The sequence below is a fragment of the Bufo bufo genome, chromosome 1 (assembly GCF_905171765.1).
Source record: "Bufo bufo chromosome 1, aBufBuf1.1, whole genome shotgun sequence".
Taxonomy (NCBI): domain Eukaryota; kingdom Metazoa; phylum Chordata; class Amphibia; order Anura; family Bufonidae; genus Bufo; species Bufo bufo.
Genome location: NC_053389.1, coordinates 720935277 through 721079455, shown reverse-complemented (window position 1 = coordinate 721079455; position 144179 = coordinate 720935277). Strand labels below are relative to the sequence as shown.

Genomic DNA, 144179 nt, shown 5'->3' with positions numbered 1-144179 from the left:
TCTGATGAGGGAGGATCAGCAGCAGGGAGATTTTCAGTACGGATATTATCCTGCTGGGCGAATTTATTGTAGAACGCAGGCATTTCCACTTCTTCCCAGGCATCTTTTAGCTCATCTGGGGCCTCTGTAGTGGGAAGCCGTGACAGGGCATCAGCATTATCATTGGAGCGGCCTGCCCGGTACTTCACAGTAAAGTCATAGTTGGCTAGGCGGGAGGCCCATCTTTGCTCCTGTGCCCCTAACTTGGCCGTGTTCAGATGCGCCAGGGGATTATTGTCCGTGAAGGCAACAAATGGTGTGGCAGCGAGATAGTCTTTGAACTTTTCAGTCACAGCCCACACTAAGGCAAGAAACTCCAGCTTGAAAGAACTGTAATTCTGGTCATTCTTTTCAGCTCCCTTCAGGTATCTGCTGGCGTAGGCAATTACCCTTTCTTTGTTGTCTTGCACTTGAGCCAACACGGCCCCCAGGCCTCTTTTACTGGCATCCGTGTAGAGGAGTAATGGCTTCTATAATCTGGGTAACCCAGAACAGGGGGTTCAGTCAACTTCTTCTTTAGGAGTTGAAAGGCAATTTCTCGTTCTTGGTTCCATTCAACAGGAATAGGAGTTTTCGGGCTCTTCTTTGGATGCCCCCTCAAAAGTTCCTGGATGGGATCCGCAATTTGTGCGAAATGCGGGATGAAACGCCTGTAGTACCCTGCAAAACTGAGAAAGCTTCTCACCTCTTTCACGGTCGTCGGAGTAGGCCAGTTGCGGACAGCAGCAAGTTTATCAGGATCAGGCTGTATTCCTTCGGCACTGACAACGTGCCCAAGGTATTTGACCGCTGGTTTCGGTAAGTGGCACTTGGACACCTCACCCAGGTGCTTTAAATGGTCCTCATACGTCTTGGAGTATACAATGACGTCATCCAGATATAAGAGTACAGTCTCAAAATTCCTATGGCCTAAACAACGTTCCATCAGCCTCTGGAACGTTCCTGGAGCGTTACACAGTCCAAACGGCATATAATTAAATTCAAACAGGCCCATAGGTGTAGTGAAAGCAGTCTTTTCTCGATCTTCTGGGGCCATGGGTACTTGCCCGTACCCACTGGTTAAGTCCAAGGTGGAGAAATAGGCTGATGACCCCAGGGCAGTCAAGGACTCTTCAATGCGTGGCAATGGATATGCATCTTTGTGGGTGATTTGATTAATTTTTCTGTAATCCACGCAGAACCTTATGCTGCCATCTTTTTTTCAGACAAGTACTAGGGGCGCAGCCCAGGGACTGTGACTGTCCCGGATTATATTAGAGTCTTTCATCTCTTTTATCATCTCTTTCACAGACTGATAGGTAGTAGGCGGTATGGGTCTGTGCCTCTCCTTAATACGAGGATGAGAGCCAGTGGGTATGGTGTGTTTGATTACACTGACCTCTCCATAGTCCGTGGAGTGCTTGCTGAAAGTCTGGTGGTGCTCCTTCACCAGCTTCAGGACTCCCTCTATTTGCTCTTTTGGGGTGGATTCGTTCCCCACATGTAGTTCTTCCCACCAGGATGTCGTAGGGGCGCTGCTGTTCTGTGTGGTCTGGAACGCCTCCGTGGCAGGCAGACGGATCACATCCTGGAAAGACACTTGAAAAAGCTGAGCAACGGGGCAGTGTTTAAAGTGATGTGCACCTGCAGGCAGGTTGTGTGGACTCAACCCCTTATATTTTTTTCTTTGTAGCATATATTGGAGGCGTGGCGATCTCCTTTGAGTCAAGCACACCTGACCAGTTAATCTGTCCTGGAGGCTGGTTTTAAAGTCAGTATAAAACTGAGTCTGCTTATATAGAACCTACCATTAGCCATCTGGCTCCAGGAGAAGTATATGGTGGGTTCAGCATGCATGTTGGTACTTGCATCCCTGGATCCGATGAAAGCTGTAATGGCACCGGACGGGGTTACAAGCAAAGTGTACTTGGCTTGCATGCTGACCTGCATTCCCTGGATTTTATGTGGCTGTCATGGCCCATGAACAGGTAGGAACAAGAGTTAGGGACCACTCAATTGAGACGACCTTGACGCGGTGAGTGGCTTACTATGCTTTGGCCAAAATATAAACCAATGTCTCATCCAGCATGGAGGGCAGAGTGCTGGATGCAGTGTGCGATCACATTTGCATTTTCCGTTTGAGGCTGAAGATATAGTCTGATTTAATGCGTCAAGCACTTCAGAGTAACAATTTTTTAGAACGTTAGTCCCTAATATCACAGGGTGTCCTCCTTTATCTCCTGCTTGTACCACAATCACGCCTTGCTGTGGCAGGGTGGCGTCTCCCACCTGAAGGGTAGGTTCCCAATACCCATGCACTTTCACTGGCTTACCGTTGCTGGCAATGATATCTAGCCAGGACTCTGGTGGCTGGGTGAGGAGACTTGGATCCCAGAACTTGTCAAAGGCAGGCCTTTGGATGATGGTGACCTGTGACCCAGTGTCCAACAGGGCTTCAAAGGGTATCCCGTTGATACATATATTGACTTTTGGACGGGATCCTACATACTTAGGCATCCAGCTTGGATCCTTTGGACCTACTGTTCTACCTCCCGAGGGGCGGTCCTCTGCCTCAGGGGTTGCCCGTTTAACTGCCAGCACATTCATTCAGTATGTCCATATTTCTTGCAGTGGTGGCAGACAGGCTGTTTTCTACTTCTGGGCCGGTACCTCGGTCACCCATCAGGCTCTTTTGGGTATACGTCTCCATATGCAGGTGGGAGCCTTGGAGGAAAAGGACCTTCATCTTCTAGTAACAATGGTCTCTCCCATTCCTCTATCTTCTTGCACACCTTCTCTAGACTTAGAATAAGATGGTTCACTTGCTCTATGAGGGCTGCCACTACATCTGTGACTGGAGCTTGGGTGGCCTGACTGACCCCTGCAGACCCCACATTAACAGTCTTTGGCTGACAAGCCTGGGGTTCATAGGATGCTGCTGGCCCTGGAGCAGGGTTCTGGCCTAATATACTGATGGCCAATTCCTTAAAGTCCAGAAATGCACAGTGGGGGTGTTGAGCTGACAACATGCGTAGCTGGCCCTTTAAATGCTCATTACTTATGCCCGCAATGAATTGCTCTCTAAGAGTCCGGTCCTGGTCCTCAGCCTCTTTAGGATCCACTTGGACTACAGCTCTCAGTGTCTCTTATAAGGACAGGGCAAAATCACGGAGCGACTCTCCAGGCTGCTGCTTTCTGCTGAAGAAACGCATTTTAACTTCTGACACCGTTCTGGCCTCAAATGTGGTGCCCAAGCGATCAAAGATCTGTTCCAGGCTACTTTTCTCAGAGCGGGGCCACGACATGACTTCCCTGCGGGCTGCCCCTTCCAACTCAGCTAGGAGGATCTCCATTTGCTGTTCGGCAGTTATGCGATAAAGCCGGAACAAGGCCAGTATCTGCTCCCTAAAGTCCTTTAACTTGTGGGCTTCCCCTGAATAACGTGGGAACCAGGGGGCCCCAAAATAGTACGGCATAGTTAGCGGTATCAGGCTTGGCGGTGCCGCGGTGGCAGGGGCCCTAGGGTCGGCTGGGGATACTCCGGAAGGCACGACTGGGGCCACCTGTCCGATTTCCTCAGGTGTAGACATGGCGTTGCTAGGTGGGTATGGCCCTTTAAATGTAGCGGAGCGGACCGGAGTAGCAATGGTAACAATCTTTTCTTTTTTTTTTTCACTGTAAAGTCTCTGGTTACCAGCAGGGGTCCCTCCGGTACCCTGGCAGGGGTCGGGAAGATTCCGGTAAGGTGATCAGGGGAGCCGGCAAAAGTTTTAAGTCGGTACTCACTCCGGTGGTGCTCGCTCCAAGTCTCGCGAGATGCGTGGCTACGGGCGTCGAACGTCCTGCGTACAGCGTCAGCAGGTGGGCGCGGCCTCTCGTAGCTCCGGGACTCAGGTAGGCGGCACCTTTTCTTCCAGGCAGGGTGGCGTTCTTCCTCCTCGCTGGCTGGGTGATGACTCCGCCTGGTTCTTTTCGCGCCAAACGGTTCACCAGGCGCACTTGCAATCCACCTCAGGTTTAAGTGGCAAAATGGCTGTCTATTCACTGACAGCAAGCGGTGGCTCAAATAAGCAGCAAACAGTCCAGAAAATATTATCTTCACACCGCTAATTCTTTTCAGTTCTTTGGCCCAGCAATTATTAATAAAACAATAGGGCTTGGTCACTTTAAGGCAATTTTTAGCACACAGTTGTATATCCGCAATGGCGCAGGAATGTTCGTTATCCTGTTCGTGACGCCAATTTATGCAGCGCGCCAGACCTGCAGGGTATAGCGAAGCGAGGTCACGGTTATGGGCAATCAAGGGTTGCTCACTGTATTGGAGAACCCTGGGCAGGCATACGGCAGTGAAGGAGAGGTAGACACAGTTCCTCTGGGGCACACTCGGTATGTAGGGACCAGGCCTGATGGTGGATGAGGTGCCCTGGATGTTACAGGTATTTTGAGTGCCTGGGGCAAGGTCCCTTTTGGATTCGTGACGCCAGTGCCTGTAACGGTGGCACACCGATTTATAGTGGGAATAAGTGAGGTACACAGGTGGTATAGTGAACCAAACGTTGCTTTACTTAACAGTCCAACTTTGTACATGCAGATGGTAATACAGTCCTTTAGATCAAGTACTTCACAAGCAGGCTTTATTCCACAAGATGGCAGGTATTGATTATGCAAGATACTCAGAGGGTAAATCCACAACACACTCAGAATCAGGTTGTACCTTTCCTCAGAAATGGCGTACACTGTTCCTTTCTAGAACTCCTGTCTGGTTTCAATCCCAAGGCCCGGATGCCTAAATGCTGGCTTAAATCCTTGGTATATATATATCTTCCTCTCGTATTAAATCCTTGCTTTGCTTCCTACAGCATCTGCCTCTCAGTGTTACTTATCTTTGCTTGTAATATCCTTGCTTGACTGGTGAAGGACTGTGGGTTTCTCCCAGGAGGTTCTGTCCTGCAACTGGGGTGTCTCTACTGAGCTAATCCTAGCCTCAGGAGCTTCAGGTGGATGAAGTAACTCCTCTAGTCCCCTGGAATGAACTACCTTCCCCTGTCTGGGCCTACCTATATATAACCAGGGCTCTCTGGCTCCCTCTAACGTCTGGGAGGCTAAACTGCACCCTGACAGGCCTGACACCCAGTTAACACACAATGCATACACATGACATTAAATGCAATTAAGACACATTAACCCCTTTTGTGCAGTGCCCACCTTTACCTAGTGGGACACTACAATAGGACAAGTTTGATGGGATAGGAAGTGGTTAAATTTGGCTACTGGCAAGTTTGTATACGTTCCTTTGCATTTATGGTCTTGTCCAACTGGTTACACAGACTCCATACTGGAAGCCCCCACCTAGAATAAGTAAAAAGCCCTGGGGGGGGGGGGGGGGGGGGGGGGGGATTTATCACGCCCTGCACTCCAGGAATCTGGCTTTAGAAAGTCACAGAATAGGTGCCCAAAAGAGTATGCCCACTGCTACTCCATGTAGAGTCTAGTCATTGTTGGTGGCAGAGTGGCCAACAGCCCCTCCCCTCCTCCTCGTGGCACTCGTCGCATTTGTATTAAGGGGTTCATTTTAAGCTCCCCTGTTGTACTATACAGCCCTTATGGCAGGGATTGGACCATTTTATCCTTAAAATCATTTTTTGTTTTCTTCCATAGTCATGATGAAGAACAGGCAGAGTAGTAAGTCTTAGAATTGTCAATATTAAAGAGCATGTGTCAGCATGATCAACCCTAGTAAACCATACTGCCTGGTAGGGTTAATCATGCTGAGTACAAGGATCTGTCTTTTATTTTTATGCTAATTAGGTTATCCGGCCCTTGTCTGCGCCCCCCTGGTCTAGATTGTGACTAGCCAAAGGAATGGGGATTACACAGGCGGAGGGAGTTGCGAAGCGCGCGGGAGGGTGGGCATGCAAAAAATTGCTGTGGGGCCCAGTCATTTCTAGCTACGCCCCTGCAAAGACCATTTATTACTTGGCAACTGAGAGCGACACACACAGCAGCCAGGGGAAGATCATGGAGAAGAGCATACCAGCTCAGACTAAGGTGCTACTGCATGTCTCTGATTTCATCAGAATTTTTTTTTGACAGATTCTATATAAATCCATCAGAAAAAAATTATTGTGCCGTGCGCCACTGAATGCCACTGTGTACTGTATAGTGTTTCTCCCTTAGAAGCATTGGGGGAGATTTATCAAAACTGGTGTAAAGCAGAACCAGCTTAGTTGCCCATAGCAACCAATCAGATTCCACCTTTCATTTTTTAGAGATCTTTTGGAAAATGAAAGGTGGAATCTGATTGGTTGCTATGTTTCCATTTACACCAGTTTGATAAATCTCCCCAAGTGCTTCTGTATACATGTACAGATCATGGTAAACCACTGTGCGTGTACAGCCTCCCACACGTCTCAGCAAAAGGACTAGAAATGAGTGCCTTTCAAAAACAATTACAATTCAGATTACATCTCACCATCCATAACTCATTTTGCATTCTGTGATGTTGAAATCTATGCTCTTCTCTGGGCGTTTCATGAAACCATCATTACCTGAAAGGTGTGGTGTGGTCCACCCAGTCATGTGTATAAAACATATGCTGCTAGTAGATATTACCAGCAGATTGCCTGCATGCATACCCCATGCATGCAGGCAATCTGCTGGTAATATCTACTAGCAGCATATGTTTTATATTCTTCATTTTGACAACTTCAGAGGTTACAGATTTGAAAGGACATTTTTTGATTCCTCGTGCAGGATTTGCTCTTCAACCTTTTTGCACAATCAGAAATGAAATACAGTTTGCCAAACAAACACTAGGTGGCAGTCAATATCAAGTCCGTACAGCATACTTTTATTGGCAGATTATCTACGTTGTTTTTTGCAGTGGTGCCCGTATTGCGACACCCATTGACTTGAATGGGTCGGCAATCCGGAAGATATGGTGCGGAGGCACAGATTGGAAGCCCACAGACGCACCACAAATCTTTTTCCCTTTAAGTCATTCCGCTTTCCTGCGAAGCCATGCCTCCTTGATAAGTGAAGCATTTTGGGATAATTGCTTCATAAATCCGTCTGAAAATTTATACTATAATATATACCAGAACTGCAGTAAATCTTGGAGCATTTTATGTCAAAATTCTAGGCACAATCAGGTTAGTAAATGTGGGCTGGTATGTGGCACCAGAGACTTATCAGGTCCCATGAGACATTTTTGTAAGTATTTTGCACATATTGCTCAAATTAAGGACATTTTGTATATATGTGTGGAAAACAGCAGCCATAGAAATCCTGTGCTACCACAGTCATGTTAAGGTGGATTCACATAATGTTTTTCTAATCCGTTTAACGTGTACAAAAAACGTATACGTTAAGCGGATGCCTCAGACTGCTGCCATACAGTGGCATCCGTTCACCATAGAGTTCCAAAAAAAAAAAGAAAAAGGAAACTTTTTTTTTACCATTGTAAAAAATAAATATATACTTTTTTTTTTTTTTTTTACTGGACTGTGCAGGATACAGGAACGTGGTGTGCTGTGTTTTTGTATCCTTTTTTTTGTAATGTATACGTCAGATGGAGGCATAAAACGTGATGTAAATTATTGCTGAGGGTGGCCTGCTGGGGGTTAATATTTTCCTGGTGGTCTAGGATGATGAAGGGTTTTATACTATCATCACTGTTGGTCTAAGGTTGTGAAGGGTGTAAATGATAATGTCTTTGGTGGTCTACGATAACTACTAGCACCACCTGCTACAGGATTCTCTATATGACATCTCCATTTCTCTGGATCTCTATCCATCAGCCAATTACAGGATCGCTCGAATATTCCTATAAAATCTGTGATTGGCTGATTGAGAAGACAAATAGTTTGTGTAATCTTTCTATGGAGAGAGTGAGCAGGGAGTGATAAAACCTGGCTCTAGTTTTAAAACTTCTGATGGCCAGATTGGGGCCCCTGTGCAGGCAAGGAATGTAATCCGTTTTTTTTTCCCCCTCCATCAAAAACCCATATCTTTTTGCGGTTATTCCTCTTTTTTCTCCTCCGTTGGTAAATTTATGTAATCTATCTGATTGTTCCTTTCTACATGCACCTCTGTCGTCAAAGCGTTCTTAAGCTGAAAATATTTATAGATATCCTTTTGGGGGATCCCAAACTCCCTGACCAATGTATTGAAGTCCTTCAGTTTATCTTCCTCAAATACTTGACCTAAATATTTCATCCCCTTTTTTTCCCAGTCTATATAAGTACTAATCGTTTGCAATTCCTTTAAATTATTTTTTTTTCCAAATAGGTGTATACTGCAAAAAACCTTTAATCTCTAGTATTTTTTTAACTTCCACCCATATGTACTCCAGTGAATTCAATATTCTATTTCCTGTAATATTTTTCCCTAGTGTGCCTGATTCCAATACCTCTAAGTGATTTCATTCCACTCTCCAGTCCAATTTATTTAATTCCTGCCTTCCCACTAAGCCGTTCAAACTACCTTTTATCTGACTATATTGTGTTATTAAATAATAAAAAAAACAATTAGGAACAGCTAATCCACCCTCTCTTACTGGGAGCTGAAGCACTTCTTTTTTTATCCTAGGGATAGCACTTTTCCAAATAAAATCCCCCATTAGGCTATCTAATAACCTAAAAATCTTCTGCGGCAATCTCAATGGGGCATTTTGTAGAACATAGAGTATTTTTGGGAGAAAAATCTTTTTTATTAGGTTTACCCGACCCTGAATTGACAGCGGTAATCTTTTCTAAATATGTATTTTAATTCTAAGTTCTTTTATTACGGGGAGTACATTTAACTTTTCATATTCTTCTATATTTCCGGAGATTTGTATATCTAAAATATTTAAAACTCTCGTGTTTCTCAAGCACATGCACCCTTGAATCCCGCTGTGATTGCGCATCTCCTAACAACATCATATGGGATTTCCCTCAATTAATATTTAAACCAGAAAAAAAAAAAAACATATCTATTATATCTATTACTCTATTAAACTGATCCCCGGTATTGTGCATAAATAGTAAAATATCGTCAGCGTACATTAATAATTTTTCATCTTCCACATATTGAAAACCTTTGAACTCCCTATCATTTCTTATTATACTTGCCAAGGGCTCAATCGCAATAGCAAATAGTAATGGGGAGAGAGGGGATCCCTGCCTAGTGCCCCGATAAAGGGCAAGAGGCAGGGACAAGCTCCCATCCACCATCACTCTAGTAGCCCTCGGGTTGGAATATATCAGCTGGATCCATCTTATAAACCCCTCGCCTATACCGACCCTTTTTAAGGCTGCCCATAAATACTCCCACTCAATACAATCAAATGCCTTTTGAGCATCCAATGAAAGTATAGCTGTGCAATTCTGGTTTTCTGTTCTGGCATAGAAACAAAAAAAATAAAAAATAATTGCTGGAACCGATATAATCTGGATATTGCCGATGCTCAATGGACCCTATTGACTATAATTGAGTCCTTCGGGTTTTTGGTTTGGATACAGAACTTTTGCTGGACAAAAAATTGCTCCTTACCTTAGAATCTTTTTATTTGCCAGAACTTGCGACGGAGGCACCTGCCAGAGACAAGAACCTGCCTAATGTAGCCTACATTTCCCATAATGCCTCTGACTTGCTAAAGCTTTGGAGACAGCGTCTCATCAACCCGCACTTGCTCCACTATAAGTGCAGCAAGTGATAGATCAGGGTAAAGTCTACAGTGTATGGGCTCAAGGAGGTTTAGATCATGTGATATTGAGACAGGTGGTGGTGAAGAAGTGGTGTTTAGGAAAGTGTTGTGTTTGTGGGGAGGGGGCTGGAGTCCACTAGAGCCACTACATGGTAGGCACAACCCGGGAGGGGGGTGGGAAACTGACTCCCTGCTACACAAGAGAGCCGGCTCTGACCTTGCTAACTGATTTAGGATAAAATAAAATTACACTGCAAAAATATTGAGTTTGCAGTATACTGTACATAAGTACAGTCTTCATGACCTTCCTTCTGTAAATATTAGGTGCCCTCCACCACATTGTGATCTGCAGTTTACACCCTCTCTCTTCTGGTCTCTAACTGCTGATAGAAGGGAGGGGGAGAGCAGCAGGACAGCCAGCAATGTACAACAGTTGCACAAACTGCAACTCAAAAATAGTGGGACATTTTTTATGGAGACTAATTTAGAAATTTGCACAAAGAAGCACTCTGGAATTCTGTTTACATACTGTAGATAGGGAGAAAAGAATATACATGGCAGCCTGCCAAGGGAGGCTATACACTAGTGTACAGAGGGGAGAGAACATCCTGCAGACTCTACAGGGTAAGGGAGGGGGAAATAAGGGAAAATAGATCCTTCATAGCCTGTACAAGAAGAAAGCAATATAGGAATAAAGTTGTGCAAGTACACGAGAGCTAGTGAAGGCAGCAGCATCCTGGACACACAGACCTGACATTCAGCATGTATTACTGGGAGAAAAGTCTGAACCTAGGTGCAGATTATAAATGAATGAAGGAAGGAATAAAGATTGCAACCTCAAACTTAGTTTAACGTTCTTAGCTTTGAGGGAGTCTGTCAGCCTGGTAAACTTAGCAGAGTAGTAGTATAGGTCTTGCAGACAATTAAAACAATTTCTTGGCTTTTGAAATCCTTGGCTTCAATTGGCAGAAAAATCTTTTTTTAAAATATTAAAATTTTGATGTTTGGAGCACCTAGAGCCGGCTCTAGTTTCATTCCTCTTCTCAGAAGGCCCTTCCTTTTCTTTGTTGATTGACAGGGCCAGGCATCTGTATCCTGCTCTCGCTTGGCCCTGCAATCTCGTACCTGCAGTGTGCATGAGAATTTTGGTGCACGCTCAGTAGAGCATTCTGTTCCTGCACAGGACAAAAGACCTACGGTATATTGCAAATGTTTTAGTGAAAGGTGCAGGCGCGACATTGTGGGTTCTGGTGAGAGGAGTATCAACTCCCTTTAGGGCAAACACTAATACATCTAAAATCATTTTGATATGTCAAAGATATCCATCATTTCCATGTATACATTTGTAGTATATCCACAGAATAAGTATGGCCCCTTTCACACAAGTGAGTTTTCCACGCGGGTGCAATGCGTGACGTGAACGCATAGCACCCGCACTGAATCCTGACCCAGTCATTTCAATGTGTCTGTGTACATGAGCGGTTTTTTTCATGCATCAGTTCTGCATTGCGTGAAAAACACAGCATGTTGTTTGTAAACCTTCAGTTTTTTATGACGCGCGTGAAAAACGCATCAAAACGGATTGCACCCGCGCCGAAAAAAATGGAACAACTGAACACAATCGCAGACAAAAATGACTAAACTTGCTTGCAAAATGGTGTGAGTTTCACAGAACGTGTGAAAGAGGCCTATGGGTCTCATTTCTGTGTAAATTATTTTATTTGTATTTTATACTTATTTTTTTCATAAGTACAAATAGGTTACAAACACAATCAGAGCATAACATCATACAATGTTGTAAGATATAAAAACAAGTTATCAAAATAAACCAGATATAACATCTTCCAGTTAGTTGGTAGGGAAGGAAAGGGGAGAAGGGTGGGAAAGGAGGGTAGCATGGTTATTAATCAGTAACGCCCTATCACAATCTATAAAAGACGAAAAGATAAGACTTAATCTGACCAATCGAACTTGGACAAGTGAGGATCTGTTGGTAAACTAAACACTCCTAAGCCTAAATTATCTAGATACATTTTAATGTCCACTTGTTGCAATCCAAGAAGAAAAGATGTCTGATTTCTCAGCAGCAAGCCATCTTTCCCAAATCTTCTTAAACTTATCAGATCTGTGTGCCGTGAACCATCTTTTTCGTTCAAAATTATACACTTTGAAGAATTCAGTGAACCAGTCGTTCAAAGTCGGAGGATCCTTCTGAAGCCATCTCCTTGGGATAAGTATCTTAGCAATATTTAGGAAGTAATTACAAAGGTCTGATTTTACTACTTGTTGATGCGTATTATATAGATTAAACAAAACCAAGTTGATAGACAATGTAATATCCGTGTCAAAAACCTTGTTAATCACATTACAAATATCCTTCCAAAAGGTGGTTAGAGAAGGGCAGGAAAACCATATATGTTCGTAGTTACCAATGCCCTGTCCGCATCTCCAGCACACATTAGAAACTTCTGAGTTATATCTACTTAGTAGCAATGGAGTTCTGTACCATCTAATGGTGATTTTATACTGGAGTTCCTGATAATTGTATGCTGGAGAGTTGGAGAGCGCATTGCCAAGTATTGCTAACTTCTGGGTTTCAGACAGTGGGTGCTGAAGTTCTTTGGACCAGCTATTCATTTCTGGGACCCACACCTGTCTAGAGAATGGGGCCCTTCTCACTGTGCCATGAATGTAGAGAAGGCTGTACATGCATGGCTTCTTCTACTAACTTCTAAGGCCCCTTGCAGACGAGCGTGTCCGGATTAGGTCCGGATGCGTCCCGGTGCATTGCGGCAAACCCGCGCGAGAAGGTACGCAATTGCAGTCAGTTTTGACTGCGATTGCGTTCTGTTGTTCAGTTTTTATTGCGCGTGTGTAATGTGTTTTGCACGCGCGTGATAAAAAAAACTGACTGTGGTACCCAGACCCGAACTTCTTTACAGAAGTTCAGGTTTGGGTTCAAGGTTGTGTAGATTGTATTAATTCCCCCTAAGAGCCAGTTCATACGGCTGATTTTGGGGGGAAAAAAGTGTGTTTATTCATATGGTTTTTTGACGTTTTTAATGCGGATTTTTGATGTCTGTTTTTTAACCAGTGGGTTTAATAAAAAGCTGAATTTTTAGCTTGAGGTTTTTGAAGCAGATCTGCACCAAGAAACCTTGCGAAAACGCACAGAAAACACACAGACTTGGAGCTGTCTCCTATTAATTTCAATGAGAGATTCAGCACTGATTCTACCCCAAGATTGGGCAACGCTGCTTCTTTTTTAACAAGTGTAAAAAAGCGAGTGCTGCTTCCCATTGAAATGAATGGAAAGCTGTTTTGAGGCACTTTTTGGAGCAGATTTTGGGGTAAAAATGCTCCAAAATCAGCGCAAAAAAAACCTCAGTTTGAACTGGCCTTAAGAGAAAAACTTTCTTAGCCCAAGAAAACGTGTACAAATATTAGTATGTTGGTAGATCACCAGAAGGATCCAGTGACATAATGCAGATTATGGCTCTGTACAACCCCAACCTGTATGTAGCTGTAATGCAATTCATATAGACTGCTATGGGGCCCTCCTTAAATAGAACCCATCACCATAAGGCAGTCTGGAACAGACCAATATATAATTTTGTGGGAAGATTCCTTATATTTCATTAATATAAAAGTCATGTAGGTGGTCCTACTCAATTGACAGAATAAACTAGCTCCAATTAAGCCCTATCTCTGTATGCACAGTGATATAGAGGAACCAGTCCATAGTTTATTAGGATTGCCCATATGACTCCAAAGCTCAAAGTAAGTGATCGTTGATAGCGCCGATCGTAGGCATTTGACCCCTCAGATCCATTGGTCATTTGTAACCACCACATCTGAGCTGGCTTTCACTCCTGGGGCCCAAAAGACCCCCTCGCATGATGTTCATCCCTGTAGTAGCCTCAGTCTCTCACAAAGATATGAGGCTACTATAGTAGTTACTATGGAGGCCTGCAGGTGGCAGGGCTCCATAGAAACAGAGCACAACTCAATGGTAATTCAATGAAGTCTAAGGGACAAACTATCTAACTATTGCTGGTTAAAGTCCCCTAATGGGACTTAAATATGAAAAACAAGTAAAAAGTGTTTTTCAAAATATAAAAAAATATATATACAAATTCAAAATCATTTGCACTGCCACATCCCAAAGTGCCCCTACTATTAAAATAAAAATGTATTTATCTCACATGGTGAATGCTTGTCACGGCCTTTGCTGTGTGCGCCGTGACACCGTAGCCATGCTTGCAGTTGCCAGTGGCAACGTGTTGCTGTTATGGCATGTGGTGGCAGTGTCTCGGCTTTGGCTGTGTGCGCCGTGACATGGTTGCCACGCTTGCTGTTGCCAGTGGCAACGTGGTGGCTGGTGTGTGCACTTCCCCTTTAAGTTGTAGACATCCCCTGTCTGGTGCTGTAAGAGTTAACCCCCTGATTGGGTGTGGTCGCTTTGGGCTATTTAGCTTCTGCTGGAAGCCTGTAGTTCAGTGTTTCTCCAAGCTTGGTGTGGTTCACTGCTGCTGGCTTTACCATCTGTCCAGTGAGGGCCACCCTTGTGGTCATCAAGGTCTTCCCAGTTTCTGTGTGTTGCCTCCTTGTCTTCCTTCCCCTCCTGGTGTGTTGTTTATGGTGTGGGTTTGAGTTGGAGGTTTGTTGTACGTCTTGTTTGTTGTTGCATGTCTGGGATGTTGTTGGTGTTTGTCCCTGCATGTGTGCAAGACGTTTCCCTGTGTGTGTTACCTCCGCAAGGGGGCTGGTACAAATCAAACATAAAAAAATAATAATAATAAATCACATACTCCATTGGATGCCATATTAGAGAGCTATATCTTCATAATGCAGCACTACACAGAGCACCATAACTTGGCACAAGGCGCCGTAGTACAAAGCCACAAACTTTGCCTCTATATGTTTAATATGGTACTAACAGGAAAAAATACTGCTTGGGGAAGTGAAATACTGTGAAGGCTAAGGACACTTACGTCCAGTGCCCAGATAGCATGTGGACGCGATAAATAGAAGGTAACCTTCAGTATTTCACGGTTACATAGTAATATGGACATTTTAATGTAACTGTCTACAGGGACCGCTATTCTCTGACAACAGGGCACTTCTGGTCAAAACACTACATAAATAATTGAGACCACGGCTGATTTTATAGCTGCTGTCAGGGTGCCAGTAGTAGCTGACACTTGGATCAATGATCTCAATGACAGCTTTGCTTGACATGGGACATCTTGTTGGGGAGACTGAGAGACACAGCAGGAGAGAGCGGATTAGTAAGGCTACTTTCACACTCGCGTTTTGTGCGGATCCGTCTTCTATCTGCACAGACGGATCTGCACCAATAATGCAAACGCTTGTATCCGTTCATAACGGATCCGTTTGCATTATTCATAAAAAAAAAGTCTAAGTCAAAATGGATTAGTCTTGACTTACATTGAAAGTCAATGGGTGACGGATCCGTTTTCAATTGCACCATATTGTGTCAGTGAAAACGGATCCGTCCCCATTGACTTACATTGTAAGTCTAGACGGATCTGTTTGGCTGTGCATCGTCAGAAGGTCACCAAAACACTGCAAGCTGCATTTTAGTGACCGTCTAAAAAACGTAACGGACACTAAACGCAGCCAAATTGATGCATTCTGTTGCATTGGGGCTTAACTGATCTGTTTTGGGCCGCGTGTGAGAGCCCTGAAACGGATCTCACAAGCGGACCCAGAAACGGCAATGTGAAAGTAGCCTAACACTTAAGGCCCTTGCTACCTAGTCTGTAAACATTTGCGTCAATGTATGTATGAATGTATAAAATGATATATTCATCTTAAATATGAATAAGAATTTTATTTTTTATTCTAAGGCTTTAAAGGGGTTGTGCACCTTGTTGGCACCCCCTTACATTGGGCAGACCTGCAAAGGGTAACATACTTTACCTGCATCCTTGATGGTTTTGCACGTATGTTCAGTTGTTTTTTCTGCAATTGTGTTCAGTGTCGGATTACATCGGTTTTGCATGTGATTTTCACGAGTGTAAAGAAAAACTGAACGACACAGAACGATCAGTGAAAAACGCGTTGCATCCGGATGACTTCAGTTTTTGAAGCAGGTCCTATTCACTTCTATGGAACCAGAGTTGCATGTAAAACAGACAATATAGAACATGGTCTAGCTCTGCTGCAAGGGAAGAACATCCTCCGGACACAGGAAATGGTAGGAGAGAGAGTGGAGAGGCCACGTGACAGTTCTGGGAGGGGCTTACTCCTGATGTGGCCCAATGGGGGAAGGAGAAATCTGCTGCTGCAGGTCTGGTGGTGTGTAAATCCCGTGCACCAGAGAGGTAACGATAGCACTGAGGAGGAGGGCAGGGACTGTGGCCACTGCGCCACCAATGAATATAATTAACACATTCATTTAAGTATAGGCAGCGGGTGCCTGCAGAGGTATCAAATACCCGGCACCCGCCCTCTATGACAGGGCGCTGCAATCCCCGGCATTTAACCCTTCAGGTGCCAAACCTGAGGGGTTAATTGTCAAGGATCGCAGCGCCATGTCATAGAGGGCGGGTGTCGGAGGCGGTATCACATACCCGGCACCCGCACTCTACGGAATGCAGTGCGCCCCCCAACCCCAGTATTGTAAAGTATAATCATTGGTGGCACAGTGCGCCCCCAACCCCCCCAGTATTATAGCTATTATAAGCAGTGGCCCCAGGGTTCCCCCTCCTCCTCATTGGTGGCGGTGGCGGTTCTGATCGGAGCCCCAGCAGTGAAGTTGCAGTGCTCTGATCGGTTACCATGGCAGCCAGGACGCTCCTGAAGTCCTGGCAAGCTCCCTGCTGCTGTGTGCACAAAGCTCAGAGCAGCAGGGAGAGTGTAAAGTCCTATTCACCCTAATAGAGCTCTATTAGGGCGAATAGGACAAGGGATTAAAAGATCCCAGGAAGCAGATTGTGAGGGGTGGAGCACGGAGAGTGGTGTGTGTAGAGAGGGGGATGCACGGAAAGTGGTCTGTGTAGAGGGGGATGTATGGAGAGTGCTCTATGTAGAAGGGGGGGGGGATGTATGGAGAGCGCTGATGCCTGCTAATGTGGTCACTGGTTGCAGTGGCGCCTCTCTTAAGCGATTGGCCTTTTAAGGAGGGCAGTGGGGATAGTTTTAAGTAGAGGTGGGACGAATCCAATTTTTTTCGAATCTGAAAAGGTTCTCGAATCTTTCAAATCTCGAATCCTGTACATAAGAATTATGGGGATCTGTGGATGACACTGATATGGAGGGGGATCTGTGGATGACACATACCGTATATAGCATCTTATGCTATATGTGTAATCCACATATCCACCCCATGACAGAGTCATCCACAGATCTCCCCCCACCATAAGTGTCATCCACAGATCCCCCTCCTTATAAGGCCTCTTTCACACGGGCGAGATTTCTGCGAGGGTGCAATGCGTGAGATGAACGCATTGCACCCGCACTGAATCCGGACCCATTCGTTTCAATGGGGCTGTGCACCTGAGCGGTGATTTTCACGCATCACTTGTGCGTTGCGTGAAAATCGCAGCATGCTCACGCAACACAGCATTTTCACGCAGCATTTTCACGCAACACAGGCCCTATAGAAGTGAATGGGGCTGCGTGAAAATCACAAGCAAGTGTGGATGCGGTGTGATTTTCACACGCGGTTGCTAGGAGACGATCGGGATGGGGACCCGATCATTATTATTTTCCCTTATAACATGGTTATAAAGGGAAAATAATAGCATTCTTAATACAGAATGCTTAGTAAAATAGGGATGGAGGGGTTAAAAAAATAAATAAAAATTAAACTCACCTTAATCCACTTGTTCGCGCAGCCCAGCTTCTCTTCTGTCTTCTTCTTTGAGGAAAAGGACCTGTGGTGACGTCACTGCGCTCAGGTCCTTTTCCTCAAAGAAAAAGACAGAAGAGAAGCCGGGCTGCGCAGACAAGTGGATTAAGGTGAGTTTAATTTTTATTTTATTTTTTAAGCCCCTCCATCCCTATTTTACTAAGCATTCTGTATTAAGAATGCTATTATTTTCCCTTATAACAATGTTATAAGGGAAAATAATAAAATCTACAGAACACCTAACCCAAAACCACACTTCTGTGAAAAAGTCTGGGTTCGGATACCAAAGATGCAGATTTTTCCCTTATGCCCATGACAGCACCCTTGAGAGAGCCCTCCTCTATCCAGAACAGGAAACAGGAACTTCCGTGAAGAGCTTCTTAAGGAGGGACCCAGCCTCTATCCACCAGTTCCTGTTTCCTGTCCTATGGATAGGACGCTTTTCTGGAGAGCTTTAAATGGCTGCAGGGCCCAGCCAGTGTTTTTGAATTTAACCATAGGGTTTACCTGGTGTGGCGTAAGTCTCCTCTTGGAGCCGCCCCAAGTCTGGACGAACACCCTTCCCGGTCCTGGCTGGCGCCATATCATCATCTGCTGGCAGTTCCGGCAGTACCGTTGTCACGCCAGATCGTCCTGGCAGTGTTCGGGAGGTCCGGGGCCTGTTCTCCCTGGCATGCAGCATCCCCGGTAGGATTACAGAGGGGGAGGCGGTGTAGAGCCTTTTGGGCAGGCGCGCATGGAGAACCGGAAGTGACGCATGCGTGACTTCCGGTGTTTGGAACGCATGGCGTCCCGGAAGTCAGTGCTGCAGGCCGCAGAGTGGATGGTGGTGAGGACCGAACCGGGAGTGTTTAACTCCGCTCAGTGCGCAGGTGGAAGGGTGCCAGCCAGCCAGAGAATGTCTACAGACCCCATATATGGAAAACCCTCCATCCTTGGACCTTACCATGGAAGAAGAGGGTGGTCAGCGCACTGAAAACCAGGACAACCATGATTCCAGATCGGTACTCCTGGTGGGGTAAGGGGGTTAATCCCCAACCTTTTTAATATTTTATACTAAGAGGGTCTTTTTTTCTGTTATTTGTCCCCAGAATATATAAAAAAAAGAGCCCCAGGAAGGCTATCGCTAAGACACGTGGGAAGGAGTGTGCTACTTGTAGGAAGAAGTTAACTCCTTCCTGGCCTAAGCTGCTCTGCCAGCGTTGTATTGATAAGATGCTAGAGGAAGAATCTCCATCTTTTATGCAAAACATCAAAAGCATGGTGAAATCCGAGATAGTGGATTCTTTAAAAGAGTTTAAGAAACTCCTTCCATCTACCCCCCCAGGCAGACAGTCGCACCAGTCGCTTCTCAGACTCTTGTGAGGATGAAGCAGAACAGGGGGAGATCCGAGATTCTTCGGATTCATCATTTGAAGAGGAGTCAGCGGGTAAACCGATATTCTCGCATGAGGACACAGACTCCTTACTTAAGGCCATTAGGGCTACAATGAAGGTGGAGGAGACCAAAGAGCAGAGGACAGTTCAGCAGATCATGTTCGGTGACTTGGGTCACAAAAAAATCTAGGGTTTTCCCAATAAATGAGAATGTAAAATCTGTAATACAAAAAGAATGGAAAAAAAACTGATAAAAAAAAGGTTTCATCCCTAAAAACGTTAAAAGAAAATATCCGTTTGATGAAGGGGAATGCTCTAACTGGGATAGACCACCAAAAATAGATGCGCCGGTAGCAAAGATGTCCAAAAAAAAATCAGCATTACTATTTGAGGACCTGGGGGGCCTAAGGGACCCTATGGACAGAAGGGCAGAATTGTTTCTTAAAAACGCCTGGGAAGCCTCTACCCAGGCATTTAAACCTAACATTGCCGCTATCTCCACAGCAAGATCCCTTAAAATATGGTTACAAGACCTGGAAACGCATATAGAAAACAAAACCCCAAGGGAACAGCTGCTAGAAGTTTACCCCACAATCCTAAAGGTCGTGGACTTTATCTCAGATGCATCCACAGATGCCTTAAAATTAAGTGCTAGATCTGCAGCTTTAGCTAATTCCGCCAGAAGAGCGGTTTGGTTAAAAGGATGGTCAGGAGACACAGGGTCGAAGAACAAATTATGTGCTATACCATGCCAGGGCGACTTTTTATTCGGATCTGTCCTTGATTACCTTTTAAAAAAGGCCGCGGATGACAAAAAAGGGTTCCCCTCCAGCAGACCCACAAATAACCGCCAATTTTTTCGTAAAAACAAAAAGAATAATTTCCGAGATAAAAAGGCAGAGATATTGGAGGGATAACAGAAATAGGAAAGAAAAAGGTCTCCTTTTCAGCTCCCACTCCAGTAACCGTTCCAAGTCTACACAACAATGACGGTGCCAGTCCGGTGGGGGGGGGAAGGTTGTCTCCCTTCCTTCAGGCTTGGGAATCTATTTCCGCAAGCCCTTGGATTCTAGGGGTAATAAGAGACGGATTCCGTCTAGAATTTGCCTCTTTCCCACCGGAAAGGATAAAAATTACGAAACTCAACGGGAACTCTATAAGAAACCAGGCCTTAAAACACGAAGTGTTTTCCCTATTGGTGAAAAAAGTCCTAATACAGGTTCCAGAATCAGAGAGGGGGAAGGGGTTCTATTCCTCCCTTTTTCTGGTTCCCAAACCAGATGGAACCCTCAGGATGATAATAAACCTAAGACAGCTAAACCAGTTCCTCATGTACAAGAAGTTCCGAATGGAATCGATACAATCAATAATAAAACAGCTTTTTCCGAAATGTGTGATGTCAACTCTCGACATAAAGGATGCATATTATCACATCCCGATCCACTCAGACTCCCAAAGGTTCCTGAGGGTAGCGATTCTCATGGACGGAGAGATCCACCATTTTCAATACAGGGCGCTTCCTTTTGGGGTATCCCAGGCTGTTCACCAAGCTAATGGCGGAGGTGATGGCTCATATAAGAGAAGGATATCCTAGCGATACCCTATTTAGACGACATATTGGTCGTGGCAGAATCAGAAAGCATCCTGTCCTCCCATCTCTCAGAAGTAATCAAAATATTAGGGAAGCTAGGATGGCGGATAAATTGGGAGAAATCAAACTTAACTCCATCAAAAAGCTGTGTGTTCCTAGATCTAATTCTAGACTCTATAAACCAACGCTGCCTGCTTCCCCAGAGCAAAGTCTCCAAAATTCTGGAAGGTGTACAATCTTTAATTACATCAAGACACAGAACAATCAGACAAGGGATGACAGTGTTGGGCAGGAGGACATCCACAATCCCAGCAGTCAAATGGACATTACTACATTCTCGGAAACTCCAATGGCAAATTCTGAAAGAATGGCAGGGGTCCCTATCCCCCTTGGAGGCCCAACTGCATATTCCATCCCACGTCATTCAGTCCCTGCAGTGGTGGTTAGATCCATCAAACCTATCTCAAGGTCTCCTCTGGGATTTGCAGGAACAGATCTCAATTACAACAGATGCCAGTCCCATGGGTTGGGGTGCTTACTGCCAGGTAGAAGTCGCTCAGGGAGAATGGTCTCCTCAAGAGAAAAGAGACTCTCAAAACGAGTTAAGAGCAGTACTGCGGGCTCTAGTAGCGTTTCTCCCCAAGTTAAAAGGAAAAGTGGTTAAAAAAAATAAAAAATTCTGACAACACCACAGTAGTGTTATATTTAAACAGGCAAGGCGGGACAAGGTCCGAAGTCCTCATGTCACTTACAGAAGAGATCTTCTCTATAATCATCCCTTCAGTCAGCTTCGTAAAAGCGGTGCACTTAAGAGGTGCAGAAAACGGAAAAGCAGATTTTCTAAGCCGAAATCGCCTACATCAAGGAGAAAGGTGTCTGAATCAGACAGTATTCAATCAGATAATACGTCTCTGGGGCAAACTCTTAATAGACATGTTTGCAAACAAAGAAAATAGCAAATGTCATCTATTCTTTTCACTAAAATCTAGAGGATTCGCCAACAGCCATAGACGCCTTCTCCCAAACCTGGCCAGACAACCTTCTATATGCCTTCCCACCAATAAGGCTTATCCCAAGTGTCCTACAAAAACTGAGGCGGCACAGGACGAGACTAATCCTGATCGCCCCCTTCTGGCCCAGAATGTCATGGTTCACCTGGCTACGCAAACTTTCAATATCCGGAAATAAGCAACCTACACCTTGCTGCCTGGTATCTGAAAGGGCCATACTAGAAAAGAAGGGCCTGTCTGGAGATGTGATCAATACTCTCCTGTCCTGTAGAAAGGACACTACTTCGTCCATTTACTTAAGAGTATAGAAGAACTTCTTAAAATTCTCTGGTGTCCCAATAGATCCTTTGGACCCCCCTCCAATGCCAGTGGTTCTCGATTTTTTGCAAAGCAGCCTAGACAAAAAACTGAGAATCCGTACTCTAAAAGTTCACGTTTCAGCCCTTAATGCGTATTTTGACTCCCTCTTAGCCAATCATACTTGGATAAGAAGATTTTTTTTAAAGCAGTCAATTGTACTAGACAAATACCCAGAACATCCGCTCCTCCATGGGACCTCAACCTAGTTTTGTCCAGTATGGAGCCACCATTTGAACCTCTGCTAGAACTATCCCCAAAGATATTATCCTTCTAAACTGCTTTTCTGGTGGCTATCACCGCGGCCAGACGAGTAAGCGAAATATCTGCCCTTTCTACTTTACCTCCTTACACTAAAATCTTGGATGACAGAGTAATTCTCAAACTAGACCCCTCTTTTCTTCCCAAAGTCGTCTCCTTTTTTCATAGACCACAAGACATAGTCCTACCCTCCTTATACCAAAAGCCGAATAATGAGAAAGAAATGAAATTGCACTGTTTAGATGTCAGGAGATGCCTTCTAAGATCTTTGGAGCTGACTGGACCCTGGAGAAAGTCTTCTAGACTCTTTGTGCAGTTTGCTGGGAAGAATTAAGGTGATAAGGTTACTTCCAGAACTCTTTCTAGATGGATTGTGGCAGCTATTTCTTTGGCCTACACCTCAGTAGGGCAGCCCTGCCCTTTAGGGTTTGGGGCACACTCAACTAGGTCCGTCTCCACTTTCTGGGCAGAAAGAGCCGAAGCTTCCCTAGAACAAATCTATAGGGCCGCTACTTGAAAATCACCTACTACCTTTTTCCATCATTACAGGCTGGATCTAGGCGGTAAGGATCAGTTATCCTTTGGAAGGAAAGTCTTGCAGGCTGTTATCCCTCCCTAAGTCTAGTTTATATTATAGTCATCTCTCAAGGGTGCTGTCATGGGCATAAGGGAAATACAAGATTACACTCACCGGTAATCACTTTTCCATGAGCCCATGACAGCACCCGCTATTATTCCCTCCCCAAAAAAAAGAAAAAATATAAAACAATTTTTTTTTGTATAAATTATAGAACAAGTTTCTCGCAAATAACTGGTGGATAGAGGCCGGGTCCCTCCTTAAGAAGCCCTGTTTTCTGTCCTGGATAGAGGCGGGCTCTCTCAAGGGTGCTGTCATGGGCTCATGGAAAAGTGATTACCGGTGAGTGTAATCTTGTATTTCTCACGCGCGTGCAAAACGCTTTGCATTCGCGGGGAAAAATTGTGCATTTTCCCGCAATGCACTTGCATCTGTTACCGCAACGCCCGTGTGAACCCAGCCTAACAGTATCATCCACAGATCCGACCCCATAACAGTGTCATCCACAGATCCCCCTCCCCACCGCTCACAGGAGTGTACATTTGACAGTCTCATTTCTAAACTGTAATCCATATCCTGCAGTAACTTTAAATAAGTGGGCGCTCATCTGTACTAGTATCTTACACCACTCCTCAGCTAGCTTCGGTAACAGGGCCAGGCTACAGCCTACAGGCAGTGCGCGGGCGGCGCTCACAGTGACATCACGTGCCTGCGCCGCCTAGTGGGAGGAGCAGGCGCGCCGCCCGCACTGCCTGTTAGTTGCTACCGAGCGAGCGCAGTTACTGCAGGACCAGGTCAGAGGATATCGATTACAGTTTAGAAGAAATGTACACTCCTGCGAGTGGGGGGGGACATTTCAGTTGGGGGGGGCACAGCGTGGTGTAGGTGGGGCCGTGGCCCCCTCTGCACCCCCCCCCTTGGCGACACCACTGGAGAAATAGCAGGCGTCTCGGGAGGCGCGGGGACATGACTTTGCGGAGGGATTCCACAAATCCAGCAAAATTCGCTGGATTCGACGTCCCACCTCTAGTTTTAACCCATTCTCTGTCACATATAGAAGAATATTGGTTTGAAACCGCCTTAAAAATTAACTCCTTAAAGGGTTTGTGTACACTAATTTCTGAGACTGGCAGGACCTTTGTTGGGGATCATACTTACCTCATCCCTTCATGAAAACTTCCTGCTTGACGCCATTACAGCCAATAACTGACCACTGCTTCCCTTGCATTATGTTAAATGGCCATGTGATGCAAGGGGACCCGATCTCTACTGTGGCCAGTGATTGGCTGCAGCGGGATCAAGATAAAAGTTTTCATTGAAAAACCGAAGACAAGCAGCGGAGGCCTGGAAGTGAATGAGCCAAAGCCCAGCACCTAGGGACAGTGGCGGATTACAATAGGGACGTTCGGGTCTGCAGCCCCGGGCCCAGCACCGCTGGGGGGACCCAACGCTGACCCAAACGCCCACATACTGCGGCGGGGCACAGGAGCGCATAGCTCCCTGTCCCGTCGCCGATCACCGCCATAGGCTTCAGGCCTTGTAGGCCTGAGGCCTATGCGGTAGTGAAATCCCGGCGCAGGCGTGAGTGATGAAGTCATCGCGCTCCTGTGCCGGGACGCAGCACTGTGACGCGCCTGACTCAGCCCGCCTTCCTCTGCGAGCAAGCGCCTGACCGTGGACATAGGGGAGTATTTATCTTTTCATTTTTTGTTCATTTTTAATTTTTTTATTTCATGTACCTACTTTGGGGGGGACACACAGGAGGACATATTAGGGAAGATAAATCGAGTACAGGGGGGGGAATGTGGGGGCTGTATGGGGACAAATAATTATGAGAGGGACTACTATGTGGGGGCAAATTACTAGATGGGGCAGTGTGGGGGCAAATTGCTATGAGTGACTACTATGTGGGGGCAAATTACTAGATGGGCCAGTGTGGGGGGAAATTTATATGTGGGGGCAAATAATTATGGGAGGGACTACTATGTGGGGACAAATTATTATGTGGGGGGAAATTATCAGAGGGACTACTATGTGGGGGCAAATTACTAGATGGGGCTGTGTGGGGGCAAATTGCTATCAGAGGGACTACTATGTGGGGGCAAATTACTAGATGTGGCAGTGTGGGGGCAAATTGCTATGTGGAGGCAGTGTGGGGGCAAATTATTATGGGAGGGACTACTATGTGGGGGCAAATTTCTATATGGGGGCAGTGTGGGGGGAAATTGCCATGTGGGGACAGTGTGGGGTAATTTCTATGTGGGGACAGTGTGGGGAAATTGCTATGTGGGGGCAAATTACTATGTGGGGCAGTGTGGTGGAAATTACTATGTGGGGGCAGTGTGGTGGAAATTACTATGTGGGGGCAGTGTGGTGGAAATTACTATGTGGGGGCAGTGTGGTGGAAATTACTATGTGGGGGCAGTGTGGTGGAAATTACTATGTGGGGGCAGTTTGGGGGAAATTACTGTGTGGTGGAAATTACTATGGGGGGGATTACTATGTGGGGGCAGTGTGGTGGAAATTACTATATGGGGGTGTTGCTATTGGGGAGGCACTGTAGGGGCAATTCTATTATTTCTGGGGACACTATACAGGGATTATTACCTGGAGCACAATATAGGGTGTTATTATTACTTGGGGCACTCTAGGGGACATTATAGCTGCTGTGGACACTATAGGAACATTTTGGGGTAATTTATCAAACTGGTGTAACGCAGAACTGGCTTAGTTGCCCATAGCAGCCAATCAGATTCCACCTTTCATATTTGACAGCTCTTTTGGAAATCCAGTTCTACTTTACACCAGTTTGATAAATTACCCCAATTATGTCTATTAGGGTCACTATTTTTTCAGCAGTATAGTTCCTGGGGCATTGGGGAGCACAACGGGCACAGTATTGGGGGTGGCAGGATGACACTGTGGGGACACCAAGATGAGGAGGCTGATGGAAAAATTTAGAAATCTAACGTGTCTGTGTTACAAACTGTAGAGAAGAGATACGGCTAAAAGAATTTGCCATGGTGATCTGGGTCAAATAGAGGAGAAGAGGAAAGAGAAGGTCTACATTACAGGAGATGTCCCTGGATGTAAGAGGTATGTGGTGCTGTATTCTCCTCCATGTCTTTTTTATTACAATTATATGTATTTTAAATTTGGCGACCAAATTTTTCAGTTTAGGACCCAATTTGGGGTATTTTTTTTTTATAGTCTGAAGATGTCATATGGCCTAAGAAGAGACTGTGGCGCTCATGAAGCACCGCAGCCTCTTCATACAAAAAAATAAACTAAACTAAAATGGAGGGGGGGGGGGGCCCCAAGTTGGGTAGACAGCTCCGGGCCTATCATGCACTTAAATCGCCCCTGCCTAGGGACCAAAGAAGCATGATCACCAACGTGAATCTGCATGTCTAAGAGTTCATAGAAATTAGTGCACAACCCCTCAAGATTGATGGGGATAGAATAACGAATCAAAAGGAGAGACAAATGGGCAACTACACAAGGCAAGACACGTCTTTTTTTTATTATACCATAATTATTTGAATTTTAAATTTGGCGACTACATTTTTCAGGTTAGGAGCCAATGGCTCCTTGATATTTTTTTCAATCTGGAGCACTGATTGCTGAATGTACAGTGCTATTTATATAAAGTAGACGCAGAAAACCAATAAAAGGGAACCATAGGTGAATTGTATATCTGTATAACAACTTAAAATACCTTTTTGGACTGATGATTTGTCTGCATATTGCGGATTAAGGTGGGTTCACATCTGTGTTCTGGATTCCGTTATGGCATGTTATAACGGAAAATAACAGAATCCATGAGACGAACGTCAAAACGGAAGCCTTTAACCCCTTAAGGACTCAGGGCGTACCGCTACGTCCTAAGTTTAAATCGCGATTGCGGCTCGGCGGGGGGTTAATCGCAACAGGATGTCTGCTGAAATCATGCAGCGGGCATCCTGTCACAACGCCGGGGGGGGTCCCGTGACCCCCCCGTGTCGGCGATCGCCGCAAGTCAATTCAGACCTGCGGTTTGCGGCTTTTACCTTATCCGGCGGTTGCAGGCGGCGGTGCCATCGGGTCCCCATGCGGCCTTCCGGTGACGAGCCTGTGAGATGCAGCCCCCAAGCTGTATGAGTAATACACACAGTATTACTCATACAGCCGATGCATTCCAATACAGAAGTATTGGAATGCATTGTAAAAGGGATTAGACCCCCAAAGGTTGAAGTCCCAAAGTGGGACAAAAAAATAAAGTTAAAAAAAAGTTGAAAAAATAAAGTCCCCCCCCAAAAAAAATTAAAAAAGTTTCAAGTAAAAACAAAAACATAATTTTCCCCAAATAAAATTAAAAAAAATTATAGAAGGATACATATTAGGTATCGCCGCGTCCGTATCGACAGTCTCTATAAACATATCACATGACCTAACCCCTCAGATGAACACCGTAAAAAATAAAAACTGTGCTAAATAAACAATTTTTTGGTCACCTTACATCACAAAAAGTACAACAGCAAGCGATCAAAAAGGCGCGCCCACCAAAATAGTACAAATCTAACAGTCACCTCATCCCACAAAAAATTAGCCCCTACCTAAGACAATCGCCTAAAAAATAAAAAATCTATGGCTCAGAATATGAAGACACTAAAACATCATTTTTTTGTTTCAAAAATTATATTATTGTGTAAAACTTACATAAATAAAAAAAAAGTATACATATTAGGTATTGCCGCGTCCGTATCGCGGCGATATGACCTAACCCCTTAGATGAACACCGTAAAAAATTAAAACTGTGCTAAATAAACAATTTTTTGTCACCTTACATCACAAAAAGTGTAATAGCAAGCGATCAAAAAGTCATATGCACCCCAAAATAGTGCTAATCAAACCGGCATCTCATCCCGCAAAAAATTAGACCCTACCTAAAGTAATCGCCCAAAAACTGAAAAAACTATGGCTCTCAGACTATGGAAACACTAAAACATGATTTTTTTTTGCTTCAAAAATGAAATCATTGTGTAAAACTTACATAATTTACAAAAGTATACATATTAAGTATCGCAGCATCCGTAATAACTTGCTCTATAAAAATATCACATGATCTAACCTGTCAGATGAATGTTGTAAATAACAAAAAATAAAAACGGTGCCAAAACAGCTATTTCTTGTTACCTTGCCTCACAAAAAGTGTAATAAAGAGCAACCGAAAATCATATGTACCCTAAACTAGTACCAACAAAACTGCCACCCTATCCCGTAGTTTCTAAAATGGGGTAACTTTTTTTGGAGTGTATACTCTAGGGGTGCATCAGAGGGGCTTCAAATGGGACATGGTGTCCAAAAAAACAGTCCAGCAAAATCTGCCTTCCAAAAACCGTATGGCATTCCTTTCCTTCTGCGCCTTGCCGTGTGCCCGTACAGCGGTTTATGACCACATATGGGGTGTTTCTGTAAAGTACAGAATCAGGGCCATAAATATTGAGTTTGGTTTGGCTGTTAACCCTTGCTTTGTAACTGGAAAAAAATTATTAAAATGGAAAATCTGAAGTTTTGAAATTGTATCTCTATTTTCCATTAATTCTTGTGAAACACCTAAAGGGTTAACAACGTTTTTAAAATCAGTTTTGAATACCTTGAGGGGTGTAGTTTCTAGAATGGGGTCATTTTTGGGTGGTTTCTATTACACTGCTCAAAAAAATAAAGGGAACACAAAAATAACTAGATCTGAATTAATTAAATATTCTTCTGAAATACTTTGTTCTTTACATAGTTGAATGTGCTGACAACAAAATCACACAAAAATAAAAAATGGAAATCAAATTTTTCAACCCATGGAGGTCTGGATTTGGAGTCACACTCAAAATTAACGTGGAAACACACACTACAGGCTGATCCAACTTTGATGTAATGTCCTTAAAACAAGTCAAAATGAGGCTCAGTAGTGTGTGTGGCCTCCACGTGCCTGTATTACCTCCCTACAACGCCTGTGCATGCTCCTGATGAGGTGGCAGACGGTCTCCTGAGGGATCTCCTCCCAGACCTGGACTAAAGCATCTGCCAACTCCTGGACAGTCTGTGGTGCAACGTGACGTTGGTGGATAGAGCGAGACATGATGTCCCAGATGTGCTCAATTGGATTCAGGTCTGGGGAACGGGCGGGCCAGTCCATAGCATCAATGCCTTAGTCTTGCAGGAACTGCTGACACACTCCAGCCACATGAGGTCTAGCATTGTCTTGCATTAGGAGGAACCCAGGGCCAACCGCACCAGCATATGGTCTCACAAGGGGTCTGAGGATCTCATCTCGGTACCTAATGGCAGTCAGGCTACCTCTGGCGAGCACATGGAGGGCTGTGCGGCCCTCCAAAGAAATGCCACCCCACACCATTGCTGACCCAATGCCAAACCGGTCATGCTGGAGGATGTTGCAGGCAGCAGAACGTTCTCCACGGCGTCTCAAGACTCTGTCATGTCTGTCACATGTGCTCAGTGTGAACCTGCTTTCATCTGTGAAGAGCACAGGGCGCCAGTGGCGAATTTGCCAATCTTGGTGTTCTCTGGCAAATGCCAAACGTCCTGCACGGTGTTGGGCTGTAAGCACAACCCCCACCTGTGGACGTCGGGCCCTCATATCACCTTCATGGAGTCTGTTTCTGACCGTTTGAGCAGACACATGCACAATTGTGGCCTGCTGGAGGTCATTTTGCAGGGCTCTGACAGTGCTCCTCCTGTTCCTCCTTGCACAAAGGCGGAGGTAGCGGTCCTGCTGCTGGGTTCTTGCCCTCCTATGGCCTCCTCCATGTCTCCTGATGTACTGGCCTGTCTCCTACTAGCGCCTCCATGCTCTGTACACTACGCTGACAGACACAGCAAACCTTCTTGCCACAGCTCACATTGATGCCATCCTGGATAAGCTGCACTACCTGAGCCAATTGTGTGGGTTGTAGACTCCGTCTCATGCTACCACTAGAGTGAAAGCACTGCCAGCATTCAAAAGTGACCAAAACATCAGCCAGGAAGCATAGAAACTGAGAAGTGGTCTGGGGTCACCACCTACAGAACCACTTCTTTATTGGGGGTGTCTTGCTAATTGCCTATAATTTCCACCTGTTGTCTATCCCATTTGCACAACAGCATGTGAAATTGATTGTCACTCAGTGTTGCTTCCTAAGTGGACAGTTTGATTTCACAGAAGTGTGATTGACTTGGAGTTACATTGTGTTGTTTAAGTGTTCCCTTTATTTTTTTGAGCAGTGTATGTAAGCCTCGCAAAGTGACTTCAGACCTGAACTGGTCCCTAAAAATTGGGTTTTTGAAAATTTCAGAAAAAATGTCAAGATTTGCATCTAAACTTCTAAGCCTTGTAACATCCCCAAAAAATAAAATATCATTCCCAAAATGATCCAAAATGAAGTAGACATATGGGGAATGTAAAGTAATAACTACAGTATTTTTGGAGGTATTACTATGTATTATAAAAGTAGAGAAATTGAAACTTGGAAATTTGCAATTTTTTACAAATTTTTGGTAAATTTGGTATTTTTTTATAAATAAAAATGAATATTTTTTTACTTCATTTTACCAGTGTCATGATGTACAATATGTGACGAAAAAACACTCTCAGAATGGACTGGATAAGTCAAAGCGTTTTAAAGTTATCAGCACTTAAAGTGACACTGGTCAGATTTGCAAAAAATGGCCACGTCCTTAAGGTGAAATAGGGCTGAGTCCTTAAGGGGTTAAGAGGCATTTCCTTTTTGATCCGTCCTAATAGAAGTCTATGGGAATCATAACGGACCCGTCGGGTTCCCGTTACACAAGACGAAAAACAAAGTCCTGTCGACAGATCAGTTATGATTCCCATAGACTTCTATTAGGACGGAAAGCAAAACTGAATGCCATATAAAAGGCTTCCGTTTTGAATTCCGCCCTAATACAAGTCTATGGGCAGCAGAACGGTCCTGGTTTTTGACGTCCATTTTAAGGATTCCGTTATTACCATGTTATAACGGAAAGCCATAACAGAATCCAGAACGCAGATGTGAACCCACCCTAAGCTTTACATAATTTGGAAAGAAAGAAAGAAAGACAATGTAACCGTATTGATGACCCAATCCTGAATTTTTTTTTTAATCCAGCATTAAATTGGATCAGAATGGGCATATACACTCACCTAAAGAATTATTAGGAACACCTGTTCTATTTCTCATTAATGCAATTATCTAGTCAACCAATCACATGGCAGTTGCTTCAATGCATTTAGGGGTGTGGTCCTGGTCAAGACAATCTCCTGAACTCCAAACTGAATGTCAGAATGGGAAAGAAAGGTGATTTAAGCAATTTTGAGCATGGTTGTTGGTGCCAGACGGGCCGGTCTGAGTATTTCACAATCTGCTCAGTTACTGGGATTTTCACGCACAACCATTTCTAGGGTTTACAAAGAATGGTGTGAAAAGGGAAAAATAGCCAGTATGCGGCAGTCCTGTGGGCAAAAATGCCTTGTGGATGCTAGAGGTCAGAGGAGAATGGGCCAACTGATTCAAGCTGATAGAAGAGCAACGTTGACTGAAATAACCACTCGTTACAACCGAGGTATGCAGCAAAGCATTTGTGAAGCCACAACACGCAAAACCTTGAGGCGGATGGGCTACAACAGCAGAAGACCCCACCGGGTACCACTCATCTCCACTACAAATAGGAAAAAGAGGCTACAATTTGCACGAGCTCAGCAAAATTGGACTGTTGAAGACTGGAAAAATGTTGCCTGGTCTGAGGAGTCTCGATTTCTGTTGAGACATTCAAATGGTAGAGTCCGAATTTGGCGTAAACAGAATGAGAACATGTATCCATCCTCTGATGGCTACTTCCAGCAGGATAATGCACCATGTCACAAAGCTCGAATCATTTCAAATTGGTTTCTTGAACATGACAATGAGTTCACTGCACTAAAATGGCCCCCACAGTCACCAGATCTCAACCCAATAGAGCCTCTTTGGGATGTGGTGGAACGGGAGCTTCGTGCCCTGGATGTGCATCCCTCAAATCTCCATCAACTGCAAGATGCTATCCTATCAATATGGGCCAACATTTCTAAAGAATGCTATCAGCACCTTGTTGAATCAATGCCACGTAGAATTAAGGCAGTTCTGATCTCCCTGCACTTACTATTATCCCCGGGCGCCGCTCCGTTCTCCCGGTATCTCCATAGTTAGGCTCCACCCAGGGTAACCTGTCGGCGTCTCATTCTCCCATGCTGTAGCGCTGGCCAATCGCAGCGCTCAGCTCATAGCCTGAGATGCTTTTTTTTCTCTCAGGCTATGAGCTGAGCGCTGCGATTGGCCAGCACTCCAGCCTGGGAGAAGGAGACCCCGGCAGGATCCCCTGGGTGGAGCCTAATATGTGAAGATACCGGAGGCTATACCGGGAGAACGGAGCGGCGCCCAGGTATAATAGTAAGTGCAGGGGGATCCCTGGGCGCCGCTGTCCATGTCTGTATAGTTAGTTTAGATGTTTTATTCTAGTGAAAGGTCCTCTTTAAGTCAAATTATAATTTTTATATTTTAATGAACATAATAAAGGAATATGTGGATGATATAGACCAGGGATGGGAAAACTGTGGCTCTCCAGCTGTTGTAAAACTACAAATCCCATCATGTCTTGCTGTAGGTTGATAGCTGTAGGCAGACTGGGCATACTGGGAGTTGTAGTTTTACAGCTGGAGAGCCGCAGTTTGCCCATCCCTGATATAGACTAAAGATCTCGGGATTATTCCAAATGAGATGTGCCTGTCTATATTCATAAACAATCATTTTAGCAAACCTATAACAGCATTATCATGTTTAATATTTTCCTCCGACAGACGTATGAAAGGTCTTTTATTCAAAGGAAGATCAGTCGTGAATGAAAGATCTTTCTTTGACAGAACATTCCCAGAAAGATCTTTCATCCATCGCCTGGTTTCATTGAAAGTGTAGGGCCACTTTGAACAACTATAATGTGCATCCTCCATACCCTAGCACTCACTGCCCAAGCACAGACTTTTCCCACCATCTAAAATTTCTAAAAATTTACCTAGTCGGGAAGGCTTACAATAACCCTGTTGTTGATTGTAAGCTCTTACGGGCAGTGTCCTCCCCCCTTTGTACCATTCAGTCACTGGTCAGTTTGTTCATGTATACTGTATTCGTTTTTGTATTATACATGTAACCTAGTATACAAGGCCGAAAAAAGACACTTGTCCATCCAGTTCGGCCTGTTAGCCTGCAAGTTGATCCAGAGGAAGGCAAAAAAACAACAACTGTGAGGTAGAAGCCAATTTTCCTCACTTTAGGGGAATAAAAAATTCCTTGCCGACTCCAATCAGGCAATCAGAATAACTCCCTGGATCAACGACCCCTCTCTAGTAGCTATAGCCTGTAATATTATTACGCTCCAGAAATTTATCCAGGCCCCTCTTGAATTTCTTTATTGTACTCACCATCACCACCTCCTCAGGCAGAGAGTTCCATAGTCTCACTGCTCTTACCGTAAAGAATCCTCTTCTATGTTTGTGTACAAACCTTCTTTCCTCCAGACACAGAGGATGTCCCCTCGTCACAGTCACAGTCCTGGGGATAAATAGATGATGGGATAGATCTCTGTACTGACCCCTGATATATTTATACATGGTAATTAGATCTCCCCTCAGTCGTCTTTTTTCTAAAGTGAATAACCCTAATTTTGATAATCTTTCAGGGTATTGTAGTTGCCCCATTCCAGTTATTACTTTAGTTGCCCTCCTCTGGACCATCACCAGCCTGCTATGTCTGCCTTGTTCACAGGAGCCCAGAACTGTACACAGTACTCCATGTGTGGTTTGACTAGCGATTTGTAAAGTGGTAGGACTATGTTCTTATCACGGGAATCTATGCCCCTTTTGATGCAGCACATTATCTTATTGGCCTTTGCAACAGCTGCCTGACTGTTTTTTGCAGCTTAGTTTGCTGTTTATTAAAATTCCTAGATCCTTTTCCACGTCAGTGTTTGAGTGTTTTACCATTTAGTATGTATGGGTGACTTGCATTATTCCTTCCCATGTGCATAACTTTACATTTGTCAGTGTTAAACCTCATCTGCCACTTCTCTGCCCAAGTCTCCAATCTATCCAGATCCCTCTGTAGCAGTATACTGTCCTCTTCAGTGTAAATTACTTTACACAGTTTAGTGTCATCTGCGAAAATTGATATTTTACTATGCAAGCCTTCTACAAGATCATTAATAAATATATTGAAGAGAATAGGGCCCAATACTGACCCCTGAGGTACTCCACTAGTGACAGTGACCCAATCTGAGTGTGTACCACTAATAACCACCCTCTGTTTTCTATCCCTCAGTCAGTTACTTACCCACATACAGACGTTTTCTCCCAGTCCGAGCATTCTCATTTTATATACTAACCTTTTATGTGGTACAGTGTCAAATGCTTTGGAGAAGTCCAGATATACGAAATCCATTGATAGCATCTCTTAGAAAACCTTCAAACAGTTTACCCACAACAGATGTTAAACTTACCGGCCTATAGTTTCCAGGCTCTGTTTTTGGACCCTTTTTTAATATTGGCACCACATTTGCTATGCGCCAATCCTGTAGGACATTCCCTGTCAGGACAGAGTCTGCAAATATCAGAAATAAGGGTCTGGCTATGACATTACTTAATTCCCTTAGGATACGGGGGTGTATGCCATCCGGTCCTGGCGATTTGTCTATTTTAATCTTTTTAAGTCGCTGTTGTACTTCTTCCTGGGTCAGACAGGACACTTAACCACCTCAGCCCCCAGAGCTTAAACACCCTTAAAGACCAGGCCACTTTTTACACTTCTGACCTACCCTACTTTCACCGTTTATTGCTCGGTCATGCAACTTACCACCCAAATGAATTTTACCTCCTTTTCTTCTCACTAATAGAGCTTTCATTTGGTGGTATTTCATTGCTGCTGACATTTTTACTTTTTTTGTTATTAATCGAAATTTAACGATTTTTTTGCAAAAAAAGACATTTTTCACTTTCAGTTGTAAAATTTTGCAAAAAAAACGACATCTATATATAACTTTTGCTCTAAATTTATTGTTCTACATGCCTTTGATAAAAAAAAAAATGTTTGGGTAAAAAAAAAAATGGTTTGGGTAAAAGTTATAGCGTTTACAAACTATGGTACAAAAATGTGAATTTCCGCTTTTTGAAGCAGCTCTGACTTTCTGAGCACCTGTCATGTTTCCTGAGGTTCTACAATGGCCAGACAGTACAAACACCCCACAAATGACCCCATTTCGGAAAGTAGACACCCTAAGGTATTCGCTGATGGGCATAGTGAGTTCATAGAACTTTTTATTTTTTGTCACAAGTTAGCGTAAAATGATGATATTCCACTAACTTGTGACAAAAAATAAAAAATTCTAGGAACTCGCCATGCCCCTCATGGAATACCTTGGGGTGTCTTCTTTCCAAAATGGGGTCACTTGTGGGGTAGTTATACTGCCCTGGCATTCTAGGGGCCCAAATGTGTGGTAAGGAGTTTGAAATCAAATTCTGTAAAAAATGGCCGGTGAAATCCGAAAGATGCTCTTTGGAATGTGGGCCCCTTTGCCCACCTAGGCTATAAAAAAGTGTCACACATGTGGTATCTCCGTACTCAGGAGAAGTTGGGGAATGTGTTTTGGGGTGTCATTTTACATATACCCATGCTGGGTGAGAGAAATATCTTGGTCAAATGCCAACTTTGTATAAAAAAAATGGGAAAAGTTGTCTTTTGCCAAGATATTTCTCTCACCCAGCATGGGTATATGTAAAATGACACCCCAAAACACATTCCCCAACTTCTCCTGAGTACGGCAATACCACATGTGTGACACTTTTTTGCAGCGTAGATGCGCAAAGGTGGCCAAATTCCTTTTAGGAGGGCATTTTTAGACATTTGGATACCAGACTTCTTCTCACGCTTTGGGGCCCCTAAAATGCCAGGGCAGTATAAATACCCCACATGTGACCCCATTTTGGAAAGAAGACACCCCAAGGTATTCAATGAGGGGCATGGCGAGTTCATAGAAAAAAAAAAATTTTTGGCACAAGTTAGCGGAAATTGTTTTTTTTTATTTTTTTCTCACAAAGTCTCCCTTTCCGCTAACTTGGGACAAAAATGTCAATCTTTCATGGACTCAATATGCCCCTCAGCGAATACCTTGGGGTGTCTTCTTTCCAAAATGGTGTTATTTGTGGGGTGTTTGTACTGCCCTGGCATTTGAGGGTCTCCGCAATCATTACATGTATGCCCAGCATTAGGAGTTTCTGCTATTCTCCTTATATTGAGCATACAGGTAATGAGATTTTTTTTTCCGTTCAGCCTCTGGGCTGAAAGAAAAAAATGAACGGCACAGATTTCTTCATTCGCATCGATCAATGTGGATGAAAAAATCTCTGCCAAAAAAAAGAAAAAAGGAGGGGAAAGGCGTCTGCCAGGACATAGGAGCTCCGCCCAACATCCATACCCACTTAGCTCGTATGCCCTGGCAAACCAGATTTCTCCATTCACATCAATCGATGTGGATGAATAAATCCTTGCCGGGATTTTTTTTTTTATATATACAAAATGTTTGCCAAAGTATATGAACACCGCCACCTCCTCAGCTCATATGCCTCGGCAAACGTATCTTTTACTGCAGAGGAGAAATCTCGTCTTGCAGCGCCGCATACACCGACTTGTGTGTAATCTGACAGCTGCGCAATGCTTCTGTCAGAATGCACATCAGTGCTGCAGCTAGTCGATCGGTTGGTCCACCTGGAAGGTAAAAAAAACAAAAACAAAAGAAAAAACCAGGCCGCAATGCAATAAATTTATTAACTTTTGAACAGAACATAGAAACTTTTTTTAAACTTTTTTAACTGAACGTTAACTTTTTTACTTACCGGTAATTTTTTTTTTGTTTAGTTTTTTTTACCTTTATAGAACAAACCTCTCCTTCCCCATGGGACAATGTGCAAAGCGCAAATCGCCCAAAGATGTGGCGAAGTACGTTATGCACTTTATCCCAGGTGAAAGGAGAGGTTTGCAGCAGCTGAGAGTAAAAGGGCCCTAATAGCCCTGTGTGTTGTCCTGTCCTGTGAAATGCAATCCCTATGCTAAGTGTACCTGTGCGTGGTACTTCCGGAAACACTCTCCATAGCATAGGGCAGGGTGGTCAGGACAGAAATAGCGGGTGTCACGCCTTATTCCACTCCTGCTACAGACACAACATTTTTTTCGGGGTGGCGGTTGGGTTGAGGTACCAGCAACGACACTGGGGAAATGTCGCTCGTGTAGACGGCTAACTACACTGGTGGATGGGGCCACGGAACCTCCTGGATACAGGAGGTTCTCGATGATCTCTTCCTGGAATTTGAGGAAGGATCCTGTTCTCCCAGCCTTACTGTAGAGAACAAAACTATTATAGGCAGCCAATTGAATTAAATATACAGACACCTTCTTATACCAGCGTCTGGTGCGTCGGGAAACTAAATAGGGAGCCAACATCTGGTCATTGAAGTCCACCCCTCCCATGAGCGCATTATAGTCGTGGACTGAGAGGGGCTTTTCAATGACACGGGTTGCCCTTTCAATTTGGATTGTCGTGTCTGCGTGAATGGAGGAGAGCATGTAAACGTCACACTTGTCTCTCCATTTCACCGCGAGCAGTTCTTCGTTACACAAGGCAGCCCTCTCCCCCCTTGCAAGACGGGTGGTAACGAGCCGTTGGGGGAAGCCCGCGCGACTAGTTCGCGCGGTGCCACAGGCACCAATCCGTTCTAGAAACAAATGCCTAAAGAGGGCCACACTTGTGTAAAAATTGTCCACATAAAGATGGTACCCCTTGCCGAATAAGGGTGACACCAAGTCCCAGACTGTCTTCCCACTGCTCCCCAGGTAGTCAGGGCAACCGACTGGCTCCAGGGTCTGATCTTTTCCCTCATAGATCCGAAATTTGTGGGTATAGCCTGTGGCCCTTTCACAGAGCTTATACAATTTGACCCCATACCGGGCACGCTTGCTTGGGATGTATTGTTTGAAGCCAAGGTGCCCGGTAAAATGTATTAGGGACTCGTCTACGCAGATGTTTTGCTCGGGGGTATACAAATCTGCAAATTTCTGGTTGAAATGGTCTATGAGGGGCCGAATTTTGTGGAGCCGGTCAAAAGCTGGGTGGCCTCTGGGACGGGAGGTGGTGTTGTCGCTAAAATGCAGGATGGTCTCAAATCGTGTCCTGGACATAGCAGCAGAGAACTTGGGCATGTGATGAATTGGGTTTGTGGACCAATATGACCGCAATTCATGCTTTTTAGTTAGACCCATGTTGAGGAGAAGGCCCAGAAAAATTTTAAGTTCGGAAACTTGGACTGGTTTCCACCGGAAAGACTGGGCATAAGAGCTTCCCGGGTTGGCGGATATAAATTGAGTGGCATACCGATTTGTTTCTGCCACGACTAAGTCCAAGAGCTCCGCAGTCAAGAACAGCTCAAAAGATCCCAGGGCCGAACCGATCTGAGCCGTCTCAACCCGAACTCCAGACTGGGCGGTGAAAGGGGGAACTAATGGTGCGGCTGAAGTTGGTGACTGCCAATCAGGGTTTGCCAGCACCTCAGGGATTCTAGGGGCTCTACGGGCCTGTCTGCGCGGTGGCTGCGACGGGGTAACTACTGCACGTGCCACCGTACCAGCTTCAACTGCCCTTCTGGTGCTCGCCACGTCACCATGTTGTACGGCAGTGCTGGTACTAGGTCCAGGAAGGGCTGCGCTGCTGGTGTATGCCTCACCACGTGATCCGACAGCGCCAGCCCCACTCTGCTGCTCTCGAAACGGATCCTGCACAACCTGTGGTCTAGCGACACGGGGCCGGGTACGCCTGGTTCTATCAGGGACCTCCACCTCCTCGTCCGAACTTTGGGTCAGAGAGCCACTGCTTTCTACAGGTTCATATTCTGACCCGCTAGATTCGTCAGATGAGGGTTCCCATTCCTCATCCGACTGGGTCAGAATTCTGTAGGCCTCTTCAGAAGAATACCCCCTGTTTGCCATTTGGACTACTAAATTGAAGGGTATTCCCTGAGACTACCCAAGAAAAAAAAGCAAGCCTGTCTTACAAAGGGGAGGCTAGCGAAGTACCAGATGCCGCTGCGGTTGATAAAAAATATCAAAACGGATTTTTTTTTATCGCCGCAGTGCGTGTAAAGTGATTGTGCAGTGATCAAAAAACAAAATTTTTTTTGTCACTGTGGCGGGGCGGGTGTGGGTGAACGCACGTGTGGGCGACCGATCAGGCCTGATCGGGCAAACACTGCGTTTTGGGTGGAGGGCGAACTAAAGTGACACATACTATTATAGATCTGACCGTGATCAGTTTTGATCACTTACAGATACTATAAAAGTACAAATGCTGATTAGCGATACGCTAATCAGCGAATCAGTGACTGCGGTGCGGTGGGCTGGGCGCTAACCGATCGCTAACTACCTAACCAAGGGGCCTAAACTATCCTAAAACCTAACAGCCAATACTAGTGAAAAAAAAAGTGACAGTTTACACTGATCACTTTTTGTCTTTCACTAAGTGATTGACAGGGGCGATCAAGGGGTTAATTTGGATGATGGGGGTGATGGAGGGTGATCTGGGGCTAAGGGTAGTGTTTAGTGGGTACTCACAGTGATGTCTGCTCCTCTGCTGGAACCAACCGACGAAAAGGACCAGCAGAGGAGCAGACAAGCCATTTAACACATCATATTTACTAATATGATGTGTTATCTGGCTTTTGATTTAATTTTTTGAAAATCGCCAGCCTGCCAGCCACGATCATTGGCTGGCAGGCTGGTGACGAAATACTTTAACTTTTGCCGGCCTGCGATGCGCATGCGCGGGCGGGCAATGCCCGAAATCTCGCGTCTCGCGAGAGGACGCACCGGCGCATCCACCCAGAGAAACAGGACCGCCGCAAAGACGCAATCCTGCGTACGGTGGTCCTGAGGAGGTTAATGGGGAATTTTTACATTCAGCATGTCATCTGACTGTTTATTTTACTCAGTGAATATATTGGAGAAAAAAAAATTATATTTAACAGCTTTGCTTTCTCCTCGTCGCTCTCTGCGACTCCCCCTCATTACTCTTTAAAAGGGCCGACACTTTCAGATTTATACATTTTAACATTTATATAATTTAAGAACATTTTAGGATTTTTACTCTTTGGCAATTAATCTCTCGGTCTCTAGTTTGGCCACTTTTATTTGTTTACATGTTCTATTTTTTTCCTTATAGTTTTTCAGTGCTTCCGTGCTACCCTCCTGTTTTAGTGATTTATATGCTTTCTTTTTGTCATTTATTGCTTTCTTTACAGTTCTATTTATCCACATTGGTTTATTTTTGTTCCTTAATCTTTTATTCCCATACGGTATGTACCTCTCACAATGAGATTTTAGGATGCTTTTAAAAAAAAGATATCCCATTTTGTGGCTGTATTTTTATTTGTGAGGACTTTATCCCATTTAGTTAGGCCTATGGCCTCTCTTAGTTGGCGAAATTTAGCTTTTTTGAAGTTTCGTATTTTTGTTCCTCCCTGTAGAAACGCTCTTTTGAATGATAATTGGAAGGTTATTACTTTATGGTCACTATTTCCCAGGTGTCCCTGAACCTGCACGTCTGTTGTTCTGTCAGGCCTATTGGTTAATACTAAGTCCAGTATGGCCGTCCCTCTAGTCGGGTCCTGAACCAGTTGGGAGAGGTAATTGTCTTTGGTTATTGCCAAGAACCTGTTTCCCTTATGAGATATACAAGTTTCAGTTTCCCAGTCTATATCTGGGTAGTTGAAATCCCCCATAATAACGACCTCATTATGATTTGCCGCCTCGTCTAGCTCGTTTAGTAGTAGATTTTCTGTGGACTCTGGTATTTTAGGTGGTTTATAGTAAACTCCTATTAGTAATTTATTATTGTTTTTAGCTCCATGTATTTCTACCCACAGCGACTCCACATGTTCATGTCCCTCACTTATATCTTGCCGAAGGGTGGGCTTTAGACAGGACTTTACATAAAGGCATACACCCCCCCTCTCCGGTGTTGATGATCCTTTCTAAACTGTACATTAACCACCCAGTCATAGCTATCATCCAGCCATATTTCCGTTATTCCCACTATGTCATAGTCCTCCTCACACATCACTAATTCCAGTTACCCATTTTTATTAGTCAGGCTTCTGGCATTAGTATACATACATTTGAGGTTTATGTATATTTTTTTACCATACACCTTTCCTTCTGAACTGTTCTAGTCCCTCCTTCCATTCCTCCCCCAGTCCCACTACTTTGCCCCCGGTCTCTATCTGCACTATCTTCCCCTTCCATAATGTAATTTCCCTCCCCTCCAGTCCCTAGTTTAAACACTCCTTTAACCTTCTAGCCATCTTTCTCCCCAACACAGATGCCCCTTCCCCATTGAGGTGCAGCCCGTCCCTACGATAGAGCCTGTAGCCGATAGAGAAGTCGGCCCAGTTCTCCAGGAACCCAAACCCCTCCTTCCTACACCAGTTCTTGAGCCACTTGTTAATCTCCCGCTGCCTTTCTTGTGTGGCCCGTGGTACAGGCAGTATTTCGGAAAATACTACCTTTGAGGTCCTTACCCTAAGCTTTTGACCTAAATCCCTGAAATCATTTTTAAGGACTCTCCACCTACCTCTAACTTTGTCATTGGTTTCAATATGGACCATTACCGCTGGATCTTCTCCTGCCCTCTCCCAGTAATCTGTCAACCCGATCCGCGATGTCTCAAACTCTAGCGCCAGGAAGAGAACACACTGTTCGGCGATCACGATCTTTGTGACAGATTGCCCTATCTGTTCCCCTAATAATGGAGTCTCCCACTACCAGCACCTGTCTGCATTGCCCTGCTCTCCTGTTTACCTGCTTCCTGGAGCTGGCATTCCCCTGACTGGCAGAGGAAGTGTCCGGCTGCAGCAGTGCCGTACCTGGACTGACATCCCCCTCATTTGCCAAACGTGCAAACTTGTTGGGGTGTGTCAGATCAGGGCTAGCCTCCCTGGCACTCTTCCCTCTACCCCACTTTCTAACTGTTACCCAGCTAGCTACATCACTTTCCTCAGCCTCCTCTGTCATCCTCCCCCTCATCTACCCCAAAGAGTGCTTGCTCGGTGAGAAGCAAACTCTTTTGCAAATTGTCAATGCCTCTCAGTGTTGCAACTTGCCCGTTTAGAGACTCGATTTGCGACTCCAAACGGGTAATTTGCTCACATCTTGAACAAAGATCTACACCCTCCAACGGCTGTTCCAGGACTGCATACATCATGCAAGATGTGCACTGGACTGCGTTGTCAATTGTGCAACACATACTAAATGGGGATTATACCACAAAAGTGAAAAATACTATGTAGTAATGTGAACATAGAGTATATGTATAGAGTCCTGGAATTAATGGTGCTTATTGAATAATATATTATGGCCATGTGAAACCTTTTTTATGCATAGCTCTCACTGTGAATTTGATTATACTCACTTATATAGCACTGACATATTCCGCAGCACTTTGAATTCCAGTCCAGAATCCACAGCAATGTGCAATACTAGTGAATGTGAATTTTACAAGACCCCCAGTAAGGGCACTTTCACACTAGCATTTTTATTTTCCGACACAGAGTTCCGTCAAAAGGGCTCAATGCCGGAAAAGAACTGATCGGGTATATCCCCATGCATTCTGAATGGAGAGTTAAGTCTTCAGTTCAGTCATTTTGACTGATCATGCGCAGACCCAAAAAAAAAAAAAAAGTGAAAAAAATAAATGACGGATCCGTTTTGCCGGATGACACCGGAAAGACGGATCCGGCATTTCAATGCATTTTTCTGACTGATCAGGCATTATTAAGACTGATCAGGATCCTGATCAGTCTTACAAATGCCATCCGTTAGCATACGTTTTTGGCGGATCCGGCAGGCAGTTCCGGCACAGTGAACTCCTTGCAGAAACACTCTGCTGCAAGTGTGAAAGTAGCCTTAGGGTGGTAAGAAGATCTATAGCGGCATTTGACCCATTATAAAAGGTAAAAAAGGGTAGAATATGTTTTTTTGGAGGGTAGCTCTGAAACCATTTTTTTTTTGCATGGAGCTCTATATATATATATATTTTTTTTTTAAGGGTTTCTACATAGAGATAGGAAACAACCAGTTACCAGATTATTCTCTCCATTTCCTACGGAGGCACAGGCTCAGCTAAAGCAACTCCACGTTCTGAGGACTCGGAGATCATAGGTTATTGGTATAAATGTAGATACCCCAGAAGTTTCATGTTTTTGAATGGAGACAGATTAAAGGGGTTTTCCTGGAGTACAATACTGATGTCCTATCTTCAAAATAGGTCATCAATATCTGATCATGGGGGAAGATTACCAGCATCTTCGCCAATCAGCTGTCTGAAGAGGCTGTGGACTCTTCCTAGTCCAGTGACCTCACTTTCATTGGACAAATGACCTATGTGCAACTCAGTCCTGTTCAAGTGAATGGCCTGGTCTGCAATACCAAGCACAGACACTATACAATGTACGGTGCTCTGCTTGTTATGATATGAGCAGGCTATGGCCTCTTCAAAGATGATCAGTGGTGGTGCTGTGTGACGGACTCCGATCTGATACTGATGATCTAACTTAAGGATAGGTCATCAATATTGAACTCCTGGAAGACTTCACTTTCAACCACACAAAACTTTTTCTAACAGTGTCCATGTTGCCCACAGCAACCAATCAGAGCATAATTTTAATTCTCAAACCTTTAAAAAAAAAAAAAAAATACAAAAAAAAAAAAAAAATGCTAGGATCTGATGATTGGTGGCTGTGGCCAATATGGATGTTTTATTGGAGTGAAAGTTATTGATATGCATGAAGGCTGTGTCTTCGCGTGGATCCAGCTTATTGGAATTTCTACCACCTACCAATCTAAGATTGTAGTCATCCATCTCGGCAGAAGCTTTCCTCTCTGCCAAGTGCCCACTTGACAGCTTTGACCAATCGCTTGTTGGAAAAGAACAAGGGAAAAAAAAAAAAAAAAAATCAATACTTTGATTTCAGAGCAGCCATTTCAGAGAAACCAGAGATGTCTCTAGGGCATGGTGCCAGTCCTACATATTTGCCCTTGTTGCCAAGCAGTAACATCACATTCTTTACACACGTGAAACATTCATCCTCTTTTAGTAGGCTATTAATGGAAGGCAGAAGGGAAAAAAAAACAAAAAACAGTATACATGGCATTCAGAAGATAAAAACTTTTATTTTACAATCTTATAAAGCAGCGTACTGAAGCATGATTCTGATCATTCTCTCTTTATATAAACATAGCAACAACTTATTTTCTGCAAAAAAAAAAAAATCTGTGTATAAAATTATCATGGGCACATTGTGCTTAAAATGCAAAGTCTATACAGCATTCATAAGGACCGCCTCACCACAAGGGATCCAGTAAACAAAATATTGCATATATATGTGTGTACACGTGCTCCATATATGCGCGTACACACTCACAAAAACACAAAATCTGAACCCTCCCAAATATTAACAAAGGGAAGAATGGTTTTCCCACTGTGTCACTCCTATACCCCGCTATGCAACTCCAATTCATATAGTCTCCATAGGGCAATATAACTTTCTAAGACGTATATCCAGACTCAACCTTTTAGGAACAGATCCAAAAGGAGCCAGCATTCATATTGCACGTATTAATAGTGTTTTACAGGAAATGGTATATTACTTCCAGGTATGAATAGGAGAGGTTACAGCAATCCAGGGGACTTAAAGTGTAACAGTCGTTTATTTTTTATTTTTTTGCAATGTGTAGGGGCAGTGGTGTACATTGGGCCCCATAGTAAGGATCAAACCAGCCGCCCCCCCACAGGACAGAAGGGTTTCCGCCAAAGCCCTTTCAGTGACCCTTGGGCCATTTTTTCCACTGCATTTACTAAAAGTTTTTTCTTTAAAGGGTAGAGAGTCCTGACCAAGTTTTCACGATAGTAGAAGAGGAGATGATCCCAACTGGGCCCCCTCTTGCCCTGGGCCCCATAGCAGTAGCATGTTTTGCCGCTATGGTCCGCTATGGTAGTTATGCCCCTGTGTAGGGGCAGTGATACAGACCATTTCTGTAATCTACTTTAATTACTGAAATCGTACATTTCTATGAGAAAAATAGTTCTAAAGTGGCCCATTTTGAGCTTTGGCAACGCTCCTCTGTCTGCTGCTTAAATAACTGTGGAGACCTGCTAACACCGACTGTAAGGCTACTATCACACCAGCGTTTTTGCTGGATACGTCATGGATCAGCAAAAACGCTTCCGTCATGATAATCCTTTATAAGTCAATGGGGGATGGAGGAGTTTTCTTTTGTGTCCGAGAAAACTGATCCGTTCCTGTTGACTTACATTGCGAGTCATGACGGATCAGTCTTGCTCCGCACCACATCGCGGACAGAAAAAAACGCTGCTTTCAGCTTTATTCCGTCCGCGATGGGGACGCAACCAAACGGAACTAAATGCATTCTGGTGCGCGCCATTTCGTTCAGTTTTGTCCCCATTGACAATGAATGAGGACAAAACAACAGCGTTTTCCTCCGCTATTGAGATCCTGTCACGGATCTAAATAGTGGAAAGGGAAAGTGCAGATGTGAACGTAGCCTTTTGTAAGCAGAAGACAGAGGAGCGTTGCTAAGGCTCAAAATGGGCCACATTAGAGCTATTTTACTAATAGAAATGTATGATTTCAGTAATTAAAAGTATATTACAAAAATGGTCAGTATCACTGCCCCTATACATTACACAAATAAAAAATAAAAAGAATAATGACAGTTACACTTAAGGCCATGGTAGCTTCGGGAGCTGTTTCTTATTACACTCTACCCATTTTGGGCTACAATAAATTTTTTCAATTTGTATTAAAACGTCACTGCATCTGCAGACTGTTGCCTACCACCTCAATCTGTCAGAAAGCTGCTCACAGCTAAATTCCTAAGATTTTAGCTCAAATTAGTGTTTATAAGCGGTCAGGAGCTCAGTGATCAGGACTATAGCCGACACAGCAAGTTTCTGATGGAATTTATTTATTTTTTAAAATAAAGAACTGAAAAAAAAAATAGTTTTAGCCTAAAAGGAGTAGAATTAAACAAAAATACACACCATTAGGCCTCATGCACATGTCCCCCCCCCCCCCCCGTTTTTTGCGTTCCATATACGGTACCATTCATGGATTCAATGGATCTGCAAAAAAAACAAAAACGGAAGGTACTCTGTATGCCTTCCGCTTCCGTATTTCCATTCAAGATAGAACATGTCCTATTATTGTCTGCATAGGATAGTATTGTTCTATCAGGGGCCAGCTGTTCCTTAAAAAACGGAATGCACACAGACGGACCACAAAATACTGAAAAGGCATACGGTAATGTGCATGAGACCTTAAAAAGGTGTCCATTGTTTTGAACTACTCTTTAGAGGGACTAATAGTTCTAATGACATGTAGATCTAAATGAAATGCAAGAAGTCACATCAGTGATGGTCCTGCAGCTGGGACTCCCCTCAATATTAGGGGTCATCCACACGATTGTATTACGGCTTTGTACGGGCTATTCTGTATCTCTGCATGTAGAGGTTTTTTTCACCCCTGTCAGATTCACATGAAATGACAAATTATAGTTTGTTCCATTAGATGCCGTATTCTGGTGAAGAACTGGCCCTAGGGAAGAATATCTCCATAAAACAGCACTGTAAAGAGGCACCAAACAGCACCAGTTAGAGCACCTATAGCTCTGGAGCCATGAGGACCATGCATCCCACCGTACAGCTTCTGTGCACATAGAATGAGCCCTAATTATCCTCAAATGTGACATAAAATAAAGGAGACGTGTGAGGAATAATAAGGCATAAGTGGCTGTATCCACATATAGGTCAATATCGCCCAAGCGATGTTGTCAATAGGGTGCGTTCTCACACAGTTTGACAAAATCCAGCTAGTACTACCAGAACCAGATTGTGTAGGGACATGGAAACAGCCAAATGTCATGGCAAAGCCCAGAACTACTTCATACTAAAAAAAAAAAACATGCCAGGAGGGGGCACAGTTATGGAGATAGGATCTGACATTTGTGGCATATCCTAGCGATGGGTTAAGATGGGACAACCCCTTTAAGGGCGAGACTACTGTTGGACTAATCAGACAGGAAATGGAAATTCTATGGAAATGGGAAATCAGACTAAGGACTTTTAATCAGACAGGAAATGGGAATTCTAATGATTCCACAGTAAGACCAGACACAAACGAGTGAGAGACTCGCAGTGTGTGTCAGTGTGAGGTCCCGTTCTGACAGGATCGGGCAGAATTATACTGATTGATAATGCTGTGTGACAGAGTCCTGGAATCTACTGTATTGCATTGACAGCATTATGTGTAATTCAGTAGATTCCAGGACACTCAGGGTCACACAGCCTTATAAATCATTATAAGGACTCAAGAAGACTACCGCACAGTGTTTTGCGGTCCGCAAATCATGGATGCCGGCAGTGTGCGTTCTGCAATTTGCAGAACGGAACAGGCAGCACATAATAGAAATACCTTTTCTTGTCCGGAGACATGGAACAGAGCAACGGATGCGGACAGCACAGGGAGTGCTGTCCACATCTTTTGTGGCCCCACTGAAGTGAATGGGTCCACATCCGGACCCAAAACAACGGTCGTGTGCATGAGTCCTAATGATGTGAAATCCGGTCAGAGGAAAGGAGGTCAGAACGAGACCTCACAAATGACACACGCTGCAACTTGCATTGAATTCACGATTGTGTCTGGCCTAAGGGCTTCAGCTAAAATTAGGACAGGGATGAGGGGCACCGGTTATAAGCTAAAATAATAAAACAAAACAAAAAACACACGGGAAGACTGCATAATTCGGCAGGCCATCTACAATAAACCGTTCTAAAATATTACACCCCTATAAAAGAATCTATAATAGATAACTAATACAAGCCTCCTGGATTCAGGTCGGGGAGACGTCCATATATTTGTCACTCAATAGCCTTTAATCCATTTAGCATAAAATATTCTGTCATTTTCTATCAAAAATATATGTATCCTGTAGTGTCAGCTTTGTGAAAGGGGAGTGACCCTGGATAATGCATTTCTATTCAATATTCCATTAGTGTCGGACAGTCTTGGGCACTCGGGAAAACAGTTGTATCATTAGGATTTAAGCACCATTACCGTATACTGTACAGGCAACCACCGTAGCCAGAAGAATATGTATACGGCTATGTTCACACCAGCATTGTAGCTTCAGTTCAAATGGATGCCACCATGCTATGCCGGATACTAATGGCACTACATGAACACCACTGACTTTGTCGGGAAGTCTAGTTCCACAAGCAGTATTATTCTTCCTGTCAAATCCGCCAGAGATGCCAACAGGCTCAGAATGGACACTAGTGTGAACACAGCCTAGCTAATCTGAAGAGACATTCCACCTGAACTGAGTTTATCAGATCTTATGACCAGCAGAATTAGTCCAAGTGACAAAATTATGGAAAAAGAAACACCACAAAAACTATTGGATCCAAAATGTGCTACAATATCTTTTCCTTCAGGTATATAATACAGGAGGACCTCTCACCGCTCCTGACATGTGATCTTCATAAAACAATTCTCAGGCATGTTTTTCTAATAAAATAGAAATTGTACCATTCCTCCATTATTCACCCAGGAAGTTTAAAAATAAACTGATAATCGAGTTTTACGAGTTGGGGTTGTGTCCAAACACAGTCTGACGCTGTCCAATCAATGATGAGAAAGCCAGAACGTGTAGTGACACCCATAGTTTATTCACAAAATAACCAGGATGACTAGCAGTGGAACATCAGAAAACACAGTTCTAAGGATAGATGCCCCAGAATTGTTATTTTATGGGAAATTCAAGTATTTACTAAAACAGACATGTCAGAAGAGGTGGGGGATCCTCTTAAAAGTGCAATTCTGGGCATTAAAAAAATAAATAAAAATAAAATAAATAAATTAAATTCAGTTTTTAGCTAGACATAACCCCTTTGCAAGTCTTACCTATCTGGTTACTTGTGATGAAGCTATCTTGGGTTCTTTCTCCCAGCTATCTAGCACCAGTACAGCAGATGTGCTAGATAACAAAAGGTTCTGCAGTGAAGAGTTTTGGAGATGCTCAAAAACATACAATTTAGGGAGGCCACACACATTCAATGGTTTGGCAGACCACTCTGTCTGGTTGAGCCGAAAGTGGATGTGTCTTCAGTGGGAGGAGTGGAGAAAGCTGCTGACAGACACTCCAGGGAAAACAAAAAGATCAGGCGAAAACAATAATAATTTCACCTAATCCTTCTCTTCCTCGAAATCATGTTTCAGACGTCAGGAGCTCCTCACACACAGACTGTTGTCCGAGCCCACCATTCAGGTTCAGCGGAAAATACACTAATGTGTATGGGGGCCTTTAGGCTACATGCACAGGGTCGTGTCTGTATTTCGATCTGCAAAATGTGGATACCTTCTGTGTGAACTCCATGTTTCTCTCACTCCCATCAACAAAAAGGACTATTCTTGTTCACAAATCAGACCATGTTCTATAACCTGTGTGCAAGGCCCCCAGAGAAATGCATGGTATGGATCCACAAAAAAATACCAAAAGCAGATGGAAGACAAACACTGTTGTGTGTATGAGAGGCTGTCTCATGAAGACAACCCAGTCCTCATGTCCCATTACGGCACACTGATGTCACAGAGGCTTGTTCCGCCTCTATCAGCCAGAACAGAGAGCCACCCTGTAAGAGCACCTCTTCAACTCCCGCTGGGAGCGGCTCCAAATTCAATGGGAGAAGTGCCAATTCCTGACAAAAAATAAATAAAAAGATGGTTTTGGATGTCTGGTATAGAAACTCAGGGGGTCCTTTATAACCAGATATACGCCACAAATGTGGCATACATCCGGCGTACACCTCCCGACGTCAGGTCTAAAAAAGTGGGTATGGCGTGGGCGGGGAAGAGGACAGACCGGCAGGCCTGTCTAATTCAGCATTTTCTACGCCTGGTTAAGGTAGAGTAAAAGGTCTAAATGTAAGACAGCACGTAGCTGTCTTACATTTAAAATCGGCGCTGGATGCACAGAAGTTATGTATAGGGCGGCGCCTGTGCATAACTTCAGCGTTCCACCACCAGCTACACAGGGCTTATTAAGACTGGCATCTAAAACGCCGGTCTTAATAAATGTGCCCCTCAGTTTTCAAATCTAATATATAAAAAGGTAATTCAATCAGCAGATGGGCCTCGTGTTCAGTACCACCAGAAAATGGCGGCAACGAGATTCTCAGGAGGACCTCTCCCATGCATGCATTGCACATACAGCCCATTGATTTTAAAAGGTGTTGCAGGGATATTGAACACTTGCTGCAATGTACCTCCAGCATCTTACAGTCAGGAGAAACCTCTAATTAAATAAAAAAAAAGCGGTAACTGTGAAGTCTATGTACAGTACAGACCAAAAGTTTGGACACACCTTCTCATTCAAAGAGTTTTCTTTATTTTCACGACTATGAAGGCATCAAAACTATGAATTATCATGTGGAATTATATACATAACAAACAAGTGTGAAACAACTGAAAATATGTAATATTCTAGGTTCTTCAAAGTAGCCACCTTTTGCTTTGATTACTGCTTTGCACACTCTTGATGAGCTTCAAGAGGTAGTCCCCTGAAATGGTCTTCCAACATTCTTGAAGGAGTTCCCAGAGATGCTTAGCACTTGTTGGCCCTTTTGCCTTCACTCTGCGGTCCAGCTCACCCCAAACCATCTCGATTGGGTTCAGGTCCGGTGACTGTGGAGGCCAGGTCATGTGGCGCAGCACCCCATCACTCTCCTTCATGGTCAAATAGCCCTTACTTTCAAAGTTTTCCCAATTTTTCGGCTGACTGACTGACCTTCATTTCTTAAAGTATTGATGGCCACTTGTTTTTCTTTACTCAGCTGCTTTTTTCTTGCCATAATACCAATTCTAACAGTCTATTCAGTAGGAGTATCAGCTGTGTATCCACCTGACTTCTCCTCAACGCAACTGATGGTCCCAACCCCATTTATAAGGCAAGAAATCACACTTATTAAACCTGACAGGGCACACCTGTGAAGTGAAAACCATTTCAGGGGACTACCTCTGAAGCTCATCAAGAGAATGCCAAGAGTGTGCAAAGCAGTAATCAAAGCAAAAGGTGGCTACTTTGAAGAACCTAGAATATGACATATTTTTAGTTGTTTCACACTTGTTTGTTATGTATATAATTCCACATGTGTTAATTCATAGTTTTGATGCCTTCAGTGCGAATCTACAATTTTCATAGTCATGAAAATAAAGAAAACTGTTTGAATGAGAAGGTGTGTCCAAACTTTTGGTCTGTACTGTAGTACTGGAAGCTGCATCATTTTTCCTTGTTGTATGGTGCAGAAAGCTTATTTAGGAATGAGAGTGAGATCACAGAATAAGGCCACATGAAAACACCATATCCGTTTTGAGTTCCACAAAACACGGATGTCTGGGTTGTATCTTTTTTTTTTTTTGCGGATCCATTGACTAGTGGTCTGAATTTTGTGGGCAAGAATAGGACACGTTCTATCTTTTTGTGGAACAGGCATATGGATGTGGAAAGCACAGGGATCGTCCGTGTACTTAACACATCCGTATGTCCGTTCCACAAAAAGAACATTTTCTATAACTCCGATGCAAAAAAATGCAGACCTATTAAAGTCAATGGGTCCGCAACAAAAGGTGGACGCAGAGCGGATGTCATTGGCATTTTTCAAGTCTGCATTTTGCGGACCTCAAAATATGGTCGTGTGCAAGAGACCTAAAGGACAGACAGTGCAGTGACCTGTATAATAAAGGCATTGTCAGTGTTCTGCAGGGGATTCTAGGTGGATGCAGAAAGATAAACATCTCTCTTTAATGATAAGTAATTCTCTATATTATGGGGGGGGGGGGGGGAGAAGAGATTCCACTTATAAAATTATTCAGCTTTTTGGCAGGTATAAAAACTATGCATTTTATATCTGGATACCATGTAAATCTATATTTAAATTCACAAAAACACTCATCTCTGCATCAAGGAGGAGTCTGAGCTTTGGGGCAGAATCTTTGGAAAAGTGTTTTGGGGTAAGTGGTGGACAAACTTCATACCGGGCAGAAGAAGGTAGAGAGATAAAGTGCATTAGACAGTTCTAGTATTTTGTTAATAATCAGGGCTGTGGAGTCGGAGTCCATTTTGGTGGAGTCGGAGTCGTTATAAAATGGACTGACTCCAAAAATACATAATAAATTGGTACAGTTAGTACAATGCAGTATGTGCTGAATATATTTGCATAAGAATTTGAGAAAATGATGAAATGTCCTATAGAGAGGCTGTTCTATAGCCTTAAAATAATTCGATCAGATTTGAGGTAATCTATGAAGGAGGATCTGATGGAGGCAATACTATTTCTCAGAACAAATTTATACTCACCCCACAAATGTATATTTGGGGGCGTTTTTGTTGAAAACAGTTTTTTCCCCCCCACTTACTGCAGAGTTTTGCATATTTACAATTTATTAAAAGTTTTTTGTGTTCTAAAGTTGTATCCAATAAATATTTTATGTTCTACCTAAATAGCTTTATTATTGTATCATACGGGTGATAAAAAGCTTAAATTAATTTATCGCTTAAACATGCGCCATGTATGAGGGAGTCCGAGTTAGGGGAAATTGAGGATTTGGAGTTGGGGCTTTGGCTATCCGACTCCACAGCCCTGGTTAATATTAGTTGACATGAGCTTAAAAGGGAAGGTGTAGGAGCACTGCGCGTTTCGGTCCGTGATGTCATTGAAAGATAACTAGTTACCTGTTATGATTGTCAACACAAAATATATCTACACTGGGAGTTCAAGTCACCAGCAGCCAAAACCTCAAGTCCCTTTAAGAGATAATGGGGTTTTAAACATTGTTCCCTCCGTTTCTATGACATCATAAGGACTGAAGGCACAGAATCAAAAATCGGGGAAAAAAATAATTGTACTTCAAACCCAATCTAGTCTGTCTAAATCTGGTTCCATCTACCCAAAGACAAAACTAATATTGAAGAAAACACTAGTATGCTTCACACACATTATGGCAAGGCTGTACAGTGAGCAGCCCCCGGCTTTATCTGCCCCTTGCACCGGTTCAGCTTTGTAACCCAATGACAGATGTGGACCACCGTCAGCAAAGCATATGGGAAAGAGCTGGGCTTGGGCACTGGTCACACTTCGACAGCTTTTGGTTTCTGGCTGGTTTTGTGGCTACCTTCTAGTTATGTTTAGCTCTGCCTCCTTTTAAATAGGACTTCCAACGACGAATAAATTCTCTAAATATTGGAGACCCGTCTATACTGGCAAGAAGCTGAAGTTGATTAATGTGCGTTGTGTGGTAGTCCCAACGGGCAAGATTAGGGGCAGTGCCCAACATGAAGTGCCTTAAATCATAAATACTTCCAGAGCCGGTGTCGTAAAGAGGCAACATGGCACGGAGCGACTCCACCCCTCGCTCGTATAGCAGCCTTGCTTCTTTGCCCTGTTTCTCCCCAGCAGTTTCTTTAAGATCATAGAGACCAAGCAGGGCATAAATGAACCCATTCAGCACAAATGAGCTTGGTGTAGTTGGGTACTCTTCATACCAGTCATATTTGTTCATAAAAACTGCTTTCACTCCATGTTTTTCTGAAGCCAATTTGAAAGGAGCAGTTGCTTTGAGAGCAGAGTCTAGATATACCTGCTCCTTGGTCATCAGATAGGCACGGACCAGGGTAGATAATGCTTGCCCCTGGGCCATTGCAGAGTACCACCCTGGTTCCAGAGCCTTGAATCCCTCCCCCAGCTTTCTGGTGACCATGATCGGCCAGCCACCTTTAGCATCTTGATTCCTGACAAGCCAATCACTGGCAGCAAAGAAGGCAGCCGTGTGGGCAGTAGTTGAGATGGTGATATTATCCAAAAATCCAGTGCCCCTTGCCACAATGCGGACAACCTTCTTCGGCATGATCTTAGTCTGACGTACGGCTTTTGTGTTGGACAGTCCCACTCCCTTTTTTAAATCAGTCAAGAGATCACGGGTTAGTGTACTCCAAGTGATTCGGGGTCCAATCCCATAATAGATATCATGGTTCTGAAAATCAATGAGCTGCGTGTTGGTCACGTAGTGTATAGTAAACAGCTGGTTCTTCTCGGTGGTCTCCAGCACCACGGAGATACTACCATTAGTCAAGAACTTCAAGTCAAGAGACAAAATGAAATCTTTTGTGTTGCCCAGCATCAGCGATGCTCCCTCTGAATTTTCTGGTAAAAGGCAAACAGAAAATAAGTGTTAAGAGGAGACCGTGAAGAAATACAGTACATTTATGGAGTACTTTACTGTGTCCTTTTTTCTAACACACTTTATAAGACTTCTGCTAGTTTAGCACCCACCCTTAAACAGGTTCATAGGGTTTTGGTCACGCTGTCTTTAAAAAGGAGTCTGTCACCAGGAAAGTCACTGTTAAATTGGACACAATGTCTCATAAAAGACTAGCTCAGCTGAATGTAATGATACCTTCACTTCATGATCCATTGGGTCATTCTGCAGAAAAAGTACTTTTAATCTGTATGCAAATGAGCAGTAAAGTGCACCAAAGGCGGCCTAAGCCACTATTTGCACCCTTGCTCCTCCTGCTTCCTCGGCTAGCCTCGCCTTGTCTTGATGATTGACAGGGTCAGGTACCTGCATAGTCCCCTCACCTGGTTCTGTCAGTCAAGAAGTAGGGAGGGGCTGGCAGAAAAAGCAAGAGGAGCAAGAGTGCACAGAATGGCATGGGCCACCTTTGGGTGGACACAGACCTGTTCCGATATTGGAAATCGTCTGTTACCTATATATGTACTGGGATATTTTGCCATGATCAGAAAGAGTTACTCAAATAAATGGTCAAACCAGAAGAATTATTGGTTTACCTATGGCCAGCATTAAGCTAGTCATACAAATATGCTGAATGAATGGCCGATAGCCTATCTCCCAGGAGAAAATGAACTGAAATCCAACATGCCCGATCCCTCTTTCGCCAAGAGACAGTCATGAGCCGGACTGACAAGATTGTCAGCCGATTATGCCCAAATCAGATGGTTCAGCCAACTGTTCTCTCAAGGGTATGGTCAGCTCAAGATTTTTCCCCTGCAGATGATGTCACATAATGATTGAATCTGTTTATTCCGTGTGTAGTAAATCACTGTAAAAATCATTTTATCAAAATTCAGGAAACAAAAGGTAAAATAACATAGAGGTGTCTCAGGCATATTGTTAGAAGCAGTGCTTCTCTTCCACCCAGGGAACACAATTTTTTTGCAATCTGCAGAGATAAAGCTTAAAGAGGTTTTCCGGTTTAAGGGTTACATTAATTTGCTTCGTAGAGAATAGGCAGTTATACAGTTTTCTAACATACATGGTAAGCCCCATTTTAGTCCTATAAAATAGATTCGTAGTCGATCTGAATAGGACTAAAAATGGTGTCAGTCATATGACTCCTGGCATTCAGTTAACTGTCCAGATATATTATTCACCTGTTGTATAAATATATATAATAATAATAATAATAATAATAATAATAAATAATAAATAGAGAAAGCAGGACTGCACTCCAAGTTGTGATGAAAATCAAAGCAGTTTTATTCACCCATATTATGGCAAATTGCCATAATATGGGTGAATAAAACTGCTTTGATTTTCATCACAACTAGGAGTGCAGTCCTGCTTTCTCTATTATACTATTGGGGATTGCCGTCACCCCCTCTTGGACATTGCACCCACTTTTTAGGTTAGTGCTCCCGTTGGATATATATATATATATATATATATATATATATATATATATATATATATATATATATATAGATATATATATATAGATATATATATATATATATATATATATATATATATATATATATATATATAGATATATATATATATATATAGATATATATATATATATATATATATATATATACACACATATACATACATACACACACACACAGGACTACTGCCTGTAGCACCTCATGTCAGTGTCCATGGAGAAACACACCTAGCATTGTTCTGTCTCCCCTGCATGTGTTGTTTTACAGTTAACTTTATTAACATGACAACATCACCTAGAGACAGGCAGCCACTTCACATATCACCTGGAAAATGAAGATTACTCTTACCGGTAATTGGAGTTCCCTGAGCACACGACAGCACCACGAGAGAGAGGCTCCGCCCCCACATGCAGGAAACCTGAAGCATAAAAAGGCAGAGGCTCTGCTCCCACCTCAGTATGTTTTTCCAAAGATGAGAGAAAACTCAGTCAGTAATTATAATTTTTTTTGCAACACACCACATACGTGCACCAACCACCAATCTAGTAGGTAAGGGAAATAAGGGTGCTGTCGTGGGTTCAGGAAAATCCAATTACAGGTCAGAGTAATCTTCATTTTTTCCCCTCACCCACGACAGCACCACGAGAGTGAGAACCAAGGAGACAATAAGGATGGGTTGACAGCTGAAAGCAACTTAGAAGGGAAGGAACTGTAAGCGGTAGTGTCTGAAGAATGTAGTTGGAGAAGACCAAACAGCTGCCTTACAGATATCCTCTATAGATACAGAAGCCCTCTCAGCCCAAGAAGTAGAGATAGCTCTAGTAGAGTGAGCCCTAAGGCCCTCTGGAGGAGACTTTCCTGAGGAAGAGTAAGCCAATGATATTGCTGAAGTAATCCATCTGGCCAAGGTATTCTTGGATGCTGTATAGTAGTATAGGGAGAATTGATGGAAATACTCTGGAGTTCAATAACCCTGCGGGCCGAAGTTAGAGCTACTAAAAAGGACAAGTTTGAATTATATATATTTTATGGACACCTCCTCCTTAGGCTCAAAGGGATGCTTTATTAAAAGGCGCTTAGAACCAAATTCAAATCCCAAGGCGCAGCCCTGGGTGAAAGATTAAGAGAAGAACGGGAGACTGATCTAAAGAACCTAACTATCCAAGGATCCGATGCCACATTATCATTAAACAAAGCCGAGCGAGCCGAAACCTGTACCTTTAAGGTGCTAGGAGATAACCCTAACTGCAACCCCTTCTGAAGGAATTTTAATACCTGGAAAAATCAGGACTTTTGAAGGGATTTTTCCCTAAAATCAATATCAGCAAAAGTCAGAAATTTCTTCGAGACTCTGGCATAAATGGAAATGGTTACTTTCTTTCTACATTTCAAGAGAGTATTTACTAAGTCGAACTCTACAGCAAGTAGTTGAGGAGCCAACCTGGAAGGAAGCCATTTTAGTATTCACAAATGGGAATTTGGTATCAGATATTACTGTAGGGGAAAGCTTGGGATCTAGTGATCACCAGTCAGTGTGGTTTACTATAAGTACAGTGACTGAGTCACACCACACAAAAAAGGTTTAGATTTTTAGAAAAACTGACTTTTCTAAAATTTGATTAGTGGTATACGAGTCCCTATCAGATTGGAACAGTTTCAATGGAATCCAGGAGAAATGGGACTACTTAAAAGTGGCACTATTGAAGGCAACAGATAATTGCATTAGGCTTGTCAGTAAAAGAAAAAAAAAAAAAGGAAAAGACCACTGTGGTACTCAGCAGAAGTGGGCAAAATCATAAAAAAAAAAACACACACACACACACACACACACACACACACACACACACACACACACGAGGATGACAGGGAAGTTTATAAGATTAGGCAGAGAGCCCAAACAAGTTATAAGAGCTTCTAAAGCACAGGCAGAAGAGAAATTAGATCAGTCAGTGAAAAAAAGCGATAAGGCACTCTTCAGATACATAAATGAAAAAAGGAAACTAAAACAAGGAATTACCAAATTAAAAACAAAAGAAAGGTATATGGAAGATAGAGAACTAGCTGACTGCCTCAATGAATACTTCTGTTCAGTTTTTACAAAGGAAAATGAAGGAAAAAGGACCTCAGTTAGGAAGGAAGACTAATGAATCTTTTGATGGCTTTACAGAGGAAGAGGTTCTAAATCAGCTGTCTAAAATTAATACAAATAAGTGGGCCTGATGGGATACACCCAAAGCTTTTAAAAAAGAGCTTAGCGGTGAACTAGCAAAACCATTAACAGATTTATTTAACCAATCACTGGTAACAGGAGTCGTCCCAGAAGATTGGAAATTAGCAAATGTGCCCATTCACAAGAAAGGTAGTAGGGAGGAATCGGGCAACTATAGGCCAGTAAGCCTGACATCAATAGTGGGGAAATTAATGGAAACCATACTTAAGGAGAGGATTGTGGAACATCTAAAATCCTATGGATTGAAAGATGGAAAAAAACAGCATGGGTTTACTTCAGGGAGATCATGTAAAACAAATCTTATTGAATTTTTTGATTGGGTGACTAAAATAATAGATGGCGGAGGTGCAGTAGACATTGCTTATCTAGACTTTAGTAAGGCTTTTGATACAGTCCCACATAGAAGGCTTATCAATAAATTGCAGTCTTTGTGCTTGGACTCCTATATTGTTGAATGGATTAGGCAATGGCTGAGGGACAGACAACAGAGGGTTGTAGTCAATGGAGTATATTCAGACCATGGTCTTGTTACCAGTGGGGTACCTCAGGGATCTGTTCTGGGACCCATATTGTTTAATATCTTTATCAGCAAAATTGCAGAAGGTAAGGTGTGTCTTTTTGCTGATGACACAAAGATTTGTAACAGGGTTGATGTTCCTGGAGGGATTCATCAAATGGAAAAGGATTTAGGAAAACTAGAGGAATGGTCAAAAATCTGGCAACTAAAATTTAATGTTGATAAGTGCAAGATAATGCACCTGGGGTGTAAAAACCCAAGAGCAGAATATAAAATCAATGATACAGTCCTAACCTCAGTATCTGAGGAAAGGGATTAAGGGCTCATTATTTCAGAAGACTTAAAAGGTAGGCAGACCATGTCATAGAGCAGCAGGAAATGCTAGCAGAATGCTTGGGTGTATAGGGAGAGGCATTACCAGTAGAAAGAGGGAGGTGCTCATGCCGCTCTACAGAGCACTAGTGAGACCTCATTTGGAGTATTGTGCTCAGTACTGGAGACCATATCTCCAGAAGGATATTTCTCCAGAAGGATATTGATACTTTGGAGAGAGTTCAGAGAAGAGTTACTAAACTAGTAAATGGATTGCAGGATAAAACTTACCAGGAAAGATTAAAGGACCTTAACATGTATAGCTTGGAAGAAAGACGAGACAGAGGGGATATGATAGAAACTTTTAAATACATAAAGGGAATCAACATGGTAAAAGAGGAAAGAATATTTAAAAGAAGAAAAACTGCTACAAGAGGACATCGTTTTAAATTAGAGGGGGCAAAGGTTTAAAAGTAATATCAGGAAGTATTACTTTACTGAGAGAGTAGTGGATGCATGGAATAGCCTTCCTGCAGAAGTGGTAGCTGCAAAAACAGTGAAGGAGTTTAAGCATGCATGGGATAGGCATAAGGCCATCCTTCATATAAGCCAAGGGCTATTCATAGTATTCAGTATATTGGGCAGACTAGATGGGCCAAATGGTTCTCATCTGCCAACACATTCTATGTTTCTATGGACGAAAAACCCCTCTTGGCTAGCAGGAACCTTTCAAATTCCATGCAGTCAAATGGAGGCCCTTTATCTGCGGATAAAAAATTGGCCCCTGAGACAGAAGGTCGTGGATCTATGGAAGGACCCACGGGTCTGACACCGACATCTTTCTCAGGCAGGTAAACCACGTTCTCCTGGGCCAGAAGGGAGCTATTAAAATCACCCGAGCAAGATCTTCCCTTATCTTCTGTAACACCCTGGGAATCAAGGGAAAAGGAGGGAAGGCATACCCCAGGGAAAAATCCCAACTGTGAAGAAAGGCATCCAGACCACAGGGGGATCCCTCCGGAGATAAAGAAAATAATTCTTCAAACTTTCCTGTTCTGACTGGTAGCAAACAGATCTACTGAAGGAACCCCCCAATTGTCAGAAATGTTATTAAAAATTTCTTGGTTTAGACTCCACTCCCCTTGGGAAATAACATGACGACTCAAAAAATCCACCTAAATATTCTCTGTGCACCATATGTGAACTGCTGAGAGGGAACTAGAATTATTATGCCAACTGAAGAATCTCACTTGTCATTAACATTAAGGCCTTGCTCCTTGTACCTCGTTTGTTTAAATAGTAAACTACAGTGCTGTGGGTCCGACATGATTCTGAGATGTCTGTTTGATATTAATGGAAGAACATCTAACATAGCAAATTTTACTGCCATAAGTTCCTTCATATTTGAAGAGGCTGACCTCTGCCCATCTTGCCATAAGCCTTGGATTGAGTGTCCTAGGATATGAGCTCCCCAACCCCAAGGACTTGCATCTGTAGTCAAGCATAAAAGATTCTTCCTTACCCAGGGAGCCCCTTGGGTTAGATTGTCTCTTAGCAACCACCACCTTAATTCCTCTAGAGTTTGGTCTGAAATAACTAGGCAGGACTCTAAGGCCCCTTTCACACGGGCGAGTATTCCGCACGGATGCGATGCGCGAGTTGAACGCATTGCACCCGCACTGAATCCCAACCCATTCATTTCTATGGGGCTGTTCACATGAGCGATGATTTTCACCCATCACTTGTACGTTGCGTGAAAATCGCAGCATGTTCTATTTTGTGCGTTTTTCACGTAACGCAGGCCCCATAGAAATGAATGGGGTTGCGTGAAAATCGCAAGCATCCGCAAGAAAGTGCGGATGCGGTGCGATTTTCACGCACGGTTGCTAGGAGACGATCGGGATGGAGACCCGATCATTATTATTTTCCCTTATAACATGGTTATAAGGGAAAATAATAGCATTCTGAATACAGAATGCATAGTAAAATAGCGCTGGAGGGGTTAAAATAAATAAATTTAACTCACCTTAATCCACTTGATCGTGCAGCCGGCATCTCTTCTGACTTCTTTATTTGCTGTGTGCAGCAACAGGACCTGTGGTGAAGTCACTCCGGTCATCACATGATCTTTTACCATGGTGATGGATCATGTGATGACCGGAGTGACGTCACCACAGGTCCTGTTGCTGCACACAGCAAAGAAAGAAGACAGAAGAGATGCCGGCTGCACGATCAAGTGGATTAAGGCGAGTTAAATTATTTTTATTTATTTATTTATTTGAACCCCTCCAGCGCTATTTTACTATGCATTCTGTATTCAGAATGCTATTATTTTCCCTTATAACCATGTTATAAGGGGAAATAATACAATCTACAGAACACCGATCCCAAGCCCGAACTTCTGTGAAGAAGTTCGGGTTTGGGTACCAAACATGCCGATTTTTCTCATGCGAGTGCAAAACGCAGTACAATGTTTTGCACTCGCGCGGAAAAATCACGCATGTTCCCGCAACGCACCCGCACATTTTCCCGCAAACACCCGTGTGAAAGAGGCCTAAGGGTTTTTTGCCCCCTTCCCAAGCTGACAATAGAACCCATTGTAGGCCTCTTGAGTGGAACTGGGCCCATACAACAGCTGGAATACATTATGTCAAACTTCCCAGAATAGACATACCTTTTCTCAGAGACATTCCTGGCTAGATCTTGCATTTCTTCTCTCAATTTCGCGATCTTTTCTTCCGTTAAGAAACACCCCTGTACCCTTGAATCCAGTAGCAGTCCTAGAAAAAGTTGGCTCTGGCCACTACGTCACCAAGCAGCCATATCCCACAGCGCTTCAAAGCCCTCTGTAAGGGCCAACGCGCCTCTGCAGGTCCCTCGGCGCAAGAATATGCCACCATATATTATAGAAGTCCACAGGTAAACCAGGGATACCGGGGGAAGAAGCCACCTATAGAACTTCTTAAGGCTTCCCTCCAGAGACAGGAAGCCATACTGAGGTGGGAGGAGAGCCTCTGCCTTTTTATGCTTGAGGTCTCCCGTCTGGGGGCGGAGCCTCTCTCTCATGGTGCGGTCGTGGGTGAGGGGAAAACAGGCAGTCATGTAAACACACATACAGTAACTTATAGCCACAATTTCCACCATTACTCCTATGTAGATATCCCATGGACGTGTCCTGACCCAGCACATGTATGTCACCTAACACTGTTGCTTACTGAATGTCAGTGGGGTGTCACATGACTGATGCCATGTTTCAGTTAGGCCACGGAATGCATTACACAGGACTGACTGAATCATGGGCTATACCATTAAAAAGTAAGAAAGGGAAGTAAGCAAAATTTTAAATACATGTATATGTAAAAATTTATAAAAATCGCCTACAATGCAAACAAATAAAAAATAAATAAAAAACAGAATACCCCTTTAAAGAATCTTGGTTCCTTAATTTATAGGGTGGGAATACCTCCTGATTACCAGCATCCTCTTCTGATTATCACAAGCACCACAAAACAGGTCATAAAAGCTGAAATAAATCAGCCTGCTCTTCACATTGGCTGACAAATGTGGACTATGTGGCCAGTATCTTTGGTTAAAGCTATAGGATGGGAATGGAAAGGCCTTACTGAAATGTACTCTGCCATTAAAGTGAGGAGCAGACTCTTACTACTAGAGTAATGATCCTTTGATGGACTTTGTAAATAAGTAATGTGTACCCATGAGAAATGTTCCTACATGTGGCTGTCTTCCTTCCCAACATAATCCACTGAGGCCTAATAATGTTTTCGCCATCTCATCCTCTCCGTTTTGGCCTCTTTTAATGTACTTTGGATCCTCTAATCAATACCCATTAGGATTAACTAGTCAATCACTTCAGGAGACAATGAAGTCACTTTTGTCATCTCCTTCTAGATAAGTCCTTAAGGGACGGCGCTGGAGGACAGGCTTTCCTCCCCCTCTCCGGTAATGAACGCAAGGTAGAACTTATCACACAGCTGACAAATGGGTCTGTCAGATACCAGTGAGGGACCTGCATCCAGCTCGGGAGCAGTCAATGTAAACAGGAGGCAATGGCAAACCGAAACTTACTGAAGAGGTTTTCTCAATTAAATACAATTCGTTGCTTCCCTGTAGTCAGAATTCAGATAATGCATTAGAAGTATCGGCCTGAGGCTGAATTGGGGTTTTCCAAGATATCCCTTGTTGCTGAGAATACAGAAGTTTTTCACGCTTTAGATTTAGTTCTGGACATGGAGTGGCGCTGTGAAATACATAATCTATGTCAGCGGCTCATGGCAAGTTATTCCCTATCCAAAGTTTAGGATATAACTAGATGATCGCTGGGGATCTGACCACTGGGACCCCCAACGATCACGAGAACTAAGGTCCTGTTCCCCCGTTATGATGGAGCGGCAGGTCGTGCATGTCCACTGCCGCTCCATTCATTCATTCTCTATGGACACTCCAGAGACAGCCAAGCAACGTAGTCGTGATCAGTGGGGTCCAAGCGGTCAGACCCCCAGTGATCAGGTAGTTATTTCCAATCCCGTGGTTAGGGGATAACTTAAACAATTGGCACAACCCCTTTAAGAATAAATCAGTGTGCATAACAATATCTGAGAGAAAATGTGATTACGGCCCACACTCACCTGGTACTACAAAGTGTCTGACATGACTACTTCTGGTCTTATCATAAACTGTAGTAAGAGACGCTCCCTTAGGAATAGTCCATGTGCCCAGCACTCCTTCAGATTTTTCATCCGCCTTCTCATACACCTCCGTATGTGGAGGTTTCTCGGTCAAGTTCTTGCTATAGTGACTTAGCCCATATTGGGCAATCTGGATTGGGTAAAAATATCCCTGTGGACCCCACTGGGTAGATAACGGGACCCCTAAGGAAAGACACAAGTAGTACAAAACATTTGTTAAAGGAGAAAGAAGTTGTCAACTAAATAGAAAACAAACTGAAGCACTATACAAGCGTTAATGTCAAAAAGTCGCCTGGATATAACGCCAGTGTTGTCAACGGTCTGCATATAACAATATCAGTTAGTACAGGTCCAGTCAATGTTCATATTAGTATCTGAATCAGGGCTGGCCTCAGCACCACCTGTCCATGGTCCTGCCATGCCTGTGCCACTACCCTGGTCCCCACAGGACCACAATATGGTTTGGTCTTGTGACTGCTGCGGCCTCTGGTCAGATCTGCGTGACTGGCAGTGACATTTCGTTCAAGCATATGTGACCACTGAGGCCTGCGTTTGGTCATAGTAGTCATGGGACCAAGCCACTTCCAGTTCCTGCGTGGATCGAAACCTGCCAAGAATGTGCTAGCGGTGGGACCACAGATAGGGGCACAAGTTAGTTACATTGGGGGGTTATAAAAAATAAAAATGGATTATTGTAAGCTAAATTTGTCCTGAAGGGAAAAAAAAAAAAAAAGGAATCCTGTAAAATACATAGGTTACAGATCCCTCACATATCTTTTGCTGCACTGAACATACCACTACTCACAAAAAGTCAGGGATATTTGTCATTCAGGTGAAATTTATAGAAAACGTAAAAAGTTCACTCTACAGCAATATTATATCATGAAAGTAGGGCATTTAAGTAGAAAAAAACTCACTGAAAAAAAAGTGGCCTAAACGGGTGGAAATGCTCCAAACCCAAAAACACTGTAGTGTGTCTAAAACCGGGGGATAAATTCCTCCGCATGCGGTCCGCAGATAACAGCAATCCCCAGCAAAAAATGCGTACAATGGAGGATGCCGGGGCAGACCACATGCACATCTTACACAAAATGATACATTGTGCAGATGAATATATATATATATATATATATATATATATATATATATATAATACAAAAAAAATAAAAAAAATAAATCACTGCAAAAAATGCACCAAAATGATACGCAACTGACAATACTAGCCAATTCCTCAAGCCGATGTTAAAAGCTGGAGAACTTTGCCAATATCTTCCAGTCAGGAACATATCGGAGCCCCTCATGCACCACAGTTTTTTGTCTTTATGTGTATGGAATGTGCCACTTTATTTTGCTGGTAACGTTCTTTCGCACCTGGTAGCTTCTGTGTCACATGGTCTGTTGTGGGTGCGGCTTCTGTGTCACATGGTCTGTTGTGGGTGCGGCTCACAGCTTTATCCTACCTCACAATGCATTGGTGATACCACTATGGAGGCATGTGAGAGTCTGGCTGTGAGTTGGTTTCTAGCACTGTTCAGACCCTGTTCACACACCACGGGCAGTTGAGTGGTAGGACCCCATGCGTGCTGAGACACCGTGATGTGGTGCATGAGGGGCTCCGATATGTTCCTGACTGGAAGATATTGGCAAAGTTCTCAGCTTTTAACATTGGCCTGAGGAATTAGCTAGTATTGTCAGTTGCGTATCATTTTGGTGAATTTTTTGCAGTAATTTTTGCATTTAAGTAGAAGCATGCAATGGCGATTTCCTCATCTTAAACAATTTATTGAAACAAAAAGCAAACAAATGGTGGGTATACCCCCACAAAAATCTCAATAACTTGCAATGTGGCCTTGAGCATCAATTACCGCTCTACGACGTCTCATGCTGTTCACAAGTCGACTTCTTGTCTGCTGAGGCATGGCATCCCGCTCTTATTGCAGGATGGCTCTCAGGTCATTGAGGTTCTGGGGTACAGAGTTACGAGCCTCTACACGGCACCTAAGCTGATCCCATAGGTTTTCAATGGGATGCAGGTCTGGAGAAAGTGCAGGCCACTCCATTTGAGGTACCCCAGTCTCCAGCAGCTGTTCTGTAATGATGCAACCTCAATGAGATGGGGCATGGTCACCCATGAAGATGAAATTAGGCCTGTGTTGTTCATGCAGAGGCACAATGACTGGATTAATGATGTTATTCAAGTAGTATGGGCTTGTCACTGTACCATTCACAAAGTGTAGGGAAGTTCTGTATTGGCTAGACACACCTGCCCACACTACCACCACCAAAGGTTCGCCAGTGGCTGATGCATAGCGCTCTCCTCGACGTCACCAACACCACTGGTTCCTCGTCCAGCGTAGATGTTCGCTGGCCCATGCAAGACAATGACGCCTGTGCCTGGTGGTGTGGTCAGGTACCCGTGCAAGTTGTCTAGCACGCAGACCACACTGATGTAAATGGTTTCAAATGGTCTGATGTGACACTTGGGTGCCTATTACCTCCCTTCAATGTGCGTGGAGTTGTGTGGCATTCATCGTTCGATTCCGCAGGGCATTGTTCACAATGAAGCGGATATCAGTGTGGGAAGGACGTCAACTTCTAGGTCTTTCTGTGATTCTTCCAATCTCTCTGATACAACCTGCTGGTGACACTGACACTTTTAGCTCAGTGGCCACTTTTGTCTAAGAACATCCTGCTTGAAGCCTTGCAATGGCGAGGTACTGTTGATCAATTGTTAGGCGTCGTCTTGGTCTCATGATGTCAAATTGTGAAATGCATGATGAGGAGGACTGTTTAAATTTCACGGATCAAAACCCGTTGTAAACTTTGCAGATAAGCGCCCTGTTAGAAACCACAAGTTGTGCAAAAAGTACTGAAACATTGAGCAGTTGGGGCATGTGCATTCAAAAGTTTAGAGAAGGTCACATTAAGTTCACCTGTAAAGGTTAGAGTGCATTTTAGGTTAATCCCGAAATTTCACCTACAAGCCAAATATCCCTAACTTTTTGTGAGCAGTGCATTTTATGCCTTCTCCTGTGATCAACATCCCTGGTATGGTGAGTGGTCTATGTGACCGCTTTCTTAGCTAAACAGTAACTGGACGCGTCGAGCACATGTACAGAGTCATGTCTTTGCTAATAGCTGAGAAGCCAATTCAAAAAAGTGTAAATTAATATGTCCTTGCTTCAATGGCTGCTGCATCTGCATAGAAAATATTAACGTAATAACACAAGCCCTCTGTATGTGTGGTGCAGGGACCGAGATGGCGGTGCTTGACGCTTGGCATGGTTGCCCTTCCTCCCATATTCCAGCTGCTCTGTGCTCTGCAACCTCCGCTACTCCAGGCTCCAGACAGGATTTAGCAATCTCTATGCTGAAAACAATATTGCAGCATTGTGATCTGGCACATGTAAACTTGAGAAACCACACTTACCAGAACGGTCTTATCAAGTCATTTCCAAATCTTCCAGCAAAAAGGGAACAGAATAGGTTTCTAAAATATTAAACTCCAACCTTTTCCCATGCACCTTATTATTGTTGCCTTTTTCTTGCATTATTATCCAATAGAAATTTTAACACACTTGAAGGAACCTGCTGAGCGACCACCTAACTGTGCTTGGGTCTCAGTGTCAAGGGGTGGTCACATTTTGGTGGGGAGGGGGGGTACATACTTTTGTTTGGGAAAAAGTGATACTACAACCAATGATTCCCACAGAGCCAAGCACTGAATACAATGGAAACGTAAATATCCTTATGGAAAAGGTAGAAATAATATGGCAGTTGGGCTAAGGAACCAAAAGTTTGACTAAATCCATAATTTTGCTGTATTTCACTAGAAATAAGATTATAATTACATGTGAACTTGTCATTGTTTAAGGGGACACTTTAAAACTTGATTGGTGGGGATCTGACCTGCAGAACCGCCAGCGATCAGCTTTTTAAGGGGCTGCAACACTCCAGGAAAAGCTGCGTCTTCTTCACTGTGTACCAGGTATAGCTTCTTACCTTTTAGGAGTAGCAGCTGTGCTTGGTATCAGAATTTCACCTTCTTGGCTGAAGTTCAAGTAAATGGGACTGAGCTGTAATACCAGACACAGCTGGTGGCAGGAGATGCCAAGAGTCAGACCCTACTGATCTGATATGGAGGACCTAGGGATAAGGTCATGAACTTTACAGTCTAATGGGCAGAATTCTAGGTGGAAGCTGGAGTGAGATTAAGTTCACCACAAGTCTGACTTCTGTGGAAGGTGGCGATCTTGCTATGTTTGGGTTGGTACCTTTTCTGTGCTCGAACTTTTTTTCTTACTAAGGGTACGGCCACATGTGGCGGTTTCGCTATGGATTCTCCGCAGGGGAATTGCAGGCAGAAAATGTGCAGCAGTAAAGAGGATTATATTTTAAGAAGTCTCATCCATGCACTGCAGAAAATTTCCACTCCAAAATATACACATAACTTGACTTGTGGTGCAGATCTGAAGCATGTAAATTTACGTTGTGATTTTCTTTCATGTAATGCAAAGGGTGAAGTTATGCCCTTCAAATGGACAGTGTATGCATAAGGACATTTGCAAATTTGATTGTATGAGCGATATCCTGGAAGAAGTTGTCCAAATCTGTTAAGCCATTACGTCAGAGCAACTGGACTTGTATTTTTCCTTGAAAATGTTTCGATTGTCATTCACCTTTAAATACTGGCGACTTGCGCTTCAAGTCATGGAGGTAAGGTGTTGATTGCATTTGCATGACTGAAGCTATTGGATGTGATAAACTTAGATGTCAGACCCCTTAACCTCTATTCAAGAAACAAAGCTTGAATAGTGGGGGAGGGGTCCAACATGTATTGTCTGCAACTTACAATGCAGCTCTAACACCTCTCCCGCGGAAGTTTAATCACAACGAATAGCTTCAGTCATGGACATACAATCAACACTGTATCCTCCATGATTGAAGCACGAGTCACCAGTATTTAATACAGGAGAATTCTCGTACAAGCCATACGGATGACGAGCGAAACGTCTTCAAGAAAAATAAATAAATACAAGTCCAGTTGCTCTGACTTATTACTTATTTCAAGACAGAATAAGACCCATTACCTTCTACACCACTGATGCACTTCACTCGATCCCTCACTTCCACATTATAACCTTCAAAGGACATAAATACTCCATCGGGATGGTATGGGCCTCGTTGTGCATACACTTTGGAGTAGCTGTGGGAAAACTCAAATCGTTCAAAGCCATCATACTGAGCAATTTTCCCATACACCTCAAAGTATTTCTCCACCCAGGAGAAAGGCATGTACACTTCATTGCCCTCTCTCCTACAACGCACATTCTGATCTTCATTGATCAAGCAGTCTATCTCCTCATACTTCAGTCCGGTTCCTTTACTGCCCACCAGTGGCGGTGCCTTCTGCTGCTCCTGTGGTGAGGCCTCCTCAGATCGAAGCTGGCCATTGGCCACATTACTCTCAGAAGCTGCGGCCCTCTTCTCAAGGCTTTCAACCCTCAAGCCTAATTGTGGTCCCCATGGAAGGGTAGAAGAATGGTCATTGGAGGAGCATTTGTTCCATAGCAAGACGGTCACCAGGGTAAAAAGTGAGCAGATAAATATTAGAGTCTTATAATTGACTCGAGCTGCCAAGCAACGCATGTTCAGACCATACCTATAAGAAAAAGAAGAAAGTCAGTATTTATAAAATAAAATTACTATTATGGTTGTGAATTACACTAATATACTAGTAAAACACTATTAATATATAATAAATACTACTATCACAAAGGCAGAATTTGAAATTGTGAAAATAATGGCTGTAACTCATGTGGACAGGCCATCTCTAAGCAATGGGGAAAGTAATAGTAGTATTTATTTTCCAGAACTGCACGCATTTATAAAAATAATTCATTAGTAAAACTTAGCAATATGCTCCTATAGGTCATGGAAACAAGCGACATTATCACACTATAGTTATACAATGCTAGATCCAAAAGAGGTCAAATCGGCTCCTGGTCAGGACAGGAAAAACTAAACCTGACAGACCATTCACTAGTCATTTTATCATACATAAGGGCCAAATATTGCTGTTATTCAGCATTTTTTACATGACTGAAAGACTGTGCAAGCTTCAAGAAAAACTGAACCTCATGGGTTAAATTTTTCACATCATTGCCCGGTGTGTTCATTCCCTATGATAAATCGTTTGTGCTATATGACATATGAGCACCTCATCAATATTAGCCCAGCCAAGGTTCTAGGAAAAGGGCAGAAGTCAGGCCCAGGCCAGATCAAAGCAGAGATTAATCATCAGTTTATTATTTTAACTTATGGAGATGTTGTCCAGAACAATAATAGTCAGAGACCACCCAAAAACAACAAGTAGTTCATCATCATACACTAGCTCCAAAAAGGTTAAAGGGCTTTTCCTCAGGATAGGTCAATGTCTCATCAGTGGCACCACCAACAATCGGCTGCGGTGAGCATTACGACCTATCCCTAGGCCAGTGACATCACATTCATTAGTCACATGGCCTACATGGAGCTCAGTACCATACACCTGGGCTTCTTGTATGGAGGCCTCTTCAAATAGCTTATCAGCAGGGGGTCAGACCCCTAGCGATCATATACTGATGACAGGTCATCAATGGTTTACTTCTGGAAAACCAAACCCTTAGCTGCAACATGCTCCCTGGAATGCCCTTTAATGGGTACATAATAAGACAAAACTTTAAAAGGTTCCTAAAAACGGCACGATATTACGCAGACAATGGCAAGAAGACCCGAGTGTATAGGCACGTAAAGCGTAGCATAGGTCGACGATTACGACTAAAATTATGAAATAAGCATCTGCAGTTGTGAAACCTTACTGAAATGATAGGAAATACATTCAGCCACATACAGCTTTACATGTCAAAAACAGGCATGCGTATAATATATATCCCATAATAGCCAGAAAGATTACACTTCCCTGCCGAGTTAGGTTGTGTTGGTAAATCCGTGATCTGACAAAGTGAAGCCAATAGATGCGGCAACAGCTGACTAAATGCTCCATGTCAGCAGCAGGATTTCTGGACGGAAGCGATAAGACGGCGAGAGCTGTGTCTATTAAATCCGCCTCTCGCAGGGTTGTCAGCACAATCCACAGCATCATCCATCTGGATCAGAACACACATACACACGGATATAGCTTTGCCTCCATAAAATACAAGCTACACAACAATATACAACCTGCACGAGCTCCAGAAGCCCAGGGCATAGCCACAGCGCACATATGCTGGCGCTTAATGCAGCGCGGAACATCAGCGTCTCTCATTTACTGTGCAAATGTATGAGGAGCAACTTTCTTTCTATACACTGCATATCATTACTGCTCCCATCTGTGTAAATGCAAAAAATAAAATAATCGCAGTAGACGTATAATCCTCATATATACCGCATAAAAAAATTAAAAAAATCTTCATCCTGGATTAAAGGGGCTGTCCATCCCCCACCACAGTTGCACTTATGAACCAGTATCTGCTCTGCCTAAAAAAATAAAAATAAAGGCACTTACATAGTTCATAGTGCTCCGTTCTGGTGCTATGAATCCATCCCCGCTGCCTTCTGTACCCCATGGACCAGAAGTTTGACGATCCATCCATAGTCATGTGCGCCACTGCAGACATTCGCTGGTGGCATGTCCCCAAGCAGCACGCTGAGGCCAATGAATAGCAGCAGCGGTCAATGTGATGACGGAAGTCACACATCCGGTCCACTGGGGATCGGACAACCTCTAACTCTGGGTAGCTTTCATATTAGGGTCCATAGTGCACCAGAGGATTTTTCCCATAGATTTTGTGAGATTCCATTAAAAGAAATGGCTGAATACACATAAAGTATAGGCACACAGTGCACATACATGGATTTTCGTGCTGAAATCTGGGGCAAATGTGTCAAAATCCGGAAGTAAATATGGAGTTTTGTGCGGAACTGGTGCAGAAATGAGGCGATTTTTGCGGCTGTATAACTGTTTTTTGAGGCTGTACCACTGCCGGGATCGCAGCGGGTCTTGGGTTGTTTTTTTTTAGCTTTATCACTGCTGGGATCATAGCGGGTGTTGGGTTGGTTTTGGGGCTGTATCACTGCCGGGATTTTAGCGGGTCTTGGGGCTGTATGGCTGCAGATAAAAACCTGCAGCCAACTAAATGAACACATGAATAACCAATGCAGGCATGTTCAATCAGACTATCTGGATGTTCATGTGGGGATACACCATGTACTTGGGTGTTAAAGGGGATGTCCCATATAAAAAAAAAACACCTATCCCTATCCACAATACAGAGGATAGGTATCTAAATCAGAAGGGGTCCAACATGTGGAGCCCCCATCGATCATGAGAATGGGGGCCCTTTGTTTTCCTGTTTGAATAGAGTGACAGTCACCCATGTGTGCTGCCGCTCCATTCAAATCTACAGGTTTCCAAGAAATTTTGGGGGAGATTTATCAAAAGTGGTGCAGAAGAAAACTCGCCTAGTTGCCCATAGCTACCAGATTCCACCTGTTTTCAGAGCTCCTTTTGAAAATTAAAAGATGAATCTGATTGGTTGCTATGGGCAACTAAGCCAGTTTTCCTCTGCACCACTTTAAGTAAATCTCCCCCCTTGTGTATAGGAGATAAGAGTTTCTCATAGGACAACCCCTTTAAAAGCTCATTTTACGGAAAATATATTTTCTCAATTGCTTCAATTTTCATAACGGCATTAACACTACAACATTTTTCTAAAAACTCCTACAAAATGGCAAAAAGTCCCCACAAATCTCCCCAATAAAAGCAGCTGGATGGGTATTTAGAAAAGGTAATGCTCTCGACTGATGACGCGGTTGGGCCTTCAGAGGATTCTGCAGTCTAGACAGCTACACAAAAACGCTAGAAGACGTCTCTGTACAATTATAATAAGATCTACCAGCAGTAGGTAGCCAAATCATACACCAGCCCCCAGTGCCATCGTTTTTAAAAGCCGCATACACCCCTAAGCTGTGCCCAAGTATACAGAACACAAAAACCATCCATGCCAAAAATCTAAGGAGCTACGCCCAGTGGGCATACATCACTCACAATACCCCCCCCCCCCCTTCGTGGTAGAAGTACAGCGCCAAGAACTGAAGACAAGGAGCATTTGCTGTAAATCCCGAGCCCACACACCGTGTTGGCTGCCGCCTTCCTCTATGCATTTCTAATCTGAGAGTGGGAGAAAAAGCAGCGTTCCAGTGCTTAATGTGAATACAAATGTAAGCTAATTGGTATCAACCCTAACTGAATTCAGATCGGAGGGCAGCCTACCCCCCCACCAACATGCTGCGTCCTACGTAAGTGCTGCGCTAAGTGTTTGCATGGAGTACTGAGCAGCACAGGTAATTCCAGGACAAGCGTGATCAAGTGCACTAAATACAACGCCAAGCAGAAATGAAACCGCTATTCCCTTGGTAGACGGCAGCCGCGCTGATTAACGATGAGGAGCTCATGTTTGATTGTAAAATGTATGCATCTCCCTATCTGTGACAAAAAAAAAAAAAAAAAAAAAAAGTGTCTACGGAATAAGAACATGTAGACAAAAATGTTTCAGTCACAGATCGGGAGATCGCGCGCCGGAGCGCACTGCCAGTCAGTGAAGTCCCACCCTGAACCGGCCCCCCTCTGCTCTCGGGCTGCGCCCCCCAAATGTGTTTTTAAATCCATGTGATTGGTTTGTTCAGCGATGAATTGATTGTCCTGAGAAAGAGGGCTCTGCGCCCTTGAAACGCGTAGACAAAATAAAGTCCCTTTTAATATACTTACCAAGACCAATGTCCTTACTGGCAACGCCACGATAGAGGTTCATCTGCTTCTTCTCCACGTGCAAGCACGGCCACCACTGTTGGATTGCAGGGTGGTTGTAACCATGGAAACAAGCAGTGTATAATGTGATGGAAAAATGAATTAAGCCAGCAAAGGAAGCAATATGGATAATACATTAGTAAGTGCCTTGTATTAACTTTCTCTCCATGATAAATGCCACTTGCTGAAATGAGACAACCCCTTTAAGGAGACTGGGTATGTATAGATCGGTATTGGGCGGAGTTGGAGGCGTTACTTAGTTTCAACATTTTTTTTTGCTGTGGCGAGCATTGACCATGTCCCTCCTTGTATTTTATTTAGGATAATTTGATGATGCCTTTTAGAGCTAAACCAGCTCCTTCCTCAGATTGCATCCATGTCCTCTCCACTACCTTGCAGATCCTTCCTATGAGCACGTCTCTCCCTTAGGCCGAGTTCACACTACCGTACGGCTATTTCAGTGTTTTGCGGTCCGTTTTTCACAGAACCGTTGTTCCGTTTGGCATATACAGTAATTACATAGAACAAATTGGGCTGGGCATAACATTTTAAATAGATGGTTCCGCAAAAAACGGAACGGATATGGAAGACATACGGATGCATTTCCATATGCATAAAGTTTTTTTTTTTGCGGACCCGTGGACTTGAATGGAGCCACGGAACGCGATTTGCGGCCAAATATAGGACATGTTCTATCTTTGCACGGAACGGAGATACGGAAACGGAATGCATACGGAGTACATTTGTTTTTTTTTGCGGACCCATTGAAATGAATGGTTCCGTATACAGAACACCAAAAACGGCCCGCAAAACGAAAAAAAAAAAAAAAAACTGGTAGTGTGAAAGAGGCCTTATTCTTTAAGGCCCAACATATGCCACTGTACAGCTAGATAGGGACCGCAAAACGGATGCAGGCGTGTGCATGAGCCCTTAGTCATTGTTCTGTTAAAGCTCCTTTTTCACACCATAGTGAATAGGTTTCTTTTATACTTTGCTTACAATGCAATAAAATACTTTTATCACAAAAAAATAAAAAAAAAATAGACTATACAAACAGCAGCAAAATCAATGATATAGAAAATAAAACACACAATATTCATTTCACTCCATATTAAAGGGTGTTTCCGAGAGTTTGATATGGATGGTCTATCCTCAGGATAGATTGATGGGGGTCCGACTGCACAGCCAATAAACACTTACCAGTCTTTAACATTACACACGGCGAACAGAAGACTTTTGCAGACCATGTCAGGTACTCGGATGTCCTTTTAGACCAAATTCACAGCTTGTTGAGAAATTAAATAACATGTGCGCAATGGCTATAAAGTCTGGCTACAATATCTTATGCCGTGAGGGTAGTGGGTAAATAATTAGTTACATGCCAAATGGAAGCCACTGCCAAGATAGTGGGCCAGAGGACACATGGAGGCTGATCTGCTGGCATCAGACTCTCCCGATTCTCTCCTTGGCCGGTTAGTTATGCTATTTTGTGCCGCTTCTGTAGGAAACTCACGAGCTGGCTCTCCACACAATAAACAGAAATAACGAAGGATTCTAATGATCCCAACAAACGACTCCAAAAGCAGTCTGTTTAGCAGCAACGCCATCCACTAATGCATTTTTACAAGATGGGTGAGGAGGAGGAAAACATTTGTGGAAGCGATTTGTAAGACAACCCTGAGGGTGAATTGTGCCCAATTTGTAGGACATGGATCCTGTAGCAGCTCCAGAAAAACACAGATGATGCAAGGCACAGAAATACCTTGCAGGTAATACTCCGCGCATGACAAGAAGATGTAAAGAGACTCGTTTAGAAGATGTTTACCTCCTGGAGACCATGCTCCGGGGAGCTTCCACTGCAGTTATGCCCTAGTTGTAACTACACTTTGTTAAAGTAAGGCTAATTTCACACTAGCGTTCGGGGCTCCGCTTGTGAGCTCCGTTTGAAGGCTCTCACAAGCAGCCCCGAACGGATCCGTCTAGTCCTAATGCAATCTGAGTGGACGCGGATCCGCTCAGAATGCATCAGTTTGGCTCCGCTTGGCCTCCGTTCCGCTCAGCAGGTGGACACCTGAACGCAGCTTGCAGCGTTCGGGTGTCCGCCTGGCCGTGCGGAGGCAAACGGATCCGTCCAAACTTACAATGCAAGTCAATGGGGACGGATCCGTTTGAAGATGACACAATATGGCTCAATTTTCAAACGGATCCGTCCCCCATTGACTTTCAATGTAAAGTCAAAACGGATCCGTTTGCATTATCATGAACAAACAAAAAAAACGGATCTAAGCGTTTGCATTATAGGAGCGGATCCGTCTGTGCAGATACCAGACGGACCCGCTCTGAACGCAAGTGTGAAAGTAGCCTTAGTCGCTTGTATCGTTCCTGAAACATACAAACAAGCTGGAACTGCTCGGTTTGTGAATGCCGAAGGGACCCCATTACTAGAACATGTCCCATCATATAAACACAGATGTCCTTAGATCCCTAAACTAGTGTCGTTGGCATTTCAGGTGACTTTTCAGAATAAGACATTGTGTGTGCATGAAGAATAACACTATATCTGACCATTATATGACGTATCCTGCATTTATCATGTTTTCTCATCTTCTGTCAATGGGCAGAGACTAGCCGCTATGATGTCTCCCATACACAGCACATAGGAGATCCTGCTCCCCTATCTCTCTGTAGCACTCCCTCAGAAGCTGTAGTGCTACATGAAGAGCATTATACAACTGTACTAAACAGTGTAGCTGTGAATCCAGACCGAAAACTTCATAGAGAATGTAGCAGTGTCTGTGCCTCTGTCTCCTTTCAGCAATTCACTCCTCTTCATAGACCTCTATAGGCTGCATCTAACTGGATTTCTTAGCCGATAATTCATCTCATCTCTCATGATAAAATTTCAGCTGTGAACTTCAGGAGGAAAGGGGGTATAATGTTTTTGGGTCATAATTGGAGAATGATTTTTAACCACCTCAGCCCCCAGTGCTTAAACACCCTGAAAGACCAGGCCACTTTTTACAATTCTGCACTGCACTACTTTCACCGTTTATTGCTCGGTCATGCAACTTACCACCCAAATGAATTTTACCTCATTTTCTTCTCACTAATAGAGCTTTCATTTGGTGGTATTTCATTGCTGCTGACATTTTTACTTTTTTTGTTATTAATCGAAATTTAACAATTTTTTTGCAAAAAAAAAAAAAATGACATTTTTAACTTTCAGTTGTAAAATTTTGCAAAAAAAACCGAGATCCATATATAAATTTTGCTCTAAATTTATTGTTCTACAGGTCTTTGATAAAAAAAAAATGTTTGGGTAAAAAAAAAAAAATGGTTTGGGTAAAAGTTATAGCGTTTACAAACTATGGTACAAAAATGTGAATTTCCGCTTTTTGAAGCAGCTCTGACTTTCTGAGCACCTGTCATGTTTCCTGAGGTTCTACAATGCCCAGACAGTACAAATACCCCACAAATGACCCCATTTCGAAAAGTAGACACCCTAAGGTATTCGCTGATGGGCATAGTGAGTTCATAGAACTTTTTATTTTTTGTCACAAGTTAGCGGAAAATGATTTTTTTTTTTTCTTACAAAGTCTCATATTCCACTAACTTGTGACAAAAAATAAAAACTTCCATGAACTGACTATGCCCATCAGCGAATACCTTGGGATGTCTTCTTTCCAAAATGGGGTCACTTGTGGGGTAGTTATACTGCCCTGGCATTTTCCAGGGGCCCTAATGTGTGGTAAGTAGGTAAATGACCTGTGAAATCCTAAAGGTGGTCTTTGGAATGTGGGCCCCTTTGCCCACCTAGGCTGCAAAAAAGTGTCACACATCTGGTATCGCCGTACTCAGGAGAAGTTGGGGAATGTGTTTTGGGGTGTCATTTTACATATACCCATGCTGGGTGAGAGAAATATCTTGGCAAAAGACAACTTTTCCCATTTTTTTTATACAAAGTTGGCATTTGACCAAGATATTTCTCTCACCCAGCATGGGTATATGTAAAATGACACCCCAAAACACATTCCCCAACTTCTCCTGAGTACGGCGATACCAGATGTGTGACACTTTTTTGCAGCCTAGATGCGCAAAGGGGCCCACATTCCTTTTAGGAGGGCATTTTTAGACATTTGGATCCCAGACTTCTTCTCACGCTTTGGGGCCCCTAGAATGCCAGGGCAGTATAAATACCCCACATGTGACCCCATTTTGGAAAGACACCCCAAGGTATTCAATGAGGGGCATAGCGAGTTCATAGAATTTTTTTTTTTTGGCACAAGTTAGCGGAAATTGATATTTTTTATTTTTTTCTCACAAAGTCTCCCTTTCCGCTAACTTGGGACAAAAATGTCAATCTTTCATGGACTCAATATGCCCCTCACGGAATACCTTGGGGTGTCTTCTTTCCGAAATGGGGTCACATGTGGGGTATTTATACTGCCCTGGCATTCTAGGGGCCCTAAAGCGTGAGAAGAAGTCTGGAATATAAATGTCTAAAAAAATTTTACGCATTTGGATTCCGTGAGGGGTATGGTGAGTTCATGTGAGATTTTATTTTTTGACACAAGTTAGTGGAATATGAGGCTTTGTAAGAAAAAAAATAAATAATTCCGCTAACTTGGGCCAAAAAAATGTCTGAATGGAGCCTTACAGAGGGGTGATCAATGACAGGGGGGTGATTAATGACAGGGGGGTGATCAGAGAGTCTATATGGGGTGATCACCCCCCTGTCATTGATCACCCCCCTGTAAGGCTCCATTCAGATGTCCGTATGTGTTTTGCGGATCCGATCCATGTATCCGTAAAAATCATACGGACATCTGAATGCAGCCTGACAGGGGGGTGATCAGGGAGTCTATATGGGGTGATCACCCCCCCTGGAAGGCTCCAGGGAGACGCCTGTATGTGTTTTGCAGATCCGATCCATCTATCAGTGGATCCGTAAAAATCATGCGGACATCTGAATGGAGCTTTACAGGGGGTTGATCAATGACAGGGGGGTAATCAATGACAGGGGGGTAATCAGGGAGTCTATATGGGGTGATCACCACAGTCATTGATCACGCCCCTGTAAGGCTCCATTCAGACGTCCGTATGCGTTTTGCGGATCCGATCCATCTATCAGTGGATCCATAAAAATCATGCGGACATCTGAATGGAGCTTTACAGGGGGGTAATCAATGACAGGGGGGTGATCAGGGAGTCTATATGGGGTGATCAGGGGTGATCAAGGGTGAATAAGGGGTTAATAAGCGACAGGGGGGGGGGGGGGGGTGTAGTGTAGTGGTGCAACATATTACTGAGCTACCTGTGTCCTCTGGTGGTCGATCCAAACAAAAGGGACCACCAGAGGACCAGGTAGCAGGTATATTAGACGCTGTTATCAAAACAGCGTCTAATATACCTGTTAGGGGTTAAAAAAAACACATCTCCAGCCTGCCAGCGAACGATCGCCGCTGGCAGGCTGGAGATCCACTCTCTTACCTTCCGTTCCTGTGTGCGCGCGTTCACAGGAAATCTCGGCTCGTGCGAGATGACGCATATATGCGTGACTCTGCGCAGGGCTGCCACCTCCGGAACGCGAATTTGCGTTAGGCGGTCCGGAGGTGGTTAATAAGATCTATTACAAAGTTTCTTAGGCTACTTTCACACTGGCATTTTGTGCGGATCCGTCATGGATGGATCCGTTCAGATAATACAACTGTCTGCATCCATTCAGAACGGATCCGTTTGTATTATCTTTAACATAGCCAAGACGGATCCGTCTTAAACACCATTGAAAGTCAATGGAGGACTGATCAGTTTTCTATTGCGCCAGATTGTGTCATAGAAAACTTACATTGTGTGTCAGAACGGATCCGTTTGGCTCAGTTTTGTCAGACGGACACCAAAACGCTGCAAGCAGCGTTTTGGTATCCGCCTCCAAAGCGGAATGGAGACGGAACGGAGGCAAACTGACGCATTCTGAATGGAAAAGGATCCGCTCAGAATGCATTAGGGCAAAACTGATCCGTTTTGGACCGCTTCTGAGAGCTCTGAACGGATCTCACAAACTGAAAGCCAAAACGCCAGTGTGAAAGTAGCCTTATAGTTGCTTGTACTACTGAATTATTGAAAGGTTTTTTTGGAAAGTACAGTGACCATTTTAAAACTTCGAATGCCAATCACTAGGGACTGGGAAAAAGGCTTCTACTTCATCCAAAAACACCTGACTCCTGCTGCGTTTCTTGAAGCATTATTAAGCGCTTTTGTGGCATTTATGGTCTAATGTGTTTGAGTAAATAAATTTTTTTATGGATTTTTTTATTTTTTTTGCAAGCCTTGCGCTTTTATACAGAAAATTATGTGCTCCCTGTAATGTCATTTTATCGGAGTAAAAAAATAAAAATACAATGGCAAATAAATTCTATGCAAAAACACCATTTAAAAACATCAATTAAATTTCAAGCCAATGACCCCAAAAAAACGCATATTTGCAACCCATTTAATAATTCCCATAGACGTCCATGAAACATCTGGTGTGATGGACTGAACAGTCACTGGGGCTGCTGGAGAAGCCCGAGGGCCAGCCTCCTTCCTACGGACTATGGAGACCCCCTCAGACCTTTTGGGGTTACAAGAAACTATGAACCCAGATTTGTGTGTGGAATTTATATGCCACATATTTCCTATTGTCCATTAAAAGGTGCATTGGGTGGATTCAGCAACACAAAAAGGGTTAACTCTGCACTGAGACTCCCACCGATTGCGATAGTGATGGGATTAATATAGCTGACTAAGAGCAGCCGACTCCTAGATGAGTAGATCACCCTATGATACACTCAGGAGATAATCCCATCACATGTGTCTCCTCTCCCCCTATTCATTCATTATGGAGGGGGTGAAGAGGTCTGTTTGCATGTTGTTCATTGTTGATTGCGTCAAAGACAATGCCATTGTGTTTGTTAATTGCGTCACAGACAATGCCATTGTGTTTGTTGAATAGGGTTAGTTTTGTGGTTAAACTGTAAGGGATTGGCTGCTATGTCATGTCCTCAGTTCCCAACCAGGTCCACGGGGGTGGTACCCTTGTTGGAAAATGTGTATACAAGTCAATGCTGGTGTGTTCAATAAAGAGTTCCTGTTTGACATTCAACATAGAGCCTCATCTCATGTGTATGGGGATTGCTATATGCTGTATACTCCCCTGGCTATAACTCCTAGCTCTTGTAAGAGCTGTTCCTGTTCCTTTTTCCTGTGGTGGTGGTATCTGTGTCGAGTGGAGTGCTTGGAGTTCTCGGGAAGCGCTAGGAGCATCCATCAACGGAGGTACCCAGTCGGGGTGCCAGGAGATCCATTACATCTGGTGATGGCATATTTTTTCAAATAAAAAAAGGCCGGGGGGAGAAAAAAAAAAAAACACCAGTAGGATTGAGAAGTGTAAGCCCACTTCTGGCTTTGACCAAGTTTGTATGGTGGTTTTTGTGCAGTTTTATTTCATTTACTCCTGGCTTTGGCTTTAAAAACTACACTCGCTTTTTTCCCATGAAAAGCATGTGCCACTCTTAGGTCATGTAGAGGAATGGACCTCCTTCTTCTGGTCTCCTTCCTATACATTCTACACACAAGAAATCTACCTCAAGTGTTACGTTTCCTTATTTCCAGGTCTTATTTCCATGTTCTAATCCTGCATTTTCTACTGACATTTTGGCGGGAGCCTATACTCTAAGTCCCCGGAGTAGAAATGTTGCTAAGGTGACCGGCGTCTCTCAGGTGGTGGAGCCAAACATAGGTGTGATGTGCTGCAGGGGTCCTGATCTCCTCCAGGAATTTACTACTGCCTCCTCACTGTGCAAAGACATAACGAGCAGGTATGACACTTGGAATGATCACTCAGCCTGGGTAATGAGAAGAACTGCTCAGATTTCTCACCAGAAATGGTCGCACTACCCATGGTTCATATACTCAGTACTGAGAACAGATGGTACCATTCACTTATACTTTTAGGAGAGTATATCTGATGGAATACCACATTAGTGTGATCTCAATCACATAATGGTATAGATATACCATACCATTACAATCTGTAGGGACCCGTGCCAATCTGCTTCATTCAAGTTAAAGATACTCCTGGCACAGCAAAGTCTGGGCATGTCGCTGAGAAAGCAATATGGAGGGAACAGCACCACTAAACGTGCACTGAGATCCCTTCATTCTGACCATGGGTGGTGGTCCTGGCAGTGAGTATAGCCATGTGCCCTCAGTTATAATAGTTCAGATTTTACCTATGGATTTGTACAGGTAAAATCCTGGTTTAGAGTAGCTGGCAGGCTAGTGGACGAGACTTTAAAACATTAGACATTGTGGAAACTGACGTGCAGTGTGGATTTTTGAAAACCATTGCATCTCAATTTCTGTAAAATACAGGTCTGCATCTAAAAATCACATCACATGGCAGATTTCCTCAGGTACATGTGGACTTAACCTTAAAGGGGTTGTCACATTGGGATATTTATGGCACATCGACAGGATACACCATAAAAGGTCCATAAGGGACAACCCCTTTAAGGTTATTTATGGCACATCGAAAGGAAATGTTGTAAATGTTCTATGGGTCCCATCTCTGTAAGCCATTCCTAATGGGGCCCCAATGTGGAGAGCAGGCTACACAGCAGGCTTTTTCTATTCCACTGCTTTGGGACTTCTGAAAATAACTAAGCACCTACTGGATATTGACAGCATAGCCTATTGATTTGCCATAGATGTCCAGAATAGGACCACCCCTTTTAAAAGGTGTATTCCAGTTACTTCAACATATCCACTGGACAGGCAGATAACTTACTGCCTGGGTCAAGCATGTGCTGTGCCACTACATTTATTCTCTGTGGGATCCACAGAAAAAGCTTAACCTGCTGCTCCATTTGCAGTTTGAATGTGGACCCATTCATTTCAATGGGGCTGCAAAAAATGTGGAAAGCACACTATGTGCTGTCTGCATCCGCACGTCCGTTCTGCAGTCCTAGTCTGGATGTCTGGGCAATTAAAGTGCTCATTAGTACAGTGGGACCAGGGAGCGGCGAGCGGCGAGTGTAGTGCTGCTAGCTCTGGTATTACTCACCACTCCCTGTTCTTCTCCGGGAGCCATGCTGTGCTGTGTCCTGAAGTGTACAGCGGCAGGACGTAGTGCGCATAGGCATGTACTATCACCTGACATTGTGCACCTTCAGATCACAGTGAAGAAAGAGCGCGCTGGATCTATGGATCTACCAAGTGGCAGTGTCGTCCATGTCATTATGGGAGAGATTGTTTTTGTTTTTTTGTCTAATCCGAGGTCTGATGAAGAATGGGAGTCTGATCCAAGGTCTTTTTACTCCTCTAAAACCTAGGTGCTTCTTACAGAGAAAAAAAAATAAAAATACAAAAAAAAACATATTTTATTGCCTTAAAAACAGATCGCTCAATTCATTTTGGGATGTGATTCTCTCTTTCAGCATGAAAGGAAAATGTCATCAGTGAAACCATTCTGACACGGTGCTTGACATCACTGGAAACGCTACCCAAAGTTACTTGGGTAGACATCAACCAAGCAGCGCTAACAAATGATGTAAAAATACACATAACCTTACAAGTAAGAAAAACAGTCAAAAACAACGTTTGTAGTCTATGAAGTAAACGCTAGAGCCGCACACAGGAACAAGCAGCTTTAGGATCTGGAGGAGGTGATGGACCCGACTGCTGCTTTGATCGAGCAGAACTTGAGGAGACAGATCTCAGATGAAAGAGATAAAACACTGGATAACACGCTGTAATTGTTACAAAACCTCTGATCTTTCCAGTCAGCCCAAACAAGCCCCGAACAACAAAGCAGAAGAGATCCCAGGGTTCCTTTACAGAAAAAAAAAGACAAAAATCGACCCCTGTGACTTAATTACTAAGTCTGGAGGAAGGAGGCTGAGAAGAGGGTGGTAAAGAACAGGAGGAAGGAATAAACTGGAAAGAAACTAAATGAATAAAGCAGAATAAGGCTCCATTCACACGTCCGCAAATGGGTCTGCATTCGTTCCGCAATTTTGTGAATGGGTGCGGACCCATTCGTTTTCTATGGGGACGGAATGGATGCGGACAGCACACAGTGTGCCGTCAGCATCCGCATTTGCGGAGCGCGGCCCCGATCTTCAGGTCCGCAAAAGATAGAACATGTCCTATTCTTGTCCGCAGCTTGTGGACAATAGGCATTTCTATAGGGGTGCCGGGCGGGTGTGTTGCGGATCCGGCAGTAACTTTTACTTTAAATCACCACATCTTCTTTTACCTTACAATGAAGCTCCAGTAACAGGCGCCTGCTCCGCTTACTTTATGAATGAAGCAGGCGCATCACGTGAGTAAGTGACGTTACGCCGCCGCCCGCTCTGCCTGTTACTGGAGCTTCATTGTAAGGTAATAAAGATGCAGTGATCTAAAGTTCAAGAACCCGCAGGCATAGCGCCTGACCGCCCGCATAGCAACGAATCGGCCGATTATTCGATAACGGGATTCGTTGACAACGAATCCCGTTATAGAAGATTATCGATCACGTTGATTAATCGTTGCAGCCCTAGTTTCGACCACCCTGTAATCCAGCAGTGGTGGTCGTGCTTGCACACTATAGGAAAGAGAGCCAGCCTATGTGCGCTCCCACAGTCAAGGCCACCAAAGAGACCAGTGTGCAAGTAGGACCCCCGCTGCTGGATTACAGGGTGGTCATAGCCCCTGGATACAAGCAGTGATGGAAAAATGAATCCAGCCAGCAATGGAAGCCATATGGACAATCACAATACATTAGTAAGTGCCTTGTATTAACTTTCTCTACATGATAAAGGCCACTTGCTGAAGTGAGACAGCCCTTTTGAGAAATGAAGGCAACCTTGGAAAGACCGAAGTAATGACTGCGGGGACAGTGTGTGACTGGGGATAGTTGGGTACACAGCCTGAAAATCCCTGTTCAGTCTGGTAATAATAAATAAAAATATAATTCTATATCTCTAGATCACTTTTATAATCCAGACCAGTCAATCCATCCAGATGGATGTGGTATAATATACACATTATATATATTTATATTATACCAGATCTGTCCGGATGGATTGACTGGTCTGGATTATGAAAGTGATAAATATTCTATATAAACATTCCTGCCTCCCAACACATCATAAATAATATTCCTGAGCTAAATGCAGAATAATCGCTCTGCAGACAAATTTAAACCCCGTTGTTAATCTAATGAGCATCCATCAGGGGTACAGAGCTAGATGTGACAAGCGTTGTGCATCCAGCCATTAATCTCACACTGAACAACATTAGTACAGCACCGGAGGAGAAGGACTCATTAAATCACTCGCCAAAATGGGCCATATTGATCTAGAGTAAAGTAAGCCGATCGACAAGGCAGTTTCCAGCAGCCCATGAAATTCCAGAAGAATCATTTAAACTGCATTGTCTCGGGTAGGACGTCTGATCAATCCACAGCCTCTTCATGTGTCGCCCAAAGATGAAGAGAAAACTCAGCCCTTGTTAACTTTTCCGTTTGATGCCTGTGGAAAATCCAGCCATGTTTCATCCGTGAAGATGTCTGAAGAATCCGTGTTTGGTCCGTGTGTCATCCATATTCCGTAGACTCTGCTCAGCTGAAAAACTATTTTCAGAGCATCTCTTACAGAGGGTCCGTCAAAAACCACAGATGTCATCCATGTTGTGTCAGTGGTGTTTCACGGATCCATGGTCTTCAATGGGCGCTTTTGGTCCACACCATGGACCGAAGTAGTGCATGCTCCAGTGATTTTTTTTTTTTAACTGAAACTAATGATGTGTGAACAAACACATTCAAATCAATGGGTACCTGTGCCGTCCTTGGAGAACACATACGCCGCACGTCCGTCATGCACTGAAGTGTGAACAAGGCTGCACAATGACAAAGCCCGGCACATGGCCAATCAACTTTTTCATTCTTTTGGCTCATTCAGATGACCGTATATTTGTGTCCGCATCCATTACGCAAGGTGTGGACCCATTCATTTCAATGGGGCCGCAAAACATGCGGACAGTACTTTCGTTTCATGGCCCCGCAAAAAAGATGAAACATGTCCTAGTCTTGTCCACATTTGCGGACAAGAATAGAAATGCCTATCATAAGGCTGGCCATTCCATTCTGCAAAATGCGGAACACACACGGCTGGTGTCAGTGTTTTGCGGACTGCAAAAACGGATACGGTCTTCTGAATGATCCCTTAAAGGATAACTGTCTTTTTTTTTTGGAGTATTGGATTGTGGTGATTAATATCACCTTGGTGGCCCTATTTCAACTTTTCACTGTGTATTCAATTACCCCTTAATTCCAAATTTTTGTTCCCTGTACTGCCTACTTTTACCTGTGCTTAACATAGGGTTGCTAGGCATGGTCCGTCTATCTGTTGAAGGACGGAGCAAATTACTGACAGCCAGGGACTGTAAGTAAATGATTAAAGCCAGGTCCTCCCCAGCAGCTGATAACAGTGCCTGGGCTGTGTGCCCTTCTCCCTGTCCCTGCGCTTGGCAGACGCTCCCTCACTCAGCAGAGCTGGAGAATGCAGAGTTGAATCAGCGCAGACCAGGGAAGGGAGATCTGCCATCTGCTTAGTGTATAAATGAAAGCAACATGTGGTAAGAGGACCCCTTTGTGCTGCAGGAGATTAACCCTTTAGGGGGAGGGCTCTGGTTACTGACACTTTTGGGGGGCTATTGTTACTGGCTAGTGAGGGCAGGCGGGATTAGCCTCAGGGTGAGGGCAGTGGCGGCCATCTTAACTGAATAGTGAAATTGAAGTTTTATGCAGACTGGTTGCTAAGGGCTGAATCTTATTAAATATTGGGTAAGTCAGAATAATAGTAACTGATTCTGGAATATCATGTTATTAGTAACTACATATATGCAAATTGAAATTGGGGTCTAAATGTGACAGTTATCCTTTAAGCTGCAAGTTTACATATTTCTTGTAGAAAATAAACTACAACTTTTTTTCGGAGTGGCCACTTACGTTACCTGCAGCAGAAAGTTGTATTACAGGAATTCTACTAAATGGGCGATTACATAATACATAGCCATACTGAATCTGCAGGGCCCTCTACATCCAGGTCTTCATTTTTGCCCATAGGTGGGAGCACCTCTATCACTCAATACAACATATGGAGATAAATTGACTAGGAAACCTCTATAAAAAGGGGGTTCACCAGGATCTTGATATTAATCCTCAGGACAGGCCATTAGATAATACAATGTACACATATGATACAATATTAAAGCAAGGTAGGTCACCCCACAGATGATTGTGGCACTAGGTGGCCAGAAAAACACTTCTAATGAAAAAAGTGCTCGGCGGCACCAAAAAGTGTGAACCGATAGTCCTACCGCTACGATGAAACGTTCCTTGTGCAACGATTGCCTCACCATTGAGGTCAGTAAACGGAGACTGGAAACAGTTGCAAAGGACGGGTTTAGGGATACTAGCCTAGCTTGCCCTAAAGATGCCCTGCAAGAACCTACGCTAGCCCTGGTGACCTGATCACAGACCCCCGCGACCAGGTACAATCAGGAACCTAACCCAGGCTTCACCAGAAGAAGATTAAAGTTTTGAAATGGCCCAGTCAGAGCCTAGACCTGAATCCGATTGAAAATCTGTGGGGTGATCTGAAGAGGGCTGTGCACAGGAGATGCCCTCACAATCTGACAGATTTGGAGTGTTTTTGCCAAGAAGAGTGGGCAAATCTTGCCAAGTCAAAATGTGCCATGCTGAGAGACTCCTACCCAAAAAGACTGAGTGCTGTAAAAAAAAAAAAAAAAAAAAAAAAAAAAATCAAAAAAAATCAAAAAGTTGCTTCAACAAAGTATTAGTTTAAGGGTGTGCACACTTATGCAACCATATTATTTTATTTATTTTCTTCTCTCTACTTTCAGTTTGTTTTTCAATTCAGTTGTACAGTTTATAGGTCACATTAAAAAGGTGGAAAAAAGTTCTGAAATGATTTAGGCTACTTTCACACTAGCGTTCAGAGAGGATCCGTCTGCTGTCTGCCCAGACGGATCCGCTCCTATAAAGCAGACGTTTGGATCCGTTCAGAACGGATCCGTCTGCATTATAGTTTAGAAAAAATTCTAAGTGTGAAAGTAGTTCAGACGGATCCGTCCAGACTTTACATTGAAAGTCAATGGGGGACGGATCCGTTTGAAAATTGAGCCATATTGTGTCATCTTCAAACGGATCCGTCCCCATTGACTTACATTGTAAGTCTGGACGGATACGCATGCCTCTGCACGGCCAGACGGACACCCGAACGCTGCAAGCAGCGGAGAGCGGAGGCTGAACGCTGCCAGACTGAGGCATTCTAAGCGGATCTGCATCCACTCAGAACGCATTAGGGCAGCACGGATGCGTTCGGGGCCGCTTGTGAGAGCCTTCAAACGGAGCTCACAAGCGGAGCCCCGAACGCAGGTGTGAAAGTAGCCTTATCTTTGTCTCTTTTTTACATCACAGAAACCTGACATTTTAACAGGGGTGTGTAAGACTTTTTATATCCACTGTACGTGTATAAATCTACGTCACGACGTCAGTACTACATTAGTCCAATATATAGCAACATAGCAAAATTAAAAAACAAGATACACCAACTTACTTTAAAACTATCATATACAAAGACCCAAGACCACAAGTCAGTGAGTGATATTCCGGCGCTCCGTTCTCCATGGTGCACGTGCGCCAGCTTCCAGCGCATGTTCACTTCTTGGTTCCTAGGTAGGACATCAGCAAAGCATTCTCAGCTGACCACACTGGTTAATATTTAATATATCACGTCATTTCTCTAAGATGGGTCATCACTTTGTGATTGTGGGGGGGGGGGTCTAACCTCGCTCTGAAAATGAAGGGTTTGCATTATTGGTTTAGTGCTGCGCCCCCTTTGAAGTATTCCCTGCAGAGCGGCGCTCCTAGCCTCCAGCTGTGCAGGGAATTGCGGTACATCTCCATTCAGCTCCCTGCACTAAACCACTGCAGTCCCTTCATTCTTAGGACCGGTGGGAGCCGACAAATACACATGTAAGCCTGCAATACGAGTTATAGCCACAGAACAGCACCTTGTACATTCACTAGATGCCATAAAACAGCTCAACCATAATTAAGAAGCGTGAACCCAGCAACGTACTACTCCATATCTGGGCCAATCCTGGCTCAGTAACAAGCACCTATCTACTTGGCATCTATAAACAGTATCAAATCTAGTGTTTATTATGTATGGCGTCCTGCGGTGCCCCCGTACCATCATCATTAGCCAGATAGGTGCAACCTACGCAAGCCCACAGACTGCTCAAGATCCCTGAATTATTCATGACTATTAGGGAAAGAGAAGTTATCTGGATGACAGTCAACCTGTACCGACTGTGTAATCACCCCAGCAGCAGAGCGTGAAGAGTGCGAGCGGGGTTAGACAGCACAGATCTCCGCTCCTCATGCAGATAGCAGAACCTGCATCAATGGCCAGAAATCCATCATTGTGTCAGTTCACCCTAAGGACTCATGTACGTGGCAGTCTGGATTACACACCTGTAGACACTGTGCAGCTGCATGGGGCCTCAGTGAGAGGATGCCTCTAAGGGTCCATTCACACATCCGCAATTTTGTTCTGCATTTTGCGGAACAGAATTGCAGACCCATTCATTTCTATGGTGCTGCCCGCATCCGGAATTGCGTATCCGCACTTCCGGGTCTGCAATTGCGTTCCCGAAAAAAAAATAATATAAATAAATAGAACATGTCCTATTCTTGTCCGCAAAACACGGACACGGAAGTGTGAATGGACCCTAAGGCCTCTTTCACACGACCGTATGGCTTCCTCAGTGTTTTGCAGTCAGTTTTTCACTGATCCGTTGTTCCGTTTTTTTGTTTCCGTTCTTCTGTATGGCATATACAGCAATTACATAGAAAAAAATTGGGCTGGGTATAACATTTTCAATAGATGGTTCCGCAAAAATGGAACAGATACGGAAGACATACGGATGCATTTCCGTATGGGTTCCGTTTTTTTGGCGGACCCATTGACTTGAATGGAGCCACGGAATGTGATTTGCGGGCAATAATAGGACATGTTTTATCTTTCAACGGAACGGAAAAAACAGAAATACGGAAACGAAATGCATACGGAGTACAATTTTTTTTTTTAAATGAATGGTTCCGTATACGGAACGCAAAAAAACGCCTGTAAACAAAAAAAAAGTCGCGTGCAGGAGGCCCAAGGCCTCTTTCACACGGGCGTCATGTTTTTTGCCCAGATAAGATGTGGGTGCGTTGCGGGAAAATGTGCGATTTTTCCGCGCGAGTGCAAAACCTTGAAAGGCGTTTTGCATGCGCGTGAGAAAAATCGGCATGTTTGGTACCCAAACCGGAACTTCTTCACAGAAGTTCGGGTTTGGGATCGGTGTTCTGTAGATTGCTATTATTTTCCCTTATAACATGGTTATAAGGGAAAATAGCATTCTTAATACAGAATGCATAGTACAAAAGGGCTGGAGGGGTTAAAAAAAAAAATAAAAAAAAAATAAATAAATTTAACTCACCTTAATCCACTTGAACGCGCAGCCCGACTTCTCTTCTGTCTTCTTTGCTGTGCACAGGAATAGGACCTTTGATGACGTCACTGTGCTCATCACATGGTCCAATCACATGGTTCATCACCATGGTGAGAGACCATGTGATGTGACGTCACCACAGGTCCTTAGCCGGCAGCTCAACATTACAGAAGACAGAGATCCGCAACTACGCAATCAAGTGGACTTTATTTTTAACCCCTCCATCACTATTTTACTTTGCATTCTGTATTCAGAATGCTATTATTTTCCCTTATAACCATGTTATAAGGGAAAATAATACAGATCGGGTCCCCAGCCCGATCGTCACCTAGCAACCATGCGTGAAAATCGCACCGCATCTGCACTTGCTTGCGATTTTCCACGGCCCCATTCACTCCTATGGGGCCTGCGTTGCGTGAAAAACGCACAATATAGAGCATGCTGCGATTTTCACGCAACGCACAAGTGATGTGTGAAAATCACCGCTCATGTGCACAGCCCCATAGAAATGAATGGGTCAGGATTCAGTGCGGGTGCAATGCGTTCAACTCGCCCGTGGGAAAGGGGCCTAAGGGAGAGCTCTCATGTAAGACACCATGTAATGTGATGGCTCAATTTCTACTCTTTCTGGCAAAAGTGCCTTGTATTAACTTTCTTTACATGATAAATGTTATTTGCTGAAGCGAGACAACTCCAAGTAGTTGACTTCTTCCTTTAAAAAAAAAAAAAAAAGTTTGTTGCTCATAGCAACCAGATGTTGGTTTTGATTTCTTAAAGTGCCCTGGTAAAATGAAAGCTGTGTGGTGATTGGTTGCTATGGGCAACAAGCAGTTTTTTTATAGACTGTTTCGATAAATCTGCTCCGCTAAATACAGTTAACATGTAAAACAGCACATTTAAGAGAACAGTCCATGCAGGCAGATGAGAGGCAGGCTGAGAAGCCGCGCCTCAGCAGTTACAGTTGGGTGTTCTGACAGATTTCTATACCCGGAAGTAACGCGGCCGCACCAGAATCAGCAGGAGGAGGGTGTGTGTGAATCTGTGCAAGCGCAGATCCACTGGATTTGTAAAAATAATTGCACCGCCGCACTCAGCTCTGCTATGTGGTGACCCCACCACCCCAATATCGTGCACTCAGCTCTGCTATGTGGCGAGGCTGAACTGCTCCAGATGATGTGCCCACCCATGCGCACTCAGGGGTAGGGAGATCTGATGGAACATTTTGCACTGAAAAATCTGCCTACCCGAGTGCGCACGTGCGGTGTACGGTTTCGCGCATGCAAATTAAGTAGGTGCTTCTCGTGCGGAAGTGCATTTACACACACACACACCTCCAGCTGATTCCAGTGCGGCCGCATCACTCCTGGGTTCAGCATTCTGCCAGGTAAAGGAATCTGGCAGAACATTGAAGTAGACGTGCATGCTAGTGCCAACCTGCCACCGATTGGCTGAAGTGGTTCAGAGAAGAAGTCATTGCCAACATGGCTTGCCTTTCATAAATTATTATGGCTTTGTAGATGAATATAAAATATCCCCAGGTTATGGTCTTCGAGTTTGCAGTCTTCCCTGTTTGCATGGAACTTTGTCAGACAGACACTCTTGTACATACAGTACAGTTAGGGCTTATGCACGACTGTGCTTCGCAGATCTATAAAACACGGATCGTGGCGAGTGCATGCATCCATTTATTTTTCAACTTCTGTAGAAATGACCTGCAAAACGGACAAGAATAGGACATGTTCTATTTTTTGGTTTTTTTTTGTGGGGCTGCTGAATGGATGTACGGATGCGGACAGCACACGGTGTGCTGTCCACATCTTTTGCAGCCCCATTGAAATGAATGCGGACAGAAACTATGGCTGTGTGCATGAGCCCAAAATGTTAGACACTGGGGGAAATTTATCATAATAGGTGTAAAAGAAAACGGGCTTAATTGCCCATAGCAAACAATTAGATGCCACCTTTCATTTTCCAAAGGAGCTCTGAAAAATGAAAGGTGGAATCTGATTGGTTGCTATGGGTAACTAAGCCCGTTTTCCTTTACACCACAATTTTGATAAATTTCCCCCACTGTGTGTGGACAGAGGAAGCCTCATTCAAACAATTCTGCATGGGAATGGTAATGCCCAGGTGTCAATCTATTCAAACATTTTTTTAGGAGGAATAACAGAGAAACTGGACAACACAGTTCTAAAAAAAAAGAGTATTTTACGAGGAATACAAGCATTTACTAAACCAGACCTGTCAGGAAAGCTGCCAGTCCTCATTAAAGGGGTTCTCTCTTGAAGGCAACTCCCTTCTAGGGTCTTTTTGCTGATCACCAGAATGCTCCATAGGGGAAAAAAATAAATAAACTAAATGCATCAAGCCGACAATCCATGAAAAGCTCTATCATTATATATCCTGTATGAAGTCAGGGGGGCACCTCTGGCTAAACACTGGTCATTTATATACTGCTTGGCACGGTTGGAGTACTACTTTCCTCTGGCAAAACACAATCCACCCGATTTATCAGTGGCAACCACCTTCTGTAGGGAAACACAGGAGCCAATATGTAAGGCTACTTTCACACTTGCGGCAGAGTCATCCAGCAAAACATATGCCAACTGATGGCATTTGTAAGACTGATCAGGATCCTGATCAGTCAGAAAAATGCATTGAAATGCCGGATCCGTATTTCCGGTGTCATCCAGCGAAACGGATCCAGCATTTATTTTTTTTCACTTTTTTTATCCAGCATTTCGGTATTTTGAATGCCGGATCCGGCACTAATACATTCCTATGGAAAAAATGCCGGATCCGGCATTCAGGCAAGTCTTCAGTTTTTTGGGCCGGAGATAAAACCGTAGCATGCTGTGGTTTTATCTTTTGCCTGATCAGTCAAAAAAGACTGAACTGAAGACATCCTGAACTGATTACTCTCCATTCAGAATGCATGGGGATATACCTGATCAGTTCTTTCCCGGCATTGAGCCCTTTTGACGGAACTCAGTGCTGGAAAAGAAAAACGCTAGTGTGAAAGTACCCTAACCCACTCACTACAAACTTGCCAGCAGTGCTCGGCAAAGACAGGAAGCCTGGAAAACGCTCAATAACTCCTCATGGAACAATGCACAGGGCTAAGTAACACTGCAGGGTATAGATTTCTACAGTCATTGATCATTCACCTTCTAGAAATACAAGATAAAAACTCCAGCAGCTGAGATAACAAGTAACCAGCATGGGACACTTCCTCAGATGGTGGAGGCCACAGAAGTAGCACATGCTAAAAAGGAGGAGATCTAACTACCATTGTATGCCTTAAATAAAGAAAGTAAAAATACAAAGTTCCCAGCGTTGTTCACATCTGCATTGTGGTTTCTTTTAAAAATGGAAGGCCATGTAGGACGAGCCTCACAACGGTCAAGTTTCCATGGGGTCTGTCAGCCAGGTGCTTGGGCCCCTGATGTTTTGTTCCAGGCCCTGAATGTACTGCCTGCCAGCTAGATACAACTGTATTGCAGTCCTCAGGACCGCAATACAATTGAATCTAACGTACTGGAAAAGCTGAAGGACCTGTGATGACATCACAGGTCATGTGACCAGTAAAACAGGAAGTGGTGAAGAAGGAGCTGCGATGTCACCATCATGTGACCAGTGAGTGAAGAGGTGAAGAAGACCTGTGGGAAGAAAAAGGTGACAAAAAAACTTTTTTTTTTTTTTTCTGTTACAGCATTCACCGCATAGGACATGTCTTTTATATTTTAATAGTTTGGACTTTTCGGACGTGGCGATATGTAATATGTTTATGTGCGGGTCCTACCTCTGGGACCTGCACCTACAATGAGACCGGAGCCGGGGAGAGGTGTGGCTGGAGGACCCCGTCCGTCCACCACCAGGCGCAGCTCCCCGCCTCTCCCATTGAAGTGAATGGGAGCGCACCGCGCATGCGCGGCCACCACTCCCATTAATTTCTATGGGGCCGACGGAAATAGCAGAGCCAGTGCTCGGCTATTTTCGGCGGCTCCATAGAAATGGAGGGCGGCTGCGCATGCGCCCTCAAGTTTCTCCGCTGCGTTCTCCTTGTAGGCGAGGGTCCCAGAGGTAGGACCCGCACCTATCAGACAATGGGGGCATATCCTAGCGATATGCCCCCATTGTCTAAGATGGGATAACCCCTTTAATATTGGTGTTTTTTTTTTTATTCATTTATCTTTTTACTTTTTATTTAATAACTATTTCCCCCCCTTTGGGGCTAGGACCTGGGATCTTTTAATCCCTTGTCCTATTCACCCTGATAGATCTCTTATTAGGGTGAATAGGACTTCACACTGTCCCTGCTGCCCTGTGCTTTGTTTACACAGCAGCAGGGAGCTGACCATGGCAGCCAGAGCTTCAGTAGCGTCCATGGTAACCACGCACTGCGCCACCAATAATAATTAACATTTAAGGCTACTTTCACACTAGCGTTCGGGTGTCCGCTCGTGCGCACCGTTTGAAGGGGCTCAACGCATCCGTCTGGCCCCAATGCATTCTCAGTGGAGGCGGATCCACTGAGAATGCATCCGCCTGCCAGCGTTCAGCCTCCGCTCCGCTCAGTGAGCGGACACCTGAACGCTGCTTGCAGCGTTCAGGTGTCCGCCTGGCCGTGCGGAGGCGAGCGGATCCGTCCAGACTTACAATGTAAGTCAATGGGGACGGATCCGCTTGAAGATGACACCATATGGCTCAATCTTCAAGCGGATCCGTTCCCCATTGACTTTCAATGGAAAGTCTGAACGGATCCGCTCAGACAACTTTCACACTTAGAAAATTTTCTAAGTTTTAATGCAGACGCATCCGTTCTGAACGGATGCGAACGTCTGCATTATCGGAGCGGATCCGTCTGATGAAACATCAGACGGATCCGCTCCGAACGCTAGTGTGAAAGTAGCCTAATACAGGAGGCGGGTGCGGCACCTGAGGGGTTAAATGACATTGACTGCAGCTCCCTGCCAGCACCCGCCTCTTGGATTTGTATTAAACGTTTACTTTCATAGGTGGCGCAGTGCACCCGCCCCTCTCTCCTCATTGGTGGCAGCAGCGACGAGAAAAAATAAATAAAAATAATAAAAATAAAAAATAAAAGATTCCTTCTCCCCTGTGCCGAGAAGAACACGAAGCACACCGAGAAGAGCGCGCTCCATGTTCTCTGATACTAGACTGCGCAATAGCGAAGCCTAGTATCGAAAAAAAGGCAAATCCCTGTATTGAGGTAGATACCAGGCAAAAGTATCGATTGGGTATAGAAAATTCAATACCCAAAACAACCCTAATTGCAAATACAGAAAAATACGGTGTACAGGGGGGGTCAATTTGGAGAACTGGGCCATATTCATTGGGGCTTGGGCGCCGGATCTTTTGAGACCCTAGCAACGCCCCTGCCGTCAGCTAATAAGTGGGTGTAAAGAGAGAGGAGTCAGGCCAAGCATTTCCTTTTCACACCCTGGGGCTAACTATGCATCCCCAGACACTGCAGCTCTGACACCAGCAGTTATGGAGGTTTCATGGGTTTGATGCACATTTTTTCGAGCCCTAGCTCTAAATACTTTTCAGTCAGAGATTCTTAGATTTCACGTCGATGGGATGAAATGGTTTGGAAGTTCACTTTGGTCTCATGGTCAACACATTTTATACATGAGACATTAGAATGAATGGACATAAAATATGTCATCTGATCAACTGTCCAACACCTACTTGGGCATCCACCATAACCACCATCACCTACTCTCATACAGCATATGCACCCACCATATGCTCTTCTACCTTACACAAAGCCAGTGGTGGTGAACCTATGGCACTGGTGCCAGAGGTGGCACTCAGAGCCCTCTCTGTGGGCACCCGCACCCTCGAAAAAAAGTCTATGGTGTACCAATATGCCTTAGAATTTTCCTGCCATTCATCAGCGCAGGGCGCACTATGACTGACACAGGCAGAGCATTGAATGTAGGCAGGCTATTATAGCTAAATAATAAAGTACATGAAAGACATACTATGTTGGACTTTAGTACTCAGGTTACATTGCAGTGTTGGCACTTTGTGAAAAATATGTGGGTTTTGGGGTGCAGTTTGGGCACTTAGTCTCCAAAAGGTTCACCATCACTGCCTTAAGCTGTCCAGATCTATTCTATGTTCCTACATACACTGAACTCAATGAATGCTCTCCTGTGTTGGTTTATACAGCCCCTGCCCACTGTAATCTGTCCCATGTACCTCCAGCATGGGTAGACCAGAACCCTAGAAATGGATTACCAATGCCTGCATCTCATACATTGCCTCAAAAAACCCACCTGTCAAAGCTACACCTAAAACAAAGCAGCTACATTTCCAAAAGTTACACCTCAACAAACCATAGGTCAAATGCAATGTTTCGAAACGCGCTGTGAATCTGAGACCTGTAAAGCAGCCTATGGAAATTCCTGCTGTTTTGTGGTAGAACATCTGAGAACTTCTCTCAATGAAGGTGATGGATAGAAGACAGCATAACTTGTTGAACTCCTGACTATGAGACATTTAGGGAAGTAAAGCCATACAGAGGTGACATAGGCACATTCCATACCTTGGATTTCTCCTCCGTGTACCCGCTGGCCGATAGGCTATAGACTGGAAGAGCTAATGAAGACGGCACATTTCTCTCTGTATAATCACATATGCTCTCAACGCCTCGGGATGAATCTAATAAACAGGCAGCTTTAATAATTCAGCCTCTCACCCACAGCCGCCGATGCGCCTGTCAGAAGCATTCTGTGGAGCAGGTGGTAAATTCCCTTCCCTTCCCACAGGCTTTGCATGTGTTTAGACTTTAGAGAGGACCTGGCTGGCCTCTGAGGACAATCTGTACACCCCTTCCCGCGATTCCCATCCTTGAAAAAGACCAAACTGTTTAGACTGTGTGAACATGGGAAAACCAATGTCAATCCTGAGGACAGCAGTAGATGGATGCCGAGCCTACTGGTGCCTCGTTTTACGTATTTTTATATAGAGAGGCATAAAATACAAGATCTAGAACTAGGTCAGAAGAAGCCGGGTCTGTTACATAGGTTTATTAAACTGCTCATTAAATATTTGCCAGTGGATTCAGTTGACTTGTTCTGGACCAGGATTACCAGTCTTCTGTAAATCTGACAGGCCATAACTCTGAAGGTGCCTGTGGATGTTCTTGGTTCTTGCGATTAGGATTTTACATTTCACAGTAAATCCTCCTATTGTGTTCATAATATTCTGAGCTTCACAAGTATATTACCTATAAACTATTTCCACACGTCATGGCAAATCCAATGCGCATTTACAAGAAGGTCTGCAGTAGAAATCTGAGACTGACAGTGCAATCTCTGTAGCTTTCCATGCAGAAGCCACATGAAGTATGAATAAGCCAATTCTGCTCTAGGAGGATTTTTTTCCCATGGCACAGACAAAAATCCATCTGAATGTTCTTCAGAGTGTGCTAACAGGGTGCACAAACCCTCAACAGAGCCTTGAATGTATTTGGCTGTGACCCTGGTCTAGACCCACACCTGACACCAGATGGCATGTGAATTATTGGGGTTGACCAGTTTTCAATATCCCATAGGTGGTGCATCTTACCCAATCCTCCGATCCCTGAATTGATCCTTTTCTGGGCTTGTGTTGAACGCATCATTTACTTTTCACCACATGTGCAAAAGGGACATGGGTTAATCACATTGCCATCTCCAATTTGCAACAGGAGAAATGGAGGTGTTGACATAGGCCACAGATGGGGACCAGTTATGATGCAACATGCAGATGTAGGTCACATCAACCTCAGATTATTCTAAAACATTTTACCAAATTGGCCAACCCTTTTAGTGCAAGTAGAGGACTTCACATAGGCTCAACACCACCTACCACGACAGGGGAATTGATGCATTACATGTTGTACATTGAAAATCAATGGGCTATGTTTAATGGATCCTCCAGAGCAAAATACTCATCATTTTCGGCGTAGACTCTTCAATGCATTTGCCACTTTTCTAGTCGCAATCTGAATTTTACGTACCCTCCAACTCTATGAAAAGGGGGCATGGTGAAGGCAGAGTGAGGGTGTTTTAAGGACAGGGCCACCTCCCCAGGCCAACTCATTATTTAGGCCAGAAACTAGCCTAAATAATGATTGAAATCTACGGCAGCTCCGTGTTGCTGTAGACTTCATTTCTTAGCACAGAGAGCCGGAGGAGGCAGGTAATTTATGAAAAGCCTTATTAAGATTGGCATAACATGTGGTGGCCAGGATAAATAAGGGCCTCTGTTCATAGCTGCTCTCCGACCTAGCTAATAGATGAAGGTCCCAGATAACAGAGCCCCCATTTATTGAAGAGGTTATCCCATGACTAATGTAAAAAAAAAAAAAAAAAAAAAAAAAAAAGAAGGAAAGTCAGACACCATACAGTACAATCTCTTTCTAACAAAGCCCAGCCCTGTACCTCACATGGATCCAGAGATCTCCCCAGTCATTGCTCTACTAGATTTATATCAAGCTGACAGCTCAGGGGAGTGTCTTTTCAGCTGCAGCTAAGGGCGTGTCCATGCTCTCCCTATCACAGATCAGGGGGCGTGTCTCAGCTCTCCCTATCACAGCTCAGGAGGCAGTCGAAGGAAGAAACTGAGCATGTGCGGCCAGCTCAGTGAGCAGGTCAAAGAAATAAGGAAAACACACACACACACACACACACACACACACACTAAATTTTTAATTACATGCAATTACAAAAGTATTCAGATCCAGGTGCTGGTTTGAAAACTGTAGAATATTTTTCATGGGACAATCCCTTCAACTCTAAATTTGATACACACAGCACAATGTTCTCTCTTCAGGGCTTTATTTTATATTCGTGCAGAATACAAGGAATTGAGGCTCAGTTTACCAGAGACTGTACGCTCTAGGTGTCCTATACGGTGACGAGAAAAGGACAGCTAAAATGGCCTATTCTTCTTGCTCACTGAAGGGGATAAGCATTGCATTTACAGGAAAGTCTCTTGAATCACAAAAAGCTGCACGATACGCATTAGACTAGGTTCACGTATTAGACTAGGTTCACATTTACAGAGAAACTGTTTCTGCGGTTCAGTATAAGAAAAGAAAGACGCTAATTGTAGAATCCGGCGTATGTTGTACACCAATGACGCCTGATAGATACTGCGCCAGAGTCTGTAATTCTGCCCCCATATGAGCCAGTAGTAACAGACACCCCTCATAAGCCAATCTCTGGTTACTCCTGAAAGCAGACTTCCTGCATCTTTGGGGTTATTTGTCCTCAATGTTTTCCTGCATGGGGGGAAAAAAAAGAAAAATGAATGACTTGTGACCATTTCAGGTCTTCTGGACATGTTGGAATTCTTGATTTTGAGTGGCCTTTTCCATTGTAGTGAATTATGGATTTTGTGGTTGCGGCATCCCATGTTTTTCTGCATCAGAAGTCACCTAGACTTAGTGAAGTGACTGGACAAACAAGGCTGCTTCGTGGCTACCTACTTTGTAGACTTGGGAAAATACACATGGACAAATGAATGCTAGATCTTCAACTGACCTTCCAGTTCACCTGATTAAAGATTTTCTTTTGTTGATCTGAGGCCCCGTTCCCAAGTTATGATACTTTTTCCCCAATAGGTAAATTACCCCTTTGGTGCAATGAGGACAGAACCATTGCTTTTGCTGCACCCAAGCATGACTCCTTTCTGTGGCCAGCCCCTCCCTGGTTGCTTTGATTGACAGGGCCAGGCAGTGGCAAAGTAGCAAAAGGAGGGGCTGGCAGCAGAAAGAAGCAGATTATAGGTGCAACAAGGGCAATGGTAACACCCTCATTGCACATTAAGAAAAAGTATCGTAACTTGGGAACTGAGCCTCGGATCAACTAAACAAAAACAGCGTTTTAGTTAGGGAGGTCGCTGGTGACAGATTGCCTTTAAATCCTGTAAGGTCATCTACACATGTTCTGGATCAATAAGTACTACAGAAATTGAAGACTGACACGGCGGGTTGCTGCTGCGTCACAGGTCCGCATGAGGATTAGCCCATCTATCCATGGGGGATATTTTTGAAATCTACAACATCTACTCAAACACAGAGAATTCTCAGCCTGAAGCAGAAAAATAAAATAAAAATAAATACAGAAAAAAAATTGAGCAATTATTCCCGCTCACTACAACATTTGGTACAACTAATCTGCACGGCCGATCAGTCCATCCGTCCTCCCAAACATCTAGATCAGGGATGCCCAACCTGCGGCCCTCCAGCTGTTGCAAAACTACAGCTCCCAGAATGCCCTAGTTGCTCCCAGGCATGCTGGGAGTTGTAGTTTTGCAACAGATGGAGGGCCACAAGTTCAGCATCCCTGATCCAGATCAATACCCGTTCAGTATTAAAAGTGGAAAGTAGAGCGGCTGCCCACAGTGACCAATCAGATCACGTCTCTCCTTGTATACCTTGCAGGACAATATGAAAGCTGAAATCTGATGGGTTGCTACGGGCAACTGCTGCATTTTCATTTCTAATAGTTTTCTAAGCCTCTCTTTTGTGTCTATGAAAAAACAAACAAACACACACACACACACACGTCAGGGACATGTGCCCCTAGGCCGCCTCTGTCAACAGGTGATAAGCGTCTGTACAGCTGGATAGATGGGCTACATCCGCCCGCTGCCAATGACTTCTGGTGAAGTATTACCCGGCCTTCACAGAATATTAGTCTTCTCACAGCACGAGAAGCGGCGGCTGCAGGCTGTGCACATCTGTCGCTCTCTGCAAGGTGCCACGTATGTTGCCTCGAAAAAAGGCCTGGCAGAGGAGGAGGGGGGTGGCGGGCTGGATTCCTCGCCTGGATCTGGAATTAGAACTTTCTTTTCCATACGGAGAGAATTTGTGAAGGCTCCAGCATCAGACCGGATACTTTGAAGTCTCACCTATCTCCAGCATTTACTGGAATGTAAGTGGCTTGGGCAGATTATAGCATCTGAGGCACATCTGTTATGCAGCCACGTCTGTTAGCCGTCTGAAAATCTTTTATTTTTCTCTTCTTTTGGGCAGGGGATCAGAATTATATATATATATATATACACACACACACACATATACATACACACACACACATATACACACATTTGCTCAACATTTCAGAAGCACCCTGCGCAGCCACATTGTAGAGAGTTCACCGCAAGCCACAAGACGGATGGAGGCGAGGATGAATTCTTACATTATGCCGTTTGAAGTTCATTGGAGCCGTCTATCGTTTGCAACAAGAAAAGCCGCAGATTTCACATGCTCCGTCCAAAACTGTATCCTCCCATCCCCCTCTCCTTAGATGGTGGCGAAGACACTAACTGTGCAAATTTACAGATTACTGAAGCTTGGCTCAAAATATCCCATTTATCCCTGCACGATGCATAGACAAATCTCTAAATTATACAGACCTGGAGGAGAGAAAAAAAAACAAAAAAAAAAAATACAGACTTCCGCCCAAGACAAGATTAGGTCAGTGGGATGATGAGCCGCATCTCCGGAGCATCTTACATTTAGACCGCCATTACTGCCACAGGGGTTAGAAAAATCCACTCTGATCTCCAAATATTTAGACAGCTTTCAGGATTGCAGCGCGCCTGTCAAGTAAACAAGTGGCTCTCAGACTCTGGAGAATCGACCCCATTATGTAACCGAAACACAAAATAAGGGCACAAACACCCCGTCTGCCAGGCGGCTCTGGAACATTAAATATTTAAGGATTAAAACTAAGTCTCTAGACGCCCTGCTCCAAGAGGTTTAAATATTAAAGCTATTTTTCACGCTTCCATTAGTAATATATTCCGCTTTTCTCCATTTAGCTCCTTCACAGCGAAGGGTTTGGTTAGGGGTGGAGTTGGACCGATGTACATTTTCTGGGATAAACCGTGTGTAGAATATCCAGTCGTCCTCCAGGGAGGCTGGTCACAGCCGACAACCCATTTACTGTGCTAGTTACCGAGTGCTGCACATATGAATGGGGGGGCGCCGTCAGACGCAGAAAAATACCAAAATCTTACGCACTGGTCACTAATCGCTGAACTATAGCTCCTGATCATGTGTGGCGATTACTCAACACTGCTATCAAGTCAAAATCAAAGTCACAATCGTCATCAGGCGAAAAGTCAGAAAACACCTTTACTTGCAAGACCAGAGTTTTTTTTAAATATACAACAATTTTCTGATCTTATGGACGAAATTTCAGTTATGAAGATTGTGACTATCTCAAGTAGAGTCTGCGATTCATAATCGCCCCCCTGCCCGTGGGGAGAGGGGAATAAGCAGATGCCAGACACATCTGGAGGAGGCTTATCACCCATGAGAACAAACAAGATGCAACATGTCGGATTCACCTTTCCCCTCCCCAACAGCTTCCATCAGGGAGAGCCACATTAGATGGTCGACCGCTCTTGACAAAAACGGTGGTCCTCTAATGTGCATGGCCACTTTTATATGGTGTCCAAATCAACAGGCAGACCAGAATCAGTGTTCAGACATGGTGGATACTTTGCAGAATTTCTGCTGAATTAAGGCTTGGAAATCAGCAGCACACTACAACTACCAGCATATGGAAACGAACGTTCATTCCCAATTATTCTCCTGTGTGAATATCCTGCCGATCAATGAGCAAACGCTTGTTCAGCGGGTGAAAGCATTGATGATTTGTATACCAAAAATCATCGTTTCTGGTCAGCAGGGATCTGCTGCCTCAAAACAATGATTCTTTATGTGCATGAGAGAGACTGCAGTAGGGATCACTCATCCCCATACAGAGGAGAATATCACTACATATGAAGGCAGCTTTCACCTCCTCTGACGAGAAGGCCTGTGTACAGGGACCTTTAGTTAAACGGAGCCTGTCACCTCTACTCACTGCAGGCACCATAGTGTAGTGACAGACCTGCTGATTTCAGTGAGCTGGCAGTCAGTCATTTTATAAATACTGACACACTGAACACGGCAACGTGCAGCAGCACTGAGGGAGAGGAGTCAGATGAGTCTCCCTGTCCCCGTCCCTGAACAATAATGAGTGACAGTTTTTTCTGTTGTGCATAGAAAGAAAACCTGTCAATGATCAGCTGGAGGCGGGCAGGACAGAGAGCCTCATCTGACTCCTCTCCCTCAGTGCCGACACGCACTGCAGGGTTCTGCTTGTCAGCATTATAAAAGTAGTGACAGACCGCTGAAATCAGGGGGTCTGTCACTACACTATGCTACCCCCGGTAAGGGGAGCATAGTGCAGGTGACCGGTTCCCTTTAAACTGGATCTATCAGCAGTCCCGATTTGTCTATTTTAGTAAATTCTTTCAACCAAATAATTCTAGAGCCTGTAGAATTCCTAGAACTTGGCATTCTGCTGTCACTCTGTTATACCTCTGGGAAATGTAGGAACGAACACCAACGATTGAGTAATACCATGCTCTTTGTGTATGGCGACATACCCTATCCAAACTCTACTCATATCTACTCTAATGACAAGGGGACCGGTAGATCCAAATTTTCAGTGACAGGTTCTTTTGAACATCTCATCTAGGATGCTAGAACGGCATTTTGGATTTGTGCAGTTATCATATAGGGACACTTTATCCACAGGTTATATCATAACTGTCTGATAGGTGCAGGTCTAATCTCAGGGACCCGCACCCATCTCAACATCTAGTAAGCGCGCTTGTCCATTTTCTGAACTCCCACAGAAACTAAAAAGATCTGCGCATATGCGGTGCAAGAGGGTGCCTCGTCCTAGAGATAGGTGCAGGTCCCAGAGTTGTGGCTTTTCCTGAGGATATGCCAGAAGTCTCCTTATGGGAATACCCCTTGAAGGGTACCAGTAAGGCCTCATGCACACGACCGTATTTTTTCACGGTCCGCAAAACGGGGTTCCGTTGGTCCGTGACCATTTTATCGTCCGTGGGTCTTCCTCCGTCGGCCCCCCCTCCCTCCCTTTATTGTAATATCATTGGTGGCCAGTGTGCGCCCCCCCCCCTCCCTCCCTCTATTGTAATATCATTGGTGGCCAGTGTGCGGCCTCCCCTCTCCCTTCCCCCCCTCCCCCCATCATTGGTGGCAGCGGAGATTCTGATCGGAGTCCCAGTTTAATCGCTCTGGGGCTCCGATCGGTAACCATGGCAACCAGGACGCTACTGCAGGCCTGGTTCCCATGGCTACTTAGCAATATTACAATATTGGAAGCATCATACTTACCTGCTGCGCTGTCTGTGTCCGGCCGGGAGCTCCTCCTACTGGTAAGTGACAGGTCTGTGCGGCGTATTGCTTAATGATCTGTCACTTACCAGTAGGAGGAGCTCCCGGCCGGACACAGACAGCGCAGCAGGCAAGTATGATGCTTCCAATATTGTAATATTGCTAAGTAACCATGGCAACCAGGCCTGCAGTAGCGTCCTGGTTGCCATGGTTACCGATCGGAGCCCCAGAGCGATTAAACTGGGACTCCGATCGGAATCTCCGCTGCAACCAATGATCGGGGAAGGGGAGGGGGGGGCCCGACAGAGGCCGCACACTGGCCACCAATGATATTCAAACTGGGAAGGGAGGGGGGTCTGCCCCCTGCTGCCTGGCAGCCCCTGATCTCTTATAGGGGGCTATGATATGCACAATTAACCCCTCAGGTGCAGCACCTGAGGGGTTAATTGTGCGGATCACAGCCCCCTGTAAGAGATCGGGTGCTGCCAGGCAGCAGTCATGTACACAGTTCGTAGTATATTCTAACTAGAAGCGTCCCCATCACTATGGGAACGCCTCTGTGTTAGAATATACTGTCGGATATGAGTTTTCATGAAGTGAAAACTCATCTCTGAAAAAGCTTTTATGCAGACGGATCTTCGGATCCCTCTGTATGAAAGTAACCTACGGCCACGGATCATGGACGCGGATGCCAATCTTGTGTGCATCCGTGTTCTTTCACGGACCCATTGACTTGAATGGGTCCGTGAACCGTTGTCCGTCAAAAAAATAGGACAGGTCATATTTTTTTGACGCACAGGAAACACGGATCACGGATGCGGCTGAAAAACGGTGCATTTTCCGATTTTTCCACAGACCCATTGAAAGTCAATGGGTCCGCGAAAAAAAGAATGGAAAACGGCACAACAGCCACAGATGCACACAACGGTCGTGTGCATGAGGCCTAAGTCAGCATACGGAGCTCTTTTTTATTGAACCGTGACTACTTCTTCCATTATCTTCTGAATCGTTTCACAACAAATAGCTTTGCAGGTAAATGTGAGGGCTTAAGTGCAGCAGTTACAGATCCAACCCCCAGTCATTAGATGCCAGAACAAGGGAGGGGTAAGAAGCCACATGCATAAATTGACTGAACACATTAGCATTCGAGCAAAAAGCATAAAATATCACTTGGAATCAACATGTCCCAGAATGTGCCATCAATCAGGAGAAATCAATATGAATTACAGGCCCCTACGCTCTGCCAAAGAACACGCCGGGAGGAGGCTCGTCTGAAATCAGCAATTAGTAGTAACATATCATTCAGGACAAGCAGCCATGTCTGAGGACTGCGATTACTTTCCATTAGTCCTCAATATTTTTCCTCCCTACAGCTCTGACATTTCTGATGTAGTTGGGGGATTATTTCTTCACTTCAGGAAACTTCGACCCAAGTTTTACTTAAGCAGAGTCTGGACAAATCCAATATTTTCCACCTGACTACTAGGACCGGTCACATGGAAAACACAGTCAGGTTTATAGAGCAGAAGGAGCAGAGCAGAATGATATATAGTTTTATGAGAGAAGACTTCTTCCGGGTTAAGGAGTCCAGTGGGTGGTCCTATCAGTGATTGACAGCCTTCTCTCTGAGTTTATATCTAAAAAAAAAAAAAAAGAGGCAGCACTGGGACATCAGGTGAAAAGGTGATGACCCAATTTATTCCAAGGCAGCGTTTCAGCCCACTCAATGAGGCCTTTGTCAAGCTTGACAAAGGCCTCATTGAGTGGGCTCAAACGTTGCCTGGGAATAAATTGGGTCATCACCTTTTCACATGATGTCGAAGTGCTGACTTGTTTTTTGGAATTATTAAGCATTGGAAGATTCGCCTACCTTCCCTGAGGTATTGCACCCCTTTTTACGTTGGTCTAACAGTGCTGCGGCTCTGTTTTTCGAGTTTATATCTAGGGATGAACGAATCGACTTCGGATGTTTAATCCTAAGTCGATTCCCATAAAAGTTTGTTTCAATACTGTACGGAGCGAGCGCTCCGTACAGTATTAGAATGTATAATAACTTCGCATAATAACTTCAGAAATTAATTTAAATGTAAAAAATAAAAACATTTCCCGAACTCTAGTTCGGTTCAAATTGGTACCTTGGAAGCGATTCGCTCATCCCTATTTATATACAGATCAGTGGGGGTGCCTGGTGTCGGAGCCCCACCGATCTGATATTGATGGCCTATCTTGAGGATAGGTCATCAATATTAAAAGCCTCGAGAACCCCCTTTAAATGGAGCTGAACTGCAGTACCAGACACAACCCAAGGAGAGGTGTGGCGCTGTTCCTGAAAGAAAGCAGCCACGTGTTTGTAATACCGTACAACCCGTTTAGTATCTCTATCTGGCATTTTACTACACTTTTTGTCAGAATGAGTCTGTCCTGCAGTTCTCTCCGCTTTTCCGAGGCCGAGTGATGACATGATGTGTCATGCGGCCTAGGCACATCTCAGCCTCATTGAAGTGAATGGGGCCCGAGTTGCGAAATCAAGCCCAGCTGCTATACAATGTACGGCATTGTGCTCGGTGAGGAGGGAGAAGACCGCAGAGCCCAAGGGAGCACCACTACCTTCTCAAACAGCTGATGAGCAGGGTTTCTGGGTGTCAGACTCCCACCAATCAGGTACTGATGACCTATCCAAAGAATAGGTCATCAGTAAGAAAATCCCGGAAAACCCTTTTAAGCTTGAGATCAACTCGGGTCTTCAGCCAGAATGTGAATTTATGGTCAACCTCTATGGGTGAGGACAGGTATAGCCTTCACCCTCAAGGGCGGTCTGGTATTCCACATGTGAAACCTACGCCACACACAAATCTGAACTATAAAATTGACGCAAGTGATCTGCCAGGGTGCGGCCATACTTGCTCTAATTAAAAAAATAAAAAAAAAGTGGATGGAAGTATCATTCAAGTTTTCTACACTTTAAGGCCCCTTTCACACGGGCGAGTATTCCGCGTGGATGCGATGCGGGAGGTGAACGCATTGCACCCGCACTGAATACCGACCCATTCATTTCTATGGGGCTGTTCACATGAGCGCTGATTTTCACGCATCACTTGTGCGTTGCGTGAAAATCGCAGCATGCTCCTCTTTGTGCGTTTTTCACGTAACGCAGGCCCCATAGAAATGAATGGGGTTGCGTGAAAATCGCAAGCATGTGCGGATGCAGTGCGATTTTCACGCACGGTTGCTAGGAGACGATCGGGATGGAGACCCGATCATTATTATTTTCCCTTATAACATGGTTAGAAGGGAAAATAATAGCATTCTGAATACAGAATGCATAGTAAAATACCGCTGGAGGGGTTAAAATAAATAAATAAATATATAATAATAATAATTTAACTCACCTTAGTCCACTTGATCGCGTAGCCGGCATCTCTTCTGTCTTCATCTGATCTCTGTGCAGCAACAGGACCTTTGGTGACGTCATTCCGGTCATCACATGATCTTTTACCATGTGATGACCGGAATGACGTCACCAAAGGTCCTGTTGCTGCACAGAGATCAGATGAAGACAGAAGGAGATGCCGGGCCGCGAACAAGTGGACTAAGGTGAGTTAAGTTTTCATTTATTTATTTTTTTTTAACCCCTCCAGCGCTGTTTTACTATGCACTCTGTATTCAGAATGCTATTATTTTCCCTTATAACCATGTTATAAGGGGAAATAATACAATCTACAGAACACCGATCCAAAGCCCGAACTTCTGTGAAGAAGTTCGGGTCTGGGTACCAAACGCGCGATTTTTCTCACGCGAGTGCAAAACGCATTACAATGTTTTGCACTGGAGCAGAAAAATCGCGGGTGTTCCCGCAACGCACCCGCACTTTTTCCCGCAACGCCCGTGTGAAAGGGGCCTAAAAGTAGTACAAAGCCATTAATAACACCCTCCCCCTCTGAACCATGAATGCCAGGCTACAATCAAACCCCTGTAATATAGCTCTGTATGCAAACTGTACGTCTAACTCCAAGAATGGAGAAGATTTTTTATTTATTTTTTTACCCTTTAAGCCCATAGGTTTGTCTACAAAGCTCTGAACACCTATTAAAAAAAAATAATAATCTCCACTTCTACCTTGGGAAACAAGCCCCTACGTATGAGCCCTCTCAGAAAACGTGTGCCTGTATATCATCTTCTATATGTCCTACCTTAGGCTCCATTCACATTTCTGTTATATACGCAAACCACAATGCAGTGCTGGACGTAACGGACATCGGCGGAGACTGATGGACCACACCGATTTATGACGGGTTCAATGGGCTCCGCTACAGCGTCTTTTTTGATGGGAAGAACATATGCAGCGTTATTCTTCCCATCAAACATGACCCAATCTGTAATGGAGCCTCTGGCGTGGATGTGAACATAGTAACCTTATAACGGGAGAGCTGTATACATGCTCACCTCTATGCCCCCACATTGGGGTTTCTGATCCACAGTGGAAGGGATGGCATATTATGACTGGCATATCCATAAATAGGGGTTCACGGAATGAACTACGTGCCACGTGAATGTCACCGGTTCAACCCTCCTCCCCTGCACATGACTGGGCCTGAAAAGACAGCTATATCTGAAATTAGCAGCGTCTTCTGCTCCACGCAAATAGAGAATTTATAGGGATATTAATTGAACTGGCAGCACTGCTAATAGAAAGGAGCCATAGAGAACTACAGGACAGATTAGGTCAGACTAGAAATGTAGTAAAATGCCATATAGAGATACTAAACGGGTTGTACAGAATTACAAACACATGGCTGTCTTCATTCAGGAACAGCGCCACACCTCTCTATGGGCTGTGTCTGATACTGCAGCTCAGCACCATTTAAAAGGGGTCCTCCGGGCTTTGAATATTGATGACCTTTCCTCAAAATAGATTACTATCAGATCGGTGGGGCTCCGACACCCCTGTACGAAGAGATGGCGTGCGCACTGTGCACGCGTCTCCTCCCTTCTTACTGCTAGGTCTATGCCAAAGCAACAGCGATCAGGAAGACAGACGGGACGTACCCACTGCGAGCGCCTTCCCTTCATACAGTTGATCGGCGGAGATGCTGGGTGTCGGACCCCCACGATCTGATACTGATGATCTATCATGAGGAAAAGGTCATTAATATTAAAAGACCAGAGAATCCCTTTAAGTGAATGAGGCTGAACAAAAATACCACACAGCCTGTGGAACGGCGTGGTCCTGTTCTTTTTTAAATTCTTTATATTTTTATTTTGAAAAGACATAAAATTAGTACATAGACCAATTTAGAACAGATCAGTGTATATAGTATAACAGTCATAAATATCCTTATAGCCCCCCCCCCCCCCCCCCCCCTACTCTCCGCTTCCTTTTAATATCCTCATAAATTTTAATTTGTTGAAGGTATAGATCCCACTCCCTTGAAGAGGGCTGGGAGACAGAGCCCCAGTACTTCACCAATATAGCCTTCGCTACCATCAAACCTCTCATCCAAATAAGTCTAATCTGGGGGGGGGGGGACTTCCGTTTCTGAACCATAGTCTCCAAAGATCACTATCAAGATCCCCGGGTTATAGTTCATTGAGGATTCCTTTTGTAGAGCAGAGAAAACCTCATCCCAATATTTTCTTATTTTATTGCAACTCCAAAGCAAATGGACACAGTTCGCATTAACATATACACATTTAGGGCAGCAACAGTCCCGGCCCCTATTTTGGGGAAATTTTCCTTGGGTTTTGGGCGTGTGGTACAACCTATGGAGGATCTTAAATTGAATTAGTCTATGTGCACTGGAAACTGTCGCCCTTCTCACGTTCCTATAAGTAGTAGGCCACTGTAAAGGAGGGCAATTCAACTCTTGCTCCCATTTACTTGGGCTTTTAAAAGGCGTTACAGTTGCCAGTGCCATTCGGAGTTTAGTATATAATCTAGATATTTTCACCTTCTCGTCCTTCTGGGCGTCACAGTAATTGAAAAATATATTCTCTCGTGGAAAAATACGACCCCTATTCCTAGAGGCTTCAAATAAATGTTTCAAACGTGCATACATAAATACCTCTAATGGTGAACAATGATTAAATCCGAGTTCCAAAAGTGATTTAAAGCGACCTAAATAAAAAACAAAGCATCCATGTTTGTCTAATTCTTCTTCTTTTTTTTTCCTCAAAGTAATATTTATTAGATTTTGTTGGTATATCAACTATGTTTTTCTAGTTCTATACAATCCCTTTCAGGCTGTCATCTCCCATTAAGGCTAGTTTCACATCTCTGGCAGCAAGAGAACAGCCTCCCTGGATTCGGCACAATCGGATGCAACCGGAATGTCCGCTGGCCCCATTATCTATAATCCGACCACTATCCGTGTAAAATGCAGAGAATCAGCCGGACAGAAACCACTGCACACTGCGGTTTGTGTCCGGCCGATTCCTGGCATTCTCTGCCAGAACTGGGTGCCGGGTCACAATGCTGGAGATGTGAAACAAGAGGAGGTCACAGACATTATAGAGTGGAGCTTAGATCAGCTGATCGTCAGTGGTTTTTAAATCCCAAAAGGGGGGGGGGTGGTGGGAGGCCTTCTTAAAGGGACTCTGTCACCACTTTCTAACCCCCCCTTTTAAAAGTATTGTTATCTCCATGGCGCCCCTGTGATTACAAAGGTGTTGTTAGAAGATAAATTCGCCGTCTCCTTTTGATAAAAAGAGCTTTTATCTAACCTGTCAATCTTCTTGATAAGGTGCCCAGGGAGTTTCTGTTGGTCTCAAGCTGCCGCCCGCCGCTGATGGTGCCCAGCTCCTCCCCTGATGCTTTCAGCGCCGCCTGAATGTAATGAAATACGCCTCCGGCTCTCGCTCAGTGCCCCCTCCTCAGAGCACTTCGCTCAATGAGGCTGATTGTAAATGTCCGCACGGGCGCATCAGGCACAGGCCTGTGCGCACGCGCGGGATCTTTGAAAAGGAGGGGGCACTGAGCGAGAGCCGGAGGCGTATTTCATTACATTCAGGCGGCGCTGAAAGCATCAGGGGAGGAGCTGGGCACCAACAGCGGCGGCGGCGGGCGGCAGCTTGAGACCAACAGAAACGCCCTGGGCACCTTATCAAGAAGATTGACAGGTTAGATAAAAGCTCTTTTTATCAAAAGGAGACGGCGAATTTATCTTCTAACAACACCTTTGTAATCACAGGGGCGCCATGGAGATAACAATACTTTTAAAAGGGGGGGTTAGAAAGTGGTGACAGAGTCCCTTTAAGACAACCCATTTGAAACTATAGACATTTTTTATCATTGCATTTAAGTTTTCAATTGTTTTTTTTATGAAAAGATTTCAACAGTTTCAGTACATCTGCAGATCGTTTTTTCTTCCTCTTAGGCTCCATTCACACATCCGCTCCGCATTTTGCAGAACGGAATTGTGGACCCATTCATTTGCGGACCCGCACTTCCGGGTCCGCAATTCCGATCCTGAAAAAATAAAAATAAAAAAAATAGAACATGTCCTATTCTTGTCCGCAATAGCGGACAAGAATAGGCATATTCTATTAGTGCCAGCAATGTGTGGTCCGCAAAATTTGGAACGCACATTGGCGCTGTCTGTGTTTTGCGGATCCACAAAACACACGGATGTGTGAATGGACCCTTAGGGCTCATGCACATGAACAAATTTTCTTTGTGTCCATTCCGTTTTTTTGCAGACTGTAAACGGAACCATTCATTTCAATGGGTCCGCAAAAAAAAAACAAAAAAACACAGAAGGTATTCCGTTTACATATGTCCGTATTTCTGTTCCGCAAAATACAGAATGCACACAGATGTAATCCGTATTTTTTGCAGACCGCAAAATACATACGGTCGTGTGAACAAGCCCTTAGTGATATCCAGCGAACAGCTGTCCTCACAGCTCGAACTGTAGACCAAAATCTGCCTCCAAAAGGGAACACATTAGTAGAATAGGCTACCTTTAGATCAGGGCAGTCAAGCTGAACTACAGGGAACGCTTGCTCAGTGTAAGGCCTCATGTACACAACCATGGATCTGCAAAATATGGACTCCTTCCATGTGCCATACGCATTTTCCTCACTTCCATTACTAGAAATAACTATTCTTGTCTATAATATGGACAAGAATAAGACAGATTTGATAATTTCTCGGATTAGACATACAGATGCGGACAGCACACGGGTGACATCCCTGTGCGGTCATTTTTTTTTTTTGATAGACCCATAGAAATGAATGGGTCCATGTGTAAGGCACAAAAAAGCGAATCAGACATGGATACAAAATATGGTTACGTGCATGAGGCCTAAAGCCTCATGTACCCGACCATATCCGTTTTGCGGTCAGCAAAACGCAGATAACATCCATGTGACGTCCCTGTTTTGCCAATCCACTGACTTCAATGGGTCTGTGGTCCACATTTTTTACATGTTTGGTCATTCATTTCAATGGGGCCACAAAAGATGCTGTCCGCACCCACAAGTGGGTTCCATGGGCTCACAAAAAAAGCTAGAACATGTCAGTTTTGTGAACAATGAGAGGACATTTCTGTTGAAGTGAGAAAGAAAATGGCAGCATGCAGATGGCAAAGAGTCTGCTGAGCTCCCACAACTTGGAAAAATAGAGTCATTAAGTGTAAATTAAAGGGGTATTCCAGTTGATAGAGGATAACCATTAGATCTGAGGGGATCCTACCGCTGGGACCGCCACCGATCACAAGATCAGGGTCCCCATACCACTTTCAGCGCCCTTTGAAAAGAACGGAGCAGCCGGTTGCGCATGCACAGGAGAGTTGTCAGGCGAATGATTGCTCGGCCATCTCTCCAAATCCTGCCACACATATGATAGCTTGAGCATCCCATATGTAATGAATGGGGAGTGGATGGAAAACTGCTGCCAGACACCTCCATCACCTAAGAGCAGTTAAAATCCAACATGGCGATCCTCATCTCCACCAACCATCAGGGTAAAGTCTGGAGGCCCCATACACATTAGATGGTTGGCCAAACTTGACGAAATCCATGCGTTTGGCCAATAAATCTAGGGCATCATGGCCATAGAAACACCTGAGAACATGCTGTAGGTTGCTCACTGGAAGGGTCATGGAAGCCTGGCGCATGTGCACAGCTAGCGCCATCATGCGAAAATTGTTTTATTAATCCCATTTTATATGGCCCTGGAAGCCGGTTGTCACAACGAAGGCAAAAGTGGCCAAGATCAAATATTCCTGTCCATCTATGCTGCTTCTCCGCAGTGTAATATCCAGCACCTTTCACAACTCAGGACCTTTATAAAGCAGCGAAAATTCCTCCTGCCGGTCGTCAAACATTGTCTAGATGGTAATGATATCTAAAATAAACACGTTTAATATTCCTTATTAGATGTGAGCGATCGGGAGATTACAGAGACAAGGTCACATTTCCTATTATTTGTAGAACTGAGGCGCTGTCAATCACGCCATTCGAGCAGTCAGGGTACAGACCTCCATCAATTACCCCGACCAGCGATTTACATAATAGATGGCTCTCCAGCATGCTGATCAATTCTCTGTAAATAGAACAAAGTCCTATTATGCCACGCATGCCAAGTTAATATTTTACTCCATTTTAATATATTAACATTAAAAAAAAATGTTTTTTTAAAAAACACACAACACACACGAGAACAAAATTTGGCCCATGTTGAAGGTGAGTCCAAATTGACAGAAGGCAGGGCAACACAAGTAGATGGTGCCAGCAGAAGCCACAGGTAGGGGACCATACCACATATAAGGCCTCATGCACACGGCAGTGTTCCGTGGTAACCCGGCCGGGATTCCTTCTGACAGCAGGAGCGCACGGCGTCATTGGTTGCTATGACGCCGTGCACTTCATGCCGCCGCTGCTGTACAGCGATACACTCGTATACATGAAGTGATACACTCGGCGGCATGAAGTGCACAGCGTCATAGCAACCAATGACGCCGTGTGCTCCTGCTGTCAGAAGGAATCCCGGCCGGGTTACCACGGACCGCTCTCGGCCGCGGAACACAGCCGTGTGCATGAGGCCTAAGAACGAGAACAAAGAGATTGCTCTGTTGAACCACCATGGAACCTCATCTTAAAGCTAACTTGTCACCACAAGACGCAGTGCAGACAGCGTTACAGAGCAGGAGGAGCTGAGCAGATTGATATATGGTTTTATGGGGAAAAAAAATAAAATCTGAAAACTTAAATTTATTCATTAAAATCTTTTTCTGACTTCAGTTGAACATGGGGAGGTGTTATCTCTGTGTAAGGGCTCATTCACACGGCCGTGTACTGGCCGGGGCAGTGCTGTGGACCGCAAATTGCTTGAATGGGGTCCGCGATCCGTCCATTCCGCAAAAAGAACAAGGTCTATATTTTTGCGGAACGGAAGCACGGAACGTACCACAGAAGCACTCTGTGGTGTTTCCGTTTCGCAACGTATCTCTGGATTTGCGGACCCATTCAAGTGAATGGGTCCGCATCCGTGATGCAGAATGCACACAGCCGGTGACCAGTGTATTGTGGAACCACCGTATGCGGCCCGCAATACGGCCACGGTAGCACTACGGCCATGTGAACAAGCCCTAAGTGTGTATATATAGATAGCGGTCAGTCACTGAAAGTTGTACACAGGGATGTGTTATCAGTGATAGTATTCCCTGTGCAAGTGTGTATACAGAGATAGCCGTCAGTCACTTCTATGGGGCTAAGCAGCGCCATGGCCATGTGACCAATGAACATGACGTCACATGGCCTAGGATAAGCTGTGAGAAGGACGCAACGCTAATGCTAGCGCCAATCTCAAACAGCTGCTTGGCGGGGGTCCTGGGTATCGGACCCCCCACTAATCAGATACTGATGACCTATCCTGAGGATAGGTCAATATTTAAAGAGTCAGTATATTAAAGAATGGACCACCGCACACTGTTTTGCTCTTCCCGGTGCCAGCAGAGACCAGACGGTCATCCAACAGTAGTATAAATATGCGGCACACGGAATAGTCTTTGCAATTTGAAGGTAATTTTATATAGTGACTTTCACAATAAGAGGTTCATGATTCAGTTTATAAGAAATGAAATGCTGCGTAACCACTATCCATATACGAGCCGGACGTTTCGGTCCATAGGGACCTTCTTCAGTGGCTTGGGGTTTCTGTGGTCAGCGGTGAAGGGATATCAGGATCACCTGATATTTAAAGAGTAACTAAACCTAAAGTTTTTTGTAAAATGTCCTAAATGCCCTACTACTAATTGTTATGTACTTTATTACTGGATTCTGAATTTTTTATAGCGATATCCCCTCTAAAGAGTGCCATTCACTGTGCGCTTAAAATCCACTTTTCTGTACGTGGCTGACTTCTCAGCAGAGTACGAACTGTACACTTTATGAATGAGGCCACAGCGCATGGAGCCGATCCTGCCCGTGCCCCCCGGAGGTTTACCAAATCCTGGCATAGCACATGGGTACCCTGTAACTATGTACTGTGCCAGGATTAGCTGAGCGGAGTGGCTCCTGCCTACTCCACTAAGCTAAAAGCGGACATGCAGTTCTCTTAGCGGAGCAGGCAGAAGCAGGAGCCCGCTCAGCTAATCCTGGCATAGCCCATGGTTACAGGGTACCCATGTGCTATGCCAGCATTTAGTAAATCTCTGGGGGGGGCACGGGCAAGAGCAGCAATATGCGCTCCTGCCCATACTCAGTGTGCTGCAGCCCCATTCACAAACTATACAGCCCGTACTCCATACTAGGGCTGCAACAAGTACTCGATTAAATCGAGTAATTCGACACAATAAAAATCCTCAATGCAAATTTTTTGCATCAAGGATTAGTTTGTGTCACGTGACCATGGAGCGGGAGTGAAGTGCTTGCTATTACTCCCGCTCCGTGGTCTCCAGCTGGCCCACAATGCACTTGAAATACTCACCTTTCCAGCAGGGGGCCCTCCAGACACTCCACAGCACGTCCATGGTCGCACGCTGCACTGACCTCCTGACGTACGCACGCCGTGACCTGACACTCTGTGTGACGTCTGGCCCAGAGCAGCGCGGAACGATGGAGCGTCGTCGGCGCCCCCTGCTGGAAACGCAAGTTGGTGACACCGAGGAGGTGGGGGCGAACTAAGTCCGGACGTCCATGCACAGCGTCATAGCAACCCATGACGCTGTGCACTCTGGGTGTCAGGAGGAAGGCATGCTGGTCTTTCACGGACCGTGCGTGCGTGGTTTAACTGAAGTCGGAGCCGATGGAACAAAGCCGATGGCACTGGGGCTGATCGACACAGGGGGACTGATGAGTTTTTATTAAGGAAAACAGTCTATTTATTAGCGTACTCGATTAATCGTACAAATAAAAAAATAAAAATAAAAAAAATTGGTAGAATACTCGATTGCTAAAATAATCGGGAGCTGCCGCCCTACTCCATACACTGCTGTGAAGTCAGCGATGTGAAGAAAAGTGAATTTAAAGCACACAGGGAAAGTTGGGCTTTAGAGAGGGAAGAACTCTTAAAAATCCATTAATAAAGTATACTACAAAAAGTATTAGGGTATTTAGGACATTTTACAAAAAATTTTTATTAAGAGTTTAGTTACTCTAAGTCTCAGAAAATCCCTTTAATATACCTGGAATACCCATTTAAAAGAGGTTGTCCGGTTTCTGGAGGAGCCGTTGACAACACTTGGGATGTATAGATGATCACTTACCTAGCAGATCCTGTGACTGCTGCAGCCAATCACTAAGAAGCCAGAAAAGCTGGATGACAACCCTACACTGGAGCATGCAATGGCGGTGGAGTAAAATATTATAGGATTTTCAGCAGCTGTGCCTCTGGAGCAGGAGATTTTCTTGATTTCAGGACTGTATTTTAACGCTGGCGTTTTGCAGCTATTATTCAGTAACCCTTAAACTACTTTGCGATTTCCAATACCTCTGGCCAAAATAATACTTGACGAGTGGAGCAGTCCCAGGCAGTCGCCCTCAGCCAAACGTGTTATTTACCATGTGAGGCCATTCGCAGGATGGCGGCATGTGAAGAACACAGCGCCTCTCTGTACAGAAACGTCAGACTTTTACCTGAAATATGGTCTGAGCGCTGCCCAAATATCCGGCTGGGTTAAAAAAATTATATTTGGAGGCACAAAACCCTGAAGGAACACAACCGCTGCCTTTATTACAGGACGTTTTATCTTAGTAAAAAGAAAAAGCTGTCAAGATGTGAGCACCTTCAGCTGTTTTCTGCAGCCATTCCTGCCAGTGGTCACTCAGCTTACCTGGGGCTCCCGAGATGGCGAATCCACCAGGTTATGTAACAATACCTCCCCCCCCTTCCCCTAGGGTTGGGCGATATACCCGTATCACGATATACTGCGGTATTAAAAAAAAAACGACGATAACGCCGTTTCCTAAATACCGCGGTATATTTCGTGACGGCATCGCCTTTAAAAACTGAGTCCGCGGCTGCCCTCCCCCATCATTATCTACCAATTTCTTCCAGCAGCGGCTCCTCCGGCTTGCTCCGAATGTGCTGTCTCCGCCCACCGACTAAGGTCTAACGTCGGAACCAGGTGACGCCCCCAGGCTGAGTTGAGCAGAGTAGTACATACTACAGCAGCGAGTGGCGGGAAAGTCAGTCAGAGAAGAACTCAGAAGAACCCACACTCAGTCCGACTCCGACCGACCCCCACCCCCTGCGGAGAGAAGAGACCCTATATATCACAGCTGCCGGACAGGCGGCTATTAAAAAGGTGTAAGGTCACTGTCCACTCTGCCTATCTATCAGATTATCATTACCCCAGTTATGTCATAGCCCACTCAGTCCTTCATGCCTGCCACTAGCTGCATGCTCCGCAGTGAGCCATCATGAGTCCCTCCAGTACCTCCCCCATGACATGATGAACAAGAAGGAATTATGGTGGTGACAGGTGACAAGTCAGTGTCATACAGGTGGCCATAAAACATGGGGGGGGGGGGGGGGAGCTGCTGCTGCCCCCCGCAAGCCCCATACTGTATGTAAATGTCTCCTTTTGTGGCTGCTGCCAGCTGCCCCCAATACTGTAATGTCTCCTTGTGGCTGCTGCTCTCATCATCATGTCTCCTTGTGGCCCCCATACAGTATAATGTCTCCTTGTGTGTGTGGCCACCCATACAGTATAACGTCTCCTGCTGGCTGCTGCCCCATACAGTGTAACGTCTCGTCTCCTTGTGGCTGCCCCATACAGTGTAACGTCTTCTTGTGTTTTTTTCTTTAAAAAGGGTATTTATCGCGATATATATCGTTATCGCAATAAAAAAAAATTATATCGTTATCGTCTGAATATTTTTGATATCGTCCAACCCTACCCCCCCCCCCCCCCCATTACAATATCGCCCCGCTTCACTAAAGCTGGCCTCATTCGGACTCTGTTCAGACTTGCATTGTTTGCCTCCCTCACCCTTGACAGGAAACAAAACGATCAGGCCTGTAGGGTATGGCGGTGTAATGGTGCTGCAGGCAGCTGAACCCTTCCCACAGTGTGAACACTTCAGGTAAGCACTCGCCATTCCCTCCCTTTTAGGGCTCATGCACACGAACGTATTTTCGCTCCATATATGCGGACCGTATGCAGAACCATTCATTTCAATGGGTCTGGGGAAAAAAAATTAAAAATTCCCACCATGCTCAGGCTGCCTACAGCTAGGCATGGTGGGAATTGTAGTTTTACAACAGCTGGAGAGCCACAGGTTCGCCATCCCTGCACTAGAGTCTCTCTCACAGATTGGCAGGAGTCAAGGTGGACACCTCTCGTTCTAACACCATCCCTGAATGCAGCCCTGTGTCTCACTACCCCGGCTCTACGCGTTTGTGCTACACCCGCACTTCCTCAGGAGCAGGTAAAGAAGGTAGGTACATATAATGTAGTCAAGAGTGGCGTGCAGGATGGCAGCGTTTCGGCGCTGTGACGGCCGTACCGGCTCTAAATAGCTCTAACTCCTCCCCCAGCAGACGCGGTCCCAGAGGGTAGCCAATCGCAGCGGAGGTGTGTCACATCTCCTCCCGCTGTGCGGCACCCAATGAAGGTACAGTGTAGCGGTGCTGAGAAGTGTTGTTGTTAATAGCAACCACACAGATGGGGGAACCTATTGGCGGTTATATATTCACTGCAGAAACATTTGTTGGTACAATCCATATCAGGCTCAAATGTCAGGTAAAACATCATAGATACTTCCCATCAGGAAATTGGGAATGTTGCGCTCATAACAGGGGATTCAATGTAAATAGGCTGCAGACCTAAGGGGGCGACTGTTACAGTTCTATCCTGTTAAAATACAGTCAGATGGAAAAACATGATGCAGAAGATGCTAATTTGAAGATAAATGGGGTATGCACCGAATTATTGCTTATAAAGATTGTAAAGATCGTACGTGGGTTAGAACGAACATGTACCTACGATTTGATGTATGGTATAATCGTATATCAATTTAAGAGGAGAATAGTTCCTCACCATGACGTACACAATATATCACACTCAATATAGAATTACCCTCATATCCCCATATCCTGTATAAGGATAGACTCATCTGAAGAGACGTCATCTCAGATAAGGCTACTTTCACACTGGCGTTTTGGCTCGCACAATCGGTCCAAAACGGATCCGTTTTGCCCTAATGCATTCTGAATGGAAAAGAATCCGCTCAGAATGCATCAGTTTGCCTCCGTTCCGTCTCCATTCCGCTCTGGAGGCGGACACCAAAACGCTGCCTGCGTTTTGCTGTCCGTTTGACGAAACTGAGCCAAAACAATGTAAGTCAATGGGGACGGATCAGTTTTCATTGACAATAGAAAACGGATCCGTCCCCCATTGACTTTCAATGGTGTTAAAGATGTATCCGTTTTGGCTATGTTACAGATAAGGCCTCTTTCACACGACCTTTTTTTTTTTTCCGTTTTGCGGGCCGTTTTGGCGTTCCGTATACGGAACCATTCATTTCAATGGTTCGGCAAAAAAAAAAAACTGAATGTACTCCGTATGCATTCCGTTTCCGTATTTCCGTTGAAAGATAGAACATGTCCTATATTTGGCCGGAAATCAGGTTCCGTGGCTCCATTAAAGTCTATGGGTCTGCAAAAAAAACGGAATGCATACGGAAATGCATCCGTATGTCTTCCGTTTTTTGCGGAACCATCTATTGAAAATGTTATGCCCAGCCCAATTTTTTTCTATGAAATTACTGTATATGCCATACGGAAAAACGGAACGGAAACACAACGGATCCGTTTAAAACGGACCGCAAAACACTGAAAAAGCCATACGGTCGTGTGAAAGAGGCCTAATACAAAGGACCCGCACCAAGCGAGAGTGTGAAAGTAGCCTAAAGCACGCATAAGAAATTGCATCATTTAAACCCTGCGGTTTTACGGTTTGCATCCTAAAAATCCACCGAGCTTCTTTGCGTAGTTATAAAGTGCACCTTCCCCGACATGGCACTCGTTAACATGACGTGCAACTGGTGCTTCTGCCTCATGGCTGATGTCAGAAAGATGTTCACCAATCCTCTTTGTGAACTCACGCTTCGTTTTGCCGATATACTGTATACCGCATACACAGGTTAGAAGATAGATCACGCCTATCGTTTTGCAATTTATAAAGGATCTCCGTCCATACGTCGCCCCTGAAGTATTTGCCCATCCTGATGTACTTACAGAAGGAGCATGCTCCACTTGGGAACGCGCCTTTGGCATCCTTTGGTCCCCCCACCGATCAGCTGTTCAAGGCGGCCATTGCAGAAGCAATGTAACCAATGAACGTGAACTCACTGGCAGAGGTGCTCACAGCTGATGGGTGGGGGTGGCAGCAGTCAGACCCCCTCCGATCAGATATTGATGACCTATCTTGAGGATAGTTCATCAATAATCTCCTTCCAGGAAACCCCTTTAAATAATCTTTATGATACGCCAATTAGACAGGTCATAAGGGCATAAATGCGAGTCTGACCTCAGGGAACCCCACTGCTACTGATAGCAAAGGCGTCCAAAGTCTCCATTCGCAACCGGATATGGATGGATGGAGAGATTATATATTATACTGCCGTAGCTTCTCCTCGGATCCTGCATGTGACTACACGCCCCAGCCGTGACTCATTTCACCGATTCCCCTGCATGCACATGACCCATCTGGCGAGGTCAGCCTCTGAAATGAGAGGAGCCGCGGGCAGCAGCACAATTCCCTGATATCTGCTGAAACACATGATAAACTGATCAAAAGAGCCACTCACCCCAAAAGATACCCTATACAGCAGAAACATCTAAGGGTACTTTCACACTTACGGCAGAGGATTCCGGCAGGCAGTTCCGTCGCAATCCGGACGCAAACGGATGGCATTTGTCAGACGGATCCATCTGACAAATGCATTGAAATACCGGATCCGTCTCTCCGGTGTCATCCGGAAAAACGGATCCAGTATTAATTTTTCTCACTTTTTTTAAAGGTCTGCGCATGCACAGACCGGATCCGTTTTTCCGGAACACTTGGTACCGGATCCGGCATTAATACATTTCAATGGAAATTAATGCCGGATCTGGCATTCCGGAATTTTGGCCGGAGAAAATACTGCAGCATGCTGCGGTATTTACTCCGGCCAAATACCGTAAAAGTGACTGAACTGAAGACATCCTGAACGGAATGCATTAGGACAAAACTGAAGCGTTTTTTTACGGTATTGAGCCCCTAGTATGGAACTCAATACTGGAAAACTTTAACACTAGTGTGAAAGTAGCCTTAGGTGTATTCATGACTGATGATCTATCAGCACACATATCCATTGGTAGGGGTCCGGCCATTGCGACTCCCCTCCCCTGGTGATCAGAGAGTCTGTACCACTGTCTCCAGCTCATTATAGTCAATGGCCGACAATGGACTGCAGCCACTGTTTTAGTGATTGTCGGAGATCACAGCAGTTGGACCCCAGTAACTGAACATAGGATAGACATTAGTGGCGCCACATGAGACAACCCCTTAACCAATGGATGCAGATAAGTTAAAAGAAGGCGTCTGCTCAAGAGCTGAGGGGGCACCATAGCCAGCATCTGACTGTTGTGCTTCACAGCAAACACCTGCCAGCAGAGTCAATGATTGGAGGCAACTCCGATCACAGATACTTACCACCTCTGATGCTACGGTCAATTGAGACAACTGGATCTGAGCAGTCATTTACCAACAGCATGCTGCTCCTGATAACCAAATGGCCCACCCATGACAAGATGGAGGGAATCGTTTATTTGCTACGGCTGCCAGGAGCCTTGTGCGGCAGGGCTCAATAAGAAAGTTAACCATAGACTGCAACGGTAAACGATCGCAGTGTATAAAAGTTGTAAAAAAAAAAAAAGTTTTTCTACATATAAAAATAAAACATCCCTAGTATCGTCATATCTGAAAATGTCCAAAATATAGAAGAAGTATTTATTCTATATGATGAACGCCCGAAGGCCTCATGCACACAACCATGCCTGAAAAACCCAGGGAGCCCGGCATTGTGCATCCCGCACTTTTCTTGGCCTCCAAACAGCTGATTGGCGGAGGTGCTGGGAGTCAGACCCCCACGATCAGATAGTGATGAACCATTCTGAGGACAGGCCATCAATACCAAAAATCTCAGAAAAACCTCTTTAAATGCTCCCTTTAGAACATAGGCTACGGCCCCTTTCACACAAGTGAGTTTTCCGCGCGGGTGCAATACGTGACGAGAACGCATAGCACCCGCACTAAATCCTGACCCATTCATTTCAATGGGTCTGTGTACATGAGCATTTTTTTACACGCATCAGTTCTGCGTTGCGTGAATAATGCAGCATGTTCTATATTCTGTGTTTTTCACGCAGCCCTGGCCCCATAGAAGTGAATGGGGCTTCAGTGAAAAACACATTGCATCCGGAAGCAAGTGCGGATGCGATGTGTTTTTCACTGATGGTTGCTAAGAGATGTTGTTTGTAAACCTTCCGTTTTTTTATCATGCGAGTGAAAAACGCATCAAAACGCTTTGCACCCGTGCGGAAAAAAACTGAATGCAATCCCAGACAAAACTGACTGAACTTGCTTGCAAAATGGTGCGAATTTCACTGAACGAACCCTGAACGCATCCGGAGCCAATCCGTCACGCTCGTGTGCAAGAAGCCTATGTAAGGGTACTTTCACACTAGTGGTTTTCTTTTCCGGCACTGAGTTCCATCCTAGGGGCTCAATACCGGAAAAGAACTGATCAGTTTTATCCTAATGCATTCTGTTCACCCTGTCGGATCCGTCCTTCCGCAATGCCGCCGCTCCGTCCCCATTGACTATAATGGGGACGGGGGCGGAGCTCCGACGCAGCACGGCAGTTCGCGTTGAGAGGCCACTGGACATGCAGGACTTTTAGTCTGGCGGCCTTTCGCCATGCACTACCGTGCTGCGCCAGAGCTCCGCCCCCGTCCCCATTATAGTCAATGGGGACAGAGCGGCAGTCCGGCGAAATTGCAGAAGGACAGATCCGACAGGGTGAACAGCCTGTCGGATCCGTCCTGCCGCAAGTGTGAAAGTAGCCTAATCCGTTCAGGATGCATCAGTTCAGTCTTTTTGACTGATCAGGCAAAAGATAAAACCATAGCATGCTGCGGTTTTATCTCCAGCCCAAAAAAACTGAACATTTGCCTAAATGCCGGATCCGTCCTTCCGGTCTGCGCATGCAGAACAGAAAAAAAATAAAAATGCCGGATTAGTTTTGCCGGATGACACTGGAAAGACAGATCAGTCAGAAAAAATGCCGGATCTGTCTTACAAATGCCATCAGTTTGCATACGTTTTGCTGGATCCGGCCGGACGTTCCGGTGACGGAACTGCTTGCCGGATCGATCACTCTGCCGTAAGTGTGAAAGTAGCCTAAAGACAAAAATAAAATAGTTTATGACCGCCACAATCCTGCATTGTCACCGCCATCTACTGTACAGTTACAATCACAAATCCAACCCCTTTAAAAAATATATATATATATATATATAATTTTAATTGATTGATGGGCACATAACCTAGATATACCTACGCCAATCATGACCAATACAATCGTGAAGCTGATGCCACCATCACATCTTGTGTGGACGATCGCGGCGTCTTACCACAATTACGGATTCGCCATCAGCCCAGAGACTACCAGGAGTAAGTTAGTCATCAGAATTTTGGCTTTGATTTGACAAACCCAAACGTCACATCTGTCAGACTGCTCTGCCCCTAGTGCTGGTCACAAAGTGCACTCACTGGAGCAGAAATCTGAGGGTGCAACCGGAGATCGGTGATCGCTGGACACAGGACGACTACGATCTGCCACTCGAATGACCAGAGCTCGTCGCAGCGGCTTTCTACATAAACCACTGCAATTCAAAGCGATATCCATGCGATTTAACAGTCTATACGACCAACGATTACCAAGCAATTACTGAAAAACCGCCACACAACAGTGCACCGCGGAAATCACAAACCTCCGCTCCGGGACCGGTCAGCTCAGGACGCCGGATCCGCTTCTGTCTCCCGGGCCTCGGCTCCTGGATCCAGTCGTACAGATCTTGGAGGAAAATAAACCAATCACAGGACCACCTCCCTGCCACAGTGAGAAGCGCATCCAATTAGAGGCCGAGCCTTGCGCCGCACCCAGCCAATGAGCGAGGAGAATCGTCATTCACGTGGGTTTCTCACCTCCTTGAGCAGCAAATCAGAAGGCGATAATGACACTTTTTATTTTTTTTGGAAAGTAGACTGGAACGGAGTCCCTCCCGGTAGGTGTGATGTCACAGGAAGAGGCGTGGTCTAACGGGTAGGACTTCTGAGATGAGGGACGAAACAGCAAGAGGTCCTCCCACAGATTATGTCCCAGTAAAAAATGAGTAAATGCGACCGCCCTCACAAGGCAGAGCAGTGCAAGGTTACAGGTAGCGCATTACTTATATAGCCTTGAGCCACGTGACCATCGACGTCACACACCGCTTTACCCAATCCCTTCTAGCTTCAACCCAAACTTCAGTGCAGGTTGGTGTGGTGAGAGAGGGCTGTAAGTGGAGGGGAACGATGGCTATCCTTTTAAATGGGGCTTTTTTTTTTTTTTTAAGGTGACGGCTGTATGGTGGTCTAAAGAGAGAGGTGGTGTTATTCACATGGTACTATGTTGGAGGAGGCTGAAGGGAGAGGGGCAATGTTTACATGGGACTGTATGTTGGAGGAGGCTGAAGGCAGGAGAGTGATATTTACATGGGACTGTATGTTGGAGGAGGCAGTGGTGGTATGTAAATGGAACTGTATGTAGGAGGAGACTGAAGGCAGGAGAGTGATATTTACATGGGACTGTATGTTGGAAGGAGTTGAATGGAGTGATGTTATTTAGGTGGGAGTGTACATTGAAGGGGGCTGGAGAGAGGCGTTATAGATACATGGTACTTTATGTTGGAGGGGGTCAATGGAGGGGAGTGATGTTATTTACATGGGACTGTATGCTAAAGGGAAGCCATGGTATTTGCATAGGACTGTGTGTTGGAGGCTACATATGTTCTGCATAATGGGGGTGACCCATAAAATGGAGTTGCTTCAGATCGGTATAAACTATGTTTATAGGGTCGTTGATAATTATTTTTTTCTCCTTTTTTTCTCCTCTATTATTGGCGTCTTCTCCCCCAGTCCATGAACACAGTGTTGTTACCGCACTCTGGCTGCCCGAGAGTTTGGAGAAGTAGTCGATGAACCTGATGAGAGCCCAACATGTGTACTCGCTAAACAGCAGCCCGCGGCTTCCCTCCTGATTATTTGGATGCCAGCATTGTCCGCTCCTTGTATTAGGAATATCTTTGTACGAATTTATACTTTTAAAGTACATTTGGCAGCATGATCAACGCTATATACTGGTGGTAGGATTGATGATGGTGAGTCCTTTATTGCTGCAATTGGATGCACCGTTCCAGCTGAATTATTACTTTTATTCTTATTCAAATGAGGTGCTTGGAGCACTGGGAGGCTTGCCTAGCCCCTCGGAGCACCACTTCACCTCCACCTCTTCCCTGTCGCAACACCTCTTCATGGCCTGATTGACAGTACTAGGCATCCCGAATGTTTGGATGCCTGGTTCTGACTTTATTAGCGTATTCGTGTTTGGTCTCATGAGGCTTTCCCTGCTGAGATCCGCACTGCCCTAGCTCCGATGACATCGTACTGCTCCCAAAAGAGAACACTTTTCTGGGAGGACACTGATGTCATCGAAGAAGTCTCACTGGCACAAGAGCGAGATTTCAGGGCCAGGCATCTGAACTGTGATTCGGGCCTTGCGGAGAGAGGAGGAAGTGAAGTGGTACTCTGAGAGACTAGGCCAGCCCCCTGTGGTCCAAGCACCTCATTTGCATAAGAATAAAAGTAAAGATTTTGCTGTAACTGTACATCAGATTGTGGCAACAGAGGGCTCATTTAAAGGGGTTCTCCGGGCTTAACCTTTTTTTGGCTAATACATACTAACCTGTGGAGGAAAGATTATTGCTCACATACTTACCTTTCAGAATGCAGCTGTTCTTGAGATCTGCCTCCCGGTCACGTGGTCCCTCCAGATGGCTTTTCAGTGCTTCCGGCCGAAGTCCGTCTTCTTATCTTCCTGTCTTCTCTTCCTTTCTCCAGCAGGAGACGGATCGTCACGAGTGACGTCACCGTCTCCTGCTGGAGAAAGCGCTGGCTGGCAGTCTTCACAGCGCACTAGGCTGAATGCTAGTGCGCATGTGCAGTACCACCGGCCGCTCTCTGTATCGTACAGGCTTCTATGTGAAGCCTGTACTGACTCCTGCACAGCGCGATGTAAGCGCTGTGCATGTCACAGGGGGCACTGGATGGCACAAGAGGGCAATGGTTGGCACAATAGGTGAAGTGGATGGCACAAAGGGGCAATAGTTGGCACAATAGGGGAACTGGATGGCACATGGGGGTCAATTGAGGGCACAAGGGGGTACTGGATGGCCCAAGGGGGTAATGTGGGGCACTGGATGGCACAAGGGGGCAATGGTTAGAACAATAGGGGAACTAGATGACACAAGCGGTGAAATTGATGGCCCAAGGAGGTAATGAATGGCACATGGGGGCATTGGATGGCACTGTTATGGGGGCACTGTGGATGTCATTGTTATGGGGGCTGAGTATAAGTGATAGGGCTCATGCACAGAACCGTATCTGTTTTGTGGTCTGCAAGTCGCGGATCCACTAAATAAGGTTACTGTCCGTGTGCGATTCACATTTTTTTGCAGTCCCATTGAGTTCTATGGGTTTTAGATCTGCATTATGAGGACCAGAATAGGACATGTTCCATCTTTCGCAGAACTGACATACGGATGTGGAAAGCACAGGGACGTCATCAGTGTGTTTTTTACATCCTTATGTCTGTTCCAGTAAAGACAGAACATGTCCTATTCTGGTCCTCAAAATGAGGACCTCAAATTCATAGAACTCAATGGGACTGCAAAAAATGTGGATCACAAAATGGATACGGTCGTGTGCATAAGGGTTTAGATAAACAGCTCAGCAGACAGGATCATACAAGATAGGCTTAGATACACCACTTAGCAGGCTGTGTCATACAAAATGGGATTAGATACACAGCTCAGCAGGCAGTATCATGCAAAATGGGATTAGATACACATTTTAGCATGCTGTATCATAGAAGATGGGAGGAGATATACACTTCAGCAGCAGTATCGCACACAACAGGATGTGTATCAGGCACACATACAGGATAGGATTAGATACAGATGTGATTGGATATGCTTGCTGATTCAAGCTGTTTATCACACTCTGGAGATAGTGAGGGAAGAGCCTGTGTACTGTCAGTGATGGGATTAGATACACCGCTCTGCAGGCTGTATCACACAGGATAGGATTAGATACAGATGTGAGGGCAGAGCCTGTGGACGGTCAGTAATGGGATTTGGACACTGGGTGAGAAATAGATTCCTGTCTGGGTGTAGAAAGATGGACACAGGAGTTGTAGTGGGTGTGGCTGCTGCAGACAGAGCAGAGTGGGGGGCGTGTCCAGCCTGTGACTCATCACTGTGCAGTGCAGCCAGGATTGTGCATCAATAAAGTTATGTATTCAACAAAACAAGAAGGGGGGGAGGGGAGTAAACAGATCTGCCAGGATAATGGGATGTCTTCCAGGGGGGACGGAAAGCTCAGACATGAAAAACAGCTATTGGGGGCATATGTATGCATGGAGAGGGGGTGTTAGGAGCATATAAAAAGAATTTTGATTTTGGGACCGGACAACCTCTTTAATTCACCATGAACAGCCCTACCAGGCAGTAAGCTTGGTTTAGTGTGGTAGATCTTGGTAACAGATGTGCTTTATATATTTAAACATATTTCTATCTATCAAATGTGTGGTTTGTGGTTATATATTTTAATAAAACAGTTGGGTTAGAGAGGTTTTTTGTTTTTTAACAACACAAAATCTAGAATGAAAACTTTAGTGTCTGTGAACATATTTGGATGGGCTCCCTTCTTTCACACGCAAATTTTTCTGGTGTTTGGTACACCTAAAAAAAAAAACTCTAGAAGAACCGCTTAAGGCCTCATGCACACGACTGTATGTATTTTTCGTCCGCAAAATATACTGATAATATCCATGTGCATTCTGTATTTTGCGGAACGGAACAGCTAATAGTAACATAGTATATAAGGCCGAAAGAAGACATTTGTCCATCCAGTTCGGCCTGTCATCCTGCAAGTTGATCCAGAGGAAGGTAAAAAAAAAACTGGGAGGTACAAGCCATTTTTCCCCACTTAAAAAGGGAAAAATTCCTTCCTGTATCCGAATGGATCATCGCCATCACGGGGATGTGCGATCGGCCCAAGGTTATCTAGAGTCACCAAAGCGGCTGGGGAGAGCGGCGGCTGAGACCACCCCCGCCCGCGGGCCCCCGGATTGGTTTTGGTCTGATAAATGCACGCATCCCTGGGGGTCAGCGCTCGTCGGCATGTATTAGCTCTAGAATTACCACAGTTATCCAAGTAATGGAGCGATCAAAGAAACCATAACTGATTTAATGAGCCATTCACAGTACCGGCCGTGCGTACTTACACGTGCATGGCTTAATCTTTAAGACAAGCATATGCTACTGGCAGGATCAACCAGGTAGGCGACGGAGCGAGGAGGGGTTCGAAGACGCAAACCCCCTCCCATGGAGGGGGAGGCGGAAGGAAACATCCGGAGTCTGATCGCCGTCCCTGAATGGCGCATGCACCACCGAGCACGGCCCTCTTCCTCCCCTCCTAGCCACTGAGGCAGAGAAGCAGATGAGGGTGGGGTGAGATGGAGGAGAAGAAGCCTCCAGGGCCAAGGCCCGGGGACGGGTCACCTGCCTCTCGCTCCTTGTCTACCCGCTTCAACCCTATTGTCTCTCTTCTCTGGCAACACAGGGATATGGGGCGCGGATGATCCGGCGGCCAGCCCCCATGGGCGAGGTCGCTCGGAAGGCGGGGGTGAGTCGCCAACAAGTGGATCAAACGGCCAGCCGGCGAGGAACCCGATAGCAGAGAAGATGTGCCGCGGGGATGGAACAACCTGGGGAGCGGCGGAGGGCATACAACCCACGCATCCCTTAGGCCCGGGAGGTCCTCCCGTGGTGAGACCGCGCAACTTCAGACACCCCTTCTGCCCGTACGGGTGGCGACCGCAGAGAAGATGCGCCACCGCAGGAATGGTACGACCCGGGTTACTGGGGAGTGACGGAGGGCAGACACCCCACGCATCCCTTAGGCCCGAAACAAATCGGGTCGCTGGGGAGCGGCGGAGGGCGTACAACCCACGCATCCCTTAGGCCCGGGAGGTCCTCTCGTGGTGAGACCGCACGGCTTCAAACACATTTTCCCGGCTGTCGACCACAGAGAAGATGTGCCGCCGCCACGCGGGGACCGCTGCAGGGATGGAACAACCCGGGCAGGGCCGTCTTTGCTGCAGGGCAAAAGGGGCAGCTGCCCCGGGCCCAGTTGCTCCTGGGGGCCCAAGGGAGCTCCGTTTCCCGACTCCCATTCACTAGTGCCAGGGGCGTCGCTAGGTTAAAACATTCGGGGCCTGGGCCCCGGATGTTTTGTCCCAGGCCCCGAATGTCCTGCCTGCTAGATACAACTGTATTGCCGTACACAGAACGGCAATACAATTGAATCTAATACACTGGGAAGAGGTGAAGGACCTGTGGTGACAGGATGACCTGGATGATGTCACCATCATGTGACCAGTGCAGGATTGGACCGGAGTGAAGAGAAGAAGGAGCCTAATGGTGATGTCTGTACATGAGGAGAGGTAAGGGCAGAGCAATGCTGGGAGTTGTAGTTATTTAACTAGGATGTATGTTAGGGCTGAAGGGAGGGATGTTATTGACATGGAACTGTGTGCTTGAGGTGGCTGGGGGAGGGAGTGATGTTATTTACGTGACAGGTAAGTGCTGCTGTATAGCAAGTACAGCAAAGTGCGGGGGGGGGGGGGGGGGGGGGGGGATCCAGGGGGCCCAAGTAAATTCTTGCCCAGGGCCCAATCAATATTAAAGACGGCCCTGAACCCGGGTTACTGGGGAGTGGCGGAGGGCAGACACTCCACGCTTCCCTTAGGCCCGAAATAAATCAGATCTATCCTTGTCTGTAATGCAGACAATAATAGGACATGTTCTATTTTTTTTACGGAACGGAAATACAGACATATGGAAACGGAATGCACACGGAGTACCTTCCGTTTTTTTGCGGACCCATTGAAATAAATGGTTTCGTAAACCGTCTGCAAAAAAAAACGGAACGGGTACAGAATGAAAATACGTTCGTGTACATGATTCGGGAAATGTTTTTTTGCAGTAAAAATTTATTTATGAAGTTATTACACGAGACTTCGCGAAGCAATAACTTTGGCTCATCTGAGCCAATACATTCTAATACTGTACAGAGCTTCTGCTCCGTACAGTATAAGAACAAAGTTTTATGCGAATCCCTAATGAGCACCATTGATCCCCACTGGACCTGTACTGATAACATCATGTTCATTGGTCCCATGACCACAACAGCCAATCACTGGCCTCAGCAGACTTGTCAATGCAGGTGATTGGCTGTTGCCTCCCATGACTGATGAACTGGACATGACTACTGCAGACCTAGCAGGAATCGGAGTGGCATTTTGGGACATTTTTAGGGTCCTTTCACACATCCGTAAGTGTATTGCGGATCCACAAAACACTGACATCGGCACTATAATAGAAAAGGCTATTGCAGACAAGAATAGGACATGTTCAATTTTTTTGCGGAGCCGCGGACCGAAAGTTTGGGGCCGCGGAACGGAAGTGCAGATGCGGACAGTTAACTGTGTGCTGTCCGCATCTTTTCCGGCCCCATTGAAAATGAATGGGTCTGCACCCGTTCCGCATAATTGCGGATCGGATCCGGACCATTCATACGGACGTCTGAATGGAGCCTTAAGGCTGAGTTCACACGAGCGTGTCCGGATGCGTTGCGGCTAACCCGCACGAGTAGGTACCAATTGCAGTCAGTTTTGACTGCGATTGCGTTCCGTTGTTCAGTTTTTATCGCGCGGGTGCAATGCGTTTTGCACGCGCGTGATAAAAAACTGACTGTGGTACCCAGACCCGAACTTCTTCACTGAAGTTCAGGTTTGGGTTCAAGGTTGTGTAGATGTAATTATTTTCCCTTATAACATGGTTATAAGGGAAAATAATAGCATTCTGAATACAGAATGCTTAGTAGGTGGTCAATTGAGGGTTAAAAAATAATTAACTCACCTTCTCCTCTTGATCGCGTAGCTGCCGGTCTCTTCTTACTTCTTTAATCATGAGCTGCCGGCTAAAGGACCTGTGGTGACGTCAGATCACATGGTCCATCACCACGGTGATGGATCATGTGATTGGACCATGTGAAATGACGTCACCACAGGTCCTTTAGCCGGCAGCTCATGATTAAAGAAGAAGAGACCGGCAGCTACGCGATCAAGAGGAGAAGGTGAGTTAATTATTTTTTAACCCTCAATTGACCACCTACTATGCATTCTGTATTAAAGAATGCTATTATTTTCCCTTATAACCATGTTATAAGGGAAAATAATACAGTGAATAATAGACTGTCATCTTAGCAACCATGCGTGAAAATCGCTTCTATGGGGCCTGCGTTGCGTGATAAATGCACAATATAGAGCATGCTGTGATTTTCACACAACGCATAAGTGATGCGTGAAAATCACAGCTCATGTGCACAGCCCCATAGAAATGAATGGGTCCAGATTCAGTGCGGGTGCAATGCGTTCACCTCCCGCATTGCACCCATGTGGAAATCTCGCCCGTGTGAACTCAGCCTAAAGGAATCTTTCACCTTCTTGCAAGGCTTACTAAGTGCCGTAATACATATATAAAACACCTGCCACTGACTCCAGGCCAGTAATTTGCAAGTTAAACCTCCCGTCTGCAAATCAGAAATACGGATGTGGACATCGCAGTGTGCTGTCTGCACGAATAGGCCCGCATCCAACAGGCAAAAATACAGTTGTGTGAATGGGGTCTAACAGAGAGGACTCCATTAGATATGCACACGTTACCTACGTACCTCTCTTGCTAAGAAATTCTGATATCCTTGGCAGACATTCTTAGGGTACCTGTACACAGAAATTTCTCACTTATTCTCATACGGATTTCTTTGCATTTCCGCACCAAAATCCACATGTGTTACTTGCAGATTTTGAGGCAATTTCCCCCCGAGCCACACATAATCTGTAGTCAGCCTTAGGCCCCTTTCACACAGACGAGTATTCTGCGCGGATGCGATGCGTGAGGTGAACGCATTGCACCCGCACTGAATACTGACCCATTCATTTCTATGGGGCTGTTCACATGAGCGGTGATTTTCACACATCACTTATGCGTTGCGTGAAAATCGCAGCATGCTCTATATTCTGCGTTTTTCACGCAACGCAGGCCCCATAGAAGTGAATGGGGTTGCGTGAAAATCGCAAGCAAGTGCGGATGCGGTGTGATTTTCACGCACGGTTGCTAGGAGACGATCGGGATGGAGACCCGATCATTATTATTTTCCCTTATAACATGGTTATAAGGGAAAATAATAGCATTCTCAATACAGAATGCAAAGTAAAATAGGCCTGGAGGGGTTAAAAAATTTTTTAACTCAGCTTAGTCCACTTGATCGCGTAGCCGGCATCTCCTTCTGTCTCCTTTGTTGAATAGGACCTGTGGTGAGCATTAAATACAGTTACAGGACCTTTGATGACGTCACTCCGGTCATCACATGGTACGTCACATGATCTTTTACCATGGTGATGGATCATGTGATGACCGGAGTGAAGTCATCAAAGGTCCTGTAACTGTAATTAATGCTCGCCACAGGTCCTATTCAACAAAGGAGAGAGAAGGAGATGTCGGGCCGCGATCAAGTGGACTAAGGTGAGTTATATTATCATTTATTTTTAACCCCTCCAGCGCTGTTTTACTTTGCATTCTGTATTCAGAATGCTATTATTTTCCCTTATAACCATGTTATAAGGGAAAATAATACAATCTACAGAACATTGATCCCAAGCCCGAACTTCTGTGAAGAAGTTTGGGTACCAAACATGCGCGATTTTTCTCACGCGCGTGCAAAACGCATTACAATGTTTTGCACTCGCGCGGAAAAATCGCGGGTGTTCCCGCAACGCCCGTGTGAAACCAGCCTTAGTCCTATTTCACACAAGGGAGTTTTCTATACGGGTGCAATGCATAGAACAAACGCATAGCATCCGGACTGAATCCTGACCCAATCATTTCAATTAGTCTGTTTTTTCACATAACATTTCCACGTTCAGGAAAAATGGGTTCCTTCCTTACCCCTGTGGCAATCAGATCCCTGGGTCAAAACAAAAGGGATTGTCCAAATACCACCCTCCCCGCAAAAAAGAAAACATTTAAAAGTCACAAGACCAGTGAATGGCTGCAGTGGTTAATATGACCATGGAAAGGACATCATTACTTCCAGTCCACCAGGCACCGGAAGCAGAGGGGACGGGAGCCTGAGTATTGGAGTGACTGGGATTTTTTTTTAAGCAGATTCCTGGTAGTCAGTTATGTATTTATTTTTTGGAAGGAGGGGGGTCGGACAACCACTTTAATACCAGTAAGCCTGTATACTGAGACAGTAATTATTTAAACTTTGTTACAAAATTGCACTTCCTTAACCATAAGCATGTTCTCTGTTATGTCTGAGAAATTATTCATTTATTATATAGGTTTATAGTTATATAAAGGTATTTTCCTCTTCGTCCTCTGGGAGCACACATCGGGATATTTTGTCCTCTAGACTCCTAGAACCAGCCCTCCTAGAACAATAAATTAAGAATTTGCATGGTTAATTGCTGGAGATATATGAACCCTCTCACAGCTCACACGTGTTATATTTTGTCCTCACCTGCACAACCCACCTTATTTTGTTTTACTCTTTTTGTTTTATCTTGGATAATGTCTATTTTAGGGCAAATAGATTATCAGCTACCCAGGCATTAAGAACAGACCTCAAAAGGATCTCAAAACCAGAATTAAATGGATCCGTGCCATTTAGTACATCCGGATGCATCCGTTTCGGACGGATCTGGTTGTACTGAATCAAAACTGGACAAAGCGGATCCAGTATGAAGATCATTGTAAGTCAATGGACAACCAGATCTGGCACCATTGACTTACGTTAATTTTCATGCCGGATACACCGGATGCATACTTAGGCATTCTGATCAGATTTGTCCCCAAAATGGGGACAAAACTGAACCATTTATTTCCTGTTTTGAGATCCTCTGTCGAATATCAAAATCGGAATTCAAAAGGCAGCTGTGAAAGTAGCCTAATCAGCTTCCACTGCTTGAGCAGAAAAGACCCAAATTTAGGTGCAATGGTGTTTAAAAAGTCACAAACATGGGGTGTTCATGTGGGGGAATTATTCTTTTCACTCGTCAATCTATGGAAGGGTTCATTTTTGCTATTTTGCTTCTGCCAAGAAGCTTCAAGGTCCCATAGCAGCCGTATTTGCTGATGCCACACTTGTGCACAGAACACACTGCAGAGGGTAAGCTCTAAATAAGATGTCCTCTGAATGCACTACCTTACCACCCATCTTGGGAGACGTGCAACAAGAGCAGGCCTTATGAAACCAAACTTCAGCATCATCAGGATAAGCCGTAATGGTCACAGTGCAGACCTCTTGTTGAATATGACCTTTTAGCCAATTTTGGATCCAAACCCGAATTGTGCTTTCCAAACCAATAGACCGTAACTTGTGCAATAAGCACATGTGAGGAACAATGTTGAGAGACAAATGAGATATGCAAGATACTCCACATGTTGGGACATTTTAGTGATTATGTCTTCTTCTTTATCATAGAAAACCTGCTGATACAACAGGGGGCCTGAGAACAAAGAGACGTCTCACAATAAGGGGTGCTGGGGAGGCTGTGTCTGCACAGCTTTAGAAGTGGAGCTTTGCAAAAATGGAGGAATCTGGGAAGAAATGTTTGAGACATAGACACGTGATTGAGAGCAGCAGACGTGATCATATAAGTGGCCACATATTATGTCGCCATGTATTATTTCCAGTGCAACGTGTTTCATTACTTGACTATAAATGAATGCTCAGCATTATCACGCTATACACTTGAGCTGACGGCAGAATCCCTGCTTGATGTTTAGGTCATGTCTCCATGGAAACACGCACCCGTCTTCTCTCCTGCACTCTCAGACCTGACAGATTAATAAGCAGGCCTTCTGCACCAGCACATGGGTTATAATTACAATGTCTGTCTATGCTGCAAGTGGCAGCTTCCCAAGCTGCTGAGATCTGACTGAGAGTCACCAGGATGATCCGCCTGCACAGCTGTCATCCAGCGTATCACTGCAACGTAGCTCCGGGCCGTACTGTGCACATCACAAGAAGATAAGATAAAAAGTCCTATCTAATGCAACCGTTTCCTGAAGAAATATACACAAATGAAAGCTCCTGCTTTGTGGTTTTCTAACTAATCAAGTATTACCTTGTAATTGTCTTGATAAACTATAATATGGTGGTGCGGATTAGGCTAGAATCACATCTGCAACTAGATTACAGAATAGGAACTGAATACCGGAATCGCCAGATCCGGTATATGTCGGACACGGCAGGCACCTAAAGGACACCATACACTATACAAGTGGTCTCTCAAGTTACAATATTAATTGGTTCCAGTTTGACCATTGTATGTTGAAACCATTATAAGTTGAGTAATTGGTTCCAAAGCCCCAAAAATGTCATCCAAGATAAGCGAAAATGAAGATTTAAGAAAAATAAGCAGATAACTAAGACAGATAAAACAAGTCCTTACATATAACAGTCAGGAATAGCTGGTAACTAGCAATTAGTCCAGCTATCTTACCAGAGAAGTGGCCTTAATTGGTTGGATCTGAGTCTGAGGCATTGTATGTTGAGTCTAATTTCAACTTATGATGGGTCAGAAAAGACCATTGTATGTTGAAAATATTGTATCCTGAGGCTATTGTATCTTGAGGGATCACTGTAATGAGGTCCTTCAGGTTACCTGCATGAATAACGCCATTTTTTCAAGACAAAATGCAGCTGCATGAGTCTATTATTCGTCTATTATCTGCCGGAATCTCTGCTGCAGATTTAAACCTAGTCTAAGGCCCCTTTCACACGGGCAGGTTTTCCACGCGGGTGCAATGCGTGAGTTGAACGCATTGCAACCCCACTGAATCCGGACCCATTCATTTCTATGGGGCTGTGCACATGAGCGGTGATTTTCACGCATCACTTGTGCGTTGCGTGAAAATCGCAGCAAGCTCTATTTTGTGTGTTTTTCACGCAATGCAGGCCCCATAGAAGTGAATGGGGCTGCGTGAAAATCGCAAGCATCCGCAAGCAAGTGCGGATGCGGTGCGATTTTCACGCACGGTTGCTAGGAGATGATCGGGATGAGGACCCGATCATTATTATTTTCCCTTATAACATGGCATTCTGAATACAGAATGCATAGTACAATAGGGCTGGAGGGGTTAAAAAAAATAATAATAATTTAACTCACCTTAATCCACTTGTTCGCACAGCCGGCATCTCTTCTGTCTTCATCTGTGAGGAATAGGACCTTTGATGACGTCACTGCGTTCATCACATGGTCCATCACATGATCCATCACCATGGATTAACCACCTCCGGACCGCCTAACGCAGGATCGCGTTCCGGAGGTGGCAGCCCTGCGCACAGTCACGCATATATGCGTCATCTCGCGATGGCCGAGATTTCCTGTGAACGCGCGCACACAGACGCGCGCACGCTCACAGGAACGGAAGGTAAGAGAGTTGATCTCCAGCCTGCCAGCGGCGATCGTTCGCTGGCAGGCTGGAGATGTGTTTTTTTTAACCCCTAACAGGTATATTAGACGCTGTTTTGATAACAGCGTCTAATATACCTGCTACCTGGTCCTCTGGTGGTCCCATTTGTTTGGATCGACCACCAGAGGACACAGGTAGCTCAGTAAAGTCCCACCAAGCTACACTACACTACACCCCCCCCCCCCCCCCGTCACTTATTAACCCCTTATTAGCCCCTGATCACCCCATATAGACTCCCTGATCACCCCCCTGTCATTGATCACCCCCCTGTCATTGATTACCCCCCTGTAAAGCTCCATTCAGATGTCCGCATGATTTTTACGGATCCACTGATAGATGGATCGGATCCGCAAAACGCATCCGGACGTCTGAAGGAAGCCTTACAGGGGCGTGATCAATGACTGTGGTTATCACCCCATATAGACTCCCTGATCACCCCCCCTGTCATTGATTACACCCCTGTCATTGATCAACCCCCTGTAAAGCTCCATTCAGACGTCCGCATGATTTTTACGGATCCACTGATAGATGGATCGGATCCGCAAAACGCATCCGGACGTCTGAATGAAGCCTTACAGGGGCGTGATCAATGACTGTGGTGATCACCCCATATAGACTCCCTGATCACCCCCCTGTAAAGCTCCATTCAGATGTCCGCATGATTTTTACGGATGCACTGATAGATGGATCCGATCCGCAAAACGCATCCGGACGTCTGAATGAAGCCTTACAGGGGCATGATCAATGACTGTGGTGATCACCCCATATAGACTCCCTGATCACCCCCCTGTAAAGCTCCATTCAGATGTCCGCATGATTTTTACGGATGCACTGATAGATGGATCCGATCCGCAAAACGCATCCGGACGTCTGAATGAAGCCTTACAGGGGCATGATCAATGACTGTGGTGATCACCCCATATAGACTCCCTGATCACCCCCCTGTAAAGCTCCATTCAGATGTCCGCATGATTTTTACGGATGCACTGATAGATGGATCCGATCCGCAAAACGCATCCGGACGTCTGAATGAAGCCTTACAGGGGCATGATCAATGACTGTGGTGATCACCCCATATAGACTCCCTGATCACCCCCCTGTAAAGCTCCATTCAGATGTCCGCATGATTTTTACGGATGCACTGATAGATGGATCCGATCCGCAAAACGCATCCGGACGTCTGAATGAAGCCTTACAGGGGCATGATCAATGACTGTGGTGATCACCCCATATAGACTCCCTGATCACCCCCCTGTCATTGATTACCCCCCTGTAAAGCTCCATTCAGATGTCCGCATGATTTTTACGGATGCACTGATAGATGGATCGGATCCGCAAAACGCATCCGGACGTCTGAATGAAGCCTTACAGGGGCGTGATCAATGACTGTGGTGATCACCCCATATAGACTCCCTGATCACCCCCTGTCATTGATTACCCCCCTGTCATTGATTACCCCCCTGTCATTGATTACCCCCCTGTAAAGCTCCATTCAGACGTCCGCATGATTTTTACGGATCCACTGATAGATGGATCGGATCCGCAAAACGCATCCGGACGTCTGAATGAAGCCTTACAGGGGCGTGATCAATGACTGTGGTGATCACCCCATATAGACTCCCTGATCACCCCCCTGTCATTGATCAACCCCCCTGTCATTGATCACCCCCCTGTCATTGATCACCCCCCTGTCATTGATCACCCCTCTGTAAGGCTCCATTCAGATATTTTTTTGGCCCAAGTTAGCGGAATTTATTTATTTTTTTCTTACAAAGTCTCATATTCCACTAACTTGTGTCAAAAAATAAAATCTCACATGAACTCACCATACCCCTCACGGAATCCAAATGCGTAAAATTTTTTAGACATTTATATTCCAGACTTCTTCTCACGCTTTAGGGCCCCTAGAATGCCAGGGCAGTATAAATACCCCACATGTGACCCCATTTCGGAAAGAAGACACCCCCAGGTATTCCGTGAGGGCCATATTGAGTCCATGAAAGATTGAAATTTTTGTCCCAAGTTAGCGGAACGGGAGACTTTGTGAGAAAAAAATAAAAAATATCAATTTCCGCTAACTTGTGCCAAAAAAAAAAAATTTCTATGAACTCGCCATGCCCCTCATTGAATACCTTGGGGTGTCTTCTTTCCAAAATGGGGTCACATGTGGGGTATTTATACTGCCCTGGCATTCTAGGGGCCCCAAAGCGTGAGAAGAAGTCTGGTATCCAAATGTCTAAAAATGCCCTCCTAAAAGGAATTTGGGCACCTTTGCGCATCTAGGCTGCAAAAAAGTGTCACACATCTGGTATCGCCGTACTCAGGAGAAGTTGGGGAATGTGTTTTGGGGTGTCATTTTACATATACCCATGCTGGGTGAGAGAAATATCTTGGTCAAATGCCAACTTTGTATAAAAAAATGGGAAAAGTTGTCTTTTGCCAAGATATTTCTCTCACCCAGCATGGGTATATGTAAAATGACACCCCAAAACACATTCCCCAACTTCTCCTGAATACGGCGATACCACATGTGTGACACTTTTTTGCAGCCTAGGTGGGCAAAGGGGCCCATATTCCAAAGAGCACCTTTAGGATTTCACAGGTCATTTACCTACTTACCACACATTAGGGCCCCTGGAAAATGCCAGGGCAGTATAACTACCCCACAAGTGACCCCATTTTGGAAAGAAGACACCCCAAGGTATTCCGTGAGGGGCATGGCGAGTTCCTAGAATTTTTTATTTTTTGTCACAAGTTAGTGGAAAATGCTTATTTTTTTTTTTTATTTTTTTTTCATACAAAGTCTCATATTCCACTAACTTGTGACAAAAAATAAAAAGTTCCATGAACTCACTATGCCCATCAGCGAATACCTTGGGGTCTCTTCTTTCCAAAATGGGGTCACTTGTGGGGTAGTTATACTGCCCTGGCATTCTAGGGGCCCAAATGTGTGGTAAGGAGTTTGAAATCAAATTCTGTAAAAAATGACCTGTGAAATCCGAAAGGTGCTCTTTGGAATATGGGCCCCTTTGCCCACCTAGGCTGCAAAAAAGTGTCACACATCTGGTATCTCCGTAATCGGGAGAAGTTGGGGAATGTGTTTTGGGGTGTCATTTTACATATACCCATGCTGGGTGAGAGAAATATCTTGGCAAAAGACAACTTTTCCCATTTTTTTATACAAAGTTGGCATTTGACCAAGATATTTATCTCACCCAGCATGGGTATATGTAAAAAGACACCCCAAAACACATTCCTCAACTTCTCCTGAATACAGAGATACCAGATGTGTGACACTTTTTTGCAGCCTAGGTGGGCAAAGGGGCCCACATTCCAAAGAGCACCTTTCGGATTTCACAGGTCATTTACCTACTTACCACACATTTGGGCCCCTAGAATGCCAGGGCAGTATAACTACCCCACAAGTGACCCCATTTTGGAAAGAAGAGACCCCAAGGTATTCGCTGATGGGCATAGTGAGTTCATGGAAGTTTTTATTTTTTGTCACAAGTTTGTGGAATATGAGACTTTGTATGAAAAAAAAAAAAAAAAAAAAATCATCATTTTCCACTAACTTGTGACAAAAAATAAAAAATTCTAGGAACTCGCCATGCCCCTCACGGAATACCTTGGGGGGTCTTCTTTCCAAAATGGGGTCACTTGTGGGGTAGTTATACTGCCCTGGTATTCTAGGGGCCCAAATGTGTGGTAAGGAGTTTGAAATCAAATTCAGGAAAAAATGAGGAGTGAAATCCGAAAGGTGCTCTTTGGAATATGGGCCCCTTTGCCCACCTAGGCTGCAAAAAAGTGTCACACATCTGGTATCCCCGTACTCAGGAGAAGTTGAGGAATGTGTTTTGGGGTGTCTTTTTACATATACCCATGCTGGGTGAGATAAATATCTTGGTCAAATGACAACTTTGTATAAAAAAATGGGAAAAGTTGTCTTTTGCCAAGATATTTCTCTCACCCAGCATGGGTATATATAAAATGACACCCCAAAACACATTCCCCACCTTCTCCTGAGTACGGAGATACCAGATGTGTGACACTTTTTTGCAGCCTAGGTGGGCAAAGGGGCCCATATTCCAAAGAGCACCTTTCGGATTTCACAGGTCATTTTTTACAGAATTTGATTTCAAACTCCTTACCACACATTTGGGCCCCTAGAATGCCAGGGCAGTATAACTACCCCACAAGTGACCCCATTTTGGAAAGAAGAGACCCCAAGGTATTCGCTGATGGGCATAGTGAGTTCATAGAACTTTTTATTTTTTGTCACAAGTTAGTGGAATATGAGACTTTGTAAGAAAAAAATAAATAAATAAATAAATCATAATTTTCCGCTAACTTGTGACAAAAAATAAAAAGTTCTATGAACTCACTATGCCCATCAGCGAATACCTTAGGGTGTCTACTTTCCGAAATGGGGTCATTTGTGGGGTGTTTGTACTGTCTGGGCATTGTAGAACCTCAGGAAACATGACAGGTGCTCAGAAAGTCAGAGCTGCTTCAAAAAGCGGAAATTCACATTTTTGTACCATAGTTTGTAAACGCTATAACTTTTACCCAAACCATTTTTTTTTTTTTACCCAAACATTTTTTTTTTATCAAAGACATGTAGAACTATAAATTTAGAGCAAAATTTCTATATGGATGTCGTTTTTTTTGCAAAATTTTACAACTGAAAGTGAAAAATGTCATTTTTTTGCAAAAAAATCGTTAAATTTCGATTAATAACAAAAAAAGTAAAAATGTCAGCAGCAATGAAATACCACCAAATGAAAGCTCTATTAGTGAGAAGAAAAGGAGGTAAAATTCATTTGGGTGGTAAGTTGCATGACCGAGCAATAAACGGTGAAAGTAGTGTAGGTCAGAAGTGTAAAAAGTGGCCTGGTCTTTCAGGGTGTTTAAGCACTGGGGGCTGAGGTGGTTAAGGTGAGTTAAAAAATTTTTTTATTTTTTTTATTTTTTACCCCTCCAGCCCTATTTTACTATGCATTCTGTATTCAGAATGCTATTATTTTCCCTTATAACCATGTTATAAGTAGGTACGCAATTGCAGTCAGTTTTGTACGCAATTGCAGTCAGTTTTGACTGCGATTGCGTTCCGTTGTTCAGTTTTTATCGCGCGGGTGCAATGCGTTTTGCACGCGCGTGATAAAAAACTGAATGTGGTACCCAGACCCGAACTTCTTCACAAAAGTTTAGGTTTGGGTTCAAGGTTGTGTACATTGTATTATTTCATACAATCTACACAACCTTGAACCCAAACCTGAACTTCTGTGAAGAAGTTCGGGTCTGGGTACCACATTCAGTTTTTTATCACGCGCGTGCAAAACGCATTGCACCCGCGCGATAAAAACTGAACAACGGAACGCAATCGCAGTCAAAACTGACTGCAATTGCGTACCTACTCGCGCGGGTTTGCCGCGGGTTTTGCCTTAGGCCTCTTGCACACGACTCTATGTCTTTTGCTGTGTTTTGCGGTCCATTTTTCACGGATCCGTTGTTCTGGTTTTTGTTACAGTAGTGTTTCTGTTCCATTTTGCCGTTCCGGTTTTCCGTTTGTGATCCGTTTTTTGCAGATCGGAAACGGAAGCATGCAGTAATGTTTAAACAGTAAGTACATAAAAAAAATTGGGCTTGGCATAAAATTTTAAATAGATAGTTCCGCAAAAACTCAACAGATACGGAAGACATACAGATGCATTCCATTTTTTTTGTGGACCCATTGACTTGAATAGAGCCACGGAACGTGATTTAAGGTTGGAGTCGGGAAGGAATTTTTTATTCCCCTAAAGTGGGGAAAATTGGCTTCTACCTCACAGGTTTTTTTTTTTGCCTTCCTCTGGATCAACAGGCCGAACTGGATGGACAAATGTATTTTTTAGGCCTTATGTACTATGTTACTAATAATAGAACATGTTCTATCTTTTAACGGAATGCAAATACGGAAACGGAAGGCATATGGAGTACCTTCCGTTTTTTTTGCGGATCCATTGAAATGAACGGTTCCGTATATGGAACGCAGAAAACGGAATGTAAACGGAAAGAAAAAAATGTTTCTGCACAAGAACGTATTTTCTTTCCGTGTACATTACCTTTTTTTTGCGGACCGTATATGGAACCATTCATTTCAATGCATCCGCAAAAAAAGGAAGGTACTCCATGTGCATTCTATTTGCGGAACGGAAATGGAACATATCCTATTATTGTCCGCATTAGGGGCCAGCTGTTCCATTCCACAAAACACGCAATGCACACGGAGTTCATCCGTATTTTATGCATATCCGTTTTTTGCGGACTGCAAAATACATACGGTAGTGTGCAAGAGGTCTTAGTAGAATAAAATAAATTTTTGATGGGTGTTCACTACAGAAGAACATTGACATGGCTCTGTCCATAAAAAAACACATGAACCAGCTTATGATTTCCCTGTTGTACATGTATTTAACTGTCCATATTCCGACCTCTAAATCTATACCCCCATAGTTCTAATGAAGCAAGTGTACAGCATTATAGAAATCTATGGTAGTGCACATTTACAATACAAACAGTAAAACAAAGGTGC

General features: G+C 44.5%; 1 protein-coding gene across 2 annotated transcripts; it reads right to left on the bottom strand.

Annotated features, from left to right (window-relative positions):
- Positions 1-51500: 51500 nt before the first annotated feature.
- Positions 51501-124750, bottom strand: GLCE (glucuronic acid epimerase). 2 transcript variants are annotated; one of them, XM_040414333.1, is made up of 4 exons: positions 124670-124750; positions 68587-69158; positions 63437-63679; positions 51501-54183 (listed from the first exon to the last, which is right to left on the bottom strand). In XM_040414333.1, the coding sequence occupies exons 2-4, from the start codon at positions 69143-69145 to the stop codon at positions 53159-53161; spliced, it is 1827 nt and encodes a 608-aa protein (XP_040270267.1). In that variant the 5' UTR covers positions 69146-69158; positions 124670-124750; the 3' UTR covers positions 51501-53158. The 2 variants fall into 2 exon arrangements, with proteins under 2 accessions (XP_040270267.1, XP_040270268.1); XM_040414334.1 differs by lacking the exon at positions 51501-54183 and adding an exon at positions 62766-62993.
- Between the last annotated feature and the right edge of the window lie 19429 nt (positions 124751-144179).

Bases quoted from the DNA above. Each gene is read 5' to 3' on its own strand.
- GLCE (XM_040414333.1), bottom strand. From the start codon at position 69,145: ATGCGTTGCTTGGCAGCTCGAGTCAATTATAAGACTCTAATATTTATC. The intron at 63,680-68,586 runs GTAATGGGTCTT...GTCTTTCCTTAG, and splicing joins GTGCATCAGTGGTGTAGAAG to GGGTCCCGTTATCTACCCAG. The intron at 54,184-63,436 runs GTGAGTGTGGGC...GCCTTTTACCAG, and splicing joins CAGACACTTTGTAGTACCAG to AAAATTCAGAGGGAGCATCG.